We start from the raw sequence: 144179 nt of genomic DNA on the forward strand, positions 1-144179 counted from the left end.
GAATATCAGAACAGTTTTCCTTGATAATTTCTTGAAAGATGATAGATAACAGGCTCTTTTTTAAATGACATTCAGGTAGCTGAAATTTTAAAAAAAAGTATTCCCCCTGGATCTATTTTCTTGGTCAATTGTTTTGCCAATGAGATATTTCACATTTTTTCTATTTTCTCATTTTTTGTTTTTGCTTTATTGTTCCTTTATTTATTATAAGTCATTAGCTTCCATTTGCATAATTCTATTTTTTAAGGAATTATTTTCCTCAGTGAGCTTTTGTATCTCCTTTCCCAGTTGGCCAATTGTTCTTTTTAAGGCATTCTTCTCCTCATTAACTTTTTGCATTTCCTTTTGCACCACTCTCAATTCTTTTCCTGATTTCTCTTTTATCTCTCTTACTTGATATTCAAAATCCTTTTTGATGTCTTCCATGGCCTAAGCCCAATCCTTATTTTTCTTGGAGGCTTTGGATGTAGGAACTTTGACTTTATTATCATCTTCTTGAGTATATGTTTCCACCTTCCTTGTCCTCATAATAATGTTCAATGGTCAGAAACTTTTTTGCTGTTTGCTCATTTTCCTAGCCTATTACTAGACTTCGTAACCTTTTTGTTAAAGTAGGACTCTGCAATTTGGAACTATGCCCAAAAAGTTATCAAACTGTGCATACCCTTTGACCCAGCCGTACTACTACTGGGCTTATATCCCAAAGAAATACTAAAGAAGGGAAAGGGACCTGTATGTGCCAAAATGTTTGTGGCAGCTCTTTTTGTTGTAGCTAGAAACTGGAAGTTGAATGGATGCCCATCAATTGGAGAATGGTTGGGTAAATTATGGTATATGAAGGTCATGGAATACTATTGTTCTGTAAGAAATGACCAGCAGGAGGAATACAGAGAGGCTTGGAGAGACTTACATCAGCTGATGCTGAGTGAAATGAATAGAACCAGAAGATCGCTGTACACTTCAATGCTGTATGAAGATATATTCTGATGGAAGTGGATATCTTCAACATAAAGAAGATCCAATTCACTTCCAGTTGATCAATGATGGACAGAAATAACTACACCCAAAGATGGAACACTGGGAAGTGAATGTAAATTGTTAGCACTACTGTCTGTCTACCCAGGTTACTTATACCTTCGGAATCTAATACTTAATGTGCAACAAGAAAATGGTATTTACACACATATATTGTTTCTAGGTTTTTTTGTAACACATGTAAAATGTATGGGATTGCCTGTCATCGGGGGGAGGGGATGGAGGGAGGAGGGGGATAATTTGGAAAAATGAATACAAGGGATAATATTATAAAAAAAATTACTCATTCATATATACTGTGAAAAAAATTCTAAATAAAATAAAAAAAAATAAAGTAGGACTCTGTTTCCAGGTGGAGTGTGCATTGTCCTAAGCTTTGGGGGTTGTGTGGTACTGTTTTCAGAGAACCTTCTAGGGACCTGATCACAAGCATTGTTTTCTGTTCTAAAGGTGTTAGGAGTGTCCCTGCCCCACTGTAGTTATAAGATCTAGTGTACTAAATCAACAGAGTTGCTAATGTTTAGGGCCCCAGGTTGGGGTTGGGACTGGGGCTGAGCTAGTGCATCTTTCATCAGGACTACAAGTTAGACTCCCACCTTGGTGTCATAGACCTTTTCTGATGACCTTCTAAATTGCCTTCAGTTGACCTTCTAAATTGCCTTCATCTAGAAAATGTTCTACTCCATCTTTTGGGGTGTTCTTATATTTTAAAATTTGTTTAGTCATTATTTAAAGGAATTTGGAGCAGTTTGGGGGATCAGTTGGATGAGTTCTTACCTTTACCATCTTGACTCAACCTCGCCATTAAAAACTTTTTAATAAAAGCCTCTTATGTAACATCAGTAAGACCAAATGTTAAGAGAAATAGTGATATAAGCAATTTGTAAATTTAACTGTAGAATAAGTATTGTAATGTGATATTGTGATATTGCTACTATAACAGTTACCTCTATAGGTGGAATAAAGATCAATTCAGTAGTTGGATCATCTAGTCCAACCCATACCTAAATCACTACTAAAAGACACCTAAAAGGAAGACATTGAAAAATTTTTATAATATTTCCTATTCACTCATTCACTCATTATTCCTAGTTTGCCCTCTTGTATCAAGCAGCACAAACGTATTCCCTTTTCCACATGAGAATCTCTTAAATATTTAGACAATGTCTTCTCTAAGTTTATTTTTCCTAGGTTAAATATCTGTATTTCCTTCAATTACACCTTTAAAATCAAAAGCATCCCCAATCCAGGGAAGTCAAAATTTAAGAGGAATAAAATTAATCAACAAGCATTAAGTGATTATTAAATAATGTAAATTAGGATATAAAGACAAAAGCATAATGATCTCTACCTTTAAGGAGCTTATGTGTTTGCAAATAAGTGCATATATAAAACACTATTAAATGGAAAATTAAATTAATCATTTAATCAGCATTTAGAACAGTTTCTGACACATAGCAGGTCTGTAATAAATGGTAGTTAGTTGATTGACTATAATGGGAAGGCAAAAAAAAAAAAAGTTTGGGGAGGAATGAGGACCATATAATAGTGTGTCCTAATTAAGAAATGTCACTAAAAAGTGAAGATGTTATATATGTATATATGTGAATGAACATTATACTCTATAATGTTAGAATATCAGAATTGGAATGGACTTGAGGGGCCCTATAAAACAAATTAATGCTTGAAAAAATATCTTTGATAACATGTGCAGAGGCTAGTCAACTAATCATGGCTTTAAGACTTCTAATTAGGGGTAACCATTACTCTCAAGGTAGACCATCCCACTTTTGAATAATTCTAATCATTAGAAAATTCTCCTTCACCTTCATATTAAGCCTACATTTTTTTAAACTCATTACTTGTAGTTTTGATCTCTGGACACTTCTGGGGTTCTGCAAAGTAAACCCCTTATTTATTTAACATTTATTTGTGTACCTAAAAGACTAAAAGTCTTTCAAATGCATATATACATACATACAGACATACACACATATCCCTTCATAAAGTATTATTTTCTTCAATTGAAAACAGTGAAGATTTCAATATTCTATTTGTTTTCCCAGTGTTTATTTTAATACTTCACTCACAGCAAATGCTTAATAAATGCTTTTCCACTCCATTTCATATTTTTCCATAGTCTTCTCTTCTCTAGGCTAAACCTTTTCAGTTCTTTCAACAAATCTTCAAGTGGCATGAACTTTATGCCTTTTACCTTTTAGATTTTCCTTTTTAACCACTCTCTAGTCTATCAATATGTTTATGTTTTATGTGAGAACCATTCTGGAACATACTATTCCAGGCATGGTCTAAATAGTACAAAGAATGTAGATTTATCACTATGTAATAACTTAATAAATTTTTTTGGCAGAAATGCTATGTTACTAACTAATAGTGAATTTTAAATTCACTGAAAACTGTATTTTTTAGATAAGTTATTATTTATTCACTGTTCCTATATCTTGAACTTGCATGACTTGTTAAAAACTGAACTTTAAGACTTTGAATTTCTCCTCATTACATTTTATATTATTAGATTCAGTTCAAACTTTCAGTCTCATTTAATAGCAAAGGCTGAGATAGCATTGGTCAAGTAAACAAGAAATTGGCATTTACCTATGTATAAGTTGATCAAACCAACTAGTTTCATGTATAAAAGTGTATTAAAAAACTCAAAATTTTGTTTTCCTATCATTATACTTTTTCCCAGAATTCTTCCAAGAGTGACATCACATATAAAGTAACAATATTTAAACTTTTAAAAGAGAAAGAAAAAATAACATTAATCAGTATAATAGAAGAAGTCTTAAATATGTGCAATTTACCTCACTTTTGGACCTTCTACTCTGCAAAGAGGAAAATTTTGGTGTTTTCTCGTATCTCTTCTTTGGAGTCATCCCTATTTTTTGTCATTTTGCAAGTAATTAATTAATATTACTTATTGTCTTTGATTGTTCTCTCCATTGACATTTTGAAGTTATAGCATTTATTGTTTTCCTATTTCTGTAAGATTTTCCATACTTATCTGTATTTATATTCATTTTTATTGCACAATAATATTACATAATCTTCATATATGTCTCCAAATCTTTGCTATAACAAAAATTACTGTGATAAATATTTTGATATATATGAGGACTTTTTTCTTATTAATAAACTGCCTTGGAGTTAATCCTTGTAGTACAAATTCTGGGTTATAGATTATGGACACATTTGTAACTTAATTTGCATTATTTCAAATTGCTTTCTAGAATCTTTATTTTAATTTAATGGTGGGAACAGTATGAAACATTAACATATCTATCTTTCTACAACTCTTTCAATACTGACTATTGTGATCTTTTGTCATCTTTGCCAATTTGCTTTTGTTTTGATTTGTATTTTTTTATTATCATGATCTGAAACATTCTTTCATGTAGTTACTAATAGTTGATAATTCTTCTTTTGATAACTCGTCATATTCTTAAATCATTTATCTAATGGAAAATGGCTTTTAGTATTATATATATTATGTATGCACATATACATAATATATATATATATATATATATATCTTTATTTATTCATGCATGTCCTTATTTGGATATGTGTATATCTGTTTATTAACTATCTACTTATCTATTTCTTAGATTCCAAACTCTTCTGAGAAATTTGATATAATTATTTTTTCTCACTATTTACCACTTCATTTCTTATCTTAATGCATCACATATCTTTGTAGAGAAACTTTGTAATTCCATGTACTATTACTTTTTATTTTGACCTTTGACATTGCCTTTATTCCTTATTTGGTTAGGAATATATTTCCTACTAAGAGAGAATAGAATAAATAGGCGAGAGAGATACAGTTAGCAATAACAACTGGGAAAATAATTTTGAAGGGAATTTCTTTGATGAAGGCTTCCTTTCTCAAATATATAAGGAACTGAGTCAAATTTATAAAAAAAGAAAAATCCATTTCCCAATTGATAAATGATCAAAAAATATGAACTATGTCCAAAGGGCTATAAAATCATGCATCTCTTTTGACCTAACAATACTACTAGTGGGCATGAATACCAAAAGAGATTAAAAAAAGGAAAATAACTTATATGTACAAAATATTTATAGCAGTTTTCTTCTCAGAGCAAAAATTTGGAAATTGAGGAGATGCCCATTAATTGGGGAATGACTGAATAAATTGGTATGTGACTTGGATGGAATATTATTGTTCTACAGGAAATGATGTTGAGGATGCTCATAAAAAATGTGGAAAATCCTCCATGAATTCAAGCAAAGTATAATGTACTGTATACAAAGTAATAACAAGGTTGTGGAATGATCAGTTGTGAATGGCATTGCTATTCTCAGCAATACAATGATCCAAGTCTACCCTGAAGTACTTTTGATGAACAATATTATCCATACCAAGAGAAAGAACTGATTGTGCCTAAATACAGATTGAAACATACTTTAAAAAACACTTTATTTTTCTTGAGGGTCTTTTTTTTGGTGAGGGGAAAATCTATGTTTTCTTTCATAATATGACTTTTATGGAAATGTTTTACATAACTTCATATGTGCCTTCTTAATGGAGAATGGGGGTAGGGAGGAAGGGAGAGAATCTGGAACTTAAAGTTTAAAAAAAAAACAAACTGTAAATAATTATTTTATATGTTATTAGGGGAAAATATTAAAAGAAAAAATTAAGAAAAAATAAGGAAAAAAAAAGACTCCAAACCTTATAGAAGAAATAAAATATAACAAATTAAAAAGGAAAAAAAAAAGATTTATCTTCTACCCATAACTGTGGATGAAGCTATTATGTGTATATACACACACAATCACACACACATGTTATATCTATAAAATTAAAATATCTTATATAAACATTACATAATAAAAATCAAAGTGTAGGTAGATATATTATAAATATTAAATTATGTATCAAACATATAACAGCATAAATGAGATAAAGTATGTAATTATATGGAAATATAAATGTAGATATTATAAATTACATGTACATATTCACATACATGCATATTTATATCTGTACAAATATATAAAGCTTCATATATGCCAGTGAATGATAAAACAACTTGTAACTATCGAACTAGGAGTAAGACATACTGAGTTCTGATTAGCCTTTCCATGAAATTCTATTAGACTTTTCTATTTATTTAGAAAACTTTTAAATTATATTTCACAACTCAGAGACTTATTTGCTGTGTGACCTTTTGCAAATAATTTAGCTTCTATATGTTTCAGTTTTCTCATTTGTAAAAGAATAGCAGTAATGCTTATCTGCCAGGGTTGTTTCAAGGATCAAATGAGATAATATTTTAAAAGCATTTTGCAAATCTTAACATACTAAATAAAGTTAGCTAATATATACTCTTCTATTCTTGATTACCTTCATCTACCTGTTTTTTTAAATATTTTATTAAATATAGGTTCCTTTAGGACAGTGACTTTATTATTGTTATTATTAATATTATTATTGTTATTCTTTGTATTATTAGCATTTAGCACACTTCCTAATAAAAATGGTACTAAATAAATTTACTGGAGGAAAACCTTCTAGAATTTTGATATTGTATTATAAATGAAAACCAGTACTTCTACCATTGTAGCCTTCAAGAAAATATCCACTTTTATAATTATGAAGAGAAAATTTAGTTCCAAAGTCGTGTTCCAAGTCATGTTCCAAAGTCACTATTCCATGGTGTCCCATATTAAGTATGACTGTTGCTTAGCACAGTACCTCTTGCATAGTAGACACTTAGGAAATACTTGTTGATTTGATTTGACCATGCTAGATAGTTGTGCATTCTAATTAAAAACCTCTGACAAAAAAGCTTATATTTAGTATTTCAATTTTTCTTTTGCTTTCTTATCTTTTTATTACTCTATCACATCCTTTTAAACCAAGAAATTCTTGAAGTGAACAGTACTAAACATGTACTAAACAGTACTAAACATTGTAGACAATGAAGATATAGCTTCAAATAATCTTCTTAACTTTACTGGACTCACATTACTCCCCTTTATTTCTAGTGTGAGGTTAGCAGTATAGGCAATTTTATTAAAGACTGAGTGAAAAGCGTACAACTTTTTTCCCCCTGAAACTCAGACTAGATTTGACTTGAAATCTCTTGAGGTAAAGGAGTTTCAGTGGTAACCTAAGGAAGACTTAAGGAAAAAAACAGAATTCAACTGTTAACTTTCCATATTTCCTTATTCTATGCTCCATCTGTGACCAGGAACAGTCCAGGGGATATGGGCCACAGGGCTCTGACTCAGACTTTGCCTGTCTGCCAAAATCAAGAAAGAAAAAGAAAGATGTAAGAGGTGAATATTGTTTTGTTTGAAAAAGGACCCTGAAGAAAATGTTACCATTGAGTTTTCTTAGGCAGTGAAACATAGTTTGAAATGGAAACTTATTAGTTGTCTTATACAAAGTTGCTAAGTCCAAGATGGTTAAGAGGAAATTGTTATTTGAGGCATAGGAAAGTGCCTCTCTTAAACTGCCAGTGTCTGACATCCAACCCTCCTTTGAGAGGCCAGAATCCAGCACTGGCATAGGAAATGTCTGCAAGATTGGAGCAAAGGATATGTAGTACTCGTTTACTTTACATAAGCAAGGATTTCTATCAACAAACACTTATTAAGTACCTATTATATGCCAAGCTCTGTGCTAGGCATTAGGGATAGAAGTACAAAAAAATGAAATAATTCATATCAGGGAGTTTACATGCTTATAGTAGCTCAAGTTCCTAAAGCTGTGGGCTGTTTACAAATGGAATAAACTACTTTGGTAGATTATAAACTTGCTGGTTCTAGAATTCTTAAAAGTAAAGGTTAAAATTTAACATTCAAATGAGAGAATGAGGAAAAAAAGGGAAAAAATAAAAAATTATGAAAAGAAAGTTAACCAATTAGAAAAAGTTGATGCAAAATCTTAAGAAGGAAAATGACTCCTTGAAAACTAAAATAGAGAAAGTGAAATTAAATAATGTGATGATATACCAAGATATATAAAACTAGAAAAACTAGAAAAGGATCTGAAATATATCATTAGAAAAACTGATCTGGAAATCAAGGAGAAACAATATAGGATCAAGGAGAAACAATATAGGATCAAGGAGACTACTTGAAATTTATGATAGAAAATATGGATACAATATTACAAGAAATTATTAAGGAAAACTGTCATGAACTTTTAAAACAAGAAGGTAAAATAGAAATTGAGAGATTCCACCAATCATCACCTGAAAGAGATCATAGAATGAAACCTTACATGGAATGCTATAGCCAAATTTCCCAGGTTAAAAAAAATGTTGCAAGCAACAAGAAAAAAACAACAGCAGTTTAAATATTGTGAGAAAACAATCATGATTTCACAAGACCTACCTGTTTCTATAGTAAAAAAAATGGATTTTGGAACCTCATTTTTCAAAGAGCAAAGGATCTGGGATTGCATCTAAGAGTAACTTACCTAGCAAAGTGGAATAAAGATTAATAAAAATGTGTGTGTGTGTGTGTGTGTGTGTGTGTGTGTGTGTGTGTGTGTCTATTTTTAGTCATAGCCATCTCTTGGTTGAAGGAGAGGAGAGGGAAGAAAACAAAAAGAAAAAATAAATCACACAATGATTTTGTTATATATTTGAAAGGAATAACAATTTATACACAGTGGATTTGCAGTTTCATGTATAATCATCCTTTTATTGTGCTATGTTATAAAAATGTTAGTTTTTATTCCATAAATTAAAAATAAAAAAAACCACAGAGGTTCTATAACCTTTTGATGGGTGTGTTATAAAAGCAATTTATGTTTAGGTATATATTGAGTAGGTGGCCTCTGAAGTCCTTTTTAACCTAAAATATTGTGGTGTTATATGAGATTGAAATTAGACTATATGAGGAATTGAGAGGTGTGTGTTGTAACAGACGATAGACATGAAAATTTATAAGACAGATTGAAAACCTGACTGACTCTATTGTGTGTTTGGCATTGGGTAAATTACTTAATCCCCAATAAACTCATATTCTTCATCTTTAAAATGAGGATAATGATTCCCACCCCTTTTTTTCTTTCTCTTCTTCCCCTTAATTCTCCTCCTCCTCTTCTTCCTCCTTTTATTTTTGAAAAGAAAAAATAGTAAGTCTCAAAGCACTACAAATATTTGAGGCTATGAATTATTAGCTAGATCTACTACTCAAATCCAGGAAGCCAGTAAGGGCAAGGGTGCTCAGTTGTAACTTGTTCTTTGAAACAATTTCCTTGAAAACAAATACCTTAATCTCTACTTGGAACCAGAGAAGACTAGATTCATATTACTCATATTAGACTTTGAGAAACTATCTACCTAACCCTAAATCATTTGGGGGCAAAGAAAATTCAAGATTTCTCTGGTTTTCCAATCGTAGAACTAATAATTTAGTATTTCTATAGAGAGCACTTTGAAATTTGTAAAATGCTTTATTCATATTATCTCATCTGATCTGCACAACAACTCTGTGAATTAAGCGCTTTTTTATATCTCATCTTACAGTAATAGGAAAATGAGGTTAAAACATTTCCATTAACTCATCCATTGTCACACAGGTGGTATAGAATTTGAACTCATGTCATTCTAATTCCAAGTTCAGTACTTTAGACATTATGATCCTTCGATGCCAAAAGGTACTATTTTCATAGATGGGATCTATCTTGATTTAAAAAAAAACACTAATTATTCCAAATTCTTCTCTGTTACAGTAGTAATATGCTACATTTATAGAGGAGTACTTTATGTTTGATAAAGTGATTTGTAATTTACAAAATGGTTCTGATCTTTTGGGTATAGTGGAAAGACTGCTAGAATGACAATGAGGGACATAAGTCCTAGTCCCAGGACTGCCACTAACTAATGAGTCTATAAAGCAATTATCTTCCATCTCTACTCATGAAAAATACATAATGAATTTCTTTCTCATCAAAATTAAGTCAAATGAAGCAGAAAACAATACAACACAAACTCTGCTATGCACTAAAAGATGGGGGAAAGACCACTGACTTGATAGTTGGGAAATCCAAATGAATGTTCTAGCTCTGCCTCATAATCTGTGCAGCCTTGGACAAGATGCTTACTTTTTTTTTTTTTCAGGAGTGTGAGGAGAGAGAAATCTCAGTAACTCATCTTGAAAATAGGAGATAAGGAATAGATGATTTCCATGAACAATTCAAATTCTAAAATATTATAAAGGCAAGTTATTCTTTAACCTCATTTTCTCCAATCTTAACAACCACAAGTTCTTAAAACATTCTTCTTGGGACCCACTTTCCATTTCTTGAGTCATCTTTGCCTCTTTTCCTTGTCACTTTTCTTGATTTACCATATCCCTTTACTGGTGTGGTAGAAACATTATACTTACTTAAATTTTGAATAATGAACTTTTTCTTCTTCATGGAGCCCCAAATACTATAAAATGAATTATATTATTCCCATGACAACTTTCAAAATTTTTAGATTATGCTTCACTAAAGGGATTTATTTGAATGTTTTCATGACCACCCCTGAACAGTCTTTTCAACCAATAGCTATCTAGCCCCAAACTAGGAACAGAGTCCATTATATATATTTTGGGTACTGATTGATACTGTATTGATCCATGGTAACACAGGTGGTACAGAATTTGCACTCATGCCATTCTAACTCTGAGTTCATTACTTCAGGTATTATGATCCTTAAATGCCAAGAGATACTATTGTTTTCATAGATGGGATTTAATCTTAATTTTAAAAAGTTAAACTTGAGTATTCCAAGTTCTTCTCTGTTATAGTAGTAATGTGCTACATTTATGTTAAAGTGAAGAAAGTTAATTCTGTAATAGACACTAAATGCATACACACCACTTAAACTTCCACTCTGTGTTATTTAAAAATAAAAGAATCTTAAGAGTAAGAAAGTCCTTCAGAAGTATGTGAATGTAACCTGTATATAATGAATGCAAGCAAAATATTCCTCTATCCCTTCAACTCTGGCCAGAGATTATTACAAGAAAAATTAATAGAATTATATTCCTTCAGTGCCACATGTGTTGTCCCTCGAACTGGGCACAATCTAGAGACACATTTGCTCCAGGTTTTTCTAGTGAGCTACTTGTATTAGAACAGAACAGAAAGATGTGTTGTTTTCATATAATATAGAAATTCTTTGGCTCTTATGATGGCAACAAGGAAAAGTTTTGGCTTTAAAAGACTAGCTTCTAAGTCAGGAAGATGAGTTTACTCAGTAGAACTTAAAAGAGAATAATTCTATCTATAAAATTTTTTTTCTACCATTCTTTTGGATTCTCACATTATCTCTATCTACAGCCCCAAATCTCCAGACCCCAAGCCATGAAGTATGAAAAAGCTGTATCTTTTCTATCTTCAGCAGTTCTAGAAGTTTTGAATACAGATACTGCCTAAGTAAGCCTGAATCTGGAGGTAGGCCCTCTTCCCTTCTCTCCCTACTGCCTTTTCCTTCTTTACCTTTAAGCAAAGAACAGGTAACCAATAATGATATTGAAAGATGGGCCTTTTAGGAATGGTTACTCTAGGAGTTCCTTGGTCTTCCCCATGAACATTAGCAGGTGTCTCTTGCAAGTACTCCAGTGCTTCTCAGAGAAGATGCCTAGTAGCTTCCAAACTCAGCCTAGATTGTCAGAAAATATGGATTAGGAAGGAGCTATTTATACTGGATAGTAATGAAATGAATGTGAAATTTTATAAAATCATTTTACAAAGTTTCTCATGCTTTGAAGTTGAACTATCACAAACTATAATAAGACAATAATAGCTTCAGATTTAACTATTTTTCAATGAATACTTGTAAATCTTTTATGTCTTAAGTAGGTGTAGTAGGAAAAGAAGAATATAGAATCTGGAACTCAAAGTTTTAAAAACAAATGTTTAAAAATGTTTTTACATATAACTATATATAGCATAGTGGAAATAAATGGTTGTATAAACGTGAGATGCACAAAATTAGAGAAGCTATTCTAAATGTCCATAGGGATTATTTGTGACCAATCTGTAGCAAAGCATTCTAAGCTCACGTTGGTCTGATCAGCCATAGTCAGGCACACTGTAACGTAATTCTAACATAGTGATGTCATGTCTTCTTTGAGTATGAAGGACAACATTCACAATCTATATTTGATTTTTATTTTTCTTTGTATACTTTTCTACTCTTTTGTTGGATTGGAGACACTTTAGACACCTCAAACTTTTTCAGTAATTCCCCCCAGCTGCTTCAAGTTAGAGGTGTAAAGAGCTATAGAATTGGGTAAAAAAAAAAAAAAAAAGTTGGACCCTTGCCTGTAGGGATCAGGCAGAACCGAATGTAATCAGCACATGTTACTTCACAACAAGAAACTCATTTAGAAGACAAAAGTGAGTGAGTGCATACACCCCCAGCTTTCCCAGATCCAGCAGTGCTTTGATATTGTTACATGTATTTGAACAGGAACTCCTTCTACATTACTTCAGTCAAATGGTCATTCAGATTTTGCTAAGCCCACAGGGCAAAAGACAACTATTCCAGTTTTGAAAAGCTATATATATAGATTTATTTCTTTGAATATGTTTTTGCCCATTGTGTATAATTCTGCTCTTTATGATCATGCTAGGCTAAACCCTTTTCCTTGTAACAATTCTACGAGTATTTGAAGACAAATAGTCAAGCCATACTACCTCTACGCCACGTCTTCTCAGAAGCAGTATTTGCTCTTCCTTCACTTCAGTGGCGTACAATTCACTCTGGGCTGGAGGAAAATAAATAAATTCAATCCTCATTATTAACATTTTCTCCATCACTTTGTCAAATCTAGTCCACAAATAATGCAATAAATTTAACTTTTATTTATATTCTTTATCAATTTCCAAGTATAAATTTAACAAAGAAAAAAATACATATGTTCATTATATATTTTAAAAGAATAGCAAGTTGTACTCAATACATTTGCAGTTTTGTGAGCAATCATCTTTTTATAATTCTACTATGATATCAAAGTGTTATCAAAGTACACTTTAAAAGTTAAATATGGAATAATTTTTTGTGTGTGTTGAGGCAATTGAGGTTAAGTGACTTCACATAGCTAGGAAGTGTTAAATGTTTTAGTTCAAATTTGAACTCAGATCCTGACTGCAGGGCTGGTGCTTTATCCACTACGCCACCTAGCTGTCCCTTGAAATAAATTAAAAAAAAAAAGACAATTTACTAAATTGGTTCTCAGATTGGAAATGAATCCATCATACCTTTACTTCAAATGATTCTCTTTTTTAATGTATTTTATTTTTCCTAGTTATATGTAAAACCATTTTTAAACATTTGTTTTTAAAACTTTGAGTTCAAGATTCTATATTCTTCTTTTCCCACTACACCAAACACTGAGAAGACTCATGTAAAGTTATGCAAAACATTTTCATGTTCATGAAAAGTCATGTTCTTTTTTTTTTTTTAAAGAAAAGAAAACAAACAAAACATAGGTTTTCCCCCAAAAAAAATCAAGAAAAATAAAGTAAAAAAAATAAAGCATGATTCAATCTGTATTCAGACACAATCAGTTTTGGATATGGACAGCATTTCAAATGATACTCATATGATATGAATGCAAGGCCCTTCATAAACTTGTGTTTGTTCTTCTCCAGATGCTATAAAAGTTCTTCAAAACCTTTTGGAAATGTGATCCTCAGAACTCTACTTTGCCTGTGTCAGATCTTATCTCTACTATCTCGTGCAAAATGTCATGGCATTAATATGATGTAAAATGTCCAGAAAGGGGTCAGTAAGAATGTAAATGGACCTTTAATGCATATCATAAAAAGTTGAGTTGAAGGAACATGAACTATCTTAGTCTCAAGAAAAGTTGATTGAATAAAGGGGATATGAAAGTTGTAGACACGTATTTGAAGAGGTAGAAACACAATTTTCCTATTTGGTCCCAAAGATAAAACAGGGAAAATTGGGTGGAAGTTAACTCTTTACTGGATTCCCTATTTTGATTCCTTCTATTTATTTTTCTTCTCTTATGGCTAAGATTTCCAATATAATATTGAATAATATTGGTGATGGTAGGCACCTTGTTTCATACCTGATCTTACTAGGAAGACTTCCAGCTTATCCCCATTATAAATGATGTTTGATGAGGCTTTAGATAAATGCTTTTTAATTGATTTATAAGAAAATCCATTTCTGCCTATATTTTCAAGTGCTTTTTTTAGTAATAGCCTTTTATTTTCAAAATACATTCAAAAATAGTTTTCAACATTTAATGCTTGCAAAATCTTGAGTTCCAAATTTTTCTCCCCTCCTTCCCTCATCTCCCTCCCCTAGACAGCAAGTAATCCAGTATATATTAAACATGTGCATTTCTTTTATACATATTTCCACATTTATCATGCTGTACAAAAAATCAGATCAAAAAAGGAAAAAAAACATTATTAATATCTCATTATCTCATTAGCACTTAGGAAGAACCTAACAGAAAACAAAAGCAACAATCACAAAAAAGGTGAAAATGTTATGTTGTTATCTACATTCAGTCCCCACAGTCCTCTTTCTGGATGCAGATGGTTCTATTTACCTTTAAAAATTAATTCATTAAGTTATTTATTTTTAATATATTGCTTTATGAATCATGTTGAGAGAGAAAAATCAAAGAGAAAGGGGAAAAAAAAAACTATGGAAGAGATTAAAAAAAAAAAAAAACAGAAAAAAGAAGTGAACCTAATTTACATTCAAGCTCAGTTCTTTTTCTGGATGCAGATGACATTTTCTGACCAAAGACTATTGGAATTGCTTTAGATCATTGAACCACTGAGAAGAACCTACTCTTTTATAGTTGATCATTGCACATTCTTGCTGTTAATATATACAATATATTCTTGAGTCCTGCTTGTTTTGCTCAACACTAGTATATATAAATATTTTCAGGCTTTTCTAAAGTCAGTTTGTTCATCCTTTTTTTAATAGAACAATAATATTCCATTTCCTTCATATACCACAATTTGTTCAGCCATTCCCCAATTAATGGGCATCTACTCATTTTCCAATTCTTTGCTACCACAAAAAGAGCTGCTACAAACATTTTTGCACATGTAGGTTCTTTTCTCTCTTTTATGATTTCCTGGTTATCTCTATACTTTAAAAAGCACTTATTATTGATATGACCAATTATGTTAATAGTTTTGTGTTAACCTATCTCTGTATTTTACATAGTATAAATCCCATTTGGCTACTATGTACTTTTTGTAAAATATTGTTGTATTCTTCTCACTAGCATTTTGTTTATGACTTTTGCATAATAAAATGATAAGTAGAAATACGTGTATAATTATTTTACATATATATGTATACATGTATGTATATATACACATTTGTTTCTAATGGTAGCTGTCAGAGTGGGGAAGAAGAAAAAAAGAAAAAAAGAGTAATGTTCATGATTGATTATATATTTAAAAATAGCAGCAAGTTGTACATAATAGATTTGTAGTTTCACGTGCAAACAAATTTTTTTCTACTATTTTATGGAAATGCTTGTTTTATTTCATAAATTAAAAGTAAAATAAAAAAGCAAATACTTAAGTAGCCACAAAATTTAGGGAGTGTAGAAATAGACATCTCATCCTGGAGAGGAGTGCTTAATTCTTGTAGCTGCAAAGAATCGCTATAGAAATTTTTCATGGGCTCTGGGCCAAGGGGATTTCTATGTCATGAGACCCAAGATGATGAGAATATACTTATTCACCTGCCCAGAAGCTATGTTGAATGCCCTGTTTCTATGGCTGAGCTTCAACATGTTATTTTCCTTGCTGTATCTGCAGTAGAAATCGTGTTCTTACTACTTCATGTCTGGACTATTACCTATAAACTTATGACTTGAGTCTACCTTTCTCTAGTTTCTTCATGCTTCAATACATTTAATAAGTTTGTGTCAGAATGACATCCCCAAATGCTGTTTCCATTATGCCTTTTATCCTCATCTCCTATCCAGTTCCTTACCCCAGTATCTAACAGTGTATTTATAATATTGTTCTTTTAATGGCCTTCTCTTGCTTGCACTTCTTCAGTCGATCCTTTTGCTTTATTGGATAAGGCCAAATCTCTGACGTTGACATTCAATGACCACAACAATCTGAATTCATCCAACTTTGTTAACCATACCAAACAGTTTCCCCAAAGTGTAGTTATAGAACTACTTTAGGGTTTGGAATGAAAGGATGTGGTTTTATTTATTTTTATTTTTAAAATTTTATTTATTTATTTTGCAAGGCAGTTAAGTAAGTGACTTGCTCAGGGTCACATAGCTAGTATTAAGTGTCTGAAATCAGATTTGACTCAAGTCCTTCTGACTTTAAGACTGGTGCTCCATCCTTCACATCATCTAGCCACCCCATTATCTGATTTTAAATCCTTGTTATCTATTTATTTCTTCCACCCTCCTTAACAATAAGCAATCTGATATTGATTATTCATGTTCTGTAAAGGGCTAGAACTGAGCAATGCACTTGGATAATGAAGCACATGAGACTAATTGCCAATTGGACGGTTCCCTATTAACTTGTTTGAAGGTTGACCCTCCCCAGCTGTTCTGTGCTGACTTGATTGGTAGGACAAAGAGGGGGAAGTGACTTGTGTGGGAGGAGTAGGAGAAACTTGGGTGGTGGAACTCATGCTCACTCGCACTCGTGACCTGGCGTTGGAGGCGACGGTAAAGATCTAGAATAAAGACATTTAATGATCCTGACTCCTGCTGATTTCTGGGAAGATAGAGTTCCAGCAATGTTCAATCATGTTAAACATATTTCCATATTGGTCATGTTGTAAAAGAAAAATCAGAACAAAAAGGGAAAAACCAAAAAAAGAAAACAAAAGTGAAAATAGTATGCTTTGATCTGCATTCATTCAGTTCCTATAGTTCTTTCTCTGGTTGTAGACAGTATTTTCATACATCACAAATCTATTGTAATTATCTTGTGTCACTGTATTGCTGAGAAGAATTAAGTTTATAAAGTTGATTACTGCAAAACACTGCTATTACTGTGTACAATGTTCTCCTGGTTCTGTTCACTTCATTCAACATCAGTTCACATTAAGTCTTTCCAGGTTTTTCTGAAATCCACTTGTTCATCATTTCTTATAGAACAATAATATTCCATTACATTCATATATTATAACTAGTTCAACCATTCCCCAATTGATGGGCATTCCCTCAATTTTTAATATTTGCCCACAAAAATATCTATAAATATTGGTGAATGGGCCCTTTTCACTTTTTAATGATCTCTTTGGTATACAGACCTAGTAGTGGTGCTACTGTATCAAAGGATATGAAGAATTTTATAATTCTTTGGGCATAGTTCCAAATTGCTCTCCAGCATGGTATCATTTCACAACTCCAACAACAGTGTATTAGTGTCCCAGTTTTCCCACATCTGTTCCAATAATTGTGATTTTCTTTTTTTTTTTTTTGTCATCTTAGCCAATCTGATAGATGTGAAATATTATCTCAGAGTTGTTTTAATTTGTATTTTTCTAATCAACAGTGACTTAGAGCATTTTTTCATATGATAATACATAGTTTTATCTTCTTCTGAAAACTGCTTGTTGTTTAAATTTTTTTACAGAAGAGTCTCAAAGTGATGCTTTACCCCAGGTAGAAGTAATGACTCTTTGCACAAATTTTTCATCTCTCTGTCTTTGATTTGTAAATTAACTCTGTCATTTGAAAATTAACTTATATTAGTCATCCCTATATCTATTCCTATTTACTAGACCATAAACTCTTTAAAGGGAAAAGAAAATGCCATATTTAATCCTTTCACCCTCAAATCCTGGTATAAGGCACTATACTTAGTAGGTGACTTCTAAATGTTTATTGAATCTTGAATTGGCAATTGTGGTGAAATTCTAGAAAACTATACAGAGTGAATCTTATACTTGGAAAAATTAAAACCTTTTCTCTATTTAAATAACATATGATTTCATAATTTTTTCCAGCATATATCCTTTCAAACACTTACTCTGTACATAGAATTGTGCAAGGTGATTAGATTTAATTTTTAAATAGTAAGATGTAAGTCCTGAAAATTAAGTTCTAGGTCACAATTTTAATACCAAAATCACAGAGAGAAGTTTGAATTATAACTTATTAATTCACCTCAATGGCATGCCAGGAATGGGAAATCCTGAGTCTCCTAGAAAAATGATTCTTGGAAACACTAAAATTCCTGTTAGCCACACCAGTTTATCTCTTCCCAGATATTCAATCTTCCACCCACTAGTTCCATCTGGCTAATGATCCCGTAAAGGTAGGAGAACATATGACCTTGTGTGAGAATGAGGCAGTGGTGGTTATGGGAAAGATCCAAAGACAAGAGACAAAACTGTGTGGTCTGAAGAAATCACATTCTGTACTTCTTTTGAGAACTCTCTATATTTGATAGGAAAAAGCTTGAGATTCTCAGTGGCCAAGGAAGGACAGTAAGTCACAGAGAAAATATGGATAATTGCCCTTCACCCCTGTGGTTTGCCTTCCTCCACAAGTTGTCTTCAGCCAAGCCAGACCACAACTCCCCATGCACACTTAGTCTACAGAAATCTCAAAACAAACCCACACTAATTTCTAAGCTTCTCTCCTAGCAGATTGAGACTTCTGTTAGTCAGGAAGTCCTAAAATAGGAATGAGTATGGTGACAAACCTTGTACATTTCTCTCCCCTCTCTTAAATTAAGAAATGAAGAAAAGCATCTGAGCTTTGAGTTGAATCATAAATGAAGAGAGACCTTTCAACAGAAATTAATGTGGAACACGTAGAATAAAAATAGGAATTGAAATTTAGTTTATTTAGTCTTTCAGAATGGAGTCTAAGATGAACCTTCATTTTTGATAGATTCAATTTCCACTAAATAGTGATAGAATAAAGCACTTCTTAATGATGTAAGTACTTCAGATGGTAGGCTGAATTGAATTAGATTAGGCAGTTTAAGTCTGCCATATTGGATTAAAGTTAAGCAAGGTTTTAGAGATGAAGCAGTGAAGGGAACAACATCCTTAGTGTCCAGATCCTCAACAGAGAGGATATCCTGGGTGTTCTGGAGATGAAAATATAAAAATACATAAAAAAGGAAATAATCAGGCTATTAATCAAATCTAAAATAAGGATGCTTATTGCATAGAGCAGGAGAAAGGGAATAATTTCAGTAATTGTTACCCTGAAATAAAGTATTTGAGTTTACATGAAATTGAAAGATAGGTTATCATAAAAGGATAGAGCACTAAACTTAGAGTAATAAAGACCTGAGTTCAAATTCTACCTCTGACACTTAACTGTATGAATTCAGGTAAATTATTTAACTTCTCTGGCCTCAGTTTTCTCACCTGTAACATGAGGATTTGGCCTAGATTCTGAAGTCTTTACCAGGTCTAAATCAATGATCCCATAATTCTCCCTTCTATCAGAGACCAGCTTTCACATTATCCTTTATTTCTTTCTTCCTGTTAACATGGTTCCATTGAATCCTTTTATCACAAGTTGACACACAGAGGATATGAAAAGACAATTTTTAGATAAAAAAAATAAAAACCATTTCCAGTCATATGAAAAGATTCTCTAAATCACTATTAGAGAAATGCAAATTAATTTGCAAATCTTAATTTGTATTTAAGAGAACCGTGAGGTACCACTATACACCTCTTAGTTTGGCTAAGATGACAGGAAAAAATAATGATCAAGATTGGAGGGAATGTAGGAAAACTGGGGCACTTATACATTGCTGCTGGAGTTGTGAACTGATCCAATCATTCTGGGGAACAATTTGGAACTATGCCCAAACGGCTATCAAACTGTGCATATCCTTTGATCCAGGAGTATTTTTAGTGGGCTTATGTTCTAAAGAAATCATAAAAAAGGGCAAAGGACTTACAGGTACAAAAATGTTTGTAGCAGCCCTTTTTGTAATGGCAAAGAACTGGAAACTGAGTAGATGTCTATCAGTTAGAGAATGGCTGAATAAGTCATATTTTGTGGAATATTATTGTTCTATAAAAATGATCAATAGGATGACTTCAGAGAGATCTGGAGAAACTTACATGAACTGATGCTAAGGGAAATGAGTAGAACCAGGAGAACATGGTACACAGAAACATCAAGATTATATATATAGTGATTGATTCTGATGGATGTGGCTTTTTTCAACAGCAAAATAATTCAAGGCCAGTTCCAATAGGCTTGTCATGAAGAGAGCAATCTGCACCTAGAGAGAGGATTGTGGGGACTGAGGGTGGATCACAACATAGTATTTTTACTTATTTTAGTTGTTTGCTTGCATTTTGTTTTCTTTTTAATTTTTTTTCTTTTTGATCTGATTTTTCTTGTGCAACATGATAAATGTGAAAATATGTATAGAAGAATTACTCATGTTTAACATATATTGGATTACTTGCCATCTAGAGGAGTGGTGGGGGAAAAGGAGGAGGAAAATTTGAAATACAAGGTTTTGCAAGGGTAGATATTGCAAATTATCTATGTATATGTTTTGAAAATAAAAGCTTTAATAACAAAAAAAGCAAGTTGATACAAAAGTCCATGGAGGACCCAAAACAAACAAACAAAAAGACAAAGCAAAGGAAAATAAACAGAATCCAAAGGATGATAACACAAGGAAAATAATGATTGATTTTGTCAAAATAATGTCAGCTATCCATAAGACTATTTCTGGCTTGTTTTTTCTCAGGATCCACCAAAATATGATAGGATTACTATTGTGAGAGGGACTTTAGTATATAAACTGTGAGACCTAGAATTATCTTGGACCAAAGGATATTACATTTGTAAACCCTAGGATATATGATCCTGGTTTTGTATATAATCAGTGTTTAATAAATGTCCTTTGAATGGAAATGAATATGAAAAAAATGGTAGAGCTGGAGGTCTCATTAGAAGATAAAATGCTAGTGCTGGAAAGCTCCAGATGGAGCTGGAATGAGTGGGAATTCCCTGGGGTTCTTATCATTTCCTGACTTCCTTGAGGACTGTAGGAGGGTGGATGGAGCTTGGACAAACACCCAACAATTTCAGCAGCTTTTTGGAGCCATCAAGTCTGGTTCACTAATTTACATTTGTAATATCTTTTAAAAAACTGTAAGAGTTGTTGAGTGATAGTGATTATTATTATTGGGCCAGATTCTGTCAGGGAAATGAGTGACATCCAATGTGTGTGAGGCCTGCTGAAAGGGTGAGACTCATAACATATAAAGTCAGACTTAGTTGAAATATTAGTTCTCCTCTTTCCCTTTTATTCTCTCTTAGGAGAAATGGTTCACTAGGTAAGTGAGAGGAATGTTTATATTAGAAGATAAATAAGATGCTAAAATCAAAATATAATAGAATTAAGGTAATTTAAAAAGGATATTCTTTTATGCAATCATGACAGGATTTAGCAAGCTCCTATGAAATGAGTCAATTTTTTATGCATATGCAGTGAGACTGTATCTAGAGGAACTATTCCTGATTTTCTTATTCCTACCCCCTTTGTGAGCATTGTGATGTGAACATGCTGGGTCTCCGTTTTGAAGGTATGTGGTCATATGACTAAACTTATTATCTTCTATGAGCCTGTGATCATTTTGTCTCATAATGTAGACTACAACCCATTCACAAATTCCTATAGTGTCCAATTCTTAATCATTTGCTATTTAATTATTTCAGTTGTGGCCAACACTTTGTGATTCCATTTGGGGTTTTCTTGGAAAAGATACTGAATTGATTTGCCATTTCCTTTTCCAGCTCATTTTGCAGATAAGGGAACTGAGGCAAAAAGAGTTCAATGATGTGCTGAGGGCCACATCTGAGGCCAGGGAAATGAGTCTTCCCTGACTCCAGCCCCAGCAGTCTATCCACTGCTCAATCTAGCTATCCAACTCACAATCATATTTCCCACAAATCTTTCATACAATATTTAAAATAAAATTAACTACATCTGGAAAAAGAAAAAGTCATTATCAAGGGAATTAATGAAAAAAATTGCAAAGGATGGAGGCCTATCAACACCAGACCTAAAATTCTATTATAAAGAAGCAGTCATTAAAACCATCTGGTACTGGCTATGAAATAGAGTGATGGATCAGTAGAATAGGTTAGGGTTCACAAGACACCATAATCAATGACTATATAATCCACTGTTTGATAAACTCAAAGATTCCAGTTTCTGGAATAAGAACTCACTATTTTACAAAAATTGCTGCGAACACTGGAAAATAGTGTCAGAAACTAGCCACAGACCAACCCTATACCAAGGTAAGGTCAAAATGGGTACATGGTTTAGGTGTTTAGATTAATACTATAAGCGAATTAGGAGAGTGTGAGATGGTTTATTTGTTACATCTTTGCAGAAGGGAGGAATTTATGATAAAAAAAAGATTAAAGAATATTATGAAATACAAAATGAATAATTTTGGTCACATTAAATTTTAAAATATTTTTTGTGCAAACAAAAACAATGCAACCACAATTAGGAGGGATACAGAAAGCTGGGAAACAATTTTTACAGTCGTTTCTCATAAAGGAATCATTTCTAAAATATATAGAAAATTTATAAGACACAACTCATCCCCTTATTTCAAAATGGTCAAAGGATAAGAACAGAAAATTTTCAGACAATGAAATTAAAGTCATTTCTAGTTATATGAAAAAATGCTCTAAATCATTACTAATTAGAGAAATTCAAATTAAAACAACTCTCAGATACCACCTCATACCTATCAGATTTTTCTAAATGACAGGAAAAGACCATGATAAATGTTGGAGAGAATGTGGGAAAACTGAGACACTAATGCATTATTGGTGGAACTGTGAACTGATCCAACCATTCTGGGGACATTTGAAACTATGCACAAACTATTAAACTGCTTTGATCCAGCAGTGCTACTATTGAATCTGTATCCCAAAGAAATCGTAAAGGAATGAAAATAATCCATATGTGCAAAATCACTTGTAGTAGCTCTTTTTCTGGTGGTAAAGAATTGGAAAATTTGTGATGGTAAAGAATTGGAAAATGAGTGAATGCCCATCAATTAGGAAATTGCTGAATAAGTTATGGTAAATTAAAGTAATGAAATATTATTATTTTATATGAAATGATGACCAGGCTGATTTTAGAAAAGTTTGAAAATATTTATGCTAACTGAATGAAACTCATGCTATGAATTATTCATAGCATAAGCATGGAACTTGTACTATGAGTGAAACAAGCAGGACCAGGAAAATATTACATACAAGATTATTTGATTAATTATGACAGACTTGACTTTTCTCAGCAATTCAGTGATTTAAGGCAATTCCAATAAACTTAGGATGGAAAATGATATCTACATTCAGAGAGCAAACTATAGAGATTTAATGCAGATCAAAATATATCAAGTTTACCTTTTTTGTCTCTTTTTTTCCTCAATGTTTTTCCCTTTTGTTCTGATTTTTCTCTACCAACATGACTTATATGGAAACATTAAAAAAATGCCCATAAATAACCCCTCCCAAAATAAATAAATAAAATAAACTAGATACTCTCCACTAGGGTTTTTTTTTTTTTTTTTAGTATAATATAGATTCTTGGGCAACATTTTGGATTCATCACGAACCCTTCCACTTGCTACTTGAGCAATCCACTTCCTTTTTAGATTACACATTTTTCTGTATATCTTTTCAGATCTATTTTCATAGGTAAATTTTTTTTTTACATCACCATCATTCTGGAATCTATGTCCTATTCCCATGATTCATAAATAATTGCCTTTAAAAGAAAAAAGTAAAGAAGGGTTTTGGGAAATCGGCAAAATTAGTCAACTTATTCATCATGACCAGGCCAGCCAACAGGAAGATCAAAGATGGAATTGAATTTCTCCCCTTGGTTCTGAGAGCTTAAGCTCCTGCTGCCAGTCCTTTGTCTTCTCTGCCTCTGTCTCTGGCTGAGTTTGTTTGAGCGTATATGCTCTCTTATCATAGGTGTGAATCTTGTAGAACTATATTAAGTACTAAGTACATGCACTGAGTTACCATTGTCTCATCAGCTCTACTTAGTACCTTGTTTCAAATTCTGGCCCATAACAACTACCCATTTACAGTGTTTATCCAAAGGGCAATCCACATATATACACATGTGAGTATCTATATTGAAAGATAGTACACACACACACACACACACGGCTATTTATGGTATGCATTCAGTAACTCAAAGTCCAGGACCCATGATAGAGCTAGAATGCCAGGTCACAGATGGAAGCTGGAGTGTAAAAGAATGGTATGAAGATTGCTGAGGATATGTGTAAAAATGGACATGATAGATAGAAACATTAAAGGTGTCCCAAAATTTTTAGTTCAGTTTTAAGCATTAATAACTTCAGAAACATAAATGTTTAAATATTTAATTACTATATTTTAAAATTTTTATTTGGTTTTGTGAATTTTAAATTTTTTAATGAGATAGAGCACCATTTTTATGCATTTTGCTTGTGTGACAATTTCCTGATGACACTTTCTTAGACTATTGGATCTGTTAGAGGAAGTCCTTTTACTTGGCCACTTCAGTCACCTGATATATCTCCATTAAACTTTTTCTTGAGTTCTTGTCAAAACTGTGTTGTGTACATCCAAAGCACATTCTTTGAATGATCTTAAGACTGATCACAATTGCAGTTCTTATGAGAATTTTTTTAAACAAGATTTGAAAATTGTTTTACATCTTGTATAGATAGAAGTTATGCTGATTTTTATAAGACATATTGATGATTTAAATTTAAATAATCAACATTTAATTTTTGTAAGTCTTTAACATTTCATCTCGAGAAGCTTTTAAAGCTTAAAACGGCAGAAAATTTGGGACACCACAAATATACATACCCTGCCCCAGACACCAATGGACTAATTAATATAAAATTTAGTAGGGCAGGTTATGATCATTCTTTATTCATTTGGTTTTCTGTGTAGACATTTGTTTCATCTCACTATATACTCACTTTCATTGTATTGATTTCTATGGGATCAATTATTATTGATGCAAGGGACTTATAACCTTATATATCTAGCTTTTATCTCTTGCTCTCTAGCTCTGTGTCATCAAATGCCTATTAATGTTCTGCAGAAAATCAGATTTTGATAACTAATTGTTATTGATATTGATATTGATAACTAAAAGTGTTATCTTCTCTTTTAAACCTACATTTTCTCTAAAATTCCATAGCTCTATTGAGAGGAATATAATTCCAGTCATTCATTCTGATATGCTCAGAATCATCTTCAACTCTTCTTTCTCCTTTGCTGCCCCCCTCTCCCTCCATTTTAAATTCAATTTAATCCACATCTACAACTTATTTCACACTCACTCTGCTCACTTGTCTACCACCCTTGCATTACCTCACACTTGGATTATTGAAGTATCATCTTAATTACACTCCTATACTGTAGTGTTTCTTTCCCTAAATCATCCTTCACAAGTCAAAAATGTTTTTCCCTAAGGATGCTTATTAAGCACTTATTATGTGCTAGGTGCTATGCTCAATGCTTGGTATATAACTATAAGCAATAACAGCAAAACAAAACAATACATCTTGTTCTCAAGGAGCTTATATTCTAATAGAAGAAAACAAGTATATGTATATATGTGTGTATACACACATATAGAAAGAAAGAGACAGAGAAACACACGCATATACATACAAACACAGATATAGCTCTATAAATTGATATAGACTTGAGATCACATTGAGATTTCTTATCTAGGTCTTAGGATTTCAAATTGTTTTAAAGGTCATTTTGTCTAATCCCTTATACAAGTGCAGAAATTCAGACATGAGCATATTCACATTGGTATTAAGTAGCAAAGCCAGGATTTCAACCTGGGTCCATGTATTCAAAACTCAGTTATACAGATTTTAGCCTATACTTTAAAAGAAGCTCCTCTAGTAATCTTCCACTTGAAGACTTACAGTGAAGACCTCATGAAACAATTTATTCCATTTTGAATAACTCTAATTATTTGAAGTTTTTTCATGTAGTAGATATCTCATTTTCTATAATGTCTTTTTGTCTTATTTCTGCTTTTGAGAAATTGGGTAGAACTATTTTAAACTCTTTTTTTGGGTGAAATTCCCCCAAGTAGGAGAGAAGTACATTAAGTTATTTGTTACTATAATAATCTAAGTATCATTGACCTTATCTATCTAGAGAGAAGACAAGTTTGTGAATTCCAGTGGTGGGAATTCTACAGTTTGGAAACAGGGAAAAAGGAGATTATTAATAAAGCAAAAGAAAGGATTATTTCATAGAAACTTGTTTCACAGTTTTACCTTAGTTGGATCCCATATAAATGGTTTACAAATCCATTGCTTGATAATAGAGATTTAAGGTTCCCTAAATTTTATTAAACCACTCCTAGAATGTCTTGACTGGAGCACAAGAATCTCTTCTTAGTGAACCAAAAAATTTAATATGGAATAAGGGTATGGTAATTGAATCCAAATACACCCCTTTGACAAATCCAAAATGTTAATAATTGAAAATATGCTTATATTTTTTATTTTACATATATCATCTAATTTGAAGGCAGATTTATCAGAGAACATGGGTTAAAGTTCTGATACTGCTACTTTCTATCTATATGATTTCAATTACTCTGAACCCATTTCCCCATCTGTAAAATAAGAGGATTGAACTAGATTACCTCTAGGTTCCCTCCCAGATCTAGAGCCTCTAGTCCTGTGATAATAAATACCATGTTTTTGTCTTTCCAGTGCTTGTTGATTGAGAGATAATGTTAACCATATTTTATAGATAAAGAAATTGAGATTCATCAAAATTTAAGCTTGAGTCATTTCTGACTTGTTACATCTTTCCTAATGTTATCTTTCTCCCTCTACTCTGTGCTCATTCATCATACAATATAGAAGGAATGGTCAAAAGATGAAATTTTCTCTTCTCTAAAATGGGAATACAGATGTTTGGCTCTTAAAGGTTCTATAGAGGGATTTTTAAAAAAATGGTATATGTGACAAGGTCATCTCTGGGTATGTGCCATCTTTGCTTTTTACTCCCTTATCATCCACTAGTGCCATCTCCAACCAGTCCCTTCACATGGGGTGTTTTAATCTATCTTTTCAATTTTCATATTTTTATCAATGATTCCTCTCTCATTTCCTCCCCAAAATTCTCATTTCTTTACAGTGACTATCAACCCAGCACCAAGCCATAAGTACTAAGCCTTCGGCATTATTATAATGAATTATCAGTCTTTAAGAGATATTTGGAGGCATGGATTCAAGAAGGCAGAGAGTAGACAGGTCTTTGAGCTCTTTCTAGCTTCCCTTAGATCAATTCAAAACCCTCAAATATTTGGAGTGTAACAAATTTTCAGCAGATGATATTATGGAAGAACTTCAAGAAAAATCTGGGCAGTGTGTGTATATGTGAGAGATTTGTAGGCCAGGCTGGAGCAGGTGCAATACAGCACAGTGCAGTGCATGGAGACTCAGGACAGAGAAGCATTTGTAAGCTGGGAGAATCTAGTGGAAGGCTCATAGCCAAAATACATCAGTGTTTATTATTCTGTCCTGGTTCAGAAGTCAGTAGATCAGCACATTAGCTGTGATATCTCCAACACAACTACAGAAGTTAAAAAGTGAGCTCCCGAACCTCAGTAAACATGGAACTTGGCCATGATCACACAACATAGGAAGAAAGTCAACAGCATCAGCCCCAGAGCAGCATGAAGCTGTTGTTGCCTACAGAGGAAATTTGGACAATCTCCACTTTGCCCTATGAGCCAACCTCAAACTTTAAAAATGAGCAAAAAAAAAGGTAAAAAGAGCTTTGACTATAGATAGCTTTTATGATGACAGAGGACAGACCTCAAAGCCTAAGGACACTAAAGCAAAACACCTCTAGATGAAGCCTCAATGAATATTATAAATTGGTCCCCATCTCAAAAGGCTCAGTTGAAAGAATTCTAAAAGAATCTTAAAAGAGACTTAAAAGAAAAATGGGGAAAGGAAATGAAAACTCTGAAAAATGAAACACAGAAATTTTTTGAAGAGAATCACTCCTTAAGGAATACCTTTGGCAAAATGGAAAGAGAAAACAACTCCTTGAGAAACAGGATTTCTGAAATGGGAAAAAAATCCAATAAACAAAACAACTCATTTAAAAGTTCAATTGGTTACAGGCAAAAGGAGATAAAAAGTTAACTAAAGAAAATAAGCCAATAAAAAGTAGGAATTGGAGAAAGGGAAGAAAATAACTCGATGAGACATTAAGAATCAAAGAAATCCAAAAAGAAAAAAAAAAAAGGAAAAAATAGAAGAAAATGTAAAATACCTCACTGGAAAGAAAATGACCTGGAAAATAGATCCAAGAGAGACAATCTAAGAACTATTTTACTCCCTGAAAACTACAATGAAAAAAAAAAAAAAAGAGCTTAGTCAACATCTTTCAAGAAATCATCAAGGAAAACTGCCCTGATGTCCTAGAACCAGAGGGTAAAATAGCCATTGAAAGAATCATCTCCTGAAAGAGACCCAAAAAGAAAAACTCCAAGGAGTATTATAACTAAATTCCAGAATTATTGGATCAAATAGAAAATACTGCAAGCATCCAGAAAGAAACAATTCAAATATTAAGTAGCCATAATCAGAATTACCCAGAAGAAAATAAATGAAATCTATGAAATGAAATAGGATTTATTTAGAGGATATAGGTATAATATGAATTTACTGTGATGATATAAAAAAGAAGCTATGTATAGAAAAGGGATTGTACTGGAAAAAGAGAGAAGGGGAGATAAAAATGGGGTAAATCACATCACATGAAGAGGCAAAAAAGACGTATTACAGTTGAGGGAAAGAAGAAAGAGGGATGAGCATTGTGTGAATCTTAATCTCATCAGATTTAGTTCAAAGAGAGATTATAAAACATATTTAGCTTAATATAGAAACTTGCCCCATCCTATAGGGAAGTAGGAGGGGAAAGGGGAAAGAAAAGGGGGAGTTAATAGAAGGTAGAACAGAATTAGAAGGGGAAAGGCATAAGAAATGGGGAAGGAGTTGTGAAAGGGGAGGGTAAATTAGGAGAGGTGATGGTCAGAAGCAAAGAGGAAGGAAAGGAGGAAAGAGAAAAGAATAACCTAATAAAATAAGATGGTAGGAAATACATTATTTTATCTGTGAAATATGAACAGGATGAACTCTTCCATAAAACAGAAGAGGATAGCAGTGTAGATTAAAAGACAGAACATAATTTTTACAAGACACACATTTAAAGCATAGTAATACATACAGAGTAAAAGTAAAAGGCTGGAAAAGAATCTTTTATGCTTCAACTGAAGGTAAAAAAAAAGCAGGGATAGAGATCCTGATCCCTGACAAAGCAAAAGCAAAAACAGATCTAATTTAAAAAGATAAGGAAGGAAGCTATATCTTGCCAAAAAGTACTATAGATAATGAAGTACTATTGATATAAAGATATATTCACCAAGTGCTATAGTATCCAAGGTCCTACAGGAGAAGTTAAGAGAAGTGCAAGAAGAAATAGATATAAAAACTATACTAGTAGGGGGTCTCAGCCTTTTACTATCAAAACTAGATAAATCAAAGGACAAAATAGATAAGAAAGAAGTGAAGGAAGTGAATAAAACTTTAGAAAAGTTAGATACAATAGAATTTTGGAGAAATTAAATGGAGACAGAAAGGAATAAACTTTTTTTCTTGGTAATACATGGAACCTAAACAAAAACTGATCATATATTAGGACATAAAAACCTTAAAATCAAATGCAGAAATAGAAAATACATCTTTTTCAGATCATGATGCAATAAAAATTACATGTAATAAAGGGCCAGAGAAAAATAGACCAAAATTAATTGGAGATACAACAAATCATAGACACAATTGATAATTTCATTCAAGAGGACAATGAGACAACATATCAAAATTTATAGACTCCAGCAGTTCTTAGGGGAAATATCTATAGAAACTTATTTGCATAAAATAGAGAAAGAAAAGATCAATGAATTGGGCATGCAACTAAAAAAAGTCAGAAAAAGAATAAATTAAAAAATTCCAATTAAATACCAAATTTGAAATTCTGAAAATAAAAAGGAAGATTGATAAAGTTGAAAGTAAGAAAACTAAGAGTCGGTTTTATGAAAATAACAACAAAATAGATAAACCTTTAGTTAATTTGATTAGAAAAAAGGAAAAGAGAAAATCAAATTGTTAATATAAAAAATGAAAAGAGATATTTGTTTTTTTTTTTTTTTTAAACCTTGGGATGCCTGGAGAAGCAATGTAATTCAATATTCCTTCCCTAACAAAATGCCATGCATATTCAAAAAAAGTTTTCTTTAATTGAATTTGTGAATAGTAATTTCAAATAATTATTAGTGAAATAAATTGATTAGATTATTGTTATTTAGGCCTTTCAGTGGCCCTAGAACCATATTGCAAAACTGACCACCTGGAGATAACAAATTTATACATTTAAATCAGAAATGAATCCTAGAGAGTTTCAAAGCCATTTCCCTGACTGCCCAAGATCTTGCAGAACTAGAATTTGAATTGAATTCTGCTTCCAAATAATGTGAGAAACAGATATTTTTTTCAGCTGTGGTCTCCTCCTAGTCTATCTTCTCAGTGTAATAAAGAAATGAATGTAATTAACATCCTTGCTATATTGTCTCTAGAAATATCTTTTCTGCAGATATCTTTTTGATAATTGGTTCATAGGTTTTGGGAAAATATTAACTGGGTTCTTTATATTTGGAAGAATACAAAGACTTGGAGCTCCTAAGTGACAGTATTAGAAAACACAACTCAGGGTTACCCCTAAGAAGCCTGAGGTTCTTGCTTACCACTCTCTGGAGACATAAGAGATGGTTAGAGAACAACTCGGGAGGGTGAGTCTAGAGATTATACAAATATATACATCTGCAATATCAATGCAGCTTCTGCCATTAAAAAAGATATTAAAAATGTTCCCCTTTTCTTTTCACAATGATAATAACATGACCATTCCCCTCTCTGGCTAGGACAGAACACTATGACAGTAATGACAAAAGAATATCAGCCTTTTTCTCTGAAAAGGGTACATATCTATATTTGCAATATAGAAAATAGCATTTAAAATTCCAGTTTTGTACTTAAAATAAAGCACTGAGTCGTAAATCTCTCCATATATATATATATATATATACTTGAATAGGCTGGGGTTCTTTCACAAATTGTGCTTCAGCTTCCTAATCCTATTGGGAGAACAACAAAACTAATCTACATTATATTCTAAACATTTCTGCTGTGAATGGGTCAAGCAAAAGCTATAGGAAGTTATGAAAAAAAATTAACCAGGCAAGTCTTTAAAAGTCTGTTTTTGTGTACAGTGGTTGAAGCTAGAACTTTCAATATTTCACATGCCTTCTAATAATTTTTAAATGTTATTGATATAGTGAGGTTTAACAGAGAAAGGGCCATGTGGCACCCTCACCTCTTTTTAAAGGTGCAAAATCATTCTAAAATTTTGTTTTTTTTAAATCTACAACTCAAAAAGAATATGAACTACTAGAGCTACAAGAGAGTAAAAAATAAGACTTGTGAGGAAAGGTTAAAGAGACTGAGTCTATTCACTCTAGAGAACACTTAATAATAGTCTTTAAATATATAGAGGATTAAGCTATCTTCAGTGGTTATTGAAGTTTTGAATAGAAATGAACCTTAGAACATAATTTAATTTCTTTCAGCCAACCTTTAAGTATCTTTTATGTATAGAACACTATGTAATACAATTTTTTTTTGTCCAGATATGGCCCTTGTCCTCATGGAGAATCCATTCCTTGAAAGAGATTAAATAACAGAGAGGAAAAGCCCATTTATCTAGAAATATTTATAGCACTTTTTTGTGATGGTAAAAAAAAAAGAAAAAGAAAAGTAGGGGAAACAAAAGTCATGGCATAACTGGACAAATTATGGTATTTGAATGTAATGGAATACAATTTAGTTGTAAGAAATGATGAGGAAAACCTGGGAATACTTATAAGAATTGATGTAGAGTGTTAAGGAGAATCAAGGGAATAATTTATATGATTACAATAACATTGCAGAAACAAACCATTTTGGAAGACTTGAGAACAATGATACATATAATGATTAACCATGATTCTAGAGGTAACATGATAAAACATACCTTAGACCTTTTTGCCAGAAAAAAATTTGATATGTTATATATGTGTAATTATGCAACACATTCTCACATTAGTCTTTCTGTGGAAAAAATATAGACCAAAAAAAATCCAAGAAAAATGAAATAAGTTTTAAAAAGTATATTTCATTTCACATTCAGAGTCTATCAGTTCTTTCTCTGGCAGTAAACAGTATTCTTCATCATATGTCCTTTGGAGTTGTCTTTGGATCATTGTATTACTCAGAATAGCTAAATCATTCATAGTTCATCATCATGCCAAATTTTTACTGTGCACAATGTTCTGCACATTTCACTTTGCATTAGTTAATATACATATTCCCAGGTTTTTGTGAAACCATCTTGCTCATTTTTATAGCACATTCTTATACAAGTATACATTATATACATTACATTCTCCAGTTTATGGATATTCCCTTGATTTCCAATTCTTTGTCACTGCAAAAAGAGTTACGATAAATATGTTTGTATATATATGTCCTTTTCATTTTCTTAAATTCTCTTTGGCGTATGGACTTAGTAGTAGTATTGCTAGGTCAAAGGACATATATAATTTTTTCCTTTTTTTTTTTTTTTATAATTCCAGGATGCTTGGATCTGTTTACAACTCCATCACTGCTGCTTTAGGGTCCCAATTTTCCATATCCTTTCCAGCATTTGTCATTTTCTATTTCTCTCATGTTAGCTAATCTGATATACATAAAATAGTACTTCAGAATTATTTTAGTCTGAATTTCTCTAATAATTATTGATTTAGAATATTTTTTCATATGACTAGAGATAGCTTTGTATTCTTCATCTGACAACTTCCTGTTCAGATCTTTTGACCATTTATTTGGGAATGAATTTTATCCTTTGAAATTTGACTCAGTTCACTATATATTTGTGAAATAAGACCTTTATCAGAAACATTTACTATAAAATTTCCCCCAATTATGATTATTAACTGTATATTTTTCTCCATCCTATTTTCCCCTTATTTGTCCTTCTTTCTTTTTCCTTTCATCCTGTCTCTCCTCAAATGCATTTTGCTTCTGACCATCACCTTTTCCAAACTGCCTTCCTTTCTATTAGTTCAATCCCTTACCTTCCTATTTCCTTGTAGGGTAAGATAGAGTTCTATACCCAGTTGAGTGTGTATGCTATTACTTTTTTGAGATAATTGTAATGAAAATAAGATTCAAGCATTGTTTGCCACCCCTCTCCCCATTTCTCCCTCCACCGCAAAAGCTCTTCCATGGGAGATAATATATTTCATTGTACCTCTCCATTCCTTCTCTTTCTCACCTCTTAATCTTATTTTTTTTTTAGATTTTTAAAACATATTTTAAGATTTCTTACCCTTAATTTAATTTTATTATATTAGTCATCATTCCATCATAATCAACTCATTTCTGTGCCGTGATATCCAGTTTATTTGTGTCATTGATGAAGCTTCACCTTTAAGTAAGAAAATCTAGAATTTAGCAGAAATGGACATTATTTTGCAATTACTGGAATTTATAAAATAATAGCAACTCACTGCATCCCTTTTTGAATACAAGTTAATAGCTATTTGGCAAAGATGCAGGCTTCCATCTCTAATTGTGAGGGTTCTATGTAATCAATAGCCTCATGGATTTCAAGTCTTTTTCACCTTCCTCTGATGTTTAATGGAAATTTCAACAGGATGTGGTCTGGATGATCTATGCTTAGCAAAGGTGTTCATAGTTATTTGGTAAGATCCACTTGAGGATCCAAATTGAAAAAAAATATAGCTAATGATTGCTTAAAGGGTTGAATTGACTCAGTTTTCCCTTTTTTGTCCTTGATATATTGATTTACTTCATAGTAAGGAGCAACATGGGTTTAAGCTAAGGCATTACAGCAACAAATTTAGGTTCCCAAATTTCCCAGATAGAATCATAACCCAGAAGCTTTATTCATGACTTCCACCAAACAATAGGAATTGATGAGGTCAAATCCATGGGAAAAGTATTCAAGTATTCAAAGGATAACTTTATCTTTTCCATTCTCTCTTCAGATATTCTTTTTTTCCCACTATGGTATCTTCCTGGATGATATCATTCATGTTACTTTTATCAAATTCTGGTAATGGCAGGACAAACTGAAATGGAACTGTAATTGTTTTAGACTTTGGTCTAACTATTTACACAAGTGGAAAAATATCAACAGGCTGAATGATGCCTATTGCCTAGATTGTGACATACAGTTAATAGGACAATCTATAGAGCTTACCTATCACAGAGTAAGGTGATTCTGTGTATACATTATCTGTTACATATAGTTCATATTTTTCTATTGCTATATTCCCTATTATTGAATTATCTATAAATGGAAAATAAGTTCATCCTAAAACTAAATGAGAGAAGGCTATTAATCTGGAATGCTGAATTTCATATCTCTTTTAATAATAGCAAACATTCCCCAGAAACAGGCCTATCTTTTTAAAATCTTCACTATTCTTTAGCTGCTGTTGTATGGTTGAGTACTGAAGAAGTAAAATATTTGTTACACAAAAAGTAATATATAACAGACTGTAACATATAATAAGCAAGGTATTTCCAAGGAGAAGCACAGTAAAAGAAATCATCAAACTAATGTGTAAACAAAAATAACAAGGGACTAATCATATGAAAAGTGGAAGATATAATAGGTGGATAGCTTAAGTGCTCTATTGATATCTTTGCCACACAAAGGGAAAGTAAAGAAATCTGCAACATACGTTCCAGTATGTTGAGTGAAGCCTATGTGGCAAAATTTTGGGAGAATACAGGCAAAAGTCAAATAGTATTGGCAAATGTAAATGGATTGTGATTTGTGTGAGTAGAATAACATTCAGATTGATGATATCATAGATCCTTTTGGACATTTGATGTCGGTCTGGGTATTTTTATTCAGTTTAGGTCTTTGTATGGTTGTTCAAATATCTGAAAGGTAAGACAGTAATTCTTTGGAGAAGGGAAAATACATGACATGCTATTGGAAATTCATGACATGACACACTTTTTCTTGTTTTTAATAGATTAATTTGATACCAGAACATATTTCTCTCAATGACTTTGATTTTTATTAATATATTTAGGAATATTTCTTGACCTAAGAATCTGGCTAGGTTGACTAGACTATCCTTTTCTAGAAAACTTCATCTGTGATCTTGACTGTCAATAAGTATCTTTCCTTTGTAGCTTCTTGGAGTATACTAGGGTATTTGCATGGCTAAGCTCTTGTATTATACATCTCATTCACTTTGCTCTAAGAAGGTGCCTTGGATCCTATGCCTTCTCCCATTAATCTTGTCTATATATGGTACTGATACCTAAACCAGGTGGATCGAAAACTGAGAAAGAAAACTATAGACGAATTTCCTTAATGAATATTGATGCTAAAGTGGGATTTATACCAGGAATGCAGGGCTGGTTTAATATTAGGAAAACTATTAGTATAATTGACCATATTAATAATCAAATTAATAAAAACCATATGATCATCTCAATAGATGCATAAAAAACATTTGATAAAATCCAACATCCATTCCTACTAAAAACGCTTGAGAGTATAGGAATAAATGGACTATTCCTTAAAATAATAAGGAGCATATATTTAAAACCTTCAGTAAACATCATATGTAATGGTGATAAACTAGAACCTTTCCCTGTAAGATCAGGAGTGAAACAAGGTTGCCCACTATCACCATTACTATTCAATATAGTATTAGAAACTCTAGCCTTGGCAATAAGAGCCGAGAAAGAGATTCAAGCAATTAGAGTAGGAAATGAAGAAATCAAATTGTCACTTTTCACAGATGACATGATGGTATACTTAGAGAACCCCAAAGACTCTGCTAAAAAGCTATTAGAAATAATTCAGAATTTTAGCAAAGTCGCAGGATACAAAATAAATCCACATAAATCCTCAGGATATTTATATATTACCAACACAATCCAACAGCAAGAGCTACAAAGAGAAATTCCATTCAAAATAACAGTCGATAGTATAAAATATTTGGGAATATATCTACCAAAGGAGAGTCAGGAATTATATGAGCAAAATTACAAAACACTTGCCACAAAAATAAAGTCAGATTTAAATAATTGGAAAGACATTCAGTGTTCTTGGATAGGCCGAGCAAATATAATAAAGATGACAATACTCCCCAAACTAATCTATTTATTTAGTGCTATACCAATCAGACTCCCAAGAAACTATTTTAATGACCTAGAAAAAATAACAACAAAATTCATATGGAAGAATAAAAGGTCGAGAATTTCAAGGGAAGTAATGAAAAAAAAGTCAGAGGAAGGTGGTCTACCTGATTTAAAGCTATATTATAAAGTAACAGTCACCAAAACCATTTGGTATTGGCTAAGAAATAGACTAGTTGATCAGTGGCATAGGTTAGGTTCACAGGACAAGATAGTGAATAAAAATAGCAATCTAATCTTTGACAAACCCAAAGATCCCAAATTTTGGGATAAGAATTCATTATTTGACAAAAACTGCTGGGAAAACTGGAAATTAGTATGGCAGAAACTAGGCATGGACCCACATTTAACACCACATACTAAGATTAGATCAAAATGGGTGCAAGATTTAGGCATAAAGAACGAAATCATAAATAAATTGGAGGAACATGGGATGGTTTACCTCTCAGACTTGTGGAGGAGGAAGGAGTTTGTGTCCAAGGGAGAACTAGAGACCATTATTGATCACAAAATAGAACATTTTGATTACACCAAATTAAAAAGTTTCTGCACAAACAAAACTAATGCAAACAAGATTAGAAGGGAAGTAACAAATTGGGAAAAAATTTTTACAGTTAAAGGTTCTGATAAAGGCCTCATCTCCAAAATATACAGAGAATTGACTTTAATTTATAAGAAATCAAGCCATTCTCCAATTGATAAATGGTCAAACGATATGAACAGACAATTTTCAGATGATGAAATTAAAACTATTTCCACTCATATGAAAGAGTGTTCCAAATCACTATTGATCAGAGAAATGCAAATTAAGACAACTCTGAGGTATCATTACACCCCTGTCAGATTGGCTAAGATGACAGGAACAAATAACGATGAATGTTGGAGGGGCTGTGGGAAAACTGGGACACTGGTGCATTGTTGGTGGAGTTGTGAAAGAATCCAACCATTCTGGAGAGCAATCTGGAATTATGCCCAAAAAGTTATCAAAATGTGCATACCCTTTGACCCAGCCATACTACTACTGGGCTTATACCCCAAGGAACTACTAAAGAAGGGAAAGGGACCTGTATGTGCCAAAATGTTTGTGGCAGCCCTTTTCATAGTGGCTAGAAGCTGGAAGATGAATGGATGTCCATCAATTGGAGAATGGTTGGGTAAATTATGGTATATGAATGTTATGGAATATTATTGTTCTGTAAGAAATGACCAACAGGAGAAATACAGAGAGGCTTGGAGAGACTTACATCAACTGATGCTGAGTGAAACGAGCAGAACCAGAAGATCATTATACACTTCAATAATGATACTGTATGAGGATGTATGCTGATGGAAGTGGATTTCTTCAACATAGAGAAGAGCTAATCCAATTCCAATTGATTAATGATGGAGAGAACCAGCTACATCCAGAAAAGAAACACTGGGAAATGAATATAAACTGTTATTTTTACCTTCTGAATCCAATTCTTCCTGTGCAACAAAAAATTCGGTTCTACACACATATATTGTATCTAGAATATACTGTAATATATTTAACATATATAATACTGCTTGCCATCTGGGGGAGAGGGTTGGGGGAGGAAGGGAAAAAATCTGAATAGAAGTAAGTGCAAGGGATAATGTTGTAAAAAATTACCCATGCATATGTACTGTCAAAAAATGTTATAATTATAAAATAAAATAAAAATTAAAAAAAATCTTGTCTATATAAGTACACAGAAGAGATACAGCTGAAAAACTAAAAACAAAACCAAACTGGACCATAAACTGCCTAAAAGTGTTCTACAAGGAGGTCATCTCCTCTCAAGCTAGAAAAAAAGTTTAGGTGCTTCTAAGTCATGAAACTAACATCATGGAGAACTAGACATTTTCTCTAATTCTTGTGACCTCTCAAATCTTTCCAAAAGAGGAATTGTGCCCAAGAAATTATCTTAGCTGTTTCAATAGTCCAGGATACTACGAATCCAAACAAGGTAAAAACTTAATGAGAGACTTAACTCCTATCCCTGAATGAGCTTATGCAGAACTCTCTCCCCTGCTTCTTGAAATGATTCAGTAGCATGACTATACAAGCTGACTCATAGACTTGTAACAGAATTTCTCCTTTCCTTTTCCCAATTCCAGGAAAACCCAAAAGGTAGGGACTTGCTCTGGCTGGTCAACTTTTTAGTCTGAGACCTGAGTAACAAGGGAAACTAATTGGTCAAGCGGTGTGTGTGTGTGTGTGTGTGTGTGTGTGTGTGTGTGTGTGTAGCTGTGTGTGTAAGTACCTGTGTAATACCCCATAGATGTAATAATGGAAATAAAAGGGGGAATAGCACTTTCAGACTTCAAAATATAATATGAAGGTGCACTCACCAAAATCTTATGTTACAGGTTAAGAAATAGGGATAGTTTAATAGGACAGACTAGACAAATGGGATTTGAAACAATAGAATTCAATAATTCTGTGATCGATATACCAGAAAACCAAAATTACTTAAGAAAGAGCTCCCTGCATGATTTAAAAGAAAAAGTAAAGAAAAAAATACTTCTGGGAAATCTTGAAATTAGTTTTTCAGAAATTAGGGTCATTCCAATACCTTATACTATAGTCCACAATACATTCTAAATTGATATACAACTTAATATTAAAGATTAAATTACTTTAAAAATTGGAGAACTTATACACCTCTTACAATTATGGATAGGAGATATATTCTTAACCAAACTAGGGATAGAGACAATTTCAAAAGATGAAAGAGAAAACATGTTATTGAAAAGCAGTTGAATGGGAAAAAATCTTTGTATCAAATTTCTCTGATAGGGTCAGTTAGGTGGTGAAGTGGATAGAGTACCAGCCCTGAAGTCAGGAGGACTTGAGTTCAAATCTGATCTCAGACAATTAACACTTCCTAGCTGTGTGACCCTGGGCAAGTTACTTAACCCCAATTGCCTCAGCAAAAAAGCAAAAAAAAAAAAAAAAATCTCTGACAAAGGTTTGGTATCCAAGTTGTATGATGTTAATAGATACACATATATGTATAAAAGACAAATCCACATGGGTTAATATGCACATGTATTTATATATATGGATTTTCATGTATGTACACATATTATATACATAATATGCATACATATACATATGTATCTATGAAATATTGCACGTTATAAGAAAAAATTGATATAAAGATTTTTCCCATTCATTTGATTTCCTTCTTGAGTGCCATTAATTTCATTTGTTTAGAATTAACACACTTACATGTCTGTAAATACATATATGTATATGCATATATATGAAGTAAGTAGGTGGTAATATGGATAGAGTGCAGAGCATGTAGTCAGGGAGACTTATTTCCTGAGTTCAGATATAACCTCAAATAAGCTATGTGAACTGGTTAAGTAATTTACTCCTCCTATTTGCTTCACATATGTGAAGACAATGATCCTATTACTTTACAATTGTAAGAGGTCCACAAATGGTGATGTATTGCACATGGCCTGAGAGTTCTTTCACTCTATTTTTCAATTGTTCTGATTTTTCCCTCTCCCCCTCCCATTTTTTGCCTTTAAACATACTAATTGTATGAGGGATGATTCTCTGGGAAAAGAAGAAAATTTTGGGGGGAAATTATGGTATTAAAAAGCATTAAAATTGTGGTGTTATAAAAAGGCAGCAATAAACATGTTTAAAAAGGAAAACAAGCAAGTTTAGGGATATTTTTTCTACAGAGAAAGAAAGATAGAATTATTTTCAAAGGAGAAAATTGATTGATGCTCACTAAGTTGAACTGACTTGGCCAAGAAAGCTCCTGAAAGGGTTCTGGACTCTTTTCTCCCAAGGAAAGGATATCATTAATATTACTTCTTTTGTAATATTTTAAATGAAAGTTAATTATTAAGCCCTCTTTTACCTGTCTTCCTGAGGCAATATAGGATGTAGGATTTTTTAAACTTTTGCCACTTGTAAACACTTTTTACTGGAGAAATTTTTATGCGACCCCAGATGTATAGGCATATAAAAGTTTTAAAAATCAAACAATTTCTGATAATAAGTCATAATTTCACAAATCCCATATTCAATTACAAAATTCCATTAGGCAAACCACAATTTAAGAAGCTGATGGGTAGTGATTAGAGAACTGACATTAAAGCTAGATAGAGCTGTGTTTTAGGTCTGGCTCTGACACATATAGGATATGTGACCCCAAATAATTACAATCTTTCAGTCTTCTATGCAACTCTCTGAAAACATATATTACACAAGAGGTACAGACCTGCAGTGAAAGAGGAAGTGTATAACTCTGAAATTCCTTATACTAATGAAATCACAGGTACAGTCCCCATCCCTATTCCCCACTGTCTTGAGCTCAGACTTCCACATCATTACAGTAAATTATACCAAAGCATCGGGATATAATTCATATATTTTGTAGTATCTTATTATGGATTGCCAGTCCCAATGAGTAGAACATAATGTTCTTTAAAAATATTTTTTATTTATTTGATTAAATATTTCCCATTTACATGTAAAAATATTTGTAGCAATCATTTTTTTTAAATGAGTCATAGTCTGTCCCTCTTATTTCCCCACCCCTGAGAAGCCAGTAAATTGGATATTGATAATTGTCTTAAATCATTGTCTCGATCAGAGTAGTTAAGCTTTTCTTAGTTGATTATCCCTGTAATATTGTTTTAATTGTATAAAATGATCTGTTGATTCTGCTTTACTTTGTATCAGTTCATATAAATTGTCCAGGTTTTTTTTTTTTTTTTTTTAAACCATTCTGCTCATCATTTCTTGTAACACAATAGTATTCCATAACAACCAACTGCCACAATTTATTCAGTTATTTTCCAAATGATGGGAATCCTATCAATTTCTCATTCTGTGTGAAAAGTATTTTCTAATTTTGTTTATATAATCCCAGTTGTTCATCTTGGAAGGTAAACACCCAACAATTTTACATTGTCTACAATTATTTTGAATGGACTTTCTTTTTAATCTCTTTTGCTGCTGGTGTTTTTTATTTGTTGTTGTTATATATAAAATTGCAGATGATTTATATATGTTTAGTTTATATCCTGCAATTTTCTTGAAACTATAGTTTAAACCAGTTTTTAGTTGATTCTCTAAGATTCTCCAAGTATACCATTATGATCATCTGCAAAGAACAATTTTGTATTCTTATTGCCTATTTTTCCTTTAATTTCTTTTTCTTGTCTGAAAGAAAGCTGGTATTTTTAGTATCATATAGAATAGTAGTAGTGATAATGCATACCCTTGCTTCATCCCCAATCTTATTGGGAAAATTCAAGTTTGTCCTCCTTCCAAATAATACTTTCTATTGGTTTTAGATAGATATAATGTACTGTTTTAGGAAAGGTTTCATTGATTCCTAGGCTTTTGCATATTTTTAGTAGGTGTAAGTGTCAGAGGAGAAAGGTCATATTCAGTGCAAACAGGAAGAAAACAAGCTGTAATGCTTGAGACCCTTGGAAGTAATTTGCTGTGACCATTCAGGGACTGCCTCATGAGTGGGAACTTTGGACATACTGGGATTGCTTTATAACAGGAGACTTCTCCTTCTCTGATTGGTTGTGTGAGTGACTTCCTGGACCCTATTTAAGCTCTAAGGAGGAGGAAGTCACTCTCTTTAATCTAGTGTTCACTTGGGATTCAACAGGATGTCAGCTAGGCCGGATGTGAATACATGAATAAAAGACTTTGATCTTGTTCTTAAGTGTGCTAGAGGTATTTAAACCTATGAAACAGTTGCAGGACCTCAGACAGAGGTAAGCTTGGTAAACTTGATTTAAGCACTGCAAAAGACAGAGATCAAAGATTTCTCTGAGGGCTTGGGAATTAGGAGAGACTGGCAATGTAAATGCAGGGTAGTACTAGGGTATTCACAAATTAAGTGAATGGTTGAAAGAATTCATTGAACACCTTCTGAAAAAGACCCTAAAAAAAGAACTCCAAGGAACATTGTGGCTAAGCTGCAGAACTATCAAACAAAGGAAAAAATATTGCAAGCAGCTAGGAAAAAACAATTCAAATATCAAGGTGCCACAATAAGGGTCACTCAAGATCTGGCTGCCTCCACATTAAAGGATCGATAGGCCTGGAACCTGATATTCCGAAAGGCAAAAGAACAAGGATTGCAACCAAGAATAAACTACCCAGCTAAGTTTAGCATTTTCTTCCATGGAAGAAGATGGACATTTAATGAAACAGAGGAATTCCATTTATTTCTAAGAAAAAAACCAGACTTAAACAAAAAATTTGATCTACATCCATAAGACTCAAAAGAAGCAGAAAAAGGTAAAAAGAACTCTTGAGAACTGTATCTCTGTTCTGGATGTACAGAAAGTCCACATGGATAATTTGTTTTACTGATATAACATAAAAAAGGGAAGTAGTAAAATGAAGGGGATAGTATCAGAAAAAGGGAAAGGAGAGATAAAAAGAGGGAAACTACTTCCCAGGAAGAGGCATAGAAAATTCCACATCTGAGGGAATTTAGAGAGGGGGAGAAACATTGTGTGAATCTTACTCTCATTAGAGTAGGGTCAAAGAGTAAATAATTGACATATTTGTTTTTCAGAGAATTCTTTCTCACCTCATTATAAGGGGGGAGAGGAAAAAGGAAAAGGGAAAGAGGAATAAGGGAAGGGTACAAGAAAGGGGAAGGGACTTAAAAGGAGGAAGGAGGGATACTAAAAAGGGAGAGCTGAGTGTCACAAGTGGGGTCCATAAATTCAATACTGGGGAAGGGGTTCAGAGGGGACAAGGGGGAAAAAAGCATGATCAGGGAATAATATGATGGCAAGAAATACAGAATTAGTAATTTTAACTGTAAATGAAAATGGGATGAACTCTCCCATTAAATGGAGGCGGATAGCAGACTGGATCAAAAGTCAGAACCCTACAATATGTTGTTTACAGGAAACACATTTAAAGCAGGGAGATACATACAGAATAAAGGTAAAAGGTTGGAGCAGAATCTATTATGCTTCAGGTGAAGCCAAAAAAGCAGAGGTAGCCATCCTTATCTCAGATCAAGCGAAAGCAGAAATTGATCTAATTAAAAGAGATAAGGAAGGAAACTATATCCAGCTAAAAGGTAGCATAGACAATGAAGCCATATCAATACTAAACATATATGCACCAAGTGGTATAGCATCTAACTTCCTTAAGGAGAAGTTAAGAGAGTTGCAAGAAGAAATAGACAGCAAAACTATAATAGTGGGAGATCTCAACCTTGCACTCTCAGAATTAGGTAAATCAAACTACAAAACAAATAAGAAAGAAATTAAAGAGGTAAATAGAACATTAGAAAAACTAGGTATGATAGATCTTTGGAGAAAACTGAATGGTGATAGAAAAGAGTATACTTTTTTCTTAGCAGTTCATGGAACCTATACAAAAATTGACCATATATTGGGACATAAAGATCTCAAAATTAAATGCAGGAGGGACTTCCGGCCAAGATGGCGGCTTGGAGACAGACAGCTACTTGAGCTCCGTGCTTTCTCTCAGGACTTACTTCATGACAAGCCTCAGAGTTAATGCTTGACCAGAAAAGAAATCCACAAATAATCACTAAGAAACGACATCCTTGAAATTCGCCAGAGAAGGTCTGTATTTGCTCGGGGGAGGGTCAAACAGACTGGGTGCAGACTGAGGGCAGGCAAGCCAGAGCGAGACAGGCAGCTCACACAGCTCAGACCAGAGGGGGGAGATTCTGCCATTTCTGTGAAAAAACTTTTATCCCAGTGTGGATGTTCCATCTTGGCAGCAAGCCAGGAGCAGCAGAGAGGGTGTAAACACTGGAGGTGAAGATTAAAACCCTCAAAAGCTAGCATCTCTCAGAACTGGCCACCCCCAACCCCCACCTGGACTGACTCAGCACATTCTCAGAGCCTCAGAGCGCAGACTCAGTGCAGCCATCTCTGTCCTGTTAGTGGCTCTCAGCTGCCCTACCCCCAGTCTATAGAGGAAGCCCATTAACACCATCCAGCCCCATCCCCCCAAAAAACAGACCAATTGTTTCTCTTGTCAATTTGTTTTCTTCAAATCAGCTCTTGACAAAATGAACAAAAAATTCAAAAGGGCTCTAACCATTGACAGCTTCTGTATGGAGAGAGAGCAGACTTCAAATACTGAGGAGACTAAAAACAGACTGTCCCCAGAGGAATCCCATAAGGGGGATATGAGCTGCTCCTCAATACAAAAGAACCTCATAGAGGAAATCAAAAAGGCTCTCACAAGAGAGCTAGAAGAGAAATTGGAAAAGAAAAGGGAAGCTTGGAAAGAGAGCCTGGAGAAGTTATCCAGAGTAGATAAAGAGATCAAATCATTGAGAAATAAAATTAGTGAATTAGAAAAGGCAAACAACTCCAAGGAAAACAGGATTAATGAATTGGAAAATATAAACAACTCCAAGGAAAACAGGATTAGTGAGCTGGAAAAGGTAAACAATTCCAAGGAAAACAGGATTAATGAGGTGGATAAAGAAATCAGCTCTCTAAAAAATAAAATGGAAAAAAATTCCATAGAAGAAAAAAACTCACTTAAAAACACAATTGTACAATTAAAAAAAGATATAAAAACAGTGAGTGAAGAAAATACATAATTGAAAATTAGACTCGAACAAGTAGAAATGAATGACTCAAGGAGAAACCAAGAGGTTTCAAGAGAAATGAAACAATTGAAAAGAATGTCAAGTATCTTATTAGAAAGACAACAGACCTGGAAAACAGATCCAGGAGAGACAATTTGAGAATAATCGGACTCCCTGAAAATGTGAGGAAAAAAGAGCTTGGACACTATTTTCAAGGAAATTATCAAAGAGAACTGCCCAGATGTTTTGGAAACAGAGGGTAAAATAGACATTGAAAAAAATTCATCGATCACCTACTGAAAGGGACCCTAAAATCAAAACGCCAAGAAATATAGTGGCCAAGTTCAAGAACCATCAGACAAAGGAAAAAATATTGGAAGCTGCTAGAAAAAATCAATTCAGATATGGAGGAGCCACAATAAGGATAACCCAGGATCTAGCATCATCTACATTAAAAGAATGAAGGGCATGGAATATGATATTCTGAAAGGCTAAGGAACTTGGTATGCAGCCAGGAATAACTTACCCAGCAAGAATGAGCATCATTTTCCAGGGAAGAAGATGGATATTTAACAAAATAAATGAATTTCATCTATTCTTGATGAAAAAACTAGACCTACATAAAGTATTTGATCTTCAAATACAGAACTCAAGAGATTTCTAAAAAGGTAAAAAGAAATCTTAGAACTATACTTCTGCCAAAAAAATATGTAAAGAACATATGTACAATTTGTCTTAGAAACTAGAGGTGGAAAGAAAATTATATCATAAAAATGTGTAAAGTGTTGGTACTACATCTCATGAAGAAGCAAAGGTAACCTATTATATCTGAGAGAAAGAAAGGAGGGAGATGAACAAAGTGTGTATTCATAGGCATATTCTATTTATGGTGAAACTTCTTCCACTTCATTGAAAAGTGGAAGGGAAGGAGTAAGCTAAGGGGAAGGGAATACAGAAATTGTGAGGAAAAGGGGTAAAATAAGGGGAGGAACTTTAAGGTGGAGGAGGGATACTAAAAAGGGAGGGCTGTGAAAAGCAAGTGGTGTTCACAAGTTTAATACTGGGTAGGGGGGTAAGAGGGAAGGAAAGGGGAAAAGCATAAGCAGGGGTTAATAGGATGGTAAACAATATAGAATTAGTCATTCTAACCATAAATGTGAATGGGGCAAACTGCCTCATAAAGAGGAAGCAGTTAGCAGACTGGATTAAAAGTCAGAATCCTACTATATGTTGTTTACAGGAAACACACCTGAAACAGAGTGAGACATTCAAACTAAAAGTAAAAGGGTGGAGCAGAAAACCAAAAAAGCAGGAGTAGCCATCCTCATCTCAGATCAAGCAAAAACAAAAATTGATCTAATTAAAAGAGATAAAGAAGGGCATTATATCCTGCTAAAGGGTAGCATCAATAATGAAGCAGTATCAATATTAAACATATATGCACCAAGTGGTGCAGCATCTAAATTCTTAAAAGAGAAATTAAGAGAGCTGCAAGAAGAAATAGATAGCAAAACTATAATAGTGGGAGATCTCAACCTTGCACTCTCAGAATTAGATAAATCAAACCACAAAATAAATAAGAAAGAAGTCAAAGAGGTAAATAGAATACTAGAAAAGTTTGATATGATAGATCTTTGGCGAAAGCTAAATGGAGACAGAAAGGAGTATACTTTCTTCTCAGCAGTTCATGGAACCTATACAAAAATTGATCATATACTAGGGCATAAAAATGTTAAAATCAAATGCAGTAAGGCAGAAATAGTAAATGCATCCTTTTCAGACCACAATGCAATCAAAATTACATTTAATAAAAAGCCAGGCGAAAATAGACCAAAAAGTAATTGAAAACTAAATAATCTTATACTAAAGAATGATTGGGTAAAACAGCAAATCATAGACATAATTAATAACTTCACCCAAGAAAATGACAATAATGAGACATCATACCAAAATATGTGGGATACAGCCAAAGCAGTATTAAGGGGAATTTTATATCTCTACAGGCCTACTTGCATAAAATAGAGAAACAGAAGGCCAACGAATTGGGCTTACAACTCAAATTGCTAGAAAAGGAACAAATTAAAAACCCCCAGACAAACACAAAACTTGAAATTCAAAAAATAAAAGGTGAGATTAATAAAATTGAAAGTAAAAAAAACTATTGAATTAATTAATAAAACTAAGAGTTGATTCTATGAAAAAACCAACAAAATAGACAAACCCTTAGTAAACCTGATTTAAAAAAGGAAAGAGAAAAAGCAAATTGTTAGTCTTGAAAATGAAAAGGGTGAACTCACCACTAATGAAGAGGAAATTAGAACAATGGGAGCTACTTTGCTCAATTTTATGCCAATCAATTCGATAACTTAAATGAAATGGAAGAATACCTTCAAAAATATAGCTTGCCCAGATTAACAGAGGAAGAAGTAAGTAGTCTAAATAGTCCCATCTCAGAAAAAGAAATAGAACAAGCTATTAACCACCTTCCTAAGAAAAAGTCCCCAGGACCAGATGGATTTACATGTGAATTCTACCAAACATTGAAAGAACAACTAACTCCAATGCTATGTAAACTATTTGAAAAAATAGGGATTGAAGGAGTCCTACCAAATTCCTTCTATGACACAGACATGGTACTGATACCTAAACCAGGTAGATAGAAAACTGAGAAAGAAAACTATAGACCAATTTCCTTAATGAATATTGATGCTAAAATCTTAAATAAGATGTTAGCAAATAGACTTCAGAAAAATCATCCCCAGGATAATACACTATGACCAAGTGGAATTTATACCAGGAATGCAGGGCTGGTTTAATATTAGGAAAACTATTAGTATAATTGACCATATTAATAATCAAATTAATAAAAACCATATGATCATCTCAATAGATGCATAAAAAACATTTGATAAAATCCAACATCCATTCTTACTGAAAACGCTTGAGAGTATAGGAATAAATGGACTATTCCTTAGAATAATAAGGAGCATATATTTAAAACCTTCAGTAAACATCATATGTAATGGTAATAAACTAGAACCTTTCCCTGTAAGATCAGGAGTGAAACAAGGTTACCCACTATCACCATTACTATTCAATATAGTATTAGAAATGCTAGCCTTGGTAATAAGAGTCAAGAAAGAGATTCAAGGAATTAGAGTAGGAAATGAAGAAATCAAACCATCACTCTTTGCAGATGATATGATGATATATTTAGAGAACCCCAAAGACTCTGCTAAAAAGCTATTGGAAATAATTCAGGATTTTAGCAAAGTTGCAGCATACAAAATAAATCCACATAAATCCTCAGCATTTTTATACATTACCAACACAATCCAACAGCAAGAGATTCAAAGAGAAATTCCACTCAAAATAACGGTCGATAGTATAAAATATCTGGGAATATATCTACCAAAGGAGAGTCAGGAATTATATGAGCAAAATTACAAAACACTTGCCACAAAAATAAAGTCAGATTTAAATAATTGGAAAGACATTCAGTGCTCTTGGATAGGCCGAGCGAATATAATTAAGATGACAATATTCCCTAAACTAATCTATTTATTTAGTGCTATACCAATCAGACAGAAACTATTTTAATGACCTAGAAAAAATAACAACAAAATTCATATGGAAGAATAAAAGGTCGAGAATTTCAAGGGAAGTAATGAAAAAAAAGTCAGAGGAAGGTGGTCTACCTGATTTAAAGCTATATTATAAAGCAACAGTCACCAAAACCATTTGGTATTGGCTAAGAAATAGACTAGTTGATCAGTGGCATAGGTTAGGTTCACAGGACAAGATAGTGAATAAAAATAGCAATCTAATCTTTGACAAACCCAAAGATCCCAAATTTTGGGATAAGAATTCATTATTTGACAAAAACTGCTGGGAAAACTGGAAATTAGTATGGCAGAAACTAGGCATGGACCCACATTTAACACCACATACTAAGATTAGATCAAAATGGGTCCAAGATTTAGGCATAAATAAAAAAAAAAGTAATTGGAAACTAAATAATCTCATCTTAAAGAATGACTGAGTGAAACAGCAAATTATAGAAACAATAATTTTACCCAAGACAATGATGATGATAAGACAGCATACCAAAACTTGTGGGATGCAGCTAAAGTGGTAATTAGGGGAAATTTTATATCTCTAGAGTCTTACTTGAATAAAATAGAGAAAAAGAAGATCAATGAATTGGACCTGCAACTTAAAAAGCTAGAAAAAGACCAAATTAAAACACCCCAACCAAAAACTAAACCTGAAATTCTAAAATTAAAAGGAGAAATCAATATTGAAAAGTAAATATTGATAGTAAATATTGAAAGTAAAAAAATTATTGAATTAATAAATAAAACTAAGAGTTGCTTTTATGAAAAAGCCAATAAAATAGATAAATCTTTGGTAAATCTGATCAGAAAAAGGAAAGAGGAAAATCAAATTGTTAGTCTTAAAAATGAAAAGGGGGATCTTTCCACCAATGAAGAGGAAATTAGAGAAATAATAAGGAGTTACTTTGCCCAACTTTATGCCAATAAATTTGATAACTTAAGTGAAATGGATGACTACCTCTAAAAATATAGGCTTCCTAGAGTAACAGAGGAGGAGGTAAACTGCTTAAATAGTCCCATTTTAAAAAATAGAACAACCTATTAATCAACTCCCCAGGAAAAATCCCCAGGACCAGATGGATTTACATGGGAATTCTACCAAACATTTAAAGAACAATTAGCCCCAATGTTATATAAACTATTTGAAAAAATAGGGGATGAAGGAGTCCTACCAAACTCCTTTTATGACACAGACATGATACTGATACCTAAACCAGGTGGGTTGAAAACTGAGAAAGAAAACTATAGACCAATCTCCTTAATGAATATTGATGCTAAAATCTTAAATAAGATATTAGCAAAAAGACTTCAGAAAATCATCCCCAGGATAATACACTATGATCAAGTAGGATTTATACCAGGAATGTAGGGCTGGTTCAATATTAGGAAAACTATTAGTATAATTGACCATATTAATAATCAAATTTTAAAAAATATGATCATCTCAATAGAGGCAGAAAAAGCATTTGATAAAATCCAACATCCATTCCTACTAAAAATGCTTGAGAGTATAGGAATAAATGGAATATTCCTTAAAATAGTCAGGAACATATATTTAAGACCTTTAGTAAGCATAATATGTAATGGAGATAAGCTGGAACCTTTCCTAGTAAGATCAGGAGTGAAACAAGGTTGTCCACTATCACTATTACTATTCAGTATTGTATTAGAAATGGTAGCCTTGGCAATAAGAGTCGAGAAAGAGATTAAAGGAATAAGAGTAGGTAATGAGGAAATCAGACTATCACTCTTTGCAGATGATATGATGATATCTGTAGAGAACCCCAGAGATTTTAATAAAAAAAATATTAGAAATCATTTACAACTTTAGCAAAGTTGCTGGATACAAAATAAATTCACATAAATCCTCAGCATTTTTATACATCACTAACAAAACGCAACAGCAAGAGATACAAAGAGAAATTCCATTCAAGACAACTGTTGAGAATATAAAATATTTGGGAATCCATCTATTTAAATAATTAAATAATTGATAGGAAAAGATAATGATGAATGTTGGAGGGGATGTGGGAAAACTGGGACACTGATGCATTGTTGGTGGAGTTGCAAAAGAATCAAGCCATTCTGGAGAGCAATTTAGAACCATGCCCAAAAAGTTATCAAACTGTGCATATCTTTTGATCCAGCAGTTCTACTACTGGGCTTATATCCCAAAGAAACACTAAAGAAGCGAAAGGGACTTGTATGTGCCAAAATATTTGTGGCAACTCTTTTTGTAGTGGCTAGAAACTGGAAAATGAATGGATGTCCATGAATTGGAGAATGGTTGGGTAAATTATGGTATATGAATCTTATGGAATATTATTGCTCTGTAAGAAATGAACATCAGGATGAATACAGAGAGGTTTGGAGAGACTTGTATGAACTGATGCTGAGTGAAATGAGCAGAACCAGGAGATCACTATACACTTCAACAACAATACTGTATGAAGACATATCCTAATTGAAGTGAATATCTTCAATATAAAGAAGATCCAATTCACTTCCAGTTAATCAATGATGGAGAGAAACAACTACTCCTAGAGAAGTAACACTGGGAATTGAATGTAAACTGTTTGTTTCTTTCTACCCAGGTTACTTATACCTTTGGAATCCAATTCTTACCGTGCAACAAGAAAATTGGATTTACGCACATATAGTGTAGCTACGTTATACTGTAACACATTTAATATGTGTGGGATTGCCTGTCATCTAAGTGAGGGAGTAGAGGGAGGGAAGGGAAAATTTGGAAAAATGAATACAAGGGATAATGTTGTAAGAAAAATTACTCATGCTTATGTACTGTAAAAAATTATAATTATAAAATTAATTTAAAAAAATAAATTAAGTGAATGCCAGGAGTTAAGCATTTAGAAGTAGGAATAGGTATTGTATTTTACCAAGGCTCTTTCTGCATCTATTAATATAATATTACTTTTGTTATACTTGTTATTAATATAGCCAATCATGTTGATAGTTTTCCTAATATTGAATCAAATTTGCATTTCTGGTATAAATCCCATAAGTCAAACCACATAGTTGTTATCCTATAATGCTGTGATATTCTTGCTAATGTTTTATTTTTAGAATTTGCATTGATATTATGGAAATTGGTCTAGTTCTCTGTTCACTATTTTTGGTATTCTCGAATTTAGGCATTCATATTTATGTCATAAAAGGAATTAAGTATGTTTTTCTTTCTTTCTTTGCCTATTTTCCCCAAATGGTTTTATATGGTATTGGATGATTTGTTACTTAAGTTTTGGTAGAATTCACTTATAAAATCATCTGGTCTGGGGATTTTTTTTCTTATGGAGCTTATTTATGGCTTGTTCATTGTTTTCTAAGATAGGATTATTTAAGGATTCTATTTCTTCTTCTGTTAATCTGGATAGTTAATTTTTTTCTAAAGATTCATCCATTTAACTTAGTGTATTAGATTTACTGGCATATAATTAGGCAAAATAATACTTAATTACTTTAATTTCATCTTCATTGGTAGTTCATTCAAATGTTTCAAATTTTGATGCTAGTAATTTGATTTTCTTTTTAAAAATGAAACTAGTAAATGGTTTGTCTATTTTGTTTGATTTTTCATAAATCCATCTCCTATTTTTATTTATAATTTCATTTTTCATTTTCAATTTTATTTTTTTATTTTTAGGATTTCCATTTTATTGTTAATTAGGTATTTTTCATTTGTTCTTTTTTGGGTTTTTCAGTTGCAAAACAAATTCATTGATCTGTTTTTTTTTTTTTTTTTTTAATGTATGTGTTTAGAGATATAAATTTTCCATAAGTATTGCTTTGGCTACATCTCACATATTTTGGATGCTATTTCTTTGTTGTCATTATCTTTAATTAAATTATTGATCCATTCATTCTCTAGGATTATATTATTTAGTTTCCAATTAATTATTAATCTATGCTTTCATGGCCCTTTGTTAAATATAACTTTTATTAAATTATGGTCTGAAAAAGGTACATTTAATTTTTTTATCATAGTGTTTTGAAGATAAAATTTTGGGTACCATCATTCAATGTGGTTAAGTCCCTTGAATTGTTTTCATGGCTAAAACTTTATCCCCAGCCAACTAAATTGCAAGCACATTCCAATGAGAAATATGATAGAAGAGATCTGAATATATTCACCTGAATTTCTGTATGCTATTAGAAAAATTCCAGTACTATTCTAAAGTAGCAGTATGTTATGGCCTAAGAATAGTAGATTTGGAATTAAAAGTTTGAATTCTGCTACCTCCCATCTGTGTTAGAATTAGTAAATCAGTCAACTAAAAGACATTTATTAAATTCTTACTATGTGCTAGCTAGTGTGCTAAGTCCTGGGAGATACAGAGAAAGGGGAAAAGATGATCCCATTCTCAAGAAACTTACAGTTTTATTAAAGAGACAACACAGAAGCAACTATGTATAAAAAAGCTATAGATGAGACAAATTTGAAATAGTTAACAAAGGGAAAACATTAGAATAAATGCTTTTATGTGGGATTTGAAGGTTACTATGGAAGCTAGGAGAGAAAGCAATTCAGACATGGAAGATAGCCAGTGAAAATGATTGGAGTTCAGAGGTGGAGTTTCTTGTTTAAAGAACAGCATTGGAGATCAAGGGTCGCTGTATCACGGTGTATGGATGGAAGCAACTCACTCAATCTCCCTGAACTTCAAGTTCCTATCTATAAAATCTGTGTCCTTATCTACTTGATCTACAAGGCCTCCTGTTCTAAATCCTATATTGATAGCCTATATTTGAAAGACATTAGGACATTTAGACATTTAAAGGGGCACTTAAATCAGGGAGTTGTTTAGAGTCTGGGATAGTTAGGGTTATTTGATATTTCCTTTGATTAAGTAGCTTCTTGTTGTTCAGTCCTTTTCAGTTATGTTCAACTGTTCATAACCCCTTTGGAGGTTTTCTTGGCAAAGATATTTAAGTAATTTACCATTTCCTTCTCTAAGTCATTTGACAGATGAGGAAACTGTCTCAAATTGGGTTAAGTGACTTGCCTAGATTAACACAGGTAGTAAGGTGTTCTTTGAACTTAGAAAGATGAATCTTGCTGACTTCTTGCTGACTATTCATTGCACTATCTAGTTGCCCCATATAACCAGTTTATTTTATCCAAATAGATAAAGTAGCTTTAAATATATTAAAATTTCTGTCGCAGTGCATAATATATCAAATATGGGTATGCCTGGATTTACTTGATGAAAATGATTCTAAAAAGTCCCAAGTAGATCAATCTGCATAAATAAAATCAATTATTTTAGGAATCCAGTGGCAAGTTTGTTTTGTTTTGTTTTGTTTTGTTTTTGAAAAGTGAGAAGTCCTGTTAAAAATCAACAAATATTGGGGCAGCTATGTGGTACAGTAAATAGAACACCAGCCCTGAAGTCAGGAGAATCTGAATTCAAATGTGGCCTAAAAGACTTTTAACACTTTCTAGCTGTGTGACTCTGGACAAGTTGCTTAACCCCAATTGCCTCAACAACAAAAAAAAGTCAAGAAATATTAACTATCAATTATCCATAAAGTACAATGCTAGGCCTTGGAGGAGATACAACATTTACTTTTACTATTATACTTCTATTGCTAGAGCTTTCAGATTAGAAGAGATAAATAGCGATAATAATATATACTATGATTTTAGAAAAGTGCAAAATAAAGAGCTATAGGACATCTGAGGAGGAAACAAGTATTGTTGACATGGATCCCTAAAGATTTCTTGGAAGTCATATTAGTCCAGTGATGTTGAGAAGACACTTATAAGGTGAAGGGGATGTGACATTTCAGGTAAAGGGATCATTTAAAAGTGGGAAAATGTGAGTTGCATATGACAGGCAATGAATGGTACAAAAAAAAGGAGTAATAGGAAAAAAGGCTAGAGAAGAGCATCAGCATATGGATGTTCTGAATGCCAGATTAAACAGTGTAAAGTGAACTTTGCAAACTATAGAAAATCATTGATAGCATTTGAGCAAAGAAATAAAAGACATGACCAGATCTATAAAGGCAATAATCTCTATTCCTTAGTTGATTCATTCTATAAATTGATATAACCAGATATCTAATGTATTCAAAGTGATTCCCTTTTGTAATTGCCTAATCTTGTTATTTTGGGGAAAGGTAGGTGGCTCAATGGATAGGGTATCAGGCTTGATATCAGCAAGACTCAAGATTCTTGAATTAAAATCTGACCTCAGCTGTATGACCATAGGTGCTCCCATGAAATAAAGCTCATCATCAGTTTTCATAAATATCTTTGTTATCAAAAGAGGAGGAGTAATGTGGTATAGATGATTTTGGTTCATAATTTGCTTCAGAACATCAGATTTATATAAACTTTTCTTTCTTAGTACTTACATGACATTGGGTTAATCACTTCTGTGATTGTCAGTTTCCTCCACTATAAAATGATGGAATTGGATTTCATGACAATATCAGTTCCTTTACACTCTACATGGGTCCCATGAACCCATGACTCTAAAACTGAAGAAGTAATGATATTATATTCATATGGATATTGGGCAAAAACAACTTATTCCACTTAAAAATGAAGGCTAGACAAATGATGCAAAAATCAAATTTTCAGGTCGACTTTTACTAATGTCTTGAAAGAGTTAATATTTTTCCCTTTCTGATAAGGTTAAAGATGAAACACAGACTCATCCTAGAACCACAAGGAAGAGCATTTATTAAATATAACTATTTTCCTTTCATCTAGTTGGCTGATGCTCCCAACCATAATCTAATTTCCTTTAAAAATTTCCATGGAACAGGATGGGAGTTCCAAATCCCACAGCATGTAGCCATCTCTTAATGATCAGTGGTAAAGCCTGTTGTAGTCATCCCAAGAGTGGTGGCTAGTGAATGGTGGAAGTTCAGAGATAAAAATAACTCCTTGAGCAGGAAAGAGAGAAGTGGCTTTGCTGATTTCTACACAATTTAATTTAGGGAACAATATAATCAGTATTCAGATTAGAAGATAGAAGTATTTCAGGATACTCTATCCCAGGTATTGAAAAAACATTTCAATTCCCAATGGAAAATAGATTATAAATTAAGAGAACCAAAGAGATTGCTTTGAATGTGCAAGGGGCTGAAACTCTTGAATTAATGCACTGAGGTAAGACAATCAAGCACTTGAGGCTAATTACCAATTGGACAATACTCTATAAGAATATGCTTGGAAAATGGCCCTTTCCACTATCCTGTGCTGGCCCAGTCATTTGGTGTATACAGAGAATTGTGGGAGGGACTAGAGGGTGAAGTGAGACTAGCCAGAGTCACTTCTGGGCAGGAGATGAAGAGGAGATTCTACACGCCCATTCCCTTCACTTCTACTGCTAAAGATCAAGAATAAAGACTAAGGACTTTTGCTTATCCTGACTCTGTCTGATTCTAAGGTATCCAGGGTGTTAAGGCGGTCATCACATAAATGCAATTAAGAAAATTATGTCTTACTTTCTGAAGAGTACATATAATTCAGAATGGGTAGAAGATTCAGGAAGATAAACGTATACTCAATACCAAAGAACATTTTCCAATAATTTTTTCTTGATGTCTCATAGTAAGATGGATTTACTTCAGCGATAATGTATTTCATGTAAAGGGTTAGGCTTAGGGTTAGGGTTAGAGTTGGGAGGGATATGACAAATTGTTGACCACTGACTCTTTTTTTCAATGCTTTAATCTGTATTCAGGTTCTTCTCTGGGTATGGTTAAGATTTTTTTCTTCATAAGTTCTGAGTAGTCACAGATTTTTATACTGCTGAGAATAGCAAAATCATTTACAGCTGGTCATCTCAGAACATTGCAGTTATTCTGTATTTAGTACATTTCACTTTGCTTGAGTTCATAGAAGATTTTTCAGTTAATTTTTCTGACAGCATACGTATCATTTTCCATGGAACAATAATATTCCATGGCAATCATATGCCACAATTTACCATTCCCAAATTAGAATTTCCCTCAGTTTCCTTTTTTTTTTTTTTTTTTTTTTTTGCTCTGAGAAGAAAGCTGCTACATATAATTTTGCATATATAGATATTTGTCCTTTTAAAATAATCTCTTTTGCTATTCATGCCTCATAGTGGTATTATAAGATCAAAGTATAACATAAATTTATAGTTATATGAGTATAAATCATATCTTTTAGTCATTTATCAATTGGGGCATGGCTCTTATTTTTTATAAATTTGACTCCATTTCCTCTATATTTGTGAAATGTGGCCTTATCAGAAAATTTGCTTAAACAATATTTTATGATTATTATTGCTAACTGCATTTTCCCCCATTTATTCTATTCTCTTTCTCCTTTCACACCCTGTTCTTCTTCAAAAGTGTGTTGCAACTGACCACTCCCTCTTCCAACATACTTTTTCTTTTATCACCTTCCCTCCTTCCCATATCCAATTCCTCATCTATTTTCCTACAGAGTAAGATATATTTCCCTACTTATATTGAGTGAATATCTTCTTTCCTCTTTGAACTAATTTTGATAGGAGTAAGTTCACAGCCTCTCCTCTTCTCTTTCCTTCCTCTGCAAAAGCTATTTCTTGCCTTTTTTCTTAATATCAGATAATTTATATCATTCCACTTCTCCTTTTCCCTTTCTTTCAGTACATTCCTTTCATATTACTTAATATCATCATTTTAAAAGCTATTATCCCTTCACTTACATCCTTCCTTCTTTCCTTCCTTCCTTCCTTCTTTCCTTCCTCCTTCCTTCCTTCCTTCCTTCCTTCCTTCCTTCCTTCCTTCCTTCCTTCCTTCCTTCCTTTCTTCCTTCCCTCCCTCCCTCCCTCCCTCCCTCCCTTCTTTCTTTCTTTCTTTCTTTCTTTCTTTCTTTCTTTCTTTCTTTCTTTCTTTCTTTCTTTCTTTCTTTCTTTCTTTCTTTCTTTCTTTCTTTCTTTCTTTCTTTCTTTCTTTCTTTCTTTCTTTCTTTCTTTCTTTCTTTCTTTCTTTCTTTCTTTCTTTCTTTCTTTCTCTGAGGCAATTAGAGTTAAGTGACTTGCCCAGGGTCATACAGCTAGGAAGTGTTGTGTCAGATTTGAACTCAGATCCTCTTGACTTCAGGACTGGTGTCTTACTTGATCTTTAGTCTTCCATAGCCTGAGGTCAGGTCTTATTTTTCTTGGAGGCTTTGGATATAGGAGCTTTATCTTCTTTTGAATGTGTATGTTGATCTTCCTTGTCACTATTGTAACTTTTTGTGGTCAGAAACTTTTGAATGTGTATGTTGATCTTCCTTGTCACCATTGTAACTTTTTGTGGTCAGAAACTTTTTCTGTTGTCTGCTCATTTTTCTATTTGGCTTTTACCTCTTTGTTAAAGTAGGGCTCTGTTTCCAGGATGGACCCTGTATTGTCCCAGGCTTTTGTGCAACTGTTTTCAGAGATCCTTCTAGTGACCTGAGCACAAGCACTATTTTCTGTCCTGGAACTATTTGGAGTACCCCTGCCCCACTGTAGTTGTAAGATTGAGTGTGCTATAGTGACAGAGCTCTATTTTGCTGGTGCTAGTACTGAGGTGGGGGCTGTGCTGGCATGGCCTACACTGAGATTACCCTGGACTCCTACCTCTGTTACACAGATATTTCCTGATGGCCTTCCAAGTCCTCTTTGATATCTCTGGGCTGAGAATGATTCTAGTATTGAGGCTGGTTTAGAGATTCCTAAAACTCTTCCTGCTTTACTGGCCTGGGACTGGGCCTGGGGATGGAGTGAGGCTGCATTGGCATAGATTTCACTGAGACTCCATGTTGAACTCCAATGCTGTTGTCACCAACCTTTTCTGCTGACCCTTTTAGTTGCCTTCAGCTTCCTCTTTTGATGATCTAAAATTTATTTAGAGTCATTTTTATTTTTATTTTTTGCTGAGGCAATTGAGGTTAAGTGACTTGCCCATATATATAACTTTTGATGACAAATAGCTCCTCACATTACTAGAATGGACAAATTCAATCACCAGTAAATTGTCTGGAAATCCCATTTCCAAAACCATACACACACACACACACACACACACACACACACACACACGTACAAATCAGCCAAGGAAACATAGATTAACCAATAACTCTGAAATAAAAACAGAAAAAGCTTTAGGGAAAACAGGCAAGAAGTCTAAAGGAAACTGAATTTCCTTTGCCACTCTTTTATCCATTCCTTCTGTTTGGATCTATGTTAGGGTTCAACAACGGCTCAGTATTTGGGCATCTATATGAAACTAGGAGTTCTAACTTTGAAATATTGTGTACAAGATTCTAGAATTATCTCTCCTCTTCCTTATCCCTAGCTGCTGGCTATCTTAAGGTTTATTTTTGAAAGAACTGAAAGAAAAGTACTTTAGGAAGGACATCCCAGAGTTTAAGAAAAAGAACTATATTATCCTTTCCAATTTGGGTAAAATTTTGCTTCAAAATTTTTTTTTTCAATTACTACTGCTAATTGTATTTCCCCTTCCCCCTATTTATTCTCACCTTCCTTTCACCCTGTCCTTCCTCAAATGTATTTTGCTTCTGACTACAACTCCTTCTTTCAATATGCTCTCTCTTTTATTACCTTCCCCATCACTCCCAGCATCCCATTCTTCTCCTATTTTCCTGCAGGGTAAGATAGATTTCTATAGTCCTTTTATTTGTGTATGTTATTTCCTATTTGAGTCAGTTCCTTCCATGGCCTGACACCAATTCTTATTTTTCTTGCAGGCTTTGGATGTAGGATCTTTGACTTTGTTGTCTTCTGAGTGTGTGTTTGGTTCTCCTTGTCTCTAACATAACTTTCAGTGTCAAACTTTTTCTTTTTTGCTCATTTCCCTACCTTATTACTCAGTTTTTAACTGTCTGTTAAAGTAAGGTTCTGTTTCCAAGGTGGAAAGTGCACTGTCACAAGCTTCAGGGGTTTTGTGCAGCTGTTGTTAGAAATCCTTGTAGGAATCTGACCACAAGCATTCTTTCCTGTCCTGGAGCTGTTACTGTCCCTGCACTAGGGTTGAACACCAGTCTCCCAACACATTGACACAGATTGTCTCCACTGATCTTCTGAGTCCTCCCTGGCATCCCTGGGCTGAGAGGTCCAGAAGCTTCCAGCAACGCTACTGCTTCAGAGGTTCTACCTCATTGGAGCTGGGGTCTGAGCTAGTGTTGGGGCCAGGGCCAGCCTGTGCTGGAATTGCATGATGGACTCCCATCCTGTTGCCACAGACCTTTTCTTCTGATCTTCCAGGTCCTCTTTGGTGTCTCTGAGCTGAGAAATCTGGAAGCCATACCCACTGAATCAGAGGTTGGATCTGGGCTGAATTAGGGCTGGGTACAGGACTGCCCTGGACTCCCACTCAGGCCTTTTCTGCTGAGCTTCGAAGTTGCCTTCAGTTGGAAAATATTCTACTCCATCTTCTAGGGGTCTTCTGATGCTCTAAAATTTATTTAGAGTCATTATTTAGAGGAATTTTGAATGGTTTGGGGGAGAGGTTGGGCAGGCTCCTGTCTTTACTCCTACATTTTGGCTCCACTTCCCAAGAATATAAATTTTAATTTATCTAAGAATCCTTTGCCAGATTGACTCTTACTGATATACTTCACTATATATTCTATAAGTTAGGGCTTTGTCTTTTTTTTCCTGTATCTCTAATTATGGTGTGGATACCAGTGCTATCTACTTTGTTCTTCATAACAATTCTGTAAGATGGCAACTATTATTGCCTTTTTACAATTGATAAAACTGAAAACACAGAGAAAGTAACTGATTTGTCCACACAGTCAGTACTTAGCTATATTTAAATTAAAGTCATCCTGACTTGAGTCCAGCACTATCTACTATATTAGCTAATTGTCTTTAACAGCAAATAGGAAAGAAAATTATGTGTGTGTGAGTGCATGTGTTATGGGTGAGAGTGAATTTGAGGAAGATATCCAGCTCTTTTCCAATTTCTTCTGTCCCCAGCACACAGTAGTTTGCTAAACTTTCACAGAACACACGTCTTCTCATAGCAGACATTATTCTTCCAGATGTAAGCACACTAGGGAGTTTCCCAAGAAAGAAATAAAAGAGACTTGAAAGAAAAAAGTAGATTTATGAGATCATCCCTCTGAGATTGTCCTTCCTTTCCAGCCCCTAGAAATTACCTTGTGGTTGATTTCTTAGCTCTCCCTGACCTTTCTTAACTCAGATTTTTCCCAGAGGTTCTTTCAAAAGTAACTAGTATTTTCTGTGCCTTTAAGGTTTTTTTTTCCTTGATGGCTTGTAGAGAACTTTAGATAGATAACACAATTTAAAATCCAGCCTGTTCTCTGACCTGACTCAATTTCTGCACATACCATCCTCTGGCACATTTGAGATGCTATGTCATCTTTTCTCTCCCTGACAAGTCTTGCTGCTCTCTTCCATTTTTCATACCGTCTGAGTAACATTATTTGATTAGTGGCATGTTTATAAGACTAGACTTTGATTCCTATTTTTTATTCTGCTCATTACTTAATTGAAAACTGTCTGTCTCAAGTATCACCAGACTAAATGCCTGCTCATCACTCCTTTGAGATAGATACCAATAAAATTAAATGTGACTCTTGTAAGATATTGCCCTTCCATTCAATTTAACAATTGTTTTGGATTAAATTCAGTTTATGGTGAAAGACTGAGGACCACTGACTTATAAGTATCACAGCACTGGGATTTTGGTATTGGAGAAACTTTGTGTATTATCTAGTCCTGGCTCCTTATTTTATACAAGAGGAACCTGGGATCTAGGGGAGGTAAGTGACTTACCTATGGTCTTAGATGTATTCTATAGAAGATTATGGATTTCAATCCATGCCTTCTCTCTCTCTCTCTCTCTCTCTCTCTCTCTCTCTCTCTCTCTCTCTCTCTCTCTCTCTCTCTGTGTCTCTCTCTCTCTCTCTGTCTCTCTCTCTCTCTGTCTCTCTCTCTCTCTGTCTCTCTCTGTCTGTCTGTCTGTCTCTCTCTCTCTCTGTTTCACACACACACATATAAATAGAGAGAGAGAAAAAAGACAGAGAGAGAGAGAGAGAGAGAGAGAGAGAGAGAGAGAGAAAGAGACAGAGACAGACAGACAGACAGAGAGAAAGAGGGAGAGAGAGAAAGACAAAGAGAAAGAAAATGAGAGAGAGAAGGAGGGAGAGCAGGATACAAAAAGAGAAGAGAAAAGAATAGAGAAGCAGATAGAGGCAAATAGAGAGGAGTAGGAGAGGGCAAGGGAACAGAAAAAAGAAGAGAAGGAAAGGAAAAGAAAAGGAGAGAGAATTTTAAAACTTTAGGTAAAGAAGAATAGTTTTCACTTTTCATTGTTCTTATCTCTGGGGTTAGTACAGTCTTTTGTACATAGTATAATTTAATAAATATTTGTTGGATTGCATTGAATTCATTATAAAACTGCATCATTGGACTTTTGCAACATCTTATAAAAATAAAGTAAGCTCAAATTGTCCCTTAATGCTACTATCTTGAGTACTCCAGAGATGATTGATTGATGTTTTTCCAAAATGCCAACACAAGTCATGTTGGTTCCTAGCAGAGTGATTTTTGTATAACCAAAAAGAAATAAAATTTAACTTAGAGAAATTACAACATGGAGGAATAAAATTTCTGCTCTGTTTCCTGAAACAGGAGGCCAATACAGCTCCATCCCTTCTTGCACAAACTGTACAAAGAATCTTCTTATATTACTGGCATGTGGAAAAATCTATTTAAATTCTTTACTCTGCCAGTGTTTAAAAAAAGAAAGAAAAAAGGGGGAAACCCCTTTGAAGACTTGCCATTTATATTATGTGTATGTATTTCCTTTCATCAAAGAGACATCCAACTAAAAACGGGGGTGTTTATGCTCATAGGCAAGTAAGACATGTCATAAATTAGCTAGTTCTCCTCTGTAATATATAGATTGCCCCAGACTCTAAATTAAGCAAGTACAGATGAACTCCCCTTTGTTTATACAAGGATAACTAAAAACTATAGATAGTAGCAATGGAAATTCCCTCCCTGTAATTCATTCAGGCCCTACCTCTTCCAAGGCACAGAAAAGAAGTGTAGTGACTCCATGGCCTCCAATATATAGATGTGTCAGGAGACAATGGATAGGAACAGAGGATCCTTATTGAGAAAAATTCCCATGATCTAGTCTCCTTTCTCTTTCCTGCACACCCAAAAATAGAAGGGATATGAGCTATACTGCAAAAAGATGACCCTGGATATAAAATGTCTTTTTGAAACCAAGGCCATTCATTTTTTTATAGGGCTATATCCCAAGAATCAGACAGGGTGAATGAGGGGCAGTTATATTTGCAAAACTCCTGGTGGTTCCAAACATGTGAGGAGTGTATCCAGGAATACCCTGCTGAGGTGTCTTACCTGGATATATTCTCCCTCCTCTCCCCTCTTTTTTTAAACAGCTGAGATGGCTCACACCTGCACTGACCAGCCCCTTTAAAAAAATTGCCTTTAAGGGATGGGTTAGGAGGGGGGAAAAGTTTTTCAGGGACTTGAGCCAATGTTTCAAGGACTATGTGAATGAAATGGGGCATCTTCAGTGAGAATAAATTGAGATTTGTATATAATAGAGATAGGAAAAGGGTATTACCTCCTATTATCTACTCCATCCACCAGTGAAAACCCAATCTTTTCTATTCTTTGTTATTTTGGACTTTTTGGCAATTCTTTCCTTTTTCCTACACAGATTAAAACATTTAAATAGTTATTCTTTTAGAGCTTGTAGAGCTCCAGCCAGGTTTTACTCACAGGACTCCTTTCAGGGTTTTGGAAATTCACCCAGCTCCTCTGCCCAGTTTAGGGCACTCAGCCCTTGGTCACCCAATTCCACAAGATGAAGCTATGTCTAATTTAAGCACATTTGCTTAATATAAAGTTTCCTAATATGGTTTTATGTTTTATGTATTGGTAATACCTTTTAATACTATCCTCTCCTCACCTTAAAAGCTGAAAAATTTAAAGTCTAAAGCAAGATGGAGATGGGGACTGAAAAATTAGAAAAGGTTAAATGTTCTAAAAGTCTTTTGGGGATTGATTTTAGGATGTGGTATCCAAATGAATTTGGAAAATAGTAACATTTCTTTTTCTAAACTATTTCTCCAGGCCATCTCATCCTTAATGAGACGATCAGTTCAGATTTGCCCTTTTGTATTCTGCACAAATGATATCAAGGATATTAAGAATAAATATGTATGATTTTTTCAATCATTTCTTACTGTAAATATTTAGATATAAAGTTAATATTGAGACCACAAAATTCTCAAATAATAGAACTTAATTAGCCATTGGAGAGAAATGTTTGATTTCTCTCAAGACAGCAGACCTACTACGACTTTCAAGGTTAAGATTTCTCTGGAGATTTTAATGAATATTCACATCAACAATACACATTTTGATGGTGCTTTTACAGTGTTTTACAAAACATTTTGTTCTTTAAATCATAGGATTATAGATTTAGAGCCAGTAGAAACCTTTAGACCCCATTCAGTAAAACCCCTTTAATTTTACAAACAAGGAAACTGAGGCCCAGAGAGATTAAGTGACTTGCTCAATGTTACATGTATACTAAGAGGGAAAGGAAAGATTGAAATACAGTTCCTCTGATTCCAAAGCCAGTGTCTTTTCCTTGTATTTCTACTGCCTTTTGAATTGAATTCAGAAAGTATTTCTTAAATACTTACTATAACTGTGGCACTATATGTGCCCTCAGCACAAAATGACCAAAACAGATAAGTGAACAACAGACCATGGGAAACAGTCCCTGACCTCAAGGAGTTTATATTTTACTGGGGAGGGAAAGGTGAACATGTATACAGTCAAATAAAAATAAAATTATTTCTGTAAAACAATTCTGAGAAGTCAGTAATAGGAATTTTACAATATTAATTTTTTAAGATAAAAAACCTTGAGTCTTGGACAGGCAGAAGGATTTGTCTTAATAACCATTAAGTCTTAGAGCCAAGATTTGAACTCAGAGAATCTGACTGTCAATCTACAGTTCTTTCTACTTTCCCATGAAAAAAGGCAGATATATCTAAATAGAACATTTTGAAGATGCTCTCTGGAGCAACATTCTAGGTTTGTGGTATTCCAGTTCTATAGTTTCTAGACAAATTGCCCAGCTTCCCCTACCTTACTCACAAGGTTGCCAATGAGATATGGTTGGACAGGTGATAGAACAGCAGAGCTCTTTTTATAAAACCAAATGTTAGCGTTAGATGAGACATTAGAGAATACCACAACATTCTTATCACTTTAGAAATCGTTCCTACAACCATTGTTGACTATCTTCTATTTGAATCCTTTCAAATGTGGAGGTTTTGCCCTGGAAAGCTGCCAGTTCTTTATTAAACTAAGAGAAAAACTACCCCATTGTATTTTCTAGATAAATTTCTGGAATACTAGAACTGGAAGAGTTCTGAGAGATCATTTTGTCAACGAGAAAGCTAAAAATCACAGAGATTAAATTATTTTAATTAGCCATAATTAATATTATTGGTAGATTCCATTATGCCTTCTGGAGTCATTTAGGTGGAGATCTTAACATTAACCTAGTTGTTCTTCTCACATAAGGGGCCTCTGAAAAAATATAGCTACCAGAAAAATTCAAATATATGTGACACACTTCTATGGCATTCTTCCCTGTAACATCATATTCATAAATTTGCATTCTATGAAAATTTAGAGATTTTTTTTGTTTGTTTTTATCCCAGGTGGGAAAGTTCCTTAGCTATGGAACCACATTTGGACAATGGTATCAGGGCAATTTGATATCTTGTGCTCATAATTGGCAGATCACTAAGAAGAGAGTCACATTTATCTTCTACTTATCTATGTGCTTGGATTTTGCTTTGGGTAGGGGAGGATGGCTTACTTTGGCTCAGGAACCATCTATTCTAAGATCTAAAGATTTTGAAATGGGGGGAGATGGGGAGTACTGAGAAAGAGTCATGGCTGCTGAGCCTATTTTTATAGAAGTTATAGCAGTCTCTTAAATGAAGCTGTTTCTAGGCTTAGAGCTAATTAGGAAAAACCCTCATGTGGGTGGCAGGCAGGAAAGAAATCCCAAGATAGGCAGATCCTTGGCATAGGAGGCAATGGGCAAAGTCTCTTTCCATTTTACAAATAACAAGAGCTATGTTCAGCACCCGCTCCCCCCACCCCCCAAAAAGAAGGGTGTCTGAGAAAAGTTGGCTTGGAATTGAAGGATATGAACAGGGAGGAAGAGAAGGGGAAAAGATCAGAAAGCTTCCAGAGCCTGCAACAAGTGAACAACTCCTTCCCAGCCTTTGTCAGTGAGTTTCCTAATGACACTTTTTGGAGAAACCAGAAAACTAACTATACCTTAATTCAAATACTTTGAATGTGACTTAAGGGAGACAGGATGATCTGATGATACATGGGGAAAAAACTTGGCAAAAGTCTCATGGCAAATGAGCTGAGAAGAGGCCAGGGGGCAGGGGGAGATCCTGCCAGGACCCCCATTGCATCTCCTTTCCCCAGAGACCACCCTCTGTGTTTCCGGAGGAATCAATCTACTGGATAAGACTTGACAGTTCTCACAAAATAGTGACAGGAGGACCCCCACAATGTATGTCGTGCTTTCATTCAGAAACAGGATTTAGGCATAGAGGGGGACATTAGGATGGGTCAATGAAGGCCCTCTAGGAGGGGTAGAAGTCTCTTAGTAACCCATATGACTCAATTACTTAGCATGGTGGGGTGTCTCCCCTCCCCTCTATGGTGAGAGCATATGCACCCCTACCTCTCACTTTGTTTCAAGTCCACAGCATAAAATATGGTTATGACAATACATGTCCTCAGGATGCAGCTTGATTTAATGTCCTACCATGCTGGGGAATTTGTAACATCTTTGTAAGTGGTTTGCAAAAATCATTATGCTACACAAATTCCCTGTGGCCCCTGACCTTAACCTGACTTCTATTTTCCACTGCTACTCCTCTACTCCCACCTTCCCTCTACTCCCACCCTCACCTCCTCTCACACACAAATTAGTAAAATGCATAATATTCCTCCATTCTATCCCTCTACCAATCCACTAATAGATGTAATTCTCAAGAAACTGGAATTCAAGGGGGAAAGGAAGGAAAGCCAGAGTATATTAAATCATTTTTAGGCTGTATGCCTGATTTTCAATTTGTCTACCCTGATTTCTTTTACTTTGCAAGACATATGAGCCACTGTTTCTTTCCATGCTGATTTATAGCCTGCCATAAATCAACTCAAACATTTCCACCCCAGGAAATGCACAGCACATTGAAGAGACATGAATCTTTTTTACATGGTTATTTTTCAAAGGAAAATATAGTCAGCTTTGTATGATAGACATTAATGGAGATGACCAGTGGCACAGATAATTCTCTAAATCACATTTGGCTTTGTGGCATTAGATGATGCACATGGAGATTTTTAAGGAAGGAGAGAGTAGACAAACATTTTTCCTAGGGAATAAGGGATTGCTGTATATGCACCTATCTAACAGTAGCTGGGGTGGACCTAATGATAATTTGGCATCTCTTCTAGCTATGAGATGATAAAATTTCATGTATTTTCTCAATTCAATTCATTGTGATTCAATCAATCAATAAGCAGTAATTAAATACTATTTGTCAGGCACTATGTTGGAAACTGGGGGAAAATGATAAAACAAACAAAAACAGACCCTGCCCTTGAGGATCTTACAATCTATTGAATTCTATAATAATAAGCTTACCTTATGTATACTGCTTTAAATGCAACAACCTTAGACAATAGGCACTATTATTTTCCCTATTTTACAGATGAGAAAACAGACTGAGTGAGGTTAAGTGAGTTACTAATGGTCACACAGCTAGTGTCTGAGGAGGTTTTTAACTTAGGTCTTCTGAAACCCCAAAGTTGAGGACCACTAGTAGCTTTAACTTTAATAAGCAGCATTATAAAAATATTTTGACCAAATCAGGAAAAATAAGTGACAAATTTAAAATTAGAGGCATAAAATCTTCTTGTAGATGGTAATCATCACCACTAGTAACTTTTTGCATAGTAAGAAAACCACATGAGAATTTCATGTTCAGTTTCTTGTCTATCAGGATTGATGAAGGCAAATAAAGGCCCAAAACATGGTATAGGTTCAAGATTGAGCCAGATGTCAGAATCCACTTGAATGTAGCATAGTTTCTATTAATGACCAGGGCAGTAGAGATCAGTTAGCTAAACATAAAAAAACATTCCCAGAAAACCTTGGGGGATATGTGAGACTTTTGAGATACTTTAGGTCATTGAGAACTATGAGATACTAGGAAAGTGTGAACAACTACAATGGAGAGGACATTACATTCCACATGGCTTGAGATATGGCCAATACAAAAATTGGTTTTACCTTTTCTTCAGCCTGCCCATATCAACAGTGTAGAAGTAATGAAAGTAGCTGAAGGTTAAATGAGTCAGGCCATTTGAGGACAAGAATCCAGAGCTTTCAGCTCCATAAAGTGTTCCCAAGAAATCAGCATCCCTATTGCCTGGTTAGACCATGTCCCTACCATTCTAAGAAAGCATCAAAATCAAGAAGATAATGGGAGATCCTTGATTAGAGGTAAGAAGAAAAACTCAAGAGGACCATAGCCAAAATTATAGGGTTCTGAGCTTCCCATAAAACAAAACAAGCCCCTGGAAAATTGGTGGCAATTTTTTTTGGGGTGTGTGTGTGTGTGTGTGTGTGTGTGTGTGTGTGTGTGTAAAAGAATGGAGAAGTCCTGGTTTTCCACTTTGCTTCTGGCATCCATAGATCCTGAACTGGCTAAAGGAATAGAAAATGCAGACAATCTGTCCAATAACCACAACAGACATTTTGGGTTGGACTTCAACTCAGCTGTAAAATAAGCAGAAATTGTCTTTGATATTCAATGTCTCCCTAAACCAAAACCAGATCTTAGTCTTAATTAGTTGTGAATGAATCCAACTATGGTTGATAAAGGCTCAAATTATTTTTCTTGGAATCGTTGAAGAAGGAAGATCTTTTCATTTTCAGATGGGTTTTCTAATGAGAGAAAAAAAATCCTAAATAATAAAGTGACTGGAAAGGTCTTAGAGTTTGCTGCCCTTTGCCTGATTGGGAATGCCCACTGCAATGTACCTAACAATTTTTTTTTATCAGGCTCTGCTTGAAAACTTCCAATGACTCTTAAAGAAGCCAATTCCAGTTTGAGACAGTTTTTGTAAACTTCTCTATTTTAGAGAGCCAAAAGCTGCCTCCCTTCAAATTCTCATGTATCACTCCAAGTCCTGCCCTCTTGGGTCAGGCAAAATAAGTTATAAGATTATAGTGGTAGAGCTAGAAAGTAAATGAGAGACTATATTCTAGAATTAAGGCTCAGAAAGTTTAAATGACTTGATCAAAGTCACCAATGTCATCAGCATCAGGGATAAGATATTTCCCTACATAGTCTTCAGATAATTGAAGGCAACTTTCACATAGTCCCCTAGTAAATGCACATTTATTTAGCACCTACTAAGTGCCTCAGACTATGCTAGATGCTGAGGATACAATGAGGGAAAAAAGAACAGCCTAAGTAGCTTACATAACTGTCTAAGTATTCCTATATTTCTTCAACTGTTTGACAAATGGCAATTCTCATTCCATCATGGTTGTCCTCTTCTGGACATATTCTGGCTATTTAATGATCTTCCTAAAATTTATAGAACAGGCCTTAATACAATCTTCCAAATGTATTCTGACTAGGACAGAGGATAATAGTGAGGAGGTAGCAGACGTTTCTGGCTTTTTAGTAATGAGTTTATTTTGTAGCCTCTTGGAAATATAGCGCTTAGAAGGTAGTAGGTCATTTTCACGCACACTCCAGTATGCTTTCACAAACTTTTTCCAAAGTAAGAGGAGCAGAATTCTTTCTTAAAGAAATCAGTTTTAGTCTTTTTTTTTTAAGTTGAAGAACCTTGGCTATATGGAATGGGGAGACAAAGACTGTTGAGAGGCATTTCTGAATAAATGTACCGCTATAGCAACAATGATAATAGCACCACTTTGAGGAGGGAAACCTTCCAAAGCAACTTAAGACAAGAGGTGTGGTAGGAAATGATATAAGGGTGCCAAGGACCCTTCCCAACCCACAGCCTGTCATGCCCATGTCACATCTCAAAAATCCATCATGAAAATCACTAATTTGGGAGAATTAGATCTGCAGATGCTCAAAAAAATAAGGATCCAGGAGTCTTTGCAGTTTACCACCTGGCTCACAACAGCCATGACAAAACCTTCACATCCTGGAAAGAACTTAACCCACATTCTAACCTCAAATTCATCTTCAGATTTCCAGAAGGAAAGGAAATGTTTTTTAACCTTCTAAAATCTACATGCCCCTTAGCAGGGTTTGGATATTCCTGGCCTCACTAGGCTCTATCAAAAAAAATGGAAAAATAAAAAACTCAGGTTCTTTTATTTATTTATAAAAATTTAATCAAATGAGATGCTTAGAAATTATAATTTATTTGAATATAGTATATTTTTCATACTGTATCTGATAAATATAGAATTTATTCCACTTTAAAATGCAGCCAAAATGTCAGTGACAGTTAATATGAGATGCTTATATTTAATACTTTAAGGTTTGCAAGACAGTTTACACAATTTCATTTTATTTAATTTTCAGAACTACTCAGGAGTAGAAGGTGTTATTATCTACATTTTACGTAGAGATTGAGGTACAGTGAGGTAAGTAACTTAGTCATAAAGCTAGCAGGTATCTAAAGCAAGCTTTGAACTCAGTCTTCTGACTCCAAGTCTACTCTATCCCTTATGCCACCTCGTTGCCCCAGGACATTTCTTGTCCTGCTCAATTATTTTCCAGACATATGTTTGTTTGATAATACAAAGGTAGCATTACTATAATCAGTGAATCATGTATTTAGACTTGGTTTTCAAATTAATAAGTGCCTATTTTGTGGGCCCATAAAATATAAAGAGTAATGGATAAGGAGTCTGATTTCTAAACATGCTCACAGGAAAGACAAAGGGTAGAAGATAGAATGCTACATGAAGGTGATACAGACAATGATCCTGAAGGAATTCAAGAGCAGGAAACATTACTCTGAGAAGTAAGGATTATCATTTGAAGAATATGTTGGGTTCAGATTAACCAAGAGGCGAGAAAAGGCCATTTTAAGCCATGGAATTAAGTGTGGAAGAAAGAATGAGAAGGAAATATCATGAAAATACATCTTGAGAAGGGAAAAATGTTCACATAGTTGGACATAAATTTATCTAATAAGGAAAGGCATATTATAAAGATACTCTAAAGATACAGTTCACTAGGCGACTGGGAACTATTGTGTATTCTTAAACAAGACATATTATAAAGAGCCTCTAATACCATACTGAACAGATTGGATATAATTCACTAGGAAACTGGGAACTATTGTATATTCTTAAATAAGAAAATAGTATGAGAACAGTACCATAGAAATATTGAATTTCCTGCTTTGGAAGATTACATTGGAGAAAGGTCAAGGGTGGACTACCCTCAACTCTCAAAATTTAGTAAATGCTACAAATAATGGATTGATTTATATAGAAAGTTTAGTCCCACATAGCCAGTATGGGTCAAAGGTGAAATTTTTCCCCTCAGTCTATGGCTGCCTTTTTGTGAACACTAAAAGAAAATAGAAACAGAGCTAATTTGTTGAGGAACTGAATTTCTCTTGAAAACTGTTGGATTTTACAGTATTAATATATATTAAGTAGAGGCATTCCAGAATCATTTGGATATATGGAGTGAGACTCGTGGGACCTTCAAAGAATGGTCTCAGTAAAATAGAATAGATGGAAGCTGAAATAGAGATAAAGAGAATGAAGATGGTGAAGACATTTACATAGACGAGTAGTGTGATTTCTTCCAAAGTACTCACAATGTCCTTTGTGATCAAAGATCCACAAGCAAGTTGAGTTTGACATGCCATCTTTGGCCAGGAAAGAGATCAAAGTTAGCTGGTGTAAATTAAGATATAGATTGAACCCATGGCCAACCTTGACCTCACTGACAACAACTGACATCTTCATATATTTGAGGGGGGGAATTACCAGTGAGGGATTAGCACAAAAATGGATCCGACTGTTCTAAAGAAAACCAATAACCAATATATGAGGGATTTTGAATTCCTGGGAGATAGATGGATATACTGACTAGTTATTATTACTAATAAGTGTTGAGTATATGACTCTATGGCACACGATACTTTGCATTTGTGGTTTTAGAGTCTGACATGGGAGGTTTGGCTCTTACTGCTTCAGTGATGCTGGATGATTGTAGCAGTTTTTCTTCTCTGTTTCTACCATTCTTGCTTTATGTAAAATCAATGAGTGTTTTTATTCTAAAAGACATCTGTTCATTGCTATATATATCCATATAAGGAGGAGGACTACAATATTTGCTTTCCATAAATTTATAAAGAGAAATTTTTTTTTCCTTCCAGCTCCATTTCATGGTCTTCCCATCTAAAGCCATATATATATATATATATATATATATATATATATATATATATATATATATAGTATATCCATATATAAACATGTTTATATATGGATATCCTGCTATATATCTCTGCAGAAGGAATGGGGCTATAGGGAGGAGTAGGAAGACTAATGAATAGAACTATTCACTCAGTTTTTCCTCGATAGGCACACTCACTTTCTTTTAAGCAGCAAATTTTTCTAACTTTGACCACACAACTGGGTGTGTTGCCAAGTGACAGACTTTGCCCAGTAACTCTTGGTTAATTCATATTTGGAATCTGGGTTTACAATAGGACCTTTTCTGTCAAAGGTTATGGCCATAGGGCCAGCTTTTCCTGGGAGTGGTGAGAATTCTCTATTGATGATTGGGGGGAAAGAAGTTGGGCATTTAAAGTATAACATATTTGAGAGATTGGAGGGCAGGAAATAAAAGGGAAAAGGGAAGGGTGCTTTAACATTTTCTCTGGGAGTATTTTAAAAAGTGGATTAAACATTCCCATTTCATTTTATCCATTAATACTTCACTTCTCCACTTGAAATTAACCAGTTTTCTCAATATTTTTAAAATGCAAGATTCAGAACTGTGGTGGTCAGTACAGAGTACAATGAACATGTAAACCCTCTTCCTTCTTTATCTGGACTATATTTCTATTAATACAACTAGCTATTAAGATAATAGTATTAGATTTTTTTTTAGCAGCACTAGTATGTCTTGAATTAATATTGAATTTGTGAGCAATTAAGTCTCCTAGGTTATTTTTCTCTCTCATGAACTACTGTCATTTTAATCAATGTTTCTGAATTTTTTTTAAAGGTTCATTACTTAGCAGGAAAAAAAAGTTTGCATTTATTACCTGTTTTTTTTTTTTTTATCCATCTTCTCAACCTTCTACAATTTGGCTTCTTACCCGATCACTAACTAAAAGAGTTCACCCTAAAGTCACTAGTAATCTTTTAATTGCTAAATTTTGATTATTTTTCATTTCTTATTGTTTTACCTAATGCACATGGAATGTTTTGACACAGTTGACTATCCTCTCCTCCTAGATAGTTTATTGTATCAATCTGTCTGGAACACAGTTCTCATCTGGTTCCCCTCTTATCTGAATATTCTTTTCCTGCTGCTTCATCATTCATATTATGTCATCTAACTGGATGGGTATTCTGTCCTAGACTATCTTTTCCCCTTCTGTCATTGTCTCTATCTCTCCATTTAATCATTGATAAGAAGTGTAGCTATGCATGCAACTAACAGATTTATGGATCTAAACTCCATCTTGTCACTGAGCTTCATTTCTCCATGATCATTTGTGCACTGAACATTTATTTCAAACTATATGTCTAAAATAGAACTCATTCATAGCAATACATACATTTTTCAAACTTCCTTATTTCTTTCAAAGGCACTACCATTATTCTAGTCTCCCAGATTTGGAACCTTGGCTTTATCTTCAGTTCTTCATTTTTCTTCATCTTACATCCACTTAATTGTCATAGTTTGTCATTTGTATAGCAACTCCAGGAGGAGTTGGATCTAACCCTTTCTATACAAAAACTGCCAAATTAAATCAGAACTACATCTAGTCTTTCAGAGATTAATTTAATAGTTTTTTAGTCTGCTTTTCTCAAGATTTTTCCACAATCCAGCTTTCACACAGTTGCCAAAGTGATTTTCCTTAGGAGTAGACCTGTTCATGCTTTTAAACTTTTTCATAACCTAGACCCTAATTTTTCCAACGTCCATATATATATTTCTCCCTCTTTATCATTCTGTAAAAAAATCTAAATTGGCTTTCTCTCTGTTTCTCACACATTCTGTTTCTCTACCTTCTATTTATTTCCTTGCTTTTTTTCATTATATGTCCCTCATGTCTGCAGTCCATCTCATCTTTACCTCTACTTCATATAATCCTTCTCTTCTTTCAAGATAAAGTTTATTCTCCACTTTCTTGATGCCTTTTATTGCCAGAGACTCCAAACTATTTTTAAAATTAATTTACTTTGTATGTATTTGTACTTTCTCTTTACATTTATTCTGTATATAGTTATATATGTCTTTCCATAAGATTATTAAACCCATCAAGACTATAAATTGCTAAATTTTTTGTATCCTTAGTACCTAGCACAGTGACACCTGACATATAGTAAGGGCTTAATAGATGCTTATTGATTGATTTACTTAATATTTATCCCTGCTAGCAATTCCATCCTTTGTAGATTTGTAAACTGTTAAAAAAGGAAAAGATCTTAAAATAATCTAGTCAAACTTCATGAGTTTATAGATTAGTAATCAAAAGAATAGAACAGTTCCCTTACTGAAGTACCTACAATTGGCTTGCAGTCAAGATGGAATTTGAGTTCTTGTTGAAAATTAGTCTGATTTGTTTTCTATAACTTCATTTATTTTCAGTCCATTGCCCTACCTTTTAGGCAAGTTGTTGTAATCTTCTTGGGCCTTAGTTTTTTCCACCTATAAAATGAGACTTTGATTCTATGATCACATCTACCTCTGATATTGTGATCATCATCCCTCTGGATGCTCATTTTATTATTCAACATGATAAGTGAGTATTATGCCTTCAAATTTGGAGATGAATTTTTGTTGTTGCATAGTCATTTTAGTGTTGTCTAACTCTTTTGTGATCCCAGATGGAGTTTTCTTGTCAAAAATACAGGAGTGGCTTGTCATTTCTTTTTCTAGTTTAACTGAGGCAGATAGGTTAAGTGATTGGTCAAAGTCACAGAACTAGTAAATATTTGAGACTGGATTTAAATTTCAGGGCCAGAACTACTTATCCATTGTACCACTTAGCTGCCTAGAGATGAAAATTCATTAGGAGATTAGGAAACACACAAATTGCATCTCAATGGATCCTTTGCTGTTCTTGGAAATGTGAGGAATAAATAATTGAAAGAAAAATATATGGAAGTAGTACTTTTTTCAAATTCTTTCTCCTTTTCATCCTTCCTAGGTCCATTTATTTAGAGATAATTTGTTCGTCTTTGGATTTCACATCATGTTCAGTTTCTGCTTTACATTCTGAGTTATGGATATTTAATTCTAATGGTGATAACTATTGTCTAATACTATTAAATTTATATATATATGTATATATATATATATATATATATACATATATATATATGAAATGTAATTATCACACATTTCTGTGAGGTAGGTACTACTAGCATTATTTCTCTCATTTTACAAGTAAGGAAACTGAGGATTAAACTGAATGAGTGGCTTACCTATGGACTGATCCCACTTAGGGCATGATTGAAGTGAGATTTGAATTTATGTTTTTTCACAAGTCCAATTCACTTTCCACTATATCATACCTCTTATATGTTTATATGTCAGAGGCTAGATAATTTTATCCATGGCAGGAACAATGTCACCTTCATCTTTGTTTTGAATTTAGTCTTAATCTATATGCATAACAAAATTTTGAATTTTGAAAAAATAAAAAAAAATTAGAAATGCTGGTGTTCTCAAAGGTTTTATCCTTTTCCTATTGGAAGAGTTGAATAAACCAAATTTATGGTTTCCAAATGCCAGTTGGCTTTATATTTTTAAATTCAATCTTCTCATTTATTATTATTATTTTTAAAGTCATAGAGTATTAAGGAACCCTATCCAGTGTAATCAAGATAGCAACTGTGGAGGATGAACAATCTCTTCATCCTGATATTTATCTGGTAACTGTGCCATTAGAGTGAAGACTGAGGTACTCTTGAGTGAGGATCAGCATTATACACAGGTTCCAAGCAGGGTCCACTTCTGGAAAGTAGTAGGAGCAGGCCCCGGTTTTCATGGAAGGGCATTTAGAAATCTGCTGGAATAGTGTCGCATTGTAAGTTGCATTGAAAGAGGAAAGCAACTGGATTTCCAGACTAGGAAATGCCCAAAGCAATTTCCAACAGACACATCCTTCTCATGTTAGCATTGGCCTCACTAGGGTTTCCACGCAAAAATGAAGCATGCTTTGCATTTGGAGAATGCAAACTTTCTTGACTCTTTCCCTGATTTACCCCTCTCAGGGCTGACTATATAAGATATCAAGTGATGAGAGAAAAATTCAGTCAGCCATCCAAATTCATTTCATTCATTCAGTATTTACTTCATAACTATTATGTTCAAAGCCCTATATTTGATACTATAAAAGGATACAGTTCCTACCCTATAATCAGTAAAAAAAAATACCCTACTCTCACATGAAAATTTAGAGAACTTTTTAATTTTCCCCTAGAGATTCTTCTTCTTCTTCTTCTTATTTTATTTTTTTTTTGCATGTAAGTTAGACATCTCCCATAGCTGTCACCAAAGCTTCCTTATGAGTCTTTTTTTCCCCCTGGCTGAAATCATAGATTTAGTACTAGAAAAAAGTCTCAGAGGACTTCTTGCATAACCCTTTTATTTTATAGATGAGAAAACTGAGGCACAGGGGCTTAATGGACTTGTTCAAGATCATAAAGTATAAAAGGCAGGGAACACTCTTATTCTTCACTCCTATGTCTATGTATAATGGGTGTTTCAGCTGGTGAATAAAATGATTAGTAAAATGTAGAGGATTTAGAAGAAGAGTAATGAAACATATCAAGAGAGAAAGAAAAATTCTCTAAGAGAATGCAAAGAAAGGGGACCAGAGCATGGAATAAAATTACTCAAGATATATTCTTCAAATGTTCAAATAGCTACTTGTGAGAAGGATTAGAATTGTTCCATTTCTCCCCACCCCCATGTCCCAACCCAAGGATAAAATGAGAGCCATAGGTGGAAATTGAAAAATGTGGGCCTTGCTGTTTCAATCCAAAGTACCAAATGCTTTAACACAGAGCTAGGATAAAAGTGGCCCCCTGAATATAGCCAACTGTCTACCAGATCAGGTAGAGCTCCTCTTTGCTTTGATCATATAAAGAAAAAAAAAAAAAAACTTCTAAACAATCAGCCCATCTCAAAATGGATATCTCACTTCAGGTAGTTCCCCACTGACAGTGAGCTACAAGTAAAAACTGGGTACCTCTTATCAGGAAGTTATAGAAGTGATTTTTACCCAGTTACAGGAATGCCTTCCAGACCAAAGATTCTAGGAGTACACAGTCACATCATATAAGCTTCAAAGCAAATTAATCCTCCTGCTTAAGTCTGTTTTGTTTTGTTTTTTCTTCCTAAAGTATTCATTATCCAATCTTTCCAAGCACTTTTCCCCCTAGAATTTGATTTCCTGGGTCTAAAACTCTTACACACACACACACACACACACACACACACACACACACACACACACCATACTGCAGTGATAGAATGGGCAGGAATTAATTTTTGTCAATCAACTTTAAAAGCAACTAAGTTAACTGAAACTTTTATCCTCACTTTGATCAATTAATTATAAAGTCTGCATACTCACTGGTGTTGTCAAACTTCATTTCTTTAAAAGATCAGGTTATTCTTATGCTGCTATGGCTGAAATTATTCTTATTCTCTCATAAACAAATTCCTAGACTGTATCTCTTCATAATTAATTAGAGGTCCTCCTCTTCTTTCATAAGAGGCATATACACACATAGCTTATGTGATGGATTCAAACCTTTCCAGCATTTTACAACCTAATATTACTTCCACATTTGTTGCACAATTTTTTGAAGAGACTTATGATTACCTTGAAAAGGAAACTCATGATAAGAAACTTAATAGTTTCCAATGCATATTAGTAATTCTGCTGTAATTTGTAGCTATAGAGAGTAGCTAGAGATAGTGAGATGTTAAGTGACTTGCCTAGTATCATAAAGGTTGTTTGTATCAAAGATAACATTTAAATTTAGGCCTTCTTGACTCTCAAGTCAGTTCCTTTTCCACTCTTCCAAGCCATCTCTCACAGGCTTGCCTTAACCTATTAGAACTGGGAGCTTCCAAAATCATAGTACATTTCAATAAGGAGAGATTTAAGAGCAAAATATTTGGGGGAGTATTTGGTGATGCTCTCATGGGTAGTGGTTGATTCTGTTTGCAGAATTTCTTATCTCTGGGTTATATCTTAAATTTATTCTAATTAATCATTAGCCTGTGTTTGTCACTTGGGTGGGTTTGTCTTTCTGGGTCATTTTTTCCAGAAATATATTTCTGATTAAGCCAGGGCCAAACTGTCTGCATTAGCTTGTCTCATTGTTGTTTATGGCTCTTCCCTCTCTCAGAGGCTAGTTTAGCTCATAGACTCCACTCTTTGGGGGTTTGTCTGTCTTCTCTTTCCACTGCTGACTGTTACAATCTGAGAAGCTCCTTTTGGAATTACCTATACTATCTCAAGGGAACATGATGCAAATGGTTTGTTGGAAGGCAGGGTAAGGAGAAGAGAATACAGTGCTTAAAGTATAACTAAAAATCACATTGCAGGAGTTTAGTGAAACTAGATCTATTATCACATGACTGCAGGGAACAAAAATAACCTAAAAAAAATTCATGAAGTGCCTACTATCTGCAGAATCAGATAACATGATGTAGGGTCTGCTGATGATCTTTATTTTCTTTGATAACTTCTAGAATCATGCCATTTTAAAAACAAACACACAACACTGACAATAAAATTCCACTTTTTTTTTTTGGAGGCTGGGGTTAAGTGACTTGCCCAGGGTCACACAGCTAGGAAGTGTTAAGTGTCTAAGACCAGATTTGAACTCAGGTCCTCCTGACATCAGCTGGTGCTCTATTCACTATATCAACTAGCTGCCCCCACCATTCCACTTTTTTTTTTTTAATAATATGCTGCACCTATTAGTGCTTTTAGTGGCCAGTTCTTAAAAGAATTGCTTGTCATTCATGGAATCTTGGGAAATATTTGACCCCTTCTACCCAGCTCTCTCTCTGAAGACTGGTTTTCCAAATTGCCTTTTTCATCATTGTTATGGAATTCAGTCAAAGGGGGACCTTTGTTTATTTAGGGTTCACCCAACTCTGTGGCCTTATCTTTTGTTTGGAATTACAACAGCTGGTTGCTGGGGAAGTTGTGTATTAAATGGAGAATTATGATTGTTTCAAAGTCAAGAACATAAAGTTCAAAGATTTTATTCATAAGTAAAGCTTATGGGGACTTCTGTGCTGCAGGATAGAGCTGTGAAGAACTCTGTTCTTAAGGCTCATTAAGATGATAGTTTTTTTCTCTTTAATCATATCTAATCTTTACAAATGTCATCTTGTGAAGGGGCCAGATATAGAAACCTATGTAGCTTTTAGTTAGAATAGATACAATTGTGTTTCCTAAGATGAGAGAGGAAGACATTTAGGAAAGAAGAGAATGGGAAGGGAAGAAACATTTAATAAGCACTCACTAAATTCCAAGTATAATACTAAGTGCTTTATAAATTCCTCATTTGAAGGTAAATAAAAACCCTGTGAGATGGGACTATTATTACCCTTATTTTATATTTAAGGAAACTTGAGACAGGTCTGAGTTAAATGACTTACCAGGTTTACATAGCTACTAAGTATCAAATCAAATTTGAATTTGGGTCTTCCTAACTCCATGCTCAGCCTTCTTATCCACTATGCCACCTATCTGCCCATCTGTCAGGAAGAACCCGAAAAGTAAGTCAAGCTTTAGGAAATGGGTCTAAATGAGCCAAATCTATACATAGCAAAAAGTAAAGCCAAGAAGCGTAAGTTATCCAAGGTGGCCAGGGAAATCTGCGCTCAGCACAATATAAGCGTTTTTTAAAATGTTCCAAGGATGAATGAAATAAGTTGTTAATTTAGGTTCAGAATCCTGAACTTCTCAAACCATTTACATCTCTTCTGAAATAATCTGATTGGCATAGTAGATAGGAGGCTTTATTAAAAAAATAATAAAAAAAAAAACCTGGGTTCAAAACCTAGATAAGTAGAGTCTGCATTAAAATTCAACCTCATATCTACTATCTGTGGTGATCAGCAAGTTTTTTAATTTCTTAGATCCTTGGTTGCATTACCTCTAAATTAATGGTATTAATATCAATAAACTGGTAAATAATTGGTAATAATGGGCTCTTATGAGGCACAGATGAGGTAATGTATAGATTTGTACATCTATGTAAATCTTGGCTATAAGTATCTGTCTAAAAAGCCACCAAGTTACATAGCTAGACATGATTACACACAGAAGAGATATTATAGCTAGTTGCAAAAAGATCTAAACAATTCAAGAGGTCTCCAAACAAGTTTTCTGATGAATTCATTTGTTTGGCAGAGTATACCCTCAGAGCAGATGAGGTATCAGAAGCAGATTAGAAGGAAGCAGCCGGGAGCTCCATGTGAGCTCACGCATGTGAGCCCTAGCATGTTTGTTATACTAATTGTTTACATCAATTTGTAACTAAGGCACAACACATAGCACCATTTATCAAATGAGAGAGCTGGCTTTTGACAGAAGCCTCAATTTTCCATAATCTGGTTCCTCTCTTTCTGTATTCAAGCTGCTCTCTCACAACTGCATAAGCATCTGGTGTCTGCTTTTAGCTTGCTGCTCCAAAGTTGCATTTTCTATCATTCATCATTTTATAAAGGCAGCTCTTGTATTCTGCTAACCTCACTCTCAGCAACATCCAGCCTTTGATAAAAAAGCCATTTTGAACTACCTAAGCCTCAATGGAGGTGCTCAATAATGGTCATTTATAGACATACTTGTGATGATAATGAAATCAGATGTTCAGGACTTTATGTGCTAAAGGATAAAGGTATGATATTATCCAATGTCCTTGGAACAGTTGAGAATGGAATTTCAGACCACACGATGTTTGTTGTTGTTTGAAAAGGTCATTTTTGACCACATCCATTAAATAACAAATTTGTTTTTTTGTTTCTAGAAGATGGTATGAATTAGACCTTCTTGTCATGGTCATGGTGCAGTTTAGAACAGAAATTCAACTGTTTGACTCAGAAACATTAGAAATATTTCCTAAGTATTTATTCAGTGACTACCAAAAGAATAATTTTATGTGACGCATTGAGATAAAAAAAAATGTTGATCACAGTCATGACCCTTAAGGGGCTTTTAATCTCATTGGGAAATAAGATAGAAACATATGATCAGTTAAAACTCATAAGTTAAATAGCCACATATGAAATGTTACAAGGACTTATGTAATATGTGTTTGCTATATGATGCTGATGCTATCTGTTTTAAGATTGTAGAGTAGACAGACTACTATTATCTGAAGTTTTCTTTTCTTTTCTTTCTTTCTTTTTTTTTAAAATACTGAGCCAATTGGGGTTAAGTGATTTGCCCAGGGTCACACAGCCAGGAAGTATTAAGTGTCACATTTGAACTCAAGTTCTGATTTCAGGGCTGGTGCTGTACCCACTGTGCCACCTAGCTGTCCCTATCTGAAGTTTTCAAAGAAGACTTCCTACAGAAGTAAGATAATCTGGCCTTTACAGGATGGATGAGATTTGGATACATGAAGAGGCAAAAACTTAGATCAGAATCATAGATCTAGAGTTAAGATGCCACCTAGGCAGAAGATCCAGGGAGGGTTGATGATTTTGCCTGGGGTCCTATCAGTAATGTCTGATGTAGGATTTGAACTTGGTTCTTTGGCTCCAAATCTTTGGCTCTTTCCTCTTCACTGCTTTTCTTAAGGATTTGGGGTATGATGGTAACAACAAATTATTTTCATTGGAGATATTTTACTCTTGCTTAATCATAAAATGTGTAAATGACAATCACTTTGGCCTGTGATAGAATGAATATCTTATTTTGTATCTATGTGCAAACAGGACATTTTAATGATATGAGAATGGTGATTTTGCTAGTTCTATCTTCTGGAAGTACTTACAGAGAGAAATTTATTGTTGTTCAATCATTTCAGCCATGTCTGAATCTTCACAACCACATTTGGTGTTTTATTGGCAAAAATATTGGAATAGTTTGTCATTTCCTTCTTCAACAAATTTTATAGATAAGGAAACTGAGATAAATAGAGTTAAGTAAATTGCCTTGAGTTACCTAGCTAATAATGTCTTAGGTCAGATTTGAACTCACAAAGATTGGACATTTTTATTATGTGTTTCTCTCCTTCTCCTTCAATAGACCTTCCCTAAGGGCAGATGCCATATCTAAATTTGGGCTTTGTCTAGCACAAATATGTGTTCTATTTGCAATTTGATTTGTTACATAGTTCTAAACGCTAGAAATAGAATTTCAAATCCAGGCCCTACTCTTAGTACAATATCCAGATATCCCTCAGATTGTTGAACATTTCAATTCAATACCAAGTAGAGAAGATGAAAGCTCCTGGATTGATAGTATCCCTCTAGAGAGGAGATCCCACTGAAATTCTCTTTCATATTCAAGAATCCCAATTTTTTTTTTCTGAGCAAAATCACTACTGTAGCTAAGTGACTTATATAGTTTGGGGTTCATCTCAATTTCCCAGTGTTCACAAGTTGGATGGTATAGCTTAAAAGTGTATCTTTTGCTCCAAATAGTGCCCACTCAAGTGGCTCCTTGGAGTGCCACCTTGTGTTTGGTCCTTGTAGTAAGAGAAAATGATTTTTCACAAAAGAATACTACCTGTTTCTGAAGCAAAAATTCTTCAATTAATAGCTAGGATTTATTTTCAACAATTAATTTTTCTTTCTGATGAATTCCAATGGCCTGAGACAGATAGATGCTTTGCAAACTGATATAAATAAAAGAAAAAAAATAATCAGGACTAAAAGGTAATATCTCTAGTTAAATACTTTCTTGGACAGAAGGAAAAAAAATCTAAATTATTCATCCCTTTCCCTTTTGGAAACTCAGGAATTCTTATCAGAAAGAATATAGAATTGGTAGGATAGAGTTCCCCCCACATCTTCCACTTCACTTTTCTTTCAGCTAAAAATATGTATCTAAAATTGTTTTCCTTCTGTGTTAAATTTCATGATGTTTCCATAGTATTAGAATGGACCCTAGGCAAGATTAGAAAGCATACTATTTGTATTCTAATACTTCTGGATTGGTTTTTGCAGATTTGCAGATTGGTTTTCCTGTTGAAAGAACTGAAGATTTTTAGCATGGTGAAGGAAGGATTTAGAAGAGACTTCATAACTCTTTCTGATGTATTAAGTGAATGACCTGTGTCTTAGGGTTAAAAGAATAAACTTATTCTTCTTGGTCTGTAAGGAAAAGATTAGAGACAATGCGGAGATATTGCAAAGAGGCAGATTTCAACTTAATAGGAGGAAATCATTCCTAATAAGCAGATTGCCTGCTTCAAAGGGGTGAATTTTTCTCTGTCATGGAGCAAGTTCTATTCTCCTGGACATTGTGAAAGGAATTCTTAGTCCTCGGGGAACATTTGAACTTAATGTTCCCATTCAGATCCCTTTTAATTCTGAGATTTTGCTATTCTGCTTTCTATCAAGCAGAAGAGAAGGTTGCAAATGTGCAAAATAAGGTGATGGTATATTTAGAGCTGGAATAAACATTAAAGGTCATACACCCCAACTGCAGTACAGAGAGATTAAAGGACTTGCTCCAGGTCGCATACAGAACAAGTAACAGAGCCAAGATTCAATCTCTCACCCACCAGGTTATACATGCTCCCCCTCCCAGACTTCTCCTACCTACATATTCCAGAAACCTCTTCATCCTGGAAGATTTCAGTTTTAGCATTCTCCCGGTGAAAGAACACTTTGCCCCTGGGCTGAAGTCCCTACCTCTGATTGGCTGGCTCCTCCCACAACCTTCATTTAGGGAGGGAACCCCTGGCTAGCTATTTTTTCCTTTGTCCCTAGATTATACTTCTTTGAACTTCTGATCTTTGCTGGATATCTTATCCTCTCCTCCATGATCTTTAGCTCCCTTTTATATGTTTTATTCATTCAAGTGTAACCTCTTTGAGGGCTGGGACTAATTTTCTTTTTCTTTGAATGTGCATTTCCAGCTCCAAGTACTGTGCTTGGCACATAATAAACACAATTCTAAATTCTAGATCTTAGGGATAAAAGAGAGCCATCAGAATTTAGGAGTGACATGATCCGACTTAAACTTTAGGAAAACTACTTGGATAGATGGTTGAAAGATGGATTCTATCGAATAGGGAAAGATATCAACTAGCATAGGCAAAGAGATGAACGAACAGTCTATTTTAATAGTACAAGTATCAGATAATGAGGGTCTGCACTAGAGTGGTAGAAATGACAGAGGAAAGAAGGGAGCATATAGATATAGAAGGCAAAGGCAGAAGCAAGACCTGGCAAAAGATTGGACATAGGAGATGTGAGGAGATATAGATGATAAGTTTGCAAAGCTTTGGTGACTGGGAGAATGGTGGTCCCTTCATCATTAATAGAGAAATTTGTAATCAGGGAGTATTTGGGAAGAAATATAGTGAGTTCACTTTGAAGCATGTTGATTTTGACAAATATTGATGGAGATTTCTAATAAGCAGAATTCAGGAGAGAGGCTAGGTCTTGCTAGTGAACTTATTGATCAATCCCTTTCAACTTTAATATTATATCCTAAAGTCTTTCATTTTTGATATCCTATGTCTATGTTTGAGAGAGGTAAAGTGATTTGTTTAGAGATTGTTTAGGAAATTTAAAGGCAGGATTGAAATCAAATCTTTCCTCAGTCCAATTCCTTTTTATACAATGGTGCTTGTCTGTGAGAAAGTGGCAGTGATTATAGAAGTTGTATTTCTCTTGGTGATGGTGGAGGAACCATCTGAGATTTCCATCTAGGGACAATTCCTTTTGTTTATTTAAGAGATTACAATGTTCTTTTCTCTCACTGGCCATTTTTTCCCCTTTGAGTCACATCAGCATTTCATTAGCCTATTTCAAAGTGAGGGAGAAATATTACTATGAAAAACTGTCAGTAGTACTCATAGAAAATGTTTATTTACTGCTCTGTTCAGGCTTCATCCTTTAGCCCTGTCTCCTTTGAAAAGACCCTTCAGCAGAAAGGAGATCTCATTTACTAAACAAACTGTCCAGTAGCATAAATAACTCATTTGGGGTCCTTTTAAATTGGTTTTCACATGATGCTAAATCCTTGATTCACCAATAAAAGAACACAGCTGCTCCCTTGCTACTTTCTTCTCAGTATGAGCCATGAAGTAATCTTCAAGCCACACTACTTTAAAACCAATCCAATTTTATTTAGGAATTTGGCACAGAACCACAGCTCCAGGATGTCTCCTATCAGGCCATCTATTCTTCCAGAGGTTTGGGGGCTTGAGACAGCACATATGCTGTACTGTAAGGGAGACTACCAGGCATGAATCAGGTAAGGAATGAAAATCATGTGAGAACTGTGTAGGTTTAAGACTTAAAAGCCTGTCTGTTCCCAACTGTTATCCCATTTGTTCTTGCCACAGGTGCTGACACCTCAGTTAACTTATTTGAGCAAAGACAAGGAAGGTCTTATTAAGATGTAAATGCTATCTGGAAAAGGAATAACTAAATCCATTGTCAACATTTAACACTGGTATAAATGAGTGGATTAAGTCAGTTAGCTAGCAAGGCTCAAAGGCAAAAGAGCTGGATTATCTAAGGGAAAAGTCATCACAGTAGAGGTAAAGAGAATCCACTAGTCCTCCAAACAAAATGCACTATTAAAGCACCAACCACTGTATGAAACCCTGCAATACAAAAACAGAAATGAACCTGTCTCTGTCCTTGAATAATTTATGGTTTATCTGAGAGATAAGCATTACACCTCAATCAACTACTAGGGAATTATTGAGTACTTATTCATGTCCTAGGTAATATGTCAGATGGTGCAGTTACAAAAACAAAAATGAAACAGTTTCTGACTTCAGGCAGCTTATATTTCTTCATTGGAAACAAGCTGTAGAAATTTAAATGGAAAATATGTACAATATAAATATGATATTTGGGAGCAGGTGAGAGACAGAAGGATACTATAACTCTGGAGATCAGGAAAAGCTTTATGTAGGAGATAGCAATTGACCTGAATTTTCATGGAGACTAAAGATTCTAAGAGGTAGAAGAGATAGAGTAGATTTAGAGGTGAAAGATGGAATTTCATTTTTAAAGGACAGGAAGTAGGTCACTAAAGCAGGACTATGATTTGCTGAAGGGCAGCACCATGTAATTGGACAAATTCAACTAAGTAGTCTTGTTGTGGGCAGTAGCCCCTTTTAGATTCCTTTCTGATTCTCAACCCCCATGGCTGACCTTTGATTTACAAGACATGGTCAAAAGCACCCTTTTGAATTCCAAAGGGAGATATCCGGATCTGAGCTAACTAATGATCTGCTCAGGTTTCCCAACCCCCATCTGATGGATTCTGGACCTCACTGAGGAACCAACCTGGGACTCCACACATAGGCCCCTTTTATCAAATAAAAGAGCCAAGCTGGAATCATCTCTGGGGAGAGGGTCGAAACATACAAGCAACATGCTTTGCATCACAGACTCTCTGTCTGCCACTTATGGTGTATTATTTTCTCTATCTAATACCTTTTATTAACCAGACTTTAACCATACTTCCAAACTCTACAATAAACCTTTTTTTTTTTTATCCTTTGTATCCTTGCGCCGAATCCAAAGGGAGTTCCATTTGACTCCCTGTACCCCTAACCTGCCACTAGACCTCAATTAAGCCCTAATTTTATTTAGATATACCTTCTCTAGACCTCATCAGTCTTTCTAATGCACCACTAGCTTATTCATCCATTGCCCATATATTGTAGCAATTATTGTACACATTAACCCCATCATGACAATCCTTAACCTTATCATCTATATCACAGCAACCCTAACTACAATGTAGTCCAAATTACACTCAACTTCAAAACCCTCTGTGTTTCCATTATGTTTTACGAAATAAATAAGAACTCTTGATTCCAGCATTCAGAACCGTCTAAATCTAAAGTCTGGATCCATTGCTCCTTTTCAGCATTATCATAATATTAATTACCTCCATTTTGTTTTAATTTTAGTCAAATTGGACTACTGACCATCTCCCATGAGCATATGGTTCTTTCTCAGGTAGGTGGGCAACAAGATTTTTCTAAGCAATTAGCATGCATCAGAATGTCAGAATATAATCTTGCTAGGTTCTGGGAATACAAATATAAACAAAAAGAAAGGTATTTCTTACTCTTAAATAACTTACATTCTAATACAGGAAAACAATATAATAAGGGCAGCTGAAAATATTGGGGAGAAGGGGAAAAGTATCCATAGAGCATGAAAGATTCTAGAAAGACAGGAAAAGATCTGAGGGGAATAAAGAATGATCAGCATTGACCTTTCATTCAAATAAAGGTTCCCCAAAGTAGGATAAGGTAGTCATTAGTACAGAGGATTTTCCAAGGTGAGAAGACAGTGGGAGGCAAGTCAGGGAATTTTCCCACCCTCTTTCATGTTTCTTTTCTCATACCATCCTCCCTCTCATTTCCATCCCACAATATTCTCTGAATAGATTCTTTTCAAGCTCTGTTAATAACACCTTTGAGATTTTTCAAAGATTTTTATATGTATTATTTTATTTGACCAATCAACAAACAATGATTAAATACATACCATGTGCCATGGATTGTAGCAAATTATGGGAATAGATAAAAAGCCAAAAAAAAGCCAAGGAGTTTCTATATTCAAGGAGCTTATGCTTTAATGGAAGAAATATATAAATATATCTTTTTATGTAAATGCGTCTATCAAATATATTCAAGCTTGTTTTAGAAGGGGCTACATTAACAGTTGAAAAATTGAGAAAAGCTTCAAGTTGTAGGTAGTTTTTAAGTTGAGTGCTGGAGGAATCCAGGGATTTCAAAAGATAGAAGTGCCAGAAGAATTTTTTCCAAACATGGGAAGCAGCCAATATAAAGTCTTAGAGACAGAAAATGGAACATTCTGGGTGGAGAATAGAAAGTAGGTCAGCATAGCTGCATAAAAGAGTTTATGGAAAGTAGTTCTAAGGGAGTGACCATTGAGCCTCATCTCTATGAATATGCACAGTGTGCCAGTGATGGAATTACCCCCATGGAAGATATTGGGGAATCTGCTTATGGCAGAGTTGTGATACTATATGATGGAAATATCTTATGTAGACATTCTATAACTGATTCTGTTATGATAACTCAGTAATTAATAGGAGATTCTTGATTTGCTGAAACTCTGAGTTTGGAACTAAGGTACAAGAAGGAGCTTTTCAATGCCCTTAACCTCTACAAAGTCTTTGATCTCTTTCTGGGTTTGACTTTTTTTTGGCTGACTCATTTCTGGTTAATGGCATCTGATAATGCTTACAATACTGTAAGCTAAAGGAGGGAGGGGAGTCCCATGTCTTCTCTCCAATTAAGGCCAATGAGAGTTAGAAAGACATGAACTTGAAGAGATTGATGCTATGTAGAAATTATGTAGTCTGACCATATACTCTAAAAGGATAGAAGGGAAATGTGATTTCATGGTGTTGGGAGGGAGGATTAGATGTACTTTTTTCTTGCTATATACTACCTTTGAAATATCTCATTGATATTAACATATTGAATGGAACTGGAAGCTAACAGTTAGCTGTCAGCGGAATGTGGGCTCTAGCTTCTAGTGGCAAGGAATAAGCATTTATTAAGTACCTATTACATACCAAACACTGGGCTAAGCACTTTGATAATTGTTACCTCTTTAGAGCTATCATTAAAACAATATCCTAACCTCTCAGGAGCATGTTTGGAGTTCTAATAGGAAAATGTAACCATCATCCCTTAAGGAAAGTAAATGTAGAAGATTTTATACATGTTTAAGAAGACCTAAAATGCAAGGAGCCAGATTGTAAAGAGATTTAATTGTTGAACTAATAGAAGATGAATTGATGTATAATGAATGAGGAAGATGATATATTCAAACTTATACTTTTAGTTAAATCACCTTGGTAACTATATAGAGAATGGATATAGCAAAGAAAGGATTGATGTAGGGATAACAATATAGGAACATATTATAATGGCCTATTGTAACTAGAAAGATGGATGTGTGAATAGAAATAATGAGACTATGGAAATAGAAATAATATGATTTGGTAACTAATTAGATGTGTGGACTGAGTGAAAGAGAATTTTATTATAGTGCTAAGGTCATGATTATCTAGAAGAATAGTAGTGTCCTATACACTAATAAGGAAGTTCAGAAGAAGATGGGTTTATCCTTTTTGCAGTGGCAAGAAACTGGAAACTGAGTGGATGCCCATCAATTGGAGAATGGCTGAATAAATTATGGTGTATGAATGTTATGAAATGTTATTGTTTTATAAGAAATGATCAGCAGGATGATTTCAGAGAGGGCTGGGGAGACTTATAAGAACTGGTGCTGAGTGAAATGAACACAACCAGGAGATCACTGTACATAGTAACAACAAGATTATATGAAGATCAATTCTGATGGACATGGCTCTTTCAACAGTAAGCTAATTGAGGCCTGTTCCAATGATTTTGTGATGAAGAGAGTCATCTATACCCAGAGAGAGGGTTATGGGAACTGAGGATGGATCACTACATAGCATTTGCATTCTTTTTGTTTTTGTTTGCTTGCATTTTGTTTTCTTTCTCATTTTTTCCTTTCTAATTTTATTTTTCTTGTGCAACAAGACAATTGTATAAATATGTATACATATATTGGATTTAATACATATTTTTAACATGTTTAACATATATTGGATTACTTGTCATTTTGGGGGGGCAGTGGGAAGGGGGAAAATTTGGAACACAAGGTTGAAAAATTATCCATGCATATGTCTTGAACAAAAAAAATGATTTAATAAAGAAAGAAGAGGATGTATTTGGGGGGGTATATGAGGGGTCTTCTGATTATGTTGAATTTGGGTTACCTATAGGATATCTAGTTCAAAATAGCCAAGAAATTGTTGGTTAACTCATGATGGGAAATTGGATTCCTTGAAAGATACTAGGCTTGACTCTAGATTTGAAAAGTTATCTTCACAAAGATTACATTTGAATCCATGGAAGCTGATGAGTTTACCAAGTGAGAGGATAGATTAAAAAAAAGAAGGACCAAGAAGAAAACTGTAGTGTACCCAAATTTTGAAAGATTTAGATAATGAATTGAAGTGTAGTCTAACCATATTTATAGCCATATGAAAAATGTCTTAATATTTAAGAAATTTGAGTGAAAATAATTCTGAGGTGCTCATATCTATTAGATAGGCTAATAAAATGAAAAAAGAAAAATGGCAAATGTTGGAGGAGATATAGGAAAAATAAAACCACTTTTTAATGCCCTCTTGGCAGAGTTGTGAACTGATTCAACCATTGTGTAGAGATATTTGAAGCTGTGCTCAGAGGGTTATAAAACCATGGACACCCATTGACCTAACAATACTGCTACTAAATCTGTATCCCCAAAGAAATTTTCAAAGAAAAGAACCCATGTGCCTACAAATATTTATTACAGCTCTTTTCTGGTGGAAAAGAATTGGAACCTGAAGGATTGCCCATCAATTGGGAGACTGGCTGAACAAACACGATATATGATTATGATGGAATACTATTGTGCCTTAAAAAAATGCTGAGCAGGATGCTCTCATAAAAACCTAGAAAAACTTCCATGAGCTAATGGAAAGTCAAATGTACTGTTTATAAAATTACATCAATATTATAAGATAATTAGCTATGAATAACTTACCTATTCTTAGCAATACAAAGATTCAAGACAACTCTGAAAGACTCATAATGACTTTTCCATTTACAGAGAAGAAATCTATGGCATCTGCATATAGATTTAGAATATTTTTTTTAACTTTATTTTTCTTGGGTTGTTTTTTGGGGTGGGGAGGAGTGTCTATGTTTTTTTTTTTCATAACATATAACATGGAAATGTTTTGCATGGTTACACATATATAACCTGTATCAAACTACTTGCCTTTTCAAAGATGGAAAGGTAGGAAGAGAGGAAGAGAGACAATTTAGAAGTCATATTTTAAAAATAAATGTTAAAAATTTACATGTAACTGGGTAAAAATAAAATACTAAATAAATTTTAAAAAACAATGCTACAAACCATTATTTTTGTAGGCTGCAGGGAAGGAATTAGTATATGAGGAAAGACTGAAGACTAAAGGAAAATGATGATAATAGGAAAAACTCTGATAAAGTTGGGACAAAATAGGATTAAGACTACAAATAAAGGTCTTGACCTTTGGAGGCAAGAAAAACACCTCTTCATTATAATAAAGAAAGAAATGGTGGGGGTGGGGGTGATGATGATGATGCCAATGGATTGTGAGAGGGGGAAGAAGGGAAAAGAATGAGCACTCAGGGAAAAGGTTTCAATCCTCATAATAGTCCTAGGTGTTGAAAGATTAACTTTTTAAAATTATTTTTACAGAGAAAACTGAGGCCCATAAGGCCTTATAATGTCTCATTGTCAGCAAGTATCAGAGGCAGGATTAAATCCAAGTCTCCCTTAGTACAGGCACAATCCTCACCCCAACTCTCACCATTTCTGATTGATGAGGTTAGAGGCAGTGCAGAGAATCCCCTTGTGGTCGGCACAGGTCCTCCGTGAAAGAATTCACAAACCTGAAAAGTTTTGGGTGGCAAAAAGGGAAGTATATTGTTGGATGAGAAGTCAGATTTGCTAGGAAGACTGACTTCCAAGCTGTAAAGTCCTATTAAGGAAATAGAAGCTGGCCCTGAGAAGAGAATGTCTTCACAGTGGGCAAGAGGCTTGGCAGCTATGCCAAAAAGGCAAAGCATGCTATTTTGGATATTCTGCAAAGAATGAGTGAGCAGAAACCTATTGGCGGGGGTGGGTTGGGGGAAGGTTCTGGAGGCAGTTTGAGCTGATCAGACCAGGATCTCCCAATTGAATGAAATTACTTAGAAGGCTTTTTCAGTCTGAATTTGCATGGGGATCTGGCTATCAATGGGAGAGAGATGATTTGCCTTAGAAAAGGCCAGCCAGAAGTATATGCTATCTCTCATAGACTCTCTGGAGTCTGGGAGGCTAGCAATTAAAGGGGATAGAATTTCAGAGATTTAATTTTACAGATCAAAAGAGGACATGCAACATGATCAAATTAATGCTCTTATTGTCCCCAAATGAAGCATGTCAAATTTTCTCTTATGATCCTACTCTCATCTCTCTAATTTCTGTACTGAAATAAATCTCCTTGGTCACCATTCCTATGTGTCTGCTATTTCCCCCAATAGAATGTTAACTCTCTGATGGGAGGGGCTGTCTTTGTTGTGTTCAGTACTATGTACAGTGTTCAGCACTTACTAAATATTTAATAAATGCTTTTCCATTCCTTCTTTTATACACTATAATATCACTTAACTATTGAAATCCCTCACTATTTTCAAGGCCCAATTAAAATGTCACTTTTTTCATGAAATCTTCCCTGACTCATCCCTGACCTTTCCTTCCTCAAATTTCTCAAATTATTCAAGTAATTACTTGACCATCCTTTGGTCCTAAAACATCTTCCACCTTAATTGTCTAATTGATCCTAAGGTTTCGTAAAGTCATAGACTATTTCTGTCTTTTTATCTATATCTATCTATCTATCTATCTACCTATCTATCTATCTATCATCTACTACTTATTTGTATTTAAATATCTAATAGCATGGGCAAATGGATAAATTTTGTTAAATTTTGAATTTATGAAGACACTAGGTACCAGGAAAGATTGGAAAACAAGCAAAAAACTTGGAGGTGGAGGAATGAAGATGGAAAATCTGAAAACTTCAAAGATTGAAAAATCTTTGATTGAAAAAAATTGAAAAAAAATGTAGTTATGTTAAACAAGCTATCCTGTAATGGAAAAAATTCTTTAGACAGGGACAAATCTGTAGGCTTCTCAAAGTTGAATTTCCTTCCAATTAGTGTGGAATTCATGGTGCTCATAAGAGAAGGCATCCAGAAAACTGGGCTTCAAACTCAACTTGCTTAATGTTTCTTTATGTATATGACTGCTCTAAGTTTTATTTTCCTCTCCAATGATTAAATATACTAATATATCAAAGGAAGCAATATAAACAGATGAAATAGACAATTTTTAATGCAGAATGATCTATGAAGTTCCTGGAATTCTTTGACAATATTGACTGGATGCAAGATATTATAATTTTTATTAATGCCTCCTGTCACCATGTCCAAATCCAGCCCAATCAAATGACTTTGATCCATAAAAATACTCTGAACTACAGTGGGAGTGAGAGTGGTGAAGTATCCTCTATTCATAGAAACTCGGGCTGAAAGTGACCATAGAGATCATTGGGTACAATCTCAACTTCACAGTTGAAGAAAATAAGGCCAGGGAAAGTAATGATTTGCCCCAAATCACACTTTAATTATAAAGACCTGGATCAGAATCTTAACACTCTGAAAACCAATCCAGTTTTCATTCCTCCTTTTCCTACTCTGATATTTCTCTGAACTCCCGGTATTAACCCTTATCATGGGACTAAAAAAATGGGACTCCATTAAATACATTATTGTCTATATACACAACCACTTGAGTACTTTCTCTTTTACTTTAAGCCTTCTTCTGCTCAGGAGAAAACATGGTGGCAAAAACTCCTGGATTATAAGCAGACTATATTAGATGATTAACTAACATTATAAACCAGACCTTCTAACTGATAACCCCTTTTGGGTACATTGTTGTAACTTGGAAAAGGAAACCCCAGATATTTCAGAAATTGCAGCTGTCAGAATCATTAGTTCATCCTTGGCTAGCCAATGTAGCCAGAACTTTTAAGAGGTACCCAGTGTTCAAAGAAGCACAGAGAGCTGGCTAGTCTTCTTGTTCCACTTGAATCATAGGATCTTAAGATTAAAAGCTATGGAAGGAACCTTAGAGATCATCTAGAGTTGGACAAACTTAACTCATCCTTTGAGGAAGTGACAAGAAAGGCCTAAGGAGATGGTTTACAGAGAGGGCTTAGCAGTACTGAGTCGGCATGGCTTGTCTAAGCTATGACTAAGATATCCAGGATGATAGATCTAAGTGTCCAAAGTACCAGGCAAAGGGAAAAAATGTTTTATCTAATGCATAAGTGGATGGTGAAGATTCACATATTTATGAAAAGTAAAGTATAGCCTGAATATCAGGAAAATAGGAAGAATTTAAAAGAAAGATTCTGGAATAGTAGAAAAGTAGTAGACTGAAACCTGGATCCACATCCTGACTTTACTAACAATAGGACTCTGGAAAAAAGACAATTTGACTGGATCTCAGTTTGCTCATTTATAAGATGAGAGAGTTGGATCAAATGGATCCTTTCAACTTTAGATTAAAAACCATATGGTGTGGCTAGAATTAGGGTGGACTTCATTCAAAGAAAAGATACAAAATGGATAAGATTTATACTTATGGAATTTTAGGCCTGTGTTTATTGGATTTCTGCATAGTAGTACTGAGGCAGCTATGTGGAATAGTAGATAAAGCACCTGCTCTGAAGTTAGAAAGACTAGTCCCAAACACTTACTAAATGTATGATATTAGGCAAGTCAGTTAACTCTGTTTGCCTGGGTTTCCTTACTTGTAAAATGATCTGGAGAAATAAATGTCAAACCATTCCAGTATCTTTGCTAAGAAAAAACAAGAACAACAACAACAACAAAAACAAAAACAAAACAAAACAAAAACCAAATGGGATCTCAAAGAGTCAGAAACGATTGAAAAACAACTGAACAATGTCAGTATCTCCATTCAGTCCTCAGAATATGATATTAATGAGAAAAAGACTAATTTATTCTAAAATCAATAGGTGATGAACTTAACTTTAATTTTCAGAGTTTCTATTTCTTCATTTGTGAAATAAGAGATTTAGAATGAGATCATCCCTAATTGTATCATCTAGCCCTTATGTTTGATATGTTATGGTAACCTTAAGATATGTGGTCTTAAGATACTTTTCAGCTTTAAAATTCTATGTTTTAACAGTATATGTTTCTTTCATAGAAGCAGCTAAGTGATCAGATTGAAAAAGTCATTTTATCCTTTTCTGCCTCAGTTTCCTCAACTATTATATGGGGATAAAAATAATACCTACCTCCCTTTATTATGAGAATCACATGAGATAATATATTTAAAGTGCTTAGCACAATGTCTGACATTTCATAAATGCTTGACTCCTTCCTTTTTTTTTTGTTTTTAATATTCTTGAAGTCTATAGTTTTGCATTAAATAAGTGAAGATTGCTTTCGACATCATTCCTTTGTTTCAAGACTATTCCTTCCTTCAGCTCCACACACCTCTAACCTATGTAGGCCCCTTTATTTTCCTTGGACCTTTAAAATTAAAAATATTTTCCTATGATAGCTTTAATTCCCCTAAAACATCTTAGCTTTCCCCTAGAGAAGGATATAATCAATACTTTTCATCTCAAGCTAGCAATTTGGATACAGGATATGTTTACATCAGGATATACTGTTTTTGCTCCTGATCTACAAGAGAAAATTGGCCAAACCAAGTTTAAACAATTCTATTATGTAAGTTTTGGTAGGGATCTTAGATATTGTTTAGTCCAATCTTATTTTATTATGTATTGTTTTTTTTGTTTGTTTGTTTGTTTGTTTGTTTGTTTGTTTGTTTTTTCTGATGCAATTGGGGTTGTGACTTGCCCAGGGTCACACAGCTAGGAAGTGTTAAGTGTCTGAGGCCAGATTTGACCTGACTTCCTCCCCTGATTTCAGGGCTGGTGCTCTATCTACTTCACCAACTAGATGCCATTTCATAATGTATTTTAAAAAGATTTTTAAATGAACAGAAATCTATTTTCCCTCTCTCAAAGCCAACATCCCAGTGGAAAAAAGGAAAGAAAAACTAATTCTTGTAACAAATATGCATGGTTAAGAGAAAAGTAGCCTCATTATCCATTTTGAAAAATATATTTCTCATTCTGTACTTTAAGTCCAATATGTCTATCAGATGATAGATAACATGCTCCCTCACTGATCCTTTGGAACCATGGGTGAGCATTGCCTTGTTCAGAGTTCTTAAAGTTTTTAAAGTTATTTGACTATACAGTATATTTTTTATTATCTAAATAATTCTCCTTGTTATGTTCATTTCATTCTTTATCAGCTTAAAAATCTTTAAAATTGTACATTTTAATAATATTGTTATAATAGTATAAATTATTTTTCTCATTCTGATCATTTCCCTCAGAATTAGTTCATATAAGATTTTTTTTTCAATTTTTCTTTGGAATTATCTATTTCAGCAAAAATAGTTTTTATCCTGTTCACATGCCACAGTTTATTCATCTATTTTCTACATAATTCATATCTCCTTATTTTCCATGTTTCCATGTTTCCATGTTTTGGCTTGGCTTTGGTCACAACAAAAAGAACATGTTCATATAGGACTTTTCAGCCTTATATTTCTTTTGGGTATAGGCCTAGCAATGGAATGACTAAGCAAAAGGGAAGGTACTCTGTAATAACTTTTTATATAATTCTGGAACTGTTTTTCAGTATGACTGTACTTATTATACACAGGATCATTAACAACTTGTGAATATACCTATTTTCCCATAGCCCCTCCAATATTTGTCATTTTCCTTTTTGTCATATTTGGTAATTTGATGAATATGTAGTAGAAGCTCAGAATTACTTTGCACATTTATCTAATTATAAGTGTTTGGGAACAATTTTTCATATTTCTATAAATAGCCTTGATTTCCTCCCCAGAGAATGGTCTGTCCACATACAGAGACCATTTATTATTTGGGGAATTATTTGTATTCATTTTCTTACATATCTTGGAAATGAGAATTTTATCAGAAGAAAAAAATTGTGGTAAATATTTTATCCCAATTAATTATCTTAATCCTAGCGTGTGGGGAAAATGTTTTCTTTAATTTATTATAACTAAAATTATCCATTTTATACCTTGTCTCACACATATTAGGCACTTAATAGGTTAGTTATTAGTTATCATTATTGTTATTACAGTTGATTATATCACCATCATTAATGTTTAATCATTTAATTGTGAACTGGCCATTTTATAGCACATCTCTGTGTATTTATATAAATTCTACCAGTATATTGGTAGCGTACTCTTTCCTCAATTCTGCCTCACAGATTTCTAATTATGAACTCCATAAAGTCTTACCTGGCTCTCATGTTCATAAATGCTGATATTCTCTCTTTATTCAAATTACCTTGTATTTATCTGTATATATTATGTATCCTATCTTCAGCCAAGAGAAATCTAAGTTTTTGTTTTGTTTTGTTTTTTTGTTTTTTTAAGGACATGGACTCTCTCATTTCAGTATCTTCTTTCTCAAGCAGAGTGCTTTACATATATATATGTATATATATACATATATATATATATACATACATATATATATATATGTTAACTTATTTTATTAAATATTTCCCAATTATATTTAACTTTTTAAACATTCATTTAAAAACTTTGAGTTTTTCTTTTCTCCCTAATTCCTTAAAAAGATACCTTCCTTAATATTGAATCTATTCTTTCTGTTTCTACCAAAGTCTCTATTTCATTTTTGTAGGCAGTTAAAATTGATAAATTTATGATTGGCAATTTTATTGACTTAGGCATTGCCTTCACTAAAAAATATTGTAATCCAGGGGTTCTCAAACTACAACCTGAGGCCAGATGCAGCTCGCTAAGGACATTTATGTGGCTCACAGGGTTATGGAAATGGGCTGAGGGGCAGAGACAGAGTGTGAGTTTTTGTTTTTACTATAGTCCTCCCCTCCAACAGTCTGAGGGACAGTGAACTGGCCCCCTATTTAAAAAGTTTGAGGACCACTATAATGTAATCCTTCCATGTCTTATGAGTGTCATGCCCATGCTCTTTCATAAGTATCCCCAAGAGTTTGTCTCAAAGACCTGGGTGTCTTCTTCTAAGTCTTGTAAGCATGACAGCAGGAAAGTGGAATGGTTACAATGAACACTTTAGGAGTTTAAATTTGGTAGCTCTATGGAGGTGGGATTAGAACACACAAGAAGTTTGAGGTGGAAAGACTATTTACAAGGCTATTCGAAAAATCCAAGTGAGAGGTAATAAGTTCCTAGAATAGTATGTTGCCATCTTATGACCCTCCTAGACCTTGATAAGTTCCATGAAGTCAAGGACCATGATTTCTCTGTTTTTTAATATTTGTAACATATAGCACACTGTTCTGTATATAGTAGATATTTAATAAATGATTTTGTTAAATGAATAGAGGTCATCTCTCGGGGAGATGCAAAATTTTATCTAACCAGCATCAAAAGAATGTATTAGTATTAGTTTATGGAGTTCTGAGGATACTCATTTCCCATAAAATGTGAGCTAGGTTTATAATAGATTCAGAAAAGAGTGACACTACCAACAGCTAATTTCCGAAAACAGGCTGGAAATGAGTGTGATTTACTGGTGGCTATGTAGAAATGATCATTGCTGTCAGCTGTGAACTATTACAGAAGTAGAAAAGCTACTGTGGTAAGAGGAAAGGAATTTAACTCCACTTAGGTAGGTAGCAGCAGCAGAGGGTATGAAGTAGATTGAGCCTGAAGAGTTAGAAGGCCAAAAAAAGGCAAGTGATTCAGTAGATCAAGATATACATAAAGTCACCCTAACCTTATAGAAAATTTAGACTTGGGGGTGGAATTTCGGGGAAGGGTTCTAGACTGTTGGTATTGGGCAGCAGCTCAGGAAAGTAGAGCACTGAAGCAATGAACTACCAAATTGTACAACCCTCTCCTCCAAACAAAGCAACTACAAAACAATGATCCCTGAGACTGCAGATGCATAATAAACTCATAGAAATTTCCTAAGACAAATAAAGTCTCTTCACTTTTCCTATTGCTACTTTTGAACTATAGAGGAAGATTTGTGTTCAAGTCCTCTCCCAGAAAATTACTATCTGTGTAACCCTGGACAAGTGGCTGTCTCTGGTACTTCACCTAAGAATGAAGATAAAAATAGCACCTGCCTTCATATATATATACATATATATATATATATATATATATATATATATATATATATATATATGAATATATGTGTATTTATATATACATATATATGTATATATGAATATATATGTATTTATATATTATATATCAATATAATTAGCACAAAGTCTGGCACATAATAGGTATCTAATAAATGCTTGTTTCCTCCATCCTATTTTCATCTTATTGTTGTTTTTATTTTTTTTTTTTGACTGAATGGAACTTATCAATTGGATCCATTATTCATAGGCTTTAGAACAAGATTAAAATAATATTTTTCAGGCCCCTCATTTTTTAGGTAAGAAATCAAGGGCAAAGAAATTCAAATGACTTGTCACAAATACTCTTTTCTAGAGATACAATTCAAACCCAGACCCTTTCCTCTGAATTTCAAATTGTCAAAGATTGGTATTAATTGTTATGGGCCAGAATCTGAACTTGAAACAAGGATTCTTACACGTTGTTAAGTCAGTGGAACTGATAAAGACAATGGTTATCTGATTTACCATGGTGCACAATAGTTCTCTAGTTCAGTACATGTACTTAGTACTTAATATAGTTCTATAAGATTCACACCTATGATAATGCAATTATAAGAGAGTATATAAGCTCAGACAAACTCATCCAGAATCAGAGCCAGAGAAAATAAGTGGACTGAGGTGGGAACTCAAGCTCTCAGAGCCAAGTAGAGACAGATTCATTCCATCTTCATCAGCCTCTTGGTGGCTGGCCTGCCCTCCTGCTCCCCTCACTGAGACCAAGGCCCGTCTGAAAAGCTCTCAAGAAAGCTAGCTGGGCCCCAGGCAAGAAAACAAGATTTTGAAGGAGATAATAAAGAATTTTGACTAACACCTGGCTATTCTTGTGATTATTACTCTGACTGAAATGAAGGCTGCTCAAAGGCCTCCTGAAAACCACCAAGAACATTATAATTAATCCATTAAAAAAGCATTTAGTAAGCATCTTCAGTTCTTCAAGCACTACTCCAAACTTTGGAGGGTACAAAGACAAAAATTAACATTTCCTGCCCTTAAGCATCTTGTATTCTATAGAAGAGACCATATATTCCCAGAGAGCAGTTATGGTGTCTATCATCTTCATTTAGGCTTATTTTTCACTTTCTAGCATAGTGCTTCTGAACATGTTAGATGTTTGATAAATATTTGGTTGAGTTGAACTATACTATCCAAGAGAGTTATTGGAGAGACTCAAAGAACCTAGATTTAAATGTTTATTCTTCTGTTTTCTACTTGACTGACTTTGTTTAAAATACTTCTTCTTCAATAAAATGCCCTTTTCTGTAAAATGAAAGAATAGAGTTAGATGGTCTTTAGGATCACTTTCCACTCCAAATTCTAAGATCCTGCAATTAGAGCTAAGTTGAAGGAAATAAACTTAGGGAAGGGAGATCAGGGAGAAAGAGAAAACAGCCAAACCATAAGTTAATCACGAATTACCTGGAATTGTTATTATTGTTGCATGTAGTATCTAAAAGGGATCCAATAAATGGTAATGAAAGGATGAAGTTCTGTTGTTAGAATGGAAGATGCTAAGCATCTTCATAAGCATCATAAGACTCCCCTAATTTCCCAAAGGAGAAAAAAAAGATGTCATCAGGGAGAGTGTCTGCCACTCTTTGCCCATTGGAAGTAATCTGGAAGGAGCGAGAGAGGATGACAGGGTGAAGGTGCACCATGCTTGGCTGGTACAATCTCCATGTGAAAGGGGAGCCTGCTTCCAAAAAAGTGTGATGAACATGGAATGAAAAGCCTGACTTGGAGAATCAACAGACTGTTCTGTAATTCATTCTAGTCTGTTATCCATGTGGTGAAGAGATAAACTAATGCTTGTCTGTGGAGCTGGACTAAGGTAATGCAAAAGGCACTAACTAGATAAAGCATTCTTTCCTGAGTGACTAAAATGCAGAAGCAATGGATGCTTAGAAACCTCAGAGTGAGGAGAGGGGTCTCAGGACTTTGTCTCACGGGGGCCTGCCCATGTGGCATATGAGCACATGGCCCTGCTATTGTTTGAAGTCTTTTTCCTGCTTTTACATAAAGGAGTTTTAGAAATAAATATCTCAGAGGGTTTTGAAAGGTTAGGGAAGGCAAGTAACCAATGGTGAGAGAGCCCGAGTCCATGTTTGTATTCAGTTAGCCCAGCAGTGAGTCCTGGAGGGATAATTTGAGTGACACAGGCCAGTGGTATTTGAAACTCATCTAGCAGATAAGTCACACTAAGTGACTTTGGTAGAACCTAGTGCTATGTAGAAACTAATAAAAGTTTGTACCCATTCTCCCTAGAGACTGAGATGGTACAAAAGAGAATGTGGGCCTAGGTGTGAAGGGGAGGAATGTTTGTATTTGTCTTTGTACTATAGCTTCATAATAAATATTCATTTAGAACAGCAAATTGATGTTAATTGGTTAGTGATAATACTGGTCTTAATAGTGAGGGGGAATACACCAGAATGAAGGCTCAATCCAACAGCATTAAAGAAAGCTATTTTTTTTTCTAGTTAAACTAGAGAAAGAAACCTGGGGTATCCTTAGAACCCAAAGTAGGTAGCTCTCCTCCGGAACAGTGAGTCCAGAGGCTTGCTAGAAATCTAATTAAACAAATATATCAGTGTGCCAGGGAAGAAATGTAGGGAAGATCTGAAGGAGAGATGAGAGTACATAAGGTAAATATGAATTTTTGATTGAAAAATTATAAAAAAGTGAGTTGAAATCTCCACTGACTTTATTCTTGGACATACTCCTGTGACCTCTTAAATCACTGATAAATAATAATAACAATCCTGACAATCCATATATCCATGGTGTGTTAGAAAAGCAAAGACACTATGCCTGTGAGGAATCACTATTACCTGGGGTCCTGAGTTATCTTCCACCCTCTCCTCTCTTCATCCTCTCCTTCCTTCCATTTTTACTCTGAGAAATATAGCCAAACCAACACTATCTTTATCTTTGGAAAAAAAGAGTAAATTTCCTATTTTTTTTTGTTGCTGTCACCATCTTTGTGACTTCACAGACACCTTCCTCTGTCTAGCACTACCTTGTAAATATTATCGCCATTATTAGAATTTATGTTCTAAGGATTACAGGGATTGTTTCATTTTTGAATTTGTATGTATATTGCTTAAGCACATTGAATGGAATATACATGCTTGATAAAATTTTTCATTCATTCTTTCAGGCTTGATATGTAAGTTAACCATAGGCAAATACAACTTTTCAATACCATAGGCAATTCTTTAGCACTAGAATTTGAAGATAATTCAACAATTACATCAATGGAAGGAGTTTCTATATTGGAAATTGTCATAACTTATGAAATTCCATGGCCAGACCACACACAAGTAAAATGTTTTAAGATTTTGAGATATATGGTGCAAGAATTAGTATCCTAATTTTAAAGATGAGAAAAATGACTTGAAAAAATGAGGTGATTTGCCTGCGGTTAAACAGTTAGCAAGCATCAGAGCCAGGATTCAATTCTAAGCCTTTTGAGACTAAACCTAATATTCTTTTTACATTACTATTTTAAATTAAGTCTCCTATTTTCAGGGACCACAACTCCTATGGTGGGACTATATGAGCCAAAGTGAGCCCTTTTTTCTTTCATTTTGTGTTTGTTCACATTTTCAAAGTTGGAAATACCATTTCACAACAGCCATAAAGCATTCTGTTCCAGTTTGGCTTTTCAGAAAACAGTAATTCCAGAGTTACTAAGCAGATGGCTTATTTCCTCCATCTTCTTGCCTAAAAACACATTCTGAATGACTCAAAAGCACATAACTCATGACCTATTGTGACTCATTGCTCAACTACTGTGCATTTGTTTCGGCATTTATCACACTGTTGAGAAAGTAAATTTAGATTTTACACTTTTTCAGTGGGTAGGTTTTAATATCCTGAGGAGGCTACAAAGCTAGGAAAGAATCTGGGGAGAGATGTTTTCATTTAACAGGAATAAGGGATAGAATTGGAAACAGTGTGTGCCCCATTTTGATATATTTCTCCTCCCTTATCCAATCTTCTGAATACAAGGAAGATCTTCCCTCTCCTATAACACAAAGCATAGCAGGCCTGTATAAAAGCAGAGAATCCTTCTTGTTTTCTGCCTAACTGTAGTTTGCATGTAATTGGAACACATGCTGGATGTCAGTGCTTCTATTCTTGTCCACTTATTCACCTACATCTATGCTCCTCAGGGTGGCATTTTATCTCTATTCCTATCCAGTGCTTGAGAATAAAGCTGAATGTCCACTGCAAATTTAAGAATTGGATCCTCCAACTCTATGGATCCGAACATCAAAATTATTTAATTAAGATATTAAAAGATTGTCTCAGTCCACTCAGAAAGAAACCCCAATTGTCACATGCTCAAATAATTGCACAATCTGACCTCAGGTGGCAAGGTACTTTTAACAGATCCCTTATTTACTCTTATCACTTCCTTATCCCCATCTGCCTTCTTTGTAGACCCCATAGCAGGTACCTGGATTGGATTTTTTAGTGATAGAATATGAAGGTGAAAGGAGCCTATTAATATAAAATGTTAGGTCTCAAAAGAACCATGGGATATAGCATACTGGGAAATAGAACCTAAAAGGACCCTACAGCAAAGAGTGTTATTATCACAGCAAGCACTGGAACCTATCTCCTTACTCCTATTTCCAGAGTTGTGTGTTTAGTTTCTTTTCAGCTTTATAGAAGGAAGGATTAATTCTGTTCAGTAAAACATCTCCATTTCCATAGAGGTCTGAATATATTACCTTTTAAAGATTTTCAAAGGCAGCAACTGAAGCTAATGGATCTGCCAGCATTAAATACATTTTTAAGTGAAACTTTGTGATGGAAACACCAGTTCCTTGTTCTTGTAATTTGGTACATGTATTAAAAGTATCATTTTATTTCTGGTAAGGAGAAAAACACCTTTCTTCCATTCACATTTACTCAAATTCCAGATATTCCTTTGGCAAAAAATTAACATTGGTTGGCATGCTATATTATATTTATCCATAACCAACTTTTAGAACACATAAGGAAAATTTAAAGTAAAAAACAAATGATCTCTTATGGACAGTGTATAAATGGAAATTATCTTTCATCTTGTGTTTACCCATTGATTTGCCTTACTGATGGTTTCATTCTTATCATAATGCATTGTTCTGGGCTTATAACAAACATATGCAGAAATTATATATGGATGTGGAGCCAAATAAGATTCCTACAAAAACTTTTCCCTTATGGAGTGAATTCTTTTTCAGATGCATGGAACTAATCTTGTTTCTTTATTATTCAAACATTTTGTGGCTCTCTATTATCTCTAGAATAAAATACAGTCATCTTGGAATATAATGATTTTCACAATCTGATTATCTTACCTTTCCAGCTTTATTTTGTATTTCTCCTATTTATACATTCTATGTTCTAACCAAACTGGACTGGCATATCTTTCCAATTTTTTCATTCTGATATTTCTTGACTAAATACATTCAGTGAGATTCACTCTCATGCCAAGAAAATATTACTTTTCCATTTCTATTAAAACCTTTCTCTTTCTTCAAGACTCAGAATGGGTACCTCATCTTCCATTCAGCCTTCTTGGATGCCCCAAACTGAAAGTCAATTTCCCATACTCAATGATATAAATGCAAATAAATACTTTTAATTATGAATTTGGCAACAAAAACTTGAATATGCTAGGAAAAGAAGATATGTTTGAAGCCACCTACAATGAAGAACTGGATTTATTTGCATATCAAATCTTGCATACAATAAAGGAATTGTCCTTTTATGAATTTTTGTTTTTGTTTCTAGGGTTTATTTGAGTCACTAATTCTTTAGGATTATATAATTTAATTTTTGTATATAAATTTTTCCTTATAGGTACATTTTACTATACTTCCTATTGTTTTATATTTGAAAAAGAATGCATTTAATATTTGCTTTACTACATTTTTGCATTAACCCTTTACTTCCTAGTATGTGGTCATACTAGGTCATGTTTTTGTAAAAACTATTTACAAGCTTGGGTATAAAAGCCAGGAAATGTACATATTCATTTAGATGGCAATTCAAAAGTTTCCAGGGATTTAGAATATTGGACTTTTCTAAAATACTTATCAATTCTTTAATATTTCCTTTTATTTTATTTATTTTTGCTAGATTTGTTTAAGTCTGAAATGGAAACATTGAGGAACTTATTTTTATAGTTTTGTCTCTGTGATCTGATTAGTTTTTTCTTTAAGTACTTCTATGCTATTTTGTTGAGTATTCATATATTATATTTCTGTTATATTTTATTATTTATGGAATATTTAAGTGTATTGTAATTTCTTTGCTTATTTCTTTTAATCATGTCTATTTTACTTCTTGCTTTGTCTGTTTATCGTCATTCCATTTCTATTTTTTAATTGTTTGAAGTATAATAAATTTTGTTCCAACCTTAAACTTTAATCTGTCTCAATTTTGTTTCTACTTCTCTCTATTCTGTGTTACACAGCTATGTATCAATCATGTACATTGATCTCCTCCTTCCTGTAGATCCCTAAGTTTCTTTAGGGTCAGATATGAGTGATTTTTCTTTTCTTTTTCCTTTATCTCTCTCTCTCTCTTTTGTATCCCTAGAATACTGCATTACCATAATATGAAATAATAAATGTTTGCTAAAACAAATAAAATAAGTTGGAATTTCCTCATTATGTTAATCTAGGTTCAATTATAATTCTCAGAACTCTACTATCTCATTATACAATTCCAATACCCAAGCCCAATTAAGATAACCTTATCTAGAGTTTCCCTTTCCTCATATAACCTTAAGGTTCCTATCTCTTTTGTTCATCAAATAACATTCCTCAGATTATTCCCATCTCTTCCACCCATACCTTTAGGAAATATGCCACAAAATGTGTGCTTCTCATAATGACTTTTTAATTTTTCAGCCTATCTCTATTGCTTCAACATTTCAATACATCCCTTGGCTAATTACAAGTATCACTTATCACCTGAGTATATCAAAAATAATAGCTTTTATTGGTGTTTTTACTGGCCAAGCTCCACTACTTGACTTTGTGTACTTCCCCTAATGATGATATTTTACTGTGACTCCAAGCTCATTAATGGATGAACTCTATGCTTAGAATATCCTGGGATGCTTGTGTGTATGCATGTGTGCACATGTGCTCATGCTAGTGCAAAGGCAGGAAGAAGCCTGGAGAAGGGATGGCTGCACTAAGAGATTCTCCTTCTCCTGACTCTGTCACTTCAATAATCATAGCCATGAAAATGACTGCTGAAAGTAATCTGATAAAGGCTAAATATGTGCAAGTTTTTAAAATCTATTTTCATATTTGTCACATTGTGCAAAAAAAATCAGAGCAAGAGGAGGAAAAATCATCAGAGAGAAAAAAAAAAACAACAAAGCAAACAAATACATCGTGAAAATACTATGCTTTGATCCATATTCAGTCTCCATAGTTTTCTCTGTGGATATGAATGACATTTTTTCATCCCAAGTGATATATTACCTAATAATTTTCTTTTAGAAATAATAAAGGCATACTGGAAAAGCTGTGTTCAAGTCTCATCTCTGACAAATATTGGCTGAATGACCTGAGGTATATTATTCAAACTGTCAGGGTCCCTGGAAATTTTCTAACATTAGAAATATGATTGAGTTGTTGATATGCTTTAATGGAAATAGTTTTCATGCTATTAATTATCCATATCCTGAAATTATAGATCTGGACAAACAAAAGAAAACCAAACAAAATAAAATATGGTATTAACAGTCAAAAAAATAAAGAAAAATACTGCTGACATGCAATATGCTTTTGGTTTTGCCAAGTAATTCATATTGGATTTATTGTTTGAGCTTGGCTACAATCCTGAAACTAGATGCTCTTGCAATCCTGATACTACAGAAGTGAAAACTGAGGTACAAGGGGATTAAATGATTCATCTGGGTCTTATAAAACTAGTGTCAGAGGCAAGATTGGAACAAACATTTTCCTGGCTTAAATTTAAATATGCCATACCAACATCTATGAAGAAAGAAAATGAGCAGCTTGAACTATATGACTTTCCTGATTAGCTTCAGCTTGGAAAATCCATAGCTTTCTATTTCCCTTCCAACCTATTTTTTAAATTTTTAAATCTTTTAAAAATTCCTTGTTAATTCCTCCTTAGGCATTTCCTTTCCTCAAATAGCACAGCTCTTAGGGGAAGATGAACATGCTAAAGTTCTGTACTTCCTTCATTTTCCTCACTTCATTGGGAAGAACTCACTGGAAAATCCTTTAGGCTCCCAAGTTACTTGATTTTAATTAATTCAACCCACACAGATATCCAAATGAACTGTTCTGATCTTGTCACTGCTATATTCATAACCCTACCAAATTTCTTAATGGGACATTTATATTTATCATCTAATCATTAGTAAGTATTTCTGAAGTACTAAACATTATATTAAAGTCTACCACTATTTATCTCAAGCATACCTTTATACCTTTGGAGCTAAATTTTCTTCTCCCCTCTCTCTCTGTTCTTCCCTTCCTTCTTTCCTTTTTGCTTTTTACCTCCTTTTTTGCTTTCTTTCTTTCCTTTCCTTTTCTTCCTTTGATGAATAGATGACCAGATATATGAGATTCCTCTGTGCATCTGAGAGTTGACTGTCTAAACTATGAAAAACTATTACTTACTGACTTCTTGTCTAGGATAGATGAATAAGATCAGTGGCTGTTTTTAAATATGGAAGGGGAAAAGGAGACAGTTTCTGAGGAGGGAGTTTCATTTGGTGATCACCTTCTTCATTTCCTTAGCCTCTTATAATATTAAGGTGAGGCTATCTGTTTGAGTACACATGCATGCACTCCATCTGAAATGCTCCCTGATTTTAGCTTCTGGACATTTGGAAAATAGGGAAAAGAAAGGGAGCAGAGTTCAATTAGGGTATTCTCTTTCAGCAAACTGCATCTTATATTTACAATAGATGTTATTCTTTTCCTGGAATCTCATTATAATTCCAATCAATTTAGGTAGCTGTTATCAGATCACATTTCAAACATTACTTTATGGAATCTTTATATTACAGCTAAAATGCTAAAAGCTCTAATATCCTCATTGGATAGCACCAACCCAATGATACTGGAATTCACAAGTTTCTTTTCATAAAGAAGGATGCTGCATAAAATTGTAAATCTATAGTTATTTGGTCATAGAATAGCACAATTATTGGTCAGGGTAAAAACAATAACAACAACAATGATAACTAGTATGTACATTTATTAAATATTTGTTTTGTAGGTTTCAAGGAATAAAAAAGTAAAGTTGACTCAGATCTTGCCTTCAAGGAAGTCTAAAAGGAGGAATAAGGGTAAGACAACACAGATATATAAGATGAGTAATAAAAGTCAGAATGTAATAAATGTTTAGAAGAAATGCAAAGTGCTTTTTCTAGTTAAGTATTTCCTAGTCAAAAATAGAAGATATATGAGCAAACATATCTGACATCTTTGTATAGATTAGGGTCTTCATTCAGGTGTGGAAGATTACACACATTTTCCCATGTTGATCAGTTTTAATGAATTGTTTTCTTTTCCTGATCTTTTTAATTCTTTCTTATAAAGGTTGTCTCCCGGGGAGGTATTGAGGAAGGATAATTTACTAAATGTATGTGATTTATAAACAAAATTAAATTTTGAAAGAACTTCTTTAAAAATAATTGAATCTTCTCAAGTGTAGCAAGCATCTTTTTGTCCATAAACTGATGGAAAGTAATTGTAGGTTCTTATATTTTTAGAGTTAATCTAATTTCTTTATCTTAGGTATGAGCAAATAGACCCTTTCTAGTTGAATGACCATAGGCATGTACTTGTACTTCTTTACTCTCAATAACTGATTCTGTAAAGAGGAATAAGTTCACTATCTACATCACAAGGTTGACATAGGAAAAAAAAAACAGTTCAATCTATTGTTATTTTAATATTATTAACAACATAAACTCTGAATTATCCACTTGCATATATTAATAATTATATTCATGATTTTGAGAAGGAGTATGACATACCCAATTCAGAATTGGAGTCAGGAAGACCAAAATCTAAGTTCTGTCTCAAGCACTTAGGAATTATATAACTTGGACCAATTCATATAGCTTCTCAATTTTCAGAATAAATCTGGAAGACTATAAAGTACAAAGGTACTATTGTTCTTCTGTGAGGGTAGACATTTCCTCACACTGTTGCCTACAAAAACGGATATGGGGTTTAACAAACAATATTAAAACTAACTGCTACAATCACAAGTTCTCTTACCCTGGGCAAGTGACAATGTTTCCAGTCCTGCAGTTAATGAACTTTCTAAGACTAGAAATGTACCCCAGTGTATCCCATACTAGTAAAATCAAATCCCCATCCCAATCTTGATAGCAAAAATCAGCATTAAAAATGATAATATTAGCATAAAACTGGGAGATCAGCAACTGAATTGTTTCTAAAGAGTTCCTTCTTGCACTGAGTAGGAATTTGGACTAGTCACAACAAACTTTCTTTTAAATATATAACATATAAATATACAACAAATTATCTAAATTTCTTTTTATTCTTTCCTCCCCGCCTGACCGAGAGAAGGCTATTATTATAAGTAAAATTATTCTATATATACTTCTACTTCTCAGTTCATTCTTTGGATGCAGATAGTATCTTTCTTCATACATCCTCTGTAGTTAATTTAGGTATTTGTAATAGATAAAATAATATATTCACTCAAAGTTATTTTAAAAAGAATATTGCTGTTTTATAAAATGTGCTCTTTGTTCTGCTTATTTCACCTGCATTATTTTGTGCAAGTTTCTCCATATTTCTTAAAAATGATCGAGCTCATCATTTCTTATAGCACAGCAGTATTGCATCACAATCATAACTACAACTTGTTCAATTATTCCTCAACTGATGAGCTCACATGCATTTTTTCCTGCAGTGTTCTTTGCCATCAAAAATGAAAGCTGCTATAAATATTTTAGAACATATAGGTTCTATTGAACCTATTTTAGAACATGTAGGTTCTCTAATCATCTTTGAAAATAGAATAAGTAGTGCTTTCCCTGTGTTAAAGGGCATAGGTAATTTAGTAACTCTTTAGGCATAATTCCAGATTGCTCTCCAAAATGGTTGGATCATTTTACAATTCATCCAATAATGAATTACTGTTCCAATTTTACACATCTTCTCCAGCTTTGTCATTTTAGCCAATCTAGTAGGTATAAAATGATATCTCAAGGTTTGAATCTGCATGTCTCCAATCAATAATGACTTAGAACATTTTTATATGACTGTAAATTATTTTGATTTTTTTTCAGTGGAAAACTGCCTGTTCATATCCTTTGACCATATATCAATTGAGGAATGACTAATATTTTTATATGTTTGACAAAGTTCTTTATAATTAATTTTACATTTGAGACAGTTAGCAGACTAAACTGTCTAAATTTTCTGTTTTTCTTCTAACTTTAACTTTGTTTTATTTGAGCAATACTTTATAATTTAATGCACTTTGTATTTTATCTACAAATAGTTCACATTTTCATATATTTTGTATATAATATGCTCCCTGTTCTTTTCTAATTTTCTTGTAAAATTTTTCTTTATGTCTAGTTCATGTATCCATTTCGACCTTATCTTTGTAAGTGGTGTGAGATACTGGTCCATGCCCAGTTTCTGCCATACTCCTTTCCAGTTTTCTCTACCAATGTTTTTTTTTTTTTTTAACCAAATAATGAATTCTTATTCCTAAATCTTACATCTTCACACCTATTAAATATGAAGTTATTGTGTTTACTTGCTGCTATAAATTCTATGTGTACGCTACTCCATTCATCTACCTTCTATTTCTTAGCCATTACCAAATAGTTTTGAAAATTACTTCCTTATAATACAGTTTAAGATCTGTTACTGCTAAATTTCCTTCCTTTCCACTTCCCTCACCCCACCCCATTATTTTTTTTCTTTTATTATTGCTAGCATGATTTTTTAATTAATTTTTATAATCATAACATTTTCTTTGACAGTACATATGCATAGGTAATTTTTTTTAACAACATTATCCCTTGTATTCCCTTTTGTTCCGAATTTTTCCCCTCCTTCCCTCCACCCCCTCCCCTAGATGGCAGGCATTCCCATATATATTAAATATCTTATAATATATCCTAGGTACAATATGTATGTGCAGAACCGAATTGTTGTTGTTGCAAAGGAAGGATTGTATTCGGAAGGTAAAAATAATCTGGGAAGAAAAACAAAACAAAACAAAACAAAACAAAAAAACAATGCTCATAGTTTACACTCATTTCCCAGTCTTCCTTTTCTGGATGTAGCTGATTCTGTCCATCATTGATCAAATGGAATTGGATTAACTCTTCTCTATGTTGAAGATATCCACTTCCATCAGAATACATCCTCATACAGTATCATTGTTGAAGTGTATAATGATCCCCTAGTTCTGCTCGTTTCACTCAGCATCAGTTGATGTAAGTCTCTCCAAGCCTCTCTGTATTCCTCCTGTTGGTCATTTCTTATAGAACAATAATATTCCATAACATTCATATACCATAATTTACCCAACCATTATCCAATTGATGGACATCCATTCATTTTCCAGTTTCTAGCCACTATGAAAAGGGCTGCCACAAACATTTTGGCACATACAGGTCCCTTTCCCTTCTTTAGTATTTCCTTGGGATATAAGCCCAGTAGTAGCACTGCTGGGTCAAAGGGTATGCACAGTTTGATAACTTTTTGGGCATAATTCCAGATTGCTCTCCAGAATGGTTAGATTCTTTCACAACTCCACCAACAATGCATCAGTGTCCCACAGCTCCTCCAACATTCATCATTATTTGTTCCTGTCATCTTAGCCAAACTGACAGGTGTGTAATGATATCTCAGAGTTGTCTTAATTTGCATTTCTCTGATCAATAGTGATTTGGAACACTCTTTCATATGAGTGGAAATAGTTTTAATTTCAGTCATCTGAAAATTGTCTGTTCATATCCTTTGACCATTTATCAATTGGAGAATGGCTTGATTTCTTATAAATTAAAGTCAATTCTCTGTATATTTTGGAGATGAGGCCTTTATCAGAACCTTTAACTGTAAAAATTTTTTCCCAATTTGTTACTTCCCTTCTAATCTTGTTTGCATTAGTTTTGTTTGTGCAGAAACTTTTTAATTGGGTGTAATCAAAATGTTCTATTTTGTGATCAATAATGGTCTCTAGTTCTCCCTTGGACACCACTCTTTCCTTCTCCACAAGTCTGAAAGGTAAACCATCCTATGTTCCTCCAATTTATTTATGATTTCGTTCTTTATGCCTAAATCTTGGACCCATTTTAATCTTATCTTAGTATGTGGTATTAAATGTGGGTCCATGCCTAGTTTCTGCCGTACTAATTTCCAGTTTTTCCCAGCAGTTGTTGTCAAATAATGAATTCTTATCCCAAAAGTTGGGATCTTTCACCCCACCCATTATTTCCTTTGAACTTCTTTTCCCTTATTCAGATGAATTTTGTTGCTTTTTAAATTCAATAAAATAATTTTTAGTAATTTAATTGGGATGGTATTAAACATATAGATTAATTTTGGTAAAGTTGTATTTTTTATGAAATCAGTACTGCCTACAACTGAAGAATTAATTGGTCCAATTTTTAAAATTTGATTTTATTTACATAAAGTTTTTGTAAATAATTGTATTTATAAAGTTCCTGATTTTGTTTTAGCTACTGTACTTCCAAATATTTCATACAGTTTAAAATTATTTTAAATGGGGTATTTTTTTTTACTATCTCTTCTTGCAGAGTTTTTCTTGTGATATATAAAACTGCTGATGTTTTATGTGGATTTATTTTATATCCTGCTACTATACTAAAATGAGTAATTATTTCAATAACTTTTTAGTTGAATCTTTGGGATTTTCTAAGAATCTCATTGCATTATCTACAATTTCCTTTTCTTCTTTTAGAGCATATTGAAAAACATTGGTAATAATGGGCCTCCTTATTTTGAACTTGATCTTATTGGAAAGGCCTTCTCTACTTAATCCTCATTACAAATAATTCCTTTAGATAAATTCCTTTTTTTCTTTCAATTTAAGGAAACAGTCATTTATACCAACATCTTCAAGTATTTTTTTAATATTTCTATTAAGAAATGAGTGGTAAACTTTATCAAAGGCTTTTTCTGCATCTATTGCTATAATTGCTGTAATGATTTTACATATGATTTTAAATTTTTATTATTAATGTAATAAATTATGTTATTAGTTTTCTATATTAAATCATACCTGCATTCCTGGTACAAATTCAACTTGATCATAATGTATAATCTTTGAAATGTTGTAATTTTTTTAGCTAGTAACTTACTTAAGAGTTTTGTAGCCATATTCATTAATAAAATTGGTCTATAATTTTCTTTTTCTGTTTTTGCTTTTCCTAGCTTAGGAATCAATATAATATTTGTTTCATAGAAAGAGTTGGGTAGAATTCCTTCTTCACCTATTATCTTAAATAATTTAATATTGTGATTTGTTGATATTTAAATGTTGATCGTCAATTACAAATATATCTGGTTCTAGTGCTTTTATTTTAAGAAGTCTGTTTATGGCCTGTAAAATTTCTTTTTCTATAATATCTCTATTTAGATTTTTTATTTCCTCTTTTGCTAACCTAGAAAATTTATAATTTTGTAAATATTCTTGCATTTCATTTAAATTGTTAAATGTATTGCAGATTATTGAGTGAAATATCTTCCTATAATTACCTTAATTTCATTTTTGGATGATATATTAACCCTTTTCATTCCTAATATTAATGATTTGGTTTTCTTCTCTCTTTTTTAAAAATAAAATTAATCAATTGTCTATTTTATTTTTTTCATAAATCAACTCCTGTTTTTTACTATCAATTTTATTAATCTCTCCTTTGTTTTTTAGATTTTCAATTTATCATCCATTCTGATGCTAATATTTTTCACTTATAACACTATACTGTTTGCCTTATCCACACACACTCTAATATGTGCTTTCATTGATCCAGACTGAATAGTAGCAATAGAAATCCTACTACTACTGTTACTATTATCATTACTACCACAGCCACCCAACACTACCACTATTACTACTGCTGTTGTTGCTGCTGCTACTACCACTACTACTATTATTAATAATAACTAACAACAAGAAGCATTTATAAAGCTCATATATAAGGTTTGCAAAATCTTTACAAGCATTATCTCATTTTATTCACATAGTAGCCTAAAAAGAAAGTGTTACAATTGTCCCCATTACACATTATTGCATTTGGTTTTCATGATAACCTTGTAAGATATGTAATATTATTATTTCCATCTTCCAGATGAGGAAACTGAAACCCATAGATAGGTTAAATGACTTGCTTATGTCATATAGTTAACATGTATCTGAAAAAAGATTTGAATTTAGGCCTTTCTGATTCTAAGTCTAGCTTTTCTATTCAATGTGCCATTTCTCTGCCTAAGTATATTAAGTTTTGTCCCCTGCTATAGTGGTACTTCTTTCTGCTATTACTCATGGAGCCTCACTTGATATTAGAAACTTGCTTATCAATTTAATTCTTAGAATTATATGTTTACATTATAAATATATAAATAAAATCAAAATGAATTATGAATTTATAAAATGTAAATTACAATTATAAATAAATTGCATTATAAATTCCTGTGGATTGGAGAATTGATTGGTAACCATTTGATTTTGCTGGCAATTAGATGCAGTGTTTGTGAAGACATATCTAAATAACTTTCCCAAAGCTTTTCCAGGTTATGCTTGCAGTAACAGGAATTTTCATGTCATGATTTGAACACAAATGGATTCAAAACTAAAATAATATCCAAATCTAGCTTGCTATGAACCAGGAACCTTTTTACTCTGGCATCTGATATTTTCTATGGCTAAGTAAGCAGGGTCAAAAGGGAACAGTAACAAAAGTACCTCCCACTCAAAAATAAAAATGTGGAGAGTTAAGGGTTCCCATAGGATCTCTCAGGCTCCAACTGCCATAGTTATTGATTAGGGAAAAATTATTTTCAGGGATGACTTTGACAGGCACATCCTCCAGGATGCAATAGTCCTTTAAACCCTTTCCCACATGGGAAAGAGTTTTAGCCAGTCTGGCCAGACTTTTCCAGTTGCTCAAAATGGCTTTTTTCCACCCTCTCTTGATGGTTAGAGTAGTGTGTTCCCTGCTCTGGCTTTAAAGATGGAAAAAAAGGCTCTAAGTACATGAATAGCCTCCTGCTTAAAGACTCACATCCATGAGAAGTATCCTTTGGCTCTCAGAGGCCCAAGCATGCAACAACCTGAGAACTTTTCTGAGCTCCCTATTCCTTGTTTTTTCTATTTCCATGTTTCAACACATGTCAATCTGATTGAAATTATTGTATTAAGTGAAACATGTTGTCCAAGAGGACTACCTTAGAATTGTTATACCTGGGGCAAGTAGAAGACAATAAGCAAGGGGTAAGTAGCATGCAAAGTGTTCTAAAATCTTGTTGGAAAACTTCTAAAATGGTGGTTGATTGGGAGAAGAATACTGAGTGGAGTGCAATGGAATTGGTTTATTATACATCTCCTCATTTTAACTAAATATTCATAATTATATATATATACTTTACATATGAATTTTATATAAATTATATATAAATTTATATATAAATAGTTATACTTATTTTTTAAAGTTGCTTCAGTCAATTTTATGTGTTTCTGAAAGACTACAAATGCTGTCAGTAGCACATCTTCTAAGTTTTGTTGATTTGGTTCATAGTCCTGATTGTTCCATCCCAGTTTTAGCTTTATTTCAAAAACTAAGAAGGTAATGATAATTAGGGATGTCACATTTTAGGCAAGATCTTACAAAGCTAGAAAATGTGTGCGTGATGTAATATTTTTTCATGTTTGTGTCATCTGCAAAAGGTATTAAAATGAGAAGAAACTGATAGAAATTTCAAAGATGTTCATTTAACCTTATAATGAAAATCTTAATAATTATGGTCAGTCAATCCATAAATATTTATTGATCACCTACTATGTGCTAGGCACTGAATATTCAAAGAAAGGCAAAGAACAGTTTCTGCTTTCCAGGGTGTCACAATCAAATAGGGAAAATAACTTCCTGCTATGTTCCAGGTATTGTGCCAATTGCTGGAGATACAAAGCAGGGCAAAATTAGTCTCCTGCCTTCAAGCAGCTTAAGAAACAACACCGACCATCCTACATACAAACAAGACATATACAGGATACGTTAAAGATAAAGAGAGACCTGGAAAGGTTTTTCACAGAGTTGAAGAAAGCCAGGAGGTGATGAAGAAGGAAAGAATTCCAGGTAGCAAGCAACTATGCACACAAAAACTATATATAAGATATTAGAAATTACAAACTGAAGGAGGGCATTAGAAACAAGAGAGGTTGATAAAGGCTGACTGTGGAAAATATGATTTGGGAGGGGGAGATGGGAAGAGATAGCATTCACGTCATGGAGGATAGACAGTGAATGAGTCCAAAGTCAGGAAATGGCGCAGTTTGTTTGAGGAATAGAAAGGAAGCCAGTGCTGTTATATTTCTCTCTCTACCTCTCTCTCCCTCATCTCCTCTCCCTCCTCTTCTCTTTCCCTGTCCTTCTTCCTCCTCTTCCCTCTCCCTCTCCCTTACCTTTTGTCTCTCCCTCTTTTTCCCTCTCCCTCCTCTTCCCTCTCTCTCTCCCTCCTCTTCTCTCTCCCTCTTCCTCTTCCCCTCTGTCCCCCTCTCTCCCCTTCTCCATTTATCCCCCTCTCCATCTTTCTCTCCTTCTCTATCTCTATCTCTTTTTATCTATAGGCAGGGAGGGGGATGTTTAAGAAATGTAGTAGTATAGTTATCAACTGGGGAATGGCTGAACAAATTGTGGTATATGAATACAATAGAATATGATTGTTCCATAAGAAATGATGAGTAGGCCGATTTCAGAAAAACCTGGAAAGACTTATATGAACTCTTGCTAAGTGAAGTGAGCAGAACAAGGATAACATTGTACATTGTAACATCAATATTATGTAGATGATCAACTATGATAGACTTAGGTCTTCTTAACAATACAATGATCCAACATAATTCCAATAGACTTGGGTTGGAAAATGTCAACTGGTATTGAATGCAGATTTAAGCATACTGTTTTCACTTTTTTGTTTGCTTTTTCTTTTTCATGGTTTTCCCCTTTTGTTCTGATTTTTCTTTCACAAAATGATGAAATATGGAAATATATTTTAAATTATTATACATGTAATGAACTATATCATTGCTTGTTATCTTGGAGAGGGAAGAGGAAAGGGAGGGGAAAATTTGGAAGTCAATCTTACAAAAGTGAATGTTGAAAGCTATCTTTACAAGCAATTGGAAAATAAAATAACATTGAGAAAATAATTAGAAAAAAAGAAATATAATAGTATTTTAATACACTAAAGTGTAAGGCTATTGGAGAGGTATGTGGTACAAAAACAATTTTATATTTGATCCTGCAAGTGATAGGAAACCACTAGAGTTTATTGAGTAGGAGAATAACACAATCAGATTTTTGCTCTTGGCAGATTATTTTGAATGGAGGATGGATTGTAGTGGAACAGGGCCTGACTCACTAGGAGACTATTGCAGTTGTTCAGGCATGAGACAATGAGAACTATTCTAGGGTGGTTGGCAATGTTAGAAGGAAAAAAATGGCTATAGATGAGATGTTATAAGGATAAAATTGACACTATGTATCAACAAATGTAGCATGAAGAGTGAGAAAGAATAAGAAACAAAGGATGACACCTATGCTACAAGTCTGGCTAACTAGGAGGATAATGGTATCTTCAACAATAATAGGGATATTAGGAAAAGGGGAGCACTTAGAGAAAAAATATTAAATCAGTTTTGTGTCTCATGAGTTTGTTATTTCTAACTGTTGAAAAGTGGAAGGGTCTGACTCAGGATCACTTTCACTGGAAAATAAGCTCTGGAAAATTACTTGTTAAGTATACTATCAAGCATGACTTCTTATTCTGGGGGGGCATGAATTTTTTAAAATACAGGTAGTTCTTACTTTATAGTGGACTAATCAGCAGAACTCTATACAAAGTGGGTTTTATTAAAATAAATTTGTCTGTGGATATGAAGAAGGGATCTTCCTTAGAATAAATAGAGCTCATTTTAGTTTCTGTTATTGTCCCTTTTGGAACTGATCTTGATAAGATATGTCACTTCTCTAAGTCTCAGTTTCTTTATTTGTAAAATTAGGCATACAGAATAGGTGTCTGTACTTATTTTTAACTATTTTCAAATCAATAACTTGCATAAGATATACATAATGTACTTATTAAAGATGGAGATCATTCAAAACTGAGAGGTGTAGTTTATCTATTGCATGACAGAGTGAATTTTTTAAAAAAGATCTTTCTGGGAAAGACCACTGGGCTCATTTAATAAGATGCATTTTAACAGGTTTAAATGTAAAGTTTTATATGTGATTCTTTAAAAAAAATTAACTTCACTAATACAAGTTGGCCAGAAAATAACTAAATAGTTTTTTGGTTGTTCAATATATCAACAGTATGATATTATAATATCAATATATCAATAGTATGATATTATAACTAAAAAAGTTAATTATAGTCTAGAATGAATTAAAGAAGGAGTATAGTGTCCAGGGCATGAAAGGTGAAAGTCCTGTCATAATTTTCCATTATCAGATTGTAAAGTTTATACTAGTTCAGCTTGACCCCAAGGGAAATAACAAGGAAGAATGGATGGATGAAGGATGGATACTTATTCATTAGGTGTGTTAAAGAAGAGATAATTATTCAAACATGGGCTGGATCAGATGGCTTCTAATGTCTGTTTCAATTCATAATACATGGCAAATAGTAGGCACTTTAGTGTTTATTTTTTTGATTGATTTATTCTTTGACCTCTAGTATTTTCAACTTTAACATTATTTTATGTTCTAACTGTCTGTTTTATGATTTTATAGTCTATTCTATATAGTCAATATTCTACTCCCAGCTCTGATGACCCAGCGCTAATATTTTTTGGTCCTATTTTAGCCCTACTTTTGCCACCAAATCCAAAAAACAGAAATGCCTATTACTCACATGGAACTCCTCTGGATGACTTATATAGAAACCATATAAACAAAATGAACATGGAGGTAGATGAAAACATCCTTGGGACTTAGTATTTGTAACTTCTGAGTCTTGGGTATTTCCATAGTGAAAGCCATGATCCAGACAAAGCCAGGAAATTCTTGGACAAGCTCTCTTGGGACCAAAGCATCATCTTCACAGAGTGGGTCAAGTCTCAGGAAAAGCAAAATAAGAGCCACGTGAATTTGCTCTGATTTCCTGAAATCACACCCAGCAGAGTCCTTTTATGAACTTCCAAGCCTTAATTCTAGAAAAAGGACAGGAAAGGGCTCACTTATTACCTTTGGCTATTAAAAGTTGGGCAGGTTGCACCAGTGGGCTGGACTCTGCCACATATGCTGGCTTGGGTAAAGAAAAGTAAAAGCCTTAAGGCACCAGTTCTCGCCCACACAGTATTTTTTTTAGCAGGCCCTGGCCAATCTGAGATCAACCAGGGATCAAGGCATCAGACCAAGAGTTCCTGAGGACCAGGCATGAATCTCCTCTGTAGAAATAGCAATTAAGCTCATCAAGGAAAGAATGAAGGGGAGGACTTGGCTATGTCCTTGGAAAGTGTTTGTATGGGAACATAAACACAGCAATATGTGTGCTATCAGGAAAAACTCTAGGGAAAAACACGGATGCTTTAGATTGTCTTTCAATTGAGTTGCATTTTGTTGAGTTTTACTGAGAGACAAATAATCCATTTTTAGCTTTTAGGTATCTTTTATTATCTTTTGCTCAGAGAATGATCAACACTCATTTGTTCTGATGGCCTGCATGCAATGGATGTTGGCAAAATCCATTTTTCAGTTACTTTTTTCCTCCATGCCTAGATACAAGGATTTAAATAAAACTGAAGGCTGCCTTCTGAGACCACTGCTTAGGAAATGAAACAAGATTTTGGCTAACTATTTAATTAGCATGTAGAGCGAGTTCTAGCAAAGGTCAAGAGTAGCCAAAGTGGCAAACTCCAATAGGAGTTGTCTAGTATGATTTCACCAAAAGAGAAAGACAAATCAAATCTTTGTTAAAAATGTTTTCAGAAAAATGTACATGTACATATCTCTACATATGTACACACATATAATATATATATGTATTTAGATAGATAGATAGACTAGTTAATGCATTCTTAAGGCATATCGCTTTCTGTGCCTAGCATCTTTGTGAAGGTATTATACATATGATTTCCTGAGTCATTGTATCATTGATTTGAAGATAGAAAGGACCTTAAAGGTCATTCAGTCCAACCACTTCATTTTTATATGATTAGATTGCTTCTGAATCTATATACAGATATTGCCCTTAAGAACTGTGCAGCAAAAGAGGCTTCCACTCTTTTCTGCTAAATGAATTAAATCAGCAAAAATCAAGATGTCCCTTTTGACATTTTTGCTTTTGGACTCATATCTTAAGTCCTTAGCTTCACATCTGAGGTTGTCGGTTCTCTGTTTTTATACTCTGTGTTCCCAAAAATAGATATTTCTCTCTAATCAGACTTCTCACTGTCATCCCTTTTTAGATTACTGTCTCTTGGGAAATAAGCTTTACAATGCTGATGATTAAGGATTAATTAATGAGTCTGGAGGGAGAAATATCCTAGGAAAAATGAGAGTCATCTCTATGCTGGTCTGAGTCAAGCCATAGAAACCTCAAACTGAGTCAGAGTTCATTGGATAATGAATTCCTAGATCAGGTAAGACCAGAAAGGAATTCATAGCAACAGTTATCAAGCTAGAAAGTTCATCACAGAGCTGGTCAGAGGAAACACACTATAGCAAGAAATATTAGGTGTTAGTGAAAAGTTTATTTCTATCAACTTCTATGCCTGTAACTATTAAGATTACTGTTAGAGAAAGCCCAAATTAAAATGAGTTAATTCCGGACGTCATGGGTTTCCTTCTATGCAAGTTTTCAAGCAAAATCAGGATGCCTGCTTGGCAAAAAAGACCTTACAGGAGGGTAGTCCTAGCTCTGAGGATTTTTGATCATGCCTTTTCTTTGATGATATTCTTTCCTTATATTGTCATATTGATGTCACCAAACAGAAAATGGTCATGCCACAATGCCACATGCTTATGCCTCTTTCAATTTAACTCTTCAGACAATTCTTCTCAACATTATCCATCTCATGCTTCAACACCCTTTTCATGTCTGTCATGCTCTTGCCAGCTTGTCATCATAACATCCTATAGCATTTTTTTTTCAGCCTTTAAAATTCTAATGTGTAGTGAGTTGAAACCTACTCTCAGGGCCAGTTCATAACCATTTTTGGATAGCACTAATTGTTAGGAAATGTTTCCTGTATACTGAGATAAGATCTGCCTTTTTGCAATTTTGACAATATTTTTGTCTATCTCTTCCACTTATCAGTATAATTTTCCTTCTATATAACAATCTTTGACATATTTTAGCTATGGTAACATCAGAAAAGCACAAGATCATCAGGATCATTTTACTATATTGAAGATGAAAAGGACTTCATATGTTACCTGGAAAAGTGGTACAAGTGATAAAAATAGTAAAAAAAAAAAAAAAAAAAAAAGGGAAAAGTAATAAAGGTGAATAACTGAACTCATTAAATAAAATGGCAAACTATTTTGCATCGTCTATATTGTTTCTGAAAATACAAATCTATTTTTATGAGGTTGTTACCATGATATAGACATCTACTAATTCTGCCTCAATATAACTAGTTATTTGGGGTACTTAAAATAGACAAGGAAAATCTCTTTAAACAAATGCTGTGAGAGTGAAAAAATCCTCATGCAGGAACAACAAATTCCCAGGAGCTAGTGAATTTCTAAATTATTTAATAAAAAATTCAATACATCAAAACTTCCCTGTAATACAGAATTGAAATCAATCCTTAAGAGACTTTGAAACAAGATTAAGGCAGTGGCCTGAAGTAGTTTTGATCAGCATAGATACATCTGAATTTTATTTTAGAAGTTCTTTTAATCACTGCTTAAGAGACTGGCAGTGGAAATAATAACAGGGCTAGGCCTTTCTTTGGAAGCTGCCTTAGATGGCTTAATGAATGGCAACATAATTATATATTGAATGGCCCATATTCTTGAGAGTTCTTTTCCCATGAAAGAGAATGGTTTGCCTTGCTACCATCTTCCTATGCATATACCACTGACTCACACTGAGCTATAAATCTCTCCTGAGGACTTATTTAAAAATTGGAAAATTTCTTATTCTTCTTCTGGATTACCATGTATTATTTTTTAAACTTTAAAAAACTGACCTAGAAATTCTCATATGATTTGATAAAATGAAACTTTTATAAAATTTTCTTTATCTAGAGGAATTTTTTTTTCCAGTGGCAACAAATTATAATCATTCTTATAAGGCAGAATTCTGTTTACTAGCTGGCCATTACAGGTACTTTAGAGTTTTCCAAATTTTTTTCACATATTTTTGAGTTTAAGCACAACAATACTGTGAAACAAGTGCTTGTGAATTCATTATATTTTAGAAACAAGAAAACTAAAGTTCACAGAATTTAAGTGATTGAACCATCATTTCACATATAAGTAATATATTTCAGATAAAGGATTTAAATTTTTATTTTTGACTACAAGTACAGAACTCTTCCAATTATATTACACTACCTTTCATTATAAGAGCTTCAAACATTTTTGAAAAATTAGGAAATTTTCATGTTCCCCAAATCCTAAAGATAAATGAAATGATATTTGAAAGAAAGGATATGGCACTCAGACTAAGTCTGGCTGTGAGATATCAGTTTCATTCAGAGCACAGCATTTTAAAAAGGTAGGTCAACAAATGAGAACTATCCTAGGACAATAGACTCATAGTACTACAGTCTGATATAAACTGTATAATCTTGAACTAATCTCTTTCCATATCTAAAGCTCAGTTCCCCCATCTGAAAAATAAAAGGGTTAGATTAACTAGGTTGCTAAGACCTCTTCTAGCCATAATAATCTATGATTCCATGATTCTAAGGTTACTAGACTGAAATTTTAGTTTTGAAAAAGGCTGTTTTTCTAAAAATCATTACATGAACCAATACAACTATGCATGTTAATAGAAAGTTAGTGAATAAAGGACTTTGTGTAAAGAACACTAGATTTCCCAGCAGAAGAATGGGATTTTGATATGGGCTCTGCTATTTATTGTCTATGTGACTTTGATTAAGAGATTTCTCTACTCCAGACCTCAATTTCCTCACCTGTAAAATGAGAGGGTTATTTTTCCTGTTCTCAAAGGACCCCTTAAGTTCTAAAACCCTATAATTCACTCTTTTCTTGCCTGAGACAAACATTTAGGAACTATTTAATCAGACCACTCAAACTCCCCAATTAATTAAAGTGCTACAATATTGGCTTAAGATAAATTCTTTTTCTCATATATCAATGTAGAAATTTGAGCACTTAAGTCCTGATTTGAGAAATTCCTTTGGTAATTAATGTAGCTTCTCTTTTATATCTTCATGAATGTGAAGATGACAAATAATCTCTAATATATATGTAACACATCCCATTTTGTGGAGTCTCTTATTTTTCTTCTCCCTTTTTTTAAACTATTCCGTCTCAAATCTCAATAGTCATAATCTGAATAAATGGTTGTATAGCTTTCCACTACATACAAATAAATTATTCCTCATTTTTCTACTTTGTTCTCTTTCCCTCCCCTTTTTCCTTTCCTTTATCCTTTTCTTTCATTTTTCTTTTCCTGCCCTATTTTATCCTAATTAGCTATCCACTAATGTTGTCCTTCAGTTGTTTAGTGAACAAGTTTATATACTTTTTGTGATATCTTGTCTTTGCGTTTTTATTGGGCTTCTAAAAGAGTCCTCATGAGCTAGTAGATTTGCAGTTTCATATGCAATCATCTTTTAAAAAATTATACTATGTTATGAAAACACTTGTTTTATCCCATAAATTAAAAATAAAATAAAAATAACAAAATTTTCAAATTAAAAAAAAAAGAGTCCTCATACTTCTTTTTACCACCCCTTTCTTCCTCTCTTCCCTTTCCTTTACCCTCATCCTCTTTTTTATTTCTCTCTGTTCCCCTCATTTTCTTCATTTTTCCATTATCTTCTTCCTCTTAATCTCTTCCTCTTTTTTCTTCTTTTCTTCTCCTACCTTCTTTCTCTACATTATGAACACACAGAACAGGAAAAGATTTGTAAAGTATAAAAGCTTTACCTAGTCTTCTCATTTCTAGTAATTTAAAGCAATCAGTTGAGATTCAGGAGAGAATATTCCAGGGAGGGAATAGATGAGAAAAATAACTACTCTTCTACTGGGGATAAATCTCTGTGAAAAGTTGTTAATAAGTTATATTATATATATATATATATATTTATATATACATATATAATTATTAATTAATTATAATTTAATTTATATTTATAATTTATATTATATTATTTATATTATATAATATAATTATAAAATTATATATATTATATAATTATATATTTATATTATTATATATATTATTTAATTTATATTTATAATTTATTAATTTAATTAATAAATTATAATTTACTTTACATTAATTTATGAAATAAAACATTTCTATAATATAGTACAATCAAAAGGATAATTGCACATGAAACCACAAATTTAGTATAAACAACTTGCTATTTCCAGGATTTCTGAGGGCTGTGAGAGGCCAAGTAAATGAAGATAAGCATTAGAGAGGATTTGGGGAAAAATATATTCCACATAGTCAAGGCAGAAAGTTCTAAGAAGAAATGGAACTTAACAAAAATTATTTTAAAATTGCTGATTGGCAAGAGTCTGCACCCTTTGGAATTTCATTTCATGGGAAGGAGCTAAAGGACTGGTTTATACAGGTCTGTTCCCACATGTTGGGTCATCATCTAAAAAACAGGGTGTGTTAAGGGAGAACAGGATAAGAGATCATAACCTCTGGGGTTCAGGAAAGCCCCTGGAACAGGTTATCCTCTAAAGAAGTAGAGGAGAAAAGGAGTAAACACATGAACTCATGATGAGGAAAGCCCCTTCATCTCAGAACTATTGTTTTTCTTTGGAATTTACAGAATTCCATGGGAACCAACAGAGAACCTTGGGTTGAGTCATCTACAACAAGTTTTCATCCTTTCCAATAGAATTCTGTAGTTGAAAGAGCATCATAGCCCTAAGAATAGGCACTGGGACTCAATACTGACTTTGTCACTTTTTAGCTGTATGATTTAGGTAAAATTCCTTTTTGTTGTTGTTGTTGTTCCACTGTGGCCAAGTAAAGTAATGAGGATCCTTCACCAAGCTCATGGTATTATCAGAGAAGAAAGGATGGATGATGTGATAGATGCTGTTTAAATAAAATCAACAGGCCTTGGAAACAGATTGGATATTGATAATGAAGAAGAGAGAAGAGTTGAGGATGACACCTAAGTTGTTGATCTTGGATGATTGGGAGGATTGTGGTATCCTCTGAAGCAATAATTAAGTTAAAAATAAGGGAAGGTTTTGGGAAAATATAGTAAGTTCAATTTTAGAAATGTTGAGTTTAAGATGTTAAGATGTTAATAGACAGCTGACAATGCAAAACAAATTCAAGAGAGAGATTAGGGCTAAAAATTCTGAGAATGATTCAGAAACATTCATAATTGAATCTAGGGGAACTGATGAAGTCATCAAGTAAAATGGTAGAGGGAGAAGAGAAGAAGGGCCAGAATAAAGCCTTGAGGATACTCATAATTAGTTCCAGAAAAGGAGACTAGATATATAGAATTAACAAAGAGATCACAGATCTTATTATCACTCTTGTGTTTGCTGATGGATGCCATCCCTCAACTAGGGGATTTTATCCTTGTATTTTTATGCCTGGAACCTAAGACTTGGGTTTGCAAGTAATCTATTTTCAGCTGCATGGATAAGTGCAAATGCATATACACTATGCTTTCACCTCAAATAGTCATTAGAGTTTGCAAGTATGGAGAGGTGAAGCTGTACCTATGGCTATGCTTAGTCTTTTGCTCCATCTTTCACACCCTTTCCACATAAATTTGGAGATTTTCCATCTATAGACCCAGAAAAATATCTATTTTGATTCAGAAAAGGCAAAACCTATAAACGTATTCCCAGTAAGAACATTTAAGGAGCTGGCTTCCATGCGAACAAGGCATAATTGGGCAATACCTAAACAGATATCCTGCATCCTCTCAATGATGTGGCCAATGGTCAGGTCTACTCCTTATGTGAGCAGATATAGTCAGTTAGGAAAGGCTCACTGTCCTATAAACCCATCAGATTGATCAGTTTATTTCTCCTGATTAGCTATTCATTTACATCTTAAAACATCATGATCTTATTTAGAGGTCTTTTTAGGGCAAAATACTCTTTTCACATGTGAAAAGTTTTGTAATTAAAAAGGTGGGAAAACAGGTGAAGAAAAAAGGGTTAAATTGAGGTCTCAAGCATATTAAGTGTTATTTCCATATGTGAACATGTTAGTTGCTGAAAGGGGCAGAAAAAGACTATCAGGACACATCAAAACACGTATGAAGACAATTTTAAATTTAAATGTGAAGGTAGACACAAAAGGACTTATTTGAGGGCACAGAAATAACTGGAGTCAAAGAGCATAGGGGTTCTTTAGTAGGTATAAGAGATCCAAACTCACAAAATAGTAAATCAATTTTTTTCAGTTATGTCTTAATTTCAGATGACGTTGTTTGAGGTTTTCTTAATAAAGATACTAGAGCGATTTGCCATTTTCTTTTCTTCCTTATTTTACAAGTGAGGAAACTGAGACAGATAGGCTTAAGCGACTTTCTCAGTGACACACAATTAATCAATACCATACAGCTAGTATCTGAAACCAGATTTGAACTCAGAAAGATGAGTCTAGGTCTAGTATTCTATCTACTGTACCACCTAGTGACCTTCTTTGGGGAATACCAGAAGATTAAATAATGATTATTGGTGGCTTAAATTAGCAGAAAGTTGGATTTCATGCATCTTAGATCCTAAGGGAAAAAAAAATCAGAAGTTCTGGTTTGAGCCACACACACACACACACACACAAAAAAAAAATCACCAGAATAGCACATAAGAGGAACAATCAAGAAGTCAAAAAGAGATGTTAAAGAAGACATCAGTAGTAGGCAATTGGCAGAGATAAAGGCTTCAGCAATTATAAGTGAGAATGTGTTAATTAGAGGAGAAGCATCTTTATTTATTGGCTGAAAAAAAGACTGGAACATGTTTAAGGTTGCTGTTCAGAGCTCATTGTGTGAAAAAAAGTGCACCACAGAAGTGTCTTTTTGTTTCTCTCTCTGAATGGAGAAGGAAAAGCAGAGGAAAAAAGAAAGACTATATATAACAATCTTGCTTTAGACATACACTGAAAACTGTTTAATATCAATACTACATGTGCTCAACCACACGTGTACACACACACACACACACACACACACACATGACATTAGCAAGAAATGGTCAGTTAAACTATGATAGTTGGGAACTTCAAAACTTTCAAACTTATGTAAATCTAACCAAAAATAATTAATAAAGAAGTAAAAAAATAGAATTTTGAAAAGCTAAGTAAGTATGATAGCTCTCTAGAGCTTGTTGAATGGGAATAGAGGATATACACATATACATTATATATATATACTTATGTGTATGTATGTACATATATACATTTATAATGCACCCACATATGTCCACACAAATAAAAAATACCTATATATGTGTGTGTGTGTGTGTGTGTGTGTGTGTGTGTGTATATGTGTATATGTCTTTTTGTGTTGTTTTGTCAGCATTGCTACAAAAATCAACCCTGTTAGTATCAGAATACTCAGAAATGCATAAAAGCAGAAATGGTAAATATATTTTACTGATCATATTGTAGTATAATTATAATCCAATAAAGAACTAGTAAAAAAAAGAGTTTTTAAACTAAATTAATACTGAAAAAAAATTCCAAGGACTCAGTGTGTCAAAAAAAAAAAAAAAAAAAAAAAAAAACATAGGAATAATAGATAATTTTATCAATGAGTTTGATAAGATGTGTGTGTGTGTGTGTGTGTGTGTGACAAGATAAGAAAATTTGAAAGATGTATCCAAGGCTGCCTTTTGGTAAAACTTATATGTCTAAAAATTTTCATCTACAACAGGGAGAAAAAAAGGTTATTATGTGAATTAAATATTCAAATCAAAATCTCTCTGAAAAACTAATTAATGTAGAAACTATGACTAAACAAATTAACTATTTTTTAAATAAAAATATGGAAAATCAAAGTATTCATAAAAAAGGTAGAAAAGAAAAATTCACAAAATTAAAAACAGTATTATTAGAAAATATTGTGCTTAATTATCTGCTAATGAACTTGAAAACAATTGAACTGGATCAATATTTGTAAACATAAAATATCTGGCTTAATGAAAAAGAAATAGTCCAATCTCAGAAAAAAATAAACAGACCATAAATAAATTTTCAAAAAAATAGAACACAGAACAAGAAAGTTTAAGGTGAATTTTATCCAAAACTCAAAGAAAAATTAATTCCAATTTTATGTAAATTGCTTTCAAAATAGAAAAATATTAGATTCTACAAAATTATTTCTATGAGATAAAGATCATCTTTTTACCTAAATTATTGATAATCAAAAGAGAGTAATAAAACCATAGAATAACATCTGTAACGGATAACTATAAATTTTTAAAAATATTGACAAATAATCTAGAGCAACAAATTAAGCGAACATACTTTATAAAACCTGATTGGAATTACTTCAGGCATATTAGATTGATATAATGTTAGGAAAACTATCAACAAAATGGATGATATTCATATATTGTGTCACGAAATAGAAAAACAACTTTTAAAAATGTCTTCACTTCTATTTAAAACAAAAATATCAACAAGATAACATAAAAATAAATTGCCCTTTCAATATTATAGTAAGTAGTACCCGTCTATGTTCAAAGACAGTATTAAATGGAATGAGAGTAACCCTGAGACTTTCTCAATTATTATCATCATTAACTATAGCAATAAATGAAGAAAATGAAATTTAAATGAAGAGAAAAAAATCACCACTTTTACCACATATAATGCCTTAATTGGACAAAACTACAGCAACAACCATTTGAATTAATAACTTCACCAAATTATCAGGAAAGAAAATAAGCTCATCTATTTATCAGAATTTTTGCTTATCAAGAAAGACTAGAAGGGAGATACAGAAGATTCTATTTATAATTACTTTATTACATATAAAATCTATTAAATTCTATCTGCTAAAACTATAAACTATAGTTCTTATAAGGACTATGTGAACACAACTACACCTCTTATTAAAATATAGTTTTACATAATTGAGAAACATGAAATGCTCAGGAGTTGGCCAAACCACTACAATGGAATGACAATGCAATCTAAATTGCTTATTCAAAACAATGCCAAATTATTAAATAATTAATTATAAAGCTACAAAAGCTTATAACATTTACTTGAAGGAATGATCAAGAACATCAAGGAAAATGGTGGGTAAATAAATGGGATCTTACTATTTGAGTAGACCACTGGAATGATCTTTGGGGTCTCCAACTCTTTTGATGGGTAAGCTTTCAAAACACCTTCACTTATTTTTGAATTTTAGATAGGAGTAATGGCACTGAATTGAGATTAAAAATGTTTTTGAATCCTATTATTTTTCTATGATGTTAACATAGGCAAAATATTTTTCTACTTTGTACTTCAGTTTTTTTTCCTTCATAATGTAAGTTTGGGGTAAGAGAGCAGTGAAATAGATAAAGGAAGACCGATAGCATGATGTAGTGGAAAGAACTTTAAATCCTAATTCATGCTCTACTTTATAGCCATGGACAAGTCATTTAATGTCTGTGGAACCCCCTTTCTCTGCCTATAAAAGGAGAGGGTTTGGTCAAATGGTCTCTAGGATGATTTTCAAATATGAATCTATATAATTCTGATTCTATAATTTATAAGATTCCTTTCCAAGTCTAATTTTCTTTTGTAATTTGAATAGCTCCTGGTCTAAAGTTACCTAATTACCAATACTGAAAATAAAGTTTTCTGAATAAATGACTGAAAACAAATCTAAACAGGAATAAATAACTTTGTTAAGCAGAAAAGATTGTTTTGAAGAACTATTTAAAAAACAATTTGTGTAGCATAACACAAGTTATAATATGCAATTCGTTTCTGCTTTTCAAATGCTTCATACCATTCATTATCTAACTATTGAAATACTACTCATCTTTCTAGGTAGTTTAGCTTTAACATATCTCTTCCAAGAAGCCATCATGCAGTTGTGAAAAGGGTACTAGTTTTGGAATCAGAAATGCTTAGTTTGAATTCTGCCTCTAGCCTTAGAAGCCATGTAATCATGTGCAATTAATTTTGCCTTTTTGGGGCTTTGGTTTCCTGATTTGAAACATAGCATGATTGGACCATATGATTTTTCAGTTTTTTTTTCTAGCTCTATTATTCTCTCCTTCTTCAAAAGAATTATTTCTCATTCTAAATAAACTTCACTGTGTGTTCTAAAACCTTGTTTGCTTCTTTCTTCTGTATTTGCCATGTTCTATTTTGTATTACAATTATTGTATATATCTCTATTTTTCCTTCCAGACTATAAGACCATGAGGTTGTCTATTTTTGAAGCAAGAAGGGAGTTAGGAGATAATCTGGGATTCCAAACTAAAGTCTTTAACCCAAATTTTCTATTCTTTGACACTACCATAGGAACTGTGACTTTTTAAAGTTTTGGAACTACTTAATTTCAAAATCAAAATCTATACTAAATTTAGCATTTTTATTAGATAGTTGAATAACTTGTTTGAGACTCCCATTTTTTTTCTTCGTGCATAAAAAAGTATTATTGATATCCTTGTCCTTCATTCCTCATTTTAAATAAATATATTATTAGCACCATTCTCTTCTCCTTCCATCTTCCCCTGCTTTTGATATTTGTATAAAAATAAGTATAATAAAACAAAACAAATCCACATTTGTGCCCTGCCTTAAATGTAAATCTCATTCTAAACCTTTAACTTATCACTGATCTTCTAAGAAACATGGTTCATCATTACCCTCATAGAATTGTGGCCCATTGTATTCACCAAATTTTTTTATGAAAATATTTTTCTTTATAATGTAGGAGTCATAACAATAATATCTATTACTTATATGGGGACTATTAGCTGGACTTAAAGTCAGGAAGATACTTCTTAGCTGTGTGAAGTTGGGTAAGCAACTTAATCACTATTTGCCTCAATTAACTGTAAAATGGACATAATAATAGTTCCTACCTCATAAGGTTGTTGTGAAAATCAAATGAGGTAATATTTGTAAAGTGTTCAGCCAAATACCTGTTACATGATAGACAATTAAAACTAATTTATTCATTAAATTATTTCATATTTTCATTGATATAATTAAAATATTGAAAATACAAACATTTTAAGGTTTGCAAAGTGCTTTACTAATATTGTCTCATTTGATTTGCACATCAGTCTTGTAAAATGGGTACCATCATAATCCTCATGAAGACACCAGTAGTGTCATTCTATATAAAATCATGGAAGTCTTCTAATTTTCTCTCAGTCCTGTTCCGCATTTCTTATGACACGAGTATTGCATAATATTTATGTGCAAAATTCAAGTGTTTCTTAATTGATACTCTCTCTGTTTCTAAATATGTTATAACAAAAATTATTGTTATGTATATTTTTCTATATAGATCTATGTATATAAATATATATTCATATTTTAAAACATATTTTTCTCTTCTTTGACCTTCGTGGGGTATGTGCCTCATTCTGTTCCAGTAATGAACTTTTTATTTTTAAATTAATGCCAAATAGTTTTAAATATTACTGCTTCCAAGTATACTTTGTTATCTGGCATAACTAGGACACTTTCCTTCCCATTTAAAAAGAAAAAAAAATTAGTTATTTCCCATGAGACTCTTGACCTTTTGTTCTTTAGACAAATTTTAGTACATTTTTCTAGGTCCATAAAATAATTCTTGGTAATTTTCTTGTTATGTACAATAATTTATGTAATGTTTTCAATTGTATTATATTTCAATAATCAAATGCATCTAATTTTTATATTTCAATTGTATATTTGTATTTATTCTGTTAGGTACATTTTGTAGTTATATGCATATAATAGTCATATGCATTATGAAGGTACATTTCCAAATATTCATTATCCAGCTATTTAAAAATTATTTAAATTTTGATCATTGTGGGTTTCTTTTTCTTTATTTTCTTTTTGGATGTTTTCATTTGGAATATACACACAATCATTTATTATTGTTTAATGTATTTCCCACTTCTTTCACAAAGCTATTGCTAGTTAATATTTTTTGCTATGCTAATTCCCTTAGTTTTTTTTTTTTTAACTTTTCTTTTTGTTATACCTAGAATTTCTAAAATTATATCAAGTTATTTTGGTGACAATGGGGATTTTTTCTTGATCTTATTGGAAAATATTCTAGGGCTTCTCTATTATGAACAATGATAGCTCTCTTCAGATTAACACTATTCACCAAATTAAGGATATCAGCTTATTCCTATTTTACTATTTTCTTAAAAACAAATTAATATCATACCTTGTCGAGATCTTTAAAAATGTTTGTATTGTTGTAATTATGTAATTATTATTGTTGTTATTATTATTTTGTTACTGTTTCGTATATATATATTTGTGTGTGTTTATTCATGTTTGTTTATTTATTGGCTTATCACTGCATTTCTGGTACAAATTCATTGGGATCAGAGTCTATATTCTTTTGATTGTGAAATTGGCCTTTTTCTAATATTTTATTCAATATGTTTTATAAATATTTCTTTGAGATATGAATCTATGGTTTCCTTTCTTTTATTTGTTGGCCCTTAAGTATCAAATCATATGTTTCAATGAAGGTATTTTTTAGGAAATCTTTATTTTCTATGCCTTTTTGTAATTATTTTATTTTACACTAAAAGTATTCATTGATTATTTGATGAAATTTACTTGAAAAATCTATTTCATGCCTTTCCCCTCATCATTTAGAGTTCATTTAAGGTTTTTAAATTTTCTTTTTCTTAGGTTGGATTAATCAGTTTCTATACCTTTTTAAAAATAATTTGATTCTTATGTATATTTATAAATATTCATTAATTTTATTGCTATCAATTTTGTTAATTTGGAAAAAATAGTTTTGGTAATCTTATTTCTTCTTCATTTGCTAAGAAACCTCCTTTAAAATTTTTATTAAAAACTGAATTTCAAATGTCTTGAAAATAGATGAATTCAGACTTTACTTATTTCCAGAGAAATGCAAATTAAGACAACTCTGAGGTTACCTAATCTCTAAACTCTCTTAGCTAGATAATTCTTAAATATAAGATAAACATATCATTCATTTATTGTTATGGGATCATAGATGTAATTTTTAAAAACTGAGAGCTTATTTAGTCTTGAAAAGGAAATTTAGACCTTTAGAGAAAAAAATTGCATTTTACCAGACAGAGAATAGGAGAGGTAGTTTTTAAGCCCAGTTCTTAAAATTCCAAATCCAGGGCTCTTTTTTGCTTTAATTTTATTAAAGTTCTTTATTTACAAAACATATGCCTGGGTAATTTTTTAATATTGGCCCTTGCAAAATCTTGTTCCAAATTTTCCCTTCCTTCCTCCCGTCTCCTCTCGTAGATGGCAGGTAGTCTAATACATGTTAAATATGTTAAATATATGTAAAATGCAATATATGTATACATATTTATACAGTTATCTTGCTGCACAAGAAAAAAATGGATCAAGAAGGAAAAAGAAACCTGAGAAAGAAAACAAAATGTAAGCAAAGAACAACAAAAAGAGTAAAAATGCTATGTTGTTGTCCACAGTCAGTTCTCAAAGTCTTCTCTCTGGGTGTATAAGGCTCATCGCTGAACAATTGGAAATGATTTGAATCATCTCATTGTTGAAGAGAGCCACAGTACTCTTTTTTTTAACTAATAAAAAGAGAATCCAAAGGCCTAATTGTAGTGTTCAATGCTGTCCCTCAGTTTTTTCTACCTTGATTCATTCTAACCTCATATCCCATTATTTTCCCAAACCTAAACTCTCCCCTAGAGTCAGGTTTCTTTTCCCCTATGCTCTTTGCAAATGTGAGCTTTCACTTATAATATTTTCAAATTCTGGAGTACCTTTTTAAAGTTTCTATACCATGCTTCTACACTATATAAATCCTACTTGCCATTTATTATGATAAAAAAAGTTTTCCCATCAAAGTTTCACTAACTTTTTTGTTGACAGTGATTCCTTCTTTGAAATATTATTATATTCATTTCCTGCACCATTCATTTTGTCTTGTCATAGACCTCTTTCCAAGATTCAACTTATCCAGACTGAGCTCATGCCTGAGTTTCTCAAAACTCTTTGACACTAAAAGTTAAGAATTGTTGGATCTGATACCAGGAAAAATAGGACCCATGTAATTTTCCATAGAATTGATTATGTCCACATGCACCCCATCTGCATAGTGTCCAAAGTAACTGGAGAAGGACATGATCCTTTTATCCCTCATTATTTCAACTATGATCCATTATTCTACTGTTTACTAACTAGACCATAAGGGATTGTGTATGTGAAGTATTTTGTAAAACTTTAAAATGCTATAAACCCTAGTGACAATGACAATTAATTTCATATGACTAATATTTGTGGCAAAATTTGATATAATGATACCCATTTTTGAAATGATGACAGATCTATGGTTATTCCATAGATTGGGGTTTGGGATACAAATCTGCAGTGAACAAAAATCTTAGCTACCTCTACTATTTGCCTTATTCTGTAAGGTGTTATTTTCTTCAGTGTTTTTTTTTTTCATGTATTTACCAAACTGTTGACTTGTTTTCATGATTTTCTTGCATCATTCTTATTTTTCTTCTGAGTTTTCTCCCCACTTCTCACATTTGATTTTCAAAAATACTTATTGACCTCTTCCATGGCCTGAAACATTCACATTTTTCTTGGAGGTTTTAGATGTTATGTTCTGAGTTTGTGTTTTGATCTTTCTTGTCACTATAGTAGTTTTATATGGTCAATTTTTTTTTCTGTAGTTTGCACATTTCCCTACCTGATTATTTGGCTTTTAACTCTTTGTTAAAGTAAAGCTCTGCTTCCAGAGTGGAGGACCCATTGTCCCAAGATTTCAGGAGTTTTGTGAGATATTTTCAGAGGTCCTTCTAGAAACCTGTAAGCTTACATTTTTCTAAAGTGGAATGATCTAATGGCCTGTGCTGGCCTGCTGGCCTGGTCTGTGAATTACCACAAACATTCTTTTCTGCCCTGGAACTTAAACAAGTGTTCTCCTCTGTGGCCGCAAGGTCTGGCTCCTAGTGTTCCTCCTTGCCCTAGGACTACCATCCAGATTGCAGACGGTAAAGTCACAGAGTCTTGCCTCAGTGCTAGCAAAGATATCCTTGTAATCTCTTCCTGACTAGTTATTTGACACTCTGACTATCTATGGACTAAGAGCTTTGGGCTGCAGCCACTGCTATTGATTCAGTGGCTCTCTTGCTTGGCCCAGAACTAAAAGGTGCACTCTTCCCAGCTGACTTTCTACCTTTCTTTTGTGTCTATGAGCTGAGAGGTCTGGATACTGCTCTGGCTGCCACTGATTCAGTCATCTGAGACCTGTTCCTGGTTTGCTGGAACCAGAGTTTTACTGGCATGACCATGCCATACTGGCAGCACTCTTCTCACAGTGAAACAGACCTTTTCTGTGGGCATTCTAAATAGTTTTGTACTTAAAAAATTATTTCACAAAATATTTTTGTGAGTTTTGCCACAGTAGAATTTGTTTAAAATCATTATTTTAAAATATTTGGATGGGTTTGGGGTAGAGCTCAGGAAAGTCCCTGCCTTTGCTCTACCATCTTAGCTCCTCCTTTCTACACAAGTGTTAAAATCAGAGTTAGGATTAAAACTCACATCTAACACTAATTTAACTCACTATTTCCCAAGAAGATAAAATGATTTGTTAAGTCACTAGTACATATTTTACTTAGGACTAGAACTCAGGAATTCTGGATTCCAAGCTTTATTATCTTTAAATTTCTTTATCTTCTTTCTTTTTCTCCAGACTATAACACATGTGTAATTTACAACGCTTAACAACATAAAGAAAATATAATCAAACAATTGTACAACAAAAAGAGAAAGGGATTGGTTATAAGGCAATAGACAAGAATGGATAAGTAGTTGGCTAGAGTACTTTAAAATGTTGGGAGAAATGGTTTTGTGATGAAGAGAGCCATCTAACCCAGAGAGAGCCCCACTGTGGGGGGCTGAGGGCAGAAGTCAGCTTTTGCATTTTGAAAATACAAACCATTGCATTTTCACTTTTTTGTTGTTTGCTTGCTTTTTGTTTTCTTTCTCATTTCATTCCTATTTGATCTGATTTTTTTTTTTGTGCAGCATGATAATTGTGGAAATATATATAGAAGAATTGCATATGTTTCACATTTATTGGATTGCTTGCTGCCTAGGAGAGTGGGTGGGAGGAAGAGAGGGAAAATTTTTGGAACACAAAGGTTTTCAAGGATGAGTGTTGAAAACTGTCTTTGCATATGTTTTGAAATAAAAAGCTTCAATAATAATAATAAGAAGAAATGTTGGGAGAAAACAAGGAAAGCTTTCAATATGTTATATGAAAACCCTGAAATGAAATTCTGGAAGAACAAAGACTGGAGTTGCCCAAGATTGGCAGGCATGTCTAGCTTGCATTGCACATTAGAAATCCATCTGAAGGGCAGAGAAGGGAAGAACACTTTAAAGTTAGTGTAGGAGACTTAGAATTCCAATTTCAATTGTGATAGTTACTTCAATTGTGATAGATAGTGTGTTGGTAATTTTAGTCACATCAGACACTTCAAGACCCCATTTGGAGTTTCCTTTGCAAAGGTACTGCAATAGTTTGTTGTTGCTTTCTCTAGCTCATTTTACAGATGAGGAACTGAGCCAAAATTGAGTTGAAAACTTCCCCAGAGTCACACAGTTAGTTGCCTGATGTTGTATTTGAACTCAGGCCCTCCTAATTCACTCATACGCTACCCACTGTGCTACCTCATTGCCCTATTATATTTACTCTCAACAAATCACTTAATCCTTTTAGGAGGAAGTGAGGCATAATGGAGTGTTAGTATGTATATATGCATTTATGTGATTACTCTTATTAACTATATTATATTATATATTATTTATATAAGAGTATATATATATATATTCATAACATCTTGGGAATATACAAATAATATATTCTTACAATTTAAAAAAATGTTCTAATTACAGAAGGCTTGGGAAAAATTTCTTATCATGAAAACCCTAGCTATAAGTAAGTAGCACATTAACATTAGAAAGATTCAGTCCTTTTGTTGGACTTTATTACTATTGAATTATGAAATTGATTGTTTTAAATTACAAAAAAAAAAAACCAACAACCATAATAGCTTGCAAATTTGTATTAACCCAATTTGTCTTAAAACAAACAAAAAAACATGCTGTTCAAAATCATACCTATTAAATCTTGAAATGTCATGGCATAATTTATGTCATAATCCCTCATGCATAAAGTTACAAAGAGAGCACATAGCACCAGATTCATGGGCCACTGGGTAACACATTTTGCTTAAAAATAACCATTTAATTTCTAGTTCTCTCTGAGAGTTTCATATTGGAAAGTGCCAAATCATGGCAAGGTAAAACAGTCTTATTGTTGTTTTTCTTAATCTCTGTGTTTCATAAAATCAGTAAATAGTTTTCTTCTTAATCTCTGTGAAATTTGAATAATTTTATTTAAAAATTAAATTTTACTCAAAACAGAACCCTTTCTTTCTTTTTTTTTCTTTTCTCCCATAAACAGTTCGAAAATATTTAACAGGACTTGCTTACATTTTCCAGAAAATAATCACTTTTTGTCTGACAACAATGGAAAGTTTCTGTAAGTAAAGTTCAATGGAAAATTCCCAACAATTGAAAAAAGAGCTGTAATAGAAGTCTGGAGCCAGTGATTCTTTGCAAAGAGGTGCTGTTATTGTGAAGAGGAATGATCCAGAGTCTCCCTGTGGAGAGTCTGTCCATTTAAAACTTGCCCTGGATATCTAGTGAGAACTTAAATAGAAAAGGGGAAAGAGCATTTTAGTCAGGAAGATGCTGGTTCCAAAAGAAAATCTTCTTTTTCCACACATTACCTTTTCCATACCTATCCAGTATATGTTCTTTCCAATTTTCTAATTTAATCATTTTGGAGTCTTTCCTCTTCTCAAACAAAGAGAGGGACCGTTTAGCTAGAGAGAGATGAATAAATTCAAATGAGAACAAAGGACCAAACCTCTCGGTTGTAAAGTTTGGAACTCCCTAACTGGGGACTTTGAACTGTTTGGGTTATATTATGAATCTGGTATATATTGCATAAATCTGGCATTCATATGTTATGTATTCCATAAAAAAGTAGAAGAAGGAAGCACAGATGTTTGAGAAGTAAGTTTTTTGCCCATACACTAAAAAATGAGTTAATTGTTATAACAGGATGTGGTTAAACTTCCAAAGAAAAAAGTGGGATAAAAAAGAAAAGGTGGTGAGTAGGGAAGAAGAGCACTTCTTAACCCCATGCACTTCCCTGGTAGGAAATAGAGAAGGCGTGGAAAGGCCCATCCTTCAGAGAAAATGGAAAAGAAATGATGGGAGCCAACTATATCCTCAGCAGCAACTCTTAGATCCACATTAAAGAACCATTTTGTATAGTATTTTACAAAAAGTAATGTTTGTAAAATACTATACAAAACTTAAACGGCATATACAAAATAAAAATATTGATTTTACTCCTTTTTTGGTCTTATATTTTTTGCTGAAATTCAGCTATTAACAATCCAAGGATAAGTACATAGGTATTCATTTATATTTATTGTCCCACTGACTATTTTTCACATAATTTTATTATAAATTTATGATGCACATATCTATCATCTATTCTCTCTATTGGTCTATTCTACCTTTTTCCATTTCCCATAATATCATATTCTACCTTTTTTATTCTCTAAAATACTATAATAGGTTTCAAAACATATGCTATCCCAGGCAGTCTCTATTTTTCCTCTTTTCCCTTTAATTTGAAATCTCATAAATATTGAGTTTTGAAAATAGTTGCATCTAACTTTGAGGGTTTAAAATATCTTGCTGAATGTTGAACAAGTAAATAAAATGACTGTTTTTTTTTAGAACTGAATAAGTTCAACCTCTATAGATTCATGGGGAAGTTTATTTGAAATAACCAAAGTAGCAGCAGAATTTTAGAGATGGTATATAATATGTCCCTATTCCTACATGGTTTTCATTTTTTTTTTGCTCGATGCCTATATTTTGAAAGCTTTTCATTGTAGGTATCTTTGAATATCTTTGAGAATATAGTATGGTTATTTCTCTAAAAATATTGTTTTTAAATGGCTGTGACTCAATGCTATTTTCTGTAAGTTTGGGGCAACAAATCTTTTTGAATGATGCTCCAGCCAAGTACTTTCAATTCTCAATGATATTTTGAAGTTTGCATTTGTTGTATGTGCATTTGCCTTTTGCTAATTTGTATAAAGACAGCCAGGTGGTATAATGGATAGAACACTTGAGTTAGAAGATTTGACTTTAAATCCAGCCTCAGACACTTACTTGCTGTCTGACCCAGGGCAAATCACTTAACTCTGTTGTAATTTCATCATCTATGAAATGAGCTAAAGAAGGAAACATCAAGTTGCTCTAATATTACCAAAGAAGAAAAAACTCTAACTGGGTCACAGAGATTGAATACGACTGAAAAATGACTGAATATTAGGATATCAGGCTTCTGGTAGATAATTTTAGTCACCTGACTGCATTTTTGGAGGTTTTAATGGAAAGTAAAGTTTGTGTACAGTTTGTGCCATTTCATTGAATAATTCACCTCCATTAGTAAATCTGAGCTTCTTAAGTCTTTCTATAAATTATAGTAGTTGCTATGACCTGACTCTGGATTGTTATCAAAATTCCTTTCTTTCTATAAATAAAACCCTATGATAAAATATCTGTTCAAAGCTTCTTCTTCAATGCATTGTTGATCAAACTTACTGGACATATCCATATCTCATATCTCATATCTTACTGGACATATTCATATCTCATTCAACTTCTTTTGATTCTATACTTTTATCTTGTATGATTTCATATGCTCCATTTACTTAAATTTGTCGAGTCATCACCATCATAATAATCATTAACACTATTAATATTGCCACTACTAGTAAAACTATTACTAGTATTATTAGTTATGTTTAATATTAAAAATTTCTGCCCAAGCTGTTCCTAGAACACACAGAAGCCCAGTGATGGAAAGAGCCAAGCCCCAAAGTCATAGTGGCCTTTTATCTACTGAAAAATTATATGAAGACTTATTAGAAATTATTGAAACTTTATAGTACAGGTAATGTAGCATAGTGAATGAAAAGTCAACAAGACCTGGATTCAAGTTCCAGATATGAGAGCCTGGAAAAGTATTTACTCTTCCTTCTCTACCTCTGCTTTTCCCAGGCAACTCTTTAAAGCTATACTATGAGCAGATACAAATCTGAGTTAATAAGAGTTTCTTCACTAGGAGCTCCCTACAGCAAATAAATCACTGATTAATTTTATATACATATAAAATATGCATGTGTGTATGAAAGAATTCATATAACCCTGCATTTAGATATAATACTATATAATTTCAACTGAAGATTTGCTGCAGAAAGCCTTTACTTAATCAATGACTTAGGTCATTCATGGTTCTTATGAAATAATGAAGATGGAAAAATTTTGTACATTTTAAAATTTAGCAAGCTTCTGTTCCTTGTCTGGATTCCATTTCTCTTTCTGTGTCTCAGTAGGATGACTTTGTGCAATTATTCCTCACTTAAATCCAATTTACCCTGTCATATTTCTGGTCATTTTTGAAAACAAAATAGAAAATGAGGTTGGATCTCTCCTTTTTCTTTAAAGAAATCACATATTGGGTGGTACACATCTGTAATCCTTGCTAAAGGTTGAGGCTGAGGAGTATGGGTTGCTTGAGCTCAGGAGTGTTCTAAGGGCATTTTCAATAAGTTTTGCATCAAAATAGTACCAAAGGGTAGGAGAGCAATTGTACCAAGAAAGATCCAGCAAGGAACTGAATAATAACTTGTATAAAACTGAATTGTGGTAGAGACTCTGCCTAAGCAATTCTTGGAATATAGAGAAGCCCAGAGCCTGAGGGAGCTCAAGCCCCAAATTTAGAGGCCTTTTATCTACTAGTAAAGTATTTTAAATCACAAAGATGTATTTCTTCCAAAACTCTCTTGGTGCTCTGGACTTCTTCCTTGTTATTGACTGCACCCAGACACACAAGTGAAATAATCTTGCTTTATCACCTTAAACTAATTAGTTGCAAAATTCCAATATTTCTATGTCAACATTTTTTGAATCAGTCTCCTGCTCTTCAATCCAAATTCTACCATCATAATTCATATCCTCATTATCTTTCATCTGTAATATTTCAGTATCTTCCTAACTGATAGCTATTGGTTCTTCCTTCAGCCCTATCATTTACGGTGCCACTTTTTAAATCACTGGATTTTTTTTTATATTAAAACATTGTTCAAGAATATTCAATGGATTCTCCTTTTCTATTGTATGTTATTAGCTTCCTTATCATAGTTTTCAAGTCCCTCTGTGATTGCTGCAACATGTTTTTCCATTCTACATCATCAATTTTCAGCTTTCTGTATCCTATATAGAGCCTAAGAATACTAGACAATTATTCACCTTTCTTAACATTTATATTGTGTTTTTTCATTCTTCATTGCTTTATTAATTATCTATCTTTACTGGTACAAAGGGTTGTTTCATTTGTAGGTATTAATTGCAGGTTCTACTTTTGAGAACCAATTCAAATATCTTTTTGAAGCCTTTCCTAAAAACTCAATAAGCCATTGTTCTTCCTTCCTAAACTTGTTGATCCTTTATACTTCTCTTATTGACCATTTATATTTAAAAGTACATACTAGATTTTATGGCAATATCTTTGAGGACCGGGGTTCTGTTTTGTTCATCTTTGTAATACCCACAGGACTAGGATGGGGCCTTAAACAAGTTCAAATGATAGGATCATAGACTGAGACTTGGAAGAAATCATAGAAATAATTTAGTCCAGTCTCTTCATTCAATGGATAGGGGAACTGAGACTCAGAGAAGTTAAGTAATTTGGTCAATGTCAGGGCCAAATTTGAAACTAGTTCTTGTTTTGATACAAAACTCAGTTTCCTTGCTACTGCACCACACTTCAATGTAATTTGTTGAATACTGAAATATTTTCTCCCTTAGTTTTATCAGGAATAAGTAAAAGACTGTGGAGAATACATGGAGATTTATTAAAAGAAATAACTTTCCACTTGATGCCTTTCTTTCAGCACAAGAATAAAATAGAGTGGGAAGTTTCTCTCAGTATATTATCACATAAGTATTATAAAGGCAGCAAGGGGACCAGTGGGACCAGGCCCAGTCAGAAAGACTCATCCTCTGAGTACAGAATTGGACTCAGATACCTAATAGCTTTATGACCCTAAGTAAGTCATTTAACTCCATTTGCCTCAGCTTCCTTATCTATAAAATGAGCTGGAGAAGAGAATGGCAAACCATTCCAATATCTGTTCCAAGAAGACTCTAAAAAGGATCTCAAAGAGTTGGATGCAGCTGAAATGAATTGAATAAAGACAAGTTATCTAAAGTCCACAGGAGGACAATGGGGTACAAAATGAACAAAGTCCAGAGAGATTTTAGTTTTTTCTTGTACCTTCCCCAGACTGTGTAGGAATTTGCTCTATTTTACCAGTAGTACTTCTGATTACTTCTTTTCTTTAATTTTGGGATTTTTGTTTCTAATTTTTCCTTCTTTTTCCCATCCCCTGAAGTCTCTCACACGGAATGGTTTAATTCAGAGTCAAAGCATCATAGAAGTTACATTTACTATATCTACTAATCCATGAGGAGGAAATAATTTTTCCTTTTTATCTTCTCTGGAGCAAGAAATTCCATACTAAAAAAATCAGAAAATATTAGAGGTAGAAGAAACCTCAGTGATCATACAGACTAGCCTCTCCTTATTTGATATACAAAGGAAGAAACTGAAAGGATTCTCAACCTTGTCTTATTCATATTATACCACATTGTCTTCAGGAGCACTTATCAATGATAGGTGTTCATATAATTCCTTAATAAACAGATGTTCCCCACCTTACATTAAATAATCTAGGAAAAATCACTTCCTATATCACTGCCTTATTTTCCCACATGTTCAAATGAGAGAAAAGAGAAATATACTATGTTAAAAGAAGAGGATTTATGTTCTAAAGAACAATTTGGAACTATGCCCAAAGGGCTATCAAACTGTGCATACATACTCTGATATAGCAGTATCTTCATTGGGAATGTACCCCAAAGAGATTATAAAAAAGGGAAAAGGATCCATATGTGCAAAATAGCTTGTCGCAGCCCTTTTTGTAGTTGCAAGGAATTGGAAGCTGAGTTGATACTCATCAATTGAGGAATGACTGAATAAGTTATGGTATATGAATGTAATGGATTATTATTGTTGTATAAGAAATTACCAATAGGCTAATTTCAGAAAGGCCTGGAGAGACTTACATGAATTGATCTTATGTGAAGTGAGTAGAACCAAGA

The 144179-nt window shown here is 33.5% G+C and overlaps 2 long non-coding RNA genes across 2 annotated transcripts; one reads left to right on the plus strand and one right to left on the minus strand.

Moving 5' to 3' along the window:
* Positions 1-11431: 11431 nt before the first annotated feature.
* On the minus strand, positions 11432-77767 carry LOC141557360 (uncharacterized). The gene is made up of 3 exons (XR_012486772.1): positions 77664-77767; positions 12740-12810; positions 11432-11699 (listed from the first exon to the last, which is right to left on the minus strand). It is a non-coding gene; the product is annotated as an uncharacterized LOC141557360 (long non-coding RNA).
* A 7688-nt stretch (positions 77768-85455) lies between these two features.
* LOC141553596 (uncharacterized) lies at positions 85456-108561 on the plus strand. Its single transcript, XR_012485543.1, has 3 exons — positions 85456-85499; positions 87181-87229; positions 108505-108561. It is a non-coding gene; the product is annotated as an uncharacterized LOC141553596 (long non-coding RNA).
* The last annotated feature ends 35618 nt before the right edge of the window (positions 108562-144179 follow it).

The sequence above is a fragment of the Sminthopsis crassicaudata genome, chromosome 2 (assembly GCF_048593235.1).
Source record: "Sminthopsis crassicaudata isolate SCR6 chromosome 2, ASM4859323v1, whole genome shotgun sequence".
NCBI classification, from domain to species: domain Eukaryota; kingdom Metazoa; phylum Chordata; class Mammalia; order Dasyuromorphia; family Dasyuridae; genus Sminthopsis; species Sminthopsis crassicaudata.